At 39.0% G+C, this 133505-nt stretch overlaps 5 protein-coding genes and 2 long non-coding RNA genes across 8 annotated transcripts; 6 read left to right on the top strand and 1 right to left on the bottom strand.

Annotated features, from left to right (window-relative positions):
• The first annotated feature begins 3771 nt into the window (after positions 1-3771).
• On the top strand, positions 3772-4188 carry LOC124261965. The gene is made up of 2 exons (XR_006894479.1): positions 3772-3891; positions 4031-4188. It is a non-coding gene; the product is annotated as an uncharacterized LOC124261965 (long non-coding RNA).
• LOC124261964 (cytochrome b-c1 complex subunit 6, mitochondrial-like) lies at positions 4085-7923 on the bottom strand. Its single transcript, XM_046696326.1, has 4 exons — positions 7807-7923; positions 6443-6466; positions 5218-5373; positions 4085-4330 (listed from the first exon to the last, which is right to left on the bottom strand). The coding sequence occupies exons 1-4, from the start codon at positions 7849-7851 to the stop codon at positions 4298-4300; spliced, it is 258 nt and encodes an 85-aa protein (XP_046552282.1). The 5' UTR covers positions 7852-7923; the 3' UTR covers positions 4085-4297.
• Positions 7924-33188: 25265 nt separating this feature from the next.
• On the top strand, positions 33189-51422 carry LOC124261973. The gene is made up of 3 exons (XR_006894481.1): positions 33189-33222; positions 50246-50422; positions 51340-51422. It is a non-coding gene; the product is annotated as an uncharacterized LOC124261973 (long non-coding RNA).
• Positions 51423-62351: 10929 nt separating this feature from the next.
• LOC124261962 (snaclec B7-like) lies at positions 62352-70717 on the top strand. Its single transcript, XM_046696323.1, has 4 exons — positions 62352-62480; positions 65786-66066; positions 68507-68683; positions 70012-70717. Exons 2-4 carry the CDS (start codon positions 65823-65825, stop codon positions 70221-70223), a joined length of 633 nt encoding a protein of 210 aa, XP_046552279.1. The 5' UTR covers positions 62352-62480; positions 65786-65822; the 3' UTR covers positions 70224-70717.
• A 9867-nt stretch (positions 70718-80584) lies between these two features.
• On the top strand, positions 80585-90770 carry LOC124261963 (snaclec coagulation factor IX/factor X-binding protein subunit A-like). 2 transcript variants are annotated; one of them, XM_046696324.1, is made up of 5 exons: positions 80585-80677; positions 85682-85759; positions 86379-86622; positions 89506-89682; positions 90482-90770. In XM_046696324.1, exons 3-5 carry the CDS (start codon positions 86385-86387, stop codon positions 90694-90696), a joined length of 630 nt encoding a protein of 209 aa, XP_046552280.1. In that variant the 5' UTR covers positions 80585-80677; positions 85682-85759; positions 86379-86384; the 3' UTR covers positions 90697-90770. The 2 variants fall into 2 exon arrangements, with proteins under 2 accessions (XP_046552280.1, XP_046552281.1); XM_046696325.1 differs by lacking the exon at positions 85682-85759.
• Positions 90771-110029: 19259 nt separating this feature from the next.
• LOC124261959 (C-type lectin lectoxin-Lio3-like) lies at positions 110030-115189 on the top strand. Its single transcript, XM_046696319.1, has 3 exons — positions 110030-110267; positions 110698-110874; positions 114633-115189. Exons 1-3 carry the CDS (start codon positions 110030-110032, stop codon positions 114845-114847), a joined length of 630 nt encoding a protein of 209 aa, XP_046552275.1. The 3' UTR covers positions 114848-115189.
• Positions 115190-120771: 5582 nt separating this feature from the next.
• LOC124261960 lies at positions 120772-131327 on the top strand. The gene is made up of 4 exons (XM_046696320.1): positions 120772-120955; positions 123624-123891; positions 125342-125518; positions 130560-131327. Exons 2-4 carry the CDS (start codon positions 123654-123656, stop codon positions 130634-130636), a joined length of 492 nt encoding a protein of 163 aa, XP_046552276.1. The 5' UTR covers positions 120772-120955; positions 123624-123653; the 3' UTR covers positions 130637-131327.
• Positions 131328-133505: the final 2178 nt, after the last annotated feature.

Genomic DNA, 133505 nt, shown 5'->3' with positions numbered 1-133505 from the left:
ACTTCACGGGCACACTGAATGCTAATGGCTCGCCAACAACCTCAAGGAACAAACAACCCTATTTGCCCTTGAAATGTTTGGCAAGTGCGTTTATTTTCGTGATACCGGTAATTTCTTTTAGCGGGGAAATATTCACTTACATCTGATGGCGATGCCATAGTGAATGCCATATCTGCGTAACCCCTCTTGCTGACATTCTGTGTTACTGCTAATCTCGCGCACTGCTGCAACAAGACAGGAGCACGAGTTATCTGACGGACGAACACTGCCATGGCTCTAACAAATATGGCGACCGTGGGAGCAGGGGAGGTAACTCTATCTTATTTCAATACCATCGTTTTTGGTACTTGGATAAATAATATCATGCTAGTTCGAATCATGTCGTCGAACTTATTATTTTTTTAACGTTCTTTTAATATAACATATTTCAACAGTCATATTCCTCCCAAAATATGAACTCTAGTCCAGAGAACATAACACAGAAATATTTCAGAAGACCTTTTTTATCATCTTGTTTGTAAATGGTTGTGTGGGTTCTACTACTCGGGGAAAACCGCAATTTTCTCCGTGGAAGCCATTTCAGTGATACTTTCTGCAGATGCAATATATAGATCTAGTAAAATAGTGTATACAATCTCCAAATTCTCGCTAAAATCTTATATTTAGAGGCACCGAAACGTTTCTAAATAATCAAGAAACAAAAAGACATAGTCATTGCTAGTTTCTTATGTTGACACTGGAACAAACAAAAAAGAAAGAAAGAAAGAAGAACAACACCCAGATTCCCAAAGCAAGTTCACTTGTTTCAGATCGCTGTGTTTGCCATTTATAAAATAATATAATTTAAGCAATATATTCCAGAGACCACTTTACCTTTTGTTCACGTTATTGAATCGTGTGTTGAGTGGACATATTAATGGTTCCTGGCTAAATACGAACTGGCTGGCTATGGTCATATGGATGCTTCCTGCAACAGTTTTGGGACCTTTTTGTATAGACATATAACGATGAAAATATACACGCCTTACAGACTCAATGCTTATATGGATGAGCGGGCGGTGGGGTAGCCCAGTGGTTAAAACATCAGCTCGTCACGATAAAGACCCGGGTTCGATTCCCCACATGAGTACAATGTGTGAAGCTCATTTCCGGTGTCCCCCGCCGTGATATTGCTAGGATATTGCTTAAAGGTCACATGCAACGGACAACACAACTTTGCAGATTCTGATACCTTTCGGTATGGACTTACAGTAACAAATTATCAAAAATGCAAATTCAACTTATAAAGTTGATAATTAACGCGAGGAAACAACCCCCGCGAAATCGAAGTTCAAACGATTAACTAATTTCACCCCAGCGTTTGGGTGAAAAGTGGTTTCAACAGCTGTGCTGCGCTGTGCCCATAGCGCATGCGCAGTGATTAGGTTTACACGGCTTGAACCGGGAAGGCGACTCGTAAAAACACAGCAAGTGATGCGTGCAAGGATTATCGCTGTGGTTTGGGGAACAAAAGATGTTTCTTGTGATTACAAGCATCTTTGGTCTGCAGTAATAAAAATACACTGGTCCCATGCTTTTTCTTATATGTTTTCACGTCTTGCTTTTTGGGGGTTGGCAGATTTGCAAACCAAGTTTTCAAGAAAGTGTAGCATTAGAAATACTAATTTCTTTCTTAAAAATTGCTCAGGTTGAAAACTGAAATGTTTTAATACATGTCTATGGAAACAGAAAAATATGTTGATTGTGATAAGCAATCTCTGTCACAGACAAAACTCAATGTCTGTTTTATTGACACCTATGTGTCTGCTAATGACAATATGCAATACTCAACTTCAATCATTGACCACATGCAATTTGTACTTGAAACGTATCAGGCTATACACCATAAACAAAATACATTGATTTATGGCTCGTGCACCTGAGTTCTGTCTCTGTTACATTATGTAATTACACAGACAGGCAGGTGTGATACTTGAACACATGACATGTTATTATGTCTGTGGGTTGCAAACAAACTGCATCCATTTTTCTCGGATGACTGGATCGGACGGAAACCGGTGCAAACTCAGATTGTCAGTTTCAAGTCCTGCTTTGTACTTGGACGAACGACAGTTTCCAGCCACGCAGTAGTTCACCATCTCAGTGTTTGTTGATTGGATCGAACACAAATACAGAAACAATGAGCAAGTATTTACAAAACCCAACATCTATATATATACACACACACAATGAGCCCTCAGCGATTTGGCAAATGAACCAGCCAATGAAAGGCTTCGTTACACTTAAGTGCACACCCACCCGCTCTTACTGGGTTCAGTCTCCCGGGTGCTTCGTTTCGAGGGAAGTAAACCCAAGTACCAAATATTGCACTTTTGATTTGCGATTGTACGCTTATAATTTTGTTTATTTGTTTTTTCATAATCAGCAATGTATATTATATGTCATGAATAAGTGATAATTGTGTTTTAATGAAGTTTGATGTTTTGGTTGCATGTGACCTTTAAAGCAGCGTACAACATACTCACTCCCTCACACTATATGGATGAGCAGCAGATGTCAGCACCAGATCACGGGTTAACGAAGAGAATCGTACCAAGGGGAGAACTTGCACAGTTAATGATAATGTCTGAACACTCGGTAGATGACACTGATGATATTCGCACAACTCAGTTCATAAATGATCCATAGACATTTGGTCATGATAGTTGTTACAAGAGTTGATTGATTAGCTCTTAGTCCCACATAGAAGGACTCGCGGAATCACCAGTAACCAGCCATAGAGGCAGTCGGTAGTTTGTGTAGCATAGAAAAATTATCTATAAGCCGTGAACGTTTGTTTATTGCTCCACTTAGTAGCGCTGTAGTTGTATGACTGTAATTTGTTAGTCTGAACCAGGTTGATCCGGAATTGATATAACGGACAAGGATCCACAGGTGAGGTAAGGTGAAATTGGGTTTCAGGTTGTGCTTGAGAATATTTCGCTCATATAACGAGGTGATGCGTGTGTATGTGCGGCTGCTTGTACTAGCCCAGACTTAAGCTGTTTTTATAGTGCTAGCTCACTGAGATACCATGCTGCAGTGAAGCATGAATACCCCACTCAGCCACATTATATCGGGCCGGCCAGTCCTTCGTGTACCCATTAATGCCGAGCGCCAGGCAGGGACCAACAAGTACCATATTTTAACGTCCTTTGGTATGACGCAGTTGGGGAATCGAACCCGCTACCTTCCGCTCTCCGGGCAGACGCTCTAACCACTACACCACGGAGGCGATCGGATCCACAGGTACCATGACAGGGAAAAGGTGTCACTTGAAAAGGCAGCTATGGTGGCAAATGGATCAAGGATATTCATCATTACTACATAATCATAAATGGAGATAAAAACATTGGACAATTGAGGATGTTTTCTTTATTGCATTTCGGTGAGTGCTTGAAAACGTTATGACACACCTTCCTCTATATGTGAATTATAACGGAACTGTTAAGCTCAACCACAATTCATCTAAGCATCGTTTACTGTGGTCTTTTGACAGTGTTGAGCATCTGGCCACATAAGAATACAGTCTATTGGAAAATATATCAGAATGAAACAAACGTATTCATGTATATATCTGGACCTGTTTTCAGACTCAAGTTTTAAGCAAGTTTATTGCTTTGCAAAGAGACTTGACTTCAACTGGCAACAGGCCGCTGATAAACAAGCAGTGTCTGTAGTAGAGCATAGTTTTATACTGAATGAAATATGAAAACCCAACCCTCATTTAAAGTACATGTACTCATGCAATGAGTCTTCAGTGTCAATTTCATTTAAAGAAAATGGCTTATAGTACTTGAGCTCAATAGGGCAGTATACTTCATAATAAGCTTCAAAACCAGGACTGACTGAGTTTGGTTTTACGCCGCTTTTAGCAATATTCCAGCAACATCACGGTGGGGGACACCAGAAATGGGCTTCACACATTGTACCCATGTGGGGATTCGAGCCGGGTTCACAAATAGGCTTCCCAATGCCCCTTCAAAACCAGGAATGCAAACATCTCCATCTTGAAAATATGTAACAAATAGACAACGCAACAAAGTTCGGATTTTACTCTCATTTACTTGTCCACACTAAATATTTGTACAAAACAGTTTGGTGAGAGCCAATGAATGAACAACTGAACAGTGAATGGCCTTTGCTAAACAAAAACAACAAATGGTCAGTCTAATGCTCTAGATCACCTCAACTTGAACAGATACCATTCAAGTCCCTCACATATAGATGCTTGAAAATTATCTTAGGCTACACATCATCATTTCAGCTTGGCAAACAGGTCTTTTGCTACCTGGAATGGAAACATATATACTATGTCAGAACAATGACAACTTTAAAGTTTTTAATACCTGTATTCATTAAACACAGTAACAAGTAAGGTTAATTTTTGTATCATTTCATAGTACTAAAGACTACTGTACACCCATATGAGCATGTCAAGTTAAGTTTGATATTTAAGGGAAATAATATTCATGATAATACCTTGCCATGCCATATTCCATAAAAAAGTAAAGGGATCATATCACTATGTGGTAATAGGAGTGTCAGTACAAGCATTATACACATCCAAGTTGAAGATACATGTTGGTTCCCAACACTAAGGTCAAGGACTTCAACTAGGTAGTCCATCAGCAGGGGGCAACTATCAGTCTTCCACTTTCTAAAGCACTTTATTTCGTGACAGATATTTAAGAGTTACATCACTGCAGCTAATGAAGGGATCTTTTTTGAAGAGCTGTGAAGATACCTTTGCCAAATTCTCAAACAATTAAAGCCTCTTCCACAAATTGTGTGTAAAGTATGCAAGCCATATACATTCTCTCAAGCATACCCATCATTGATAGTAGGTATTTAACTAATAATTTACTAATTTACTTAACACCTGTAAGATTTACATGTGGTGCCAATCATATTAATTTTTTAATAATTTGTTCATAAATCATGCTGAAATGCCTGTGCTTTATCATGTTACAAATAAATTGAGGGGGAATTCTTCTTAGATACTAATTTTCATTTCCACCCATTGCAAAGAACAAAACCATACAATGCTATAAACCATTAACATGTTTCATGAATGAAAGCATAATCATATGTAAATGGATTCTATCATTTTAGCTTTTACCTATGTTCTTTCCCTCCAGATCAAGAGAGAGAAAATTACTCCAGCTTGCAACTTACACATGCATCTACACAGTGGACGAAGTCAAACAGCTCCTGCGTGCAAGTCTCTGCCGTTTCCGACCGACCAGTGACTCTCTCTGTACAAGCATCCCACTCAGCCTTGTACTTCTCACAGGAGGCACCACAACTCTCCTTCATTGTGTCCTGAGGATCCTAAAAAAAACAAAACCAACAGCATGAATAGTTGTAACATGACGTTAAGATAAAGGCACCTGAGAAAAGGTGAGTATGTTGTTGCTTGTACTAGGGTTCAATGCCAGATTCAGTGATACCCATCCTCGATAATATCCAGGGTATACGTTACGATCACTCTCCACTATACCCTGGATGCATCCACAGCTTGGCCCGATGATTTTATTACCTCCTTTGGCTGGCTTTTTATCCAATCAGGTGTCTACGCTGGGAAGTTGAGCGAACGAATCACAACTCGCTTTTGCTTCTTAAATTAGCTAGCCGTTTAAACTTGACAACACAAATGATGCAGATGTACTCTGAAAGAGGTAGAAGGAGTTCAGATCTGTCAATTTGACTGTATTATTTCCTCAAAAATCTGAGTGGCACTGCAAACAAACCTTCGTGACTGCAACCACTATCTTTGTTGACACTGGCAAGCTCGGATGTAATGGCTGCTTAGCTGACTGGCTACTGTGAGAATGCAGAGCCAGCAAAGGGAGGTAATATAATTATCGGGCCAAGCAGTGGATGCATCCAGGGTATAGTGGAGAGTATACCCTGGAGATTATCGAGGATGAGTGATACCATGAATCAGCACAATCTCGATACTTCACTTAGGCACATTATACTCTGAGCCAACCAGTCCTTGTTTTGTCCCTCTTACACTGATATCCACAGACATGATACAAAATGATTGACAAGACCATTAAGTTCACATGGTTTTATCACATGTTGATAAAAATCCCCAAGCTGGGTAAAGAGGTAAATAATCTAGTGCATGTTGAGAAAGAATTGTGAAATAATCATTGATTTCTGTTTTGTATTTACTGGAAGTATATGACACTAAGTTTTCAGACGGTTTTGGAACAGATCTTTTAAATAAAAACAAAATCTATGAACAAGTATGTCATGTTTAACACCTCGATTTTGTTGGGTCAAAACAACCTGTCCCTGTAGATTTTGACTTGTCAAAGAGACAGGTGGCCTTGTGTAACCCTGCTAATATATAAACCTGACATGGACAAGGACTCAAATGAATTCAGCTCACCACCAGGTCCTCCTCCTCTTCCTCCTGTAACAATGAAAAACAAAACCTCATGTGAATAATGTTAATATCACACTTGAAATCATAAAGTAACAACTACCTTAACCCTAGTTTTTGAAGACCCTTCAAACTTAATAAGGATGTGTCACATTCTGACATTGTTTACATGCTTGAATCATTCACAAAAAATACATCATGAAGTGTGGTTGGTGGTCATGAATGAAACAAGGATACGCTTTTGTTATTTCTTGGTTGTCAGCACTTTACATGCAAATTGTTGCTCTGTAGATGGGAAAAACAGGGGACATTACACAATTATTTCAGATTCAATTTAAGTTCTTAGATGCGGACTGCTTCTCCATAACAGGCATTTTTGTTTTAATTTAAGGTTTTGAGGTGAACATTTTCTCACATTATTGGTAGAAACAGAAGATGTTTTCTATTCATGACAATGACAGTATAATGAGTGAGTGAGTGAGCACGTCAGCTGGATGTGACAAGAAAGCATGGAATCATATCTCTACCTCTTTGGTGACCCTTTGGTATTGTGCTGACAAGCCTAGAAATATTAGGATGTAAACAGGAATGTCAAACAACTTTCTTAGTTCTGGTTGAAACATCACAAATTAATTGTTTTATACCGACTGGGTATATAATAGCTTATATCTTGTTGTGCAGTTATCCACAGCTAGTTCAGATGGTGATGGGATCCATGGCAACAGTAGAAACAAATATGTACCATATTTTCAGAGGTTGTTTTCAGTCAGTTGCTTTGCTTAAAATGAGTACATACAATCTCATTGAACAGAGAATTTCCAGAAGAATGGGGAAAGATTGAAGTTGATTGTGAGTGATATATTTTTAGTCTTATTCAATTTCAAAGCTCGAACTGATGAGGAGGTTCATGCCATGGCAAAATAATTATAGGATCATGAAAGAAACAGCTGTTTGTTTTAAAACGTCTTTATATTGTAGGAAAATATGTCCCAATTATATCCAAGGGCAGGGGAACACATTTTCCTCAATGAAGTAGTTAATGAAACAAAGATCATTATCTTCAATGCTAAGCAAATAAACGTTTACATGAAACTTCGCAATTTTTGTCTACGAAAATTGAAGATATAACAAAACATTTCAAGCAATGCAGCAGATATGGCTTTTAATGGTAGATTTGTGTGGGTTATTGAGCTGTGATTTCGATCAAGGTGACCGGTGTCACGAGCATATTCGTCTGACACGATCTCGGCTTCATCGGTTATACCGTACACATGTTGAATCAGATCATCATATATATAACAACACGGATTGAATGTGATGTAGTTAAGTGCAAATGTTTCATTAACTCCTGTGTAATATCAGAATATTACCTCTGGGGGGTCAGAAGAAAGTACCACTTCGTCTCCTAGCGCCATGTTGGAACGGTAAGGTCCCGGATACAGGGACCGTTCAGTGAGTTATGTAAATGCATGCTATAACAAGTAAAATGAATGCTCCCTTGCTTGTTGTGAACAACGCGACCTCCCAACGCTTATCTCAAAGCATTACGCCCTTATTGTTTGTTTCTCTCTGTAGCATCAGTCGCGTAGCAAGCCATTTTTCTCGTGTAAGCCCGATAGGTTGCCAAGCTTTATATTTAGATAGTATTGAGGGCTTGCCCAACCTTTCTAGCATCAATCATGTGTAAGCTTGGGCTTATTTTTTAAAATGGTAGCTACACCCCTGATTATATAAAGTAAGTCGGGACATTGGTCATACACATTGCCGATTTCCAAAAATAATAGATATATACACAGATCTTTGAAAGTAAATGCTTCGTTGAATGATTTGTATAAAAGGCGTTTGTATTATTGTCCACCAATTGCGATCTTCTCTGAACCGTAATTTACCATGGGAAGTCAAAAATAGAGTATCATATTGTAACCACCCAATACCCATTGGAGGCTCTGACGACACAAGGCCGCTTGTTACCTATTTTGATACGGAACTCTTACGGGAGAATTTTAAAAGCTGATTAACGCATCGATTGATGACAACAGTACTACTTTTAATGTAAATGTATCTGTTGGCGCTTAAAGTGGAAGATATCGACACGGGATGAATAATACATAACATAAAACGTTTGATATATTATTCTACAGGTAATAAACTAACCCTGGGGCATTTGTCCTGTGGATAGTGTTGTCTGCTAACACCTGTGAAAACAGATCTACTTGTCATCACATGAAGCTAAACACATTAAGGGGATCAAAACAATGTATACGCCGTTACATCTTAACAAGCATGATTGCTTCTTGTATTTTATATATTTTTCAAAATGTAAATTAAAAAACAATTAAAGGTAATTATCATGCAGTTGCGCTCTCCTTTCTATTATCACTCTTAACATTGTTTTCTAAAAGATAAGGGGCGGTGGGGTAGCCTAGTGGTTAAAGCGTTGGCTCGTCACGTCGAAGACCCGGGTTCGAATCCCCACATGGGTACAATGTGTGAAGCCGCTTTCTGGTGTCCCCTGCCGTGATGTTGCTGGAATATTGCTAAAAGCGGCGTAAAACCCAACTCACTTACTCACTCACTCTAAAAGATAAAGTGCCTGTTTCCACACACTTGCGGTTGCTCAAAGCGCTAACACAATGTCATTATTACCCTGGATAACCCAAGCATTGTAAATGTGTTTACATGTACCTTCATGTTTCTCCGTGACTTAACAGGAACCTTTTTTAAAGTCGCCTTTTAAAAAAGGTTACCTATATAAAACTATCATCATTTTTGCGTAATTATTATGATCAATTCATTCCGGGCGTGGGTTAAATTGATGGAATATCTGACAGGTGACGTAAGCATGTGTTTCACCACTCTCCAAACCGGGTGAGTTGTTGAGTCATGGCTAACATTGACCATGACGACACGGAATGGCAATACTCAGTCAATGTTGCAGGATCCCTTGGCACCCCAATTCCCAGTTACTCCGTGAGGGAGATGGGACCCTAAACTCAGTTACGACATGGCCCTATTCTGTCTTTGAGTGTGTTGTGCAGTCCCTTGGCACAGTTATAGCAATGGAGTCTAGCTGGAATAGAAACCAGCGTAGAGGTGTGTTCGTACCAAAGTATTATTTCAAACAGTTTATGATGTAGTTTTTTAAAGTTCATTACAATTAATTTGCAACATCAGTCCTACAATAGTTTACGTAACCTGGTGGGGAAATAATACAGATCCATTTGTCACTTGTTAAAATGATTACTTTGAATTTTGCCTTCGCGTCTGCAACGGGTAGCTCAGTTATCATTAGTGAGTGAGTTAATATTTAACGTCACATAGTGCCACCAATAGACAGCAACTGTTGTTGTTGGTGGTGTTGAAATGGATACATGTGCCGTGAAAGCCATTTTTGAATGGTAGGTAGTCAGGAGAACGCCGATCACAAATCCCGAAGGATTCTGCTGTTGTCATAACGCGAGCGCCACATGGATGGACTGACCCTAAACACTGTAATCACTGAACGTGTACCGTTTTGTTGTAAACACGAGGCGTACAAATATACATCAGTGCAAAGACGCTTTATGATATAAACGTGTCATTGAGAAACAGTATAAATGTTTACGAAAACAAAAACAAAAATCAATTTAAACAGATCACAGGTAATCAATCTAAAGAGATGAGTGTATTCGCCTTGTGTATATATTGCTTAAGATAAAACGCTGGTTTGAGTAAATGTTCCAAAGATTTCTGAAAAGTTTTCATTATCTGAATTATAATCACATGGTCATGACGCTGAGTTAGGAAGCCTGGTAAATAGTCCTTATACTGTATATATGATGTGAAAGACTGATTCCGGATCAGACAGGTCAGCGGTTTGTACGTGTGAGTGAGTGAGTTTAGTTTTACGCCGCCTTTAGCATTATTCAAGCAATATCATGACGAGGTCAACAGAAATGTCCTTAACACATTGTACCCATATTGAGAATCAAACCCGGGTCTTCAGTGACGACAGCCACTTTAACCACTGGGCTACCCGGGTTAGTACATGTGGTAAGGGTACCATGACATGTATCCAGACCATCCATATGCGAAAGGAATATCGATTCCTGACGACCAAAGAGAAAGGTGTCCCAGTGGAATACAGTACTCGCTGAACAAAGGTCCCATATACTAATTGAAATTAGATACCTGTAAATACATCTCAGTGGCTGCACATTCACTAACTAAGACGCGTAACCAGGTTTGGCAGATCGAACTAATCCTATTTACGAGAGTCGGGTTTCTTCTGCATTCATTTAACGTTTGGTCCACAGTTTTATTTCCTAATGAATAATTCCATAAATAATTTTCTCGTTAATATGCTATCTCTCTCACACGGCTTCTGTCGACTTCCATCTTGCAAATGCGCCGTAGGATCGAGTACGGAAGCGCATTCATTGATTGGATGAAACATCCCAGCGGTTAACAAGCCTGTCTTGCCTTTCTTCGTCTGAAGACAAACATTGAACGATAACCACAAGTCGCCCAGACCGTACTTGCCATGTGAGTATTAACTGTTACTCAATCCATCACCACCAATTAAATAGGCAAACCTTCTGACTCACAATACGAAGTCTTTGAATGACATTTAGAAGTTATTCACTTGGCAAGGAACTTTCACGGACGTCATCTTCTTTACAATATAGAACCCAACTTTTTGAGTATATTCTCACTCCTTCATCAGGTGATTGATAAAATAGTAAGAATATATTTAATTTATAGAAGTCGACATTCACGAAGCCCTGTTAAAACATGGAACTAAATGAAACCAAAGTGAGTTTACAATTAGACAGTCAGGGGCGGATCCAGAGGGGTGGGTGTAGGTGGTGGGTGGGTGCGGGAGTGCGCACCCGCACGCCCCGACATTTTTTCCATAAAGAGCATATCCCCTAATCTTTGGACTTCATGATATATGTGCACCCCCATCCCCAACCCCTTCTCCCAAATCCTGTATCCGCCCCTGTGACATATCAAATATACAGATACGTTTCGCCAAGATACAATTCAAGAGTTACAAAATGGCAATACTTTAAAAAACCTGAGAAAAAGTACGTAAAATCCGTTTATATGACAGCTCAATTAAATGTTCAGCAATGTTGTAAATGAATTATTGTACTTCATAAAACATGAAAAATTTCTACTGAAGAATTTAACAAGTGTGAATGAGGTTATTAACTCCGTACTTAATTGTAGTTCAATTAGAGGCACTGTGTGAGCGTAATATGGCATACCAGTCGATTTTTGTTTATATCACGTTATTCTACACCATCCTCGTTGTTCATATACATGTATGATGATTGACAAAGATGGTTACGTTTCCATTTGGTCCAGCTTGATCCCCAGTAACGATCAGAAGCTCACATCACGGCCTATTTGAACATTTAATTTTTTAATGTATAAATTTAATGATTAACTTATTGTTATAATTTGGAAGTGGACACGAAACAGACACTGGGGGCTCATCCAGGATACACTTAATACAAATGTATATCGCAGTTGGTTTTCGCAAAATTATTGTATTTACATTTTATTGTCTTATGAAGTGTGAAGCCAACAACCACTTTGCTGTTTAGTAGTGATGAATTTGTCTGCCAGCCAGCTGCAGAACAAAGCTCTAGTATCAACACCCTGACCTGGTTGAATAAAATCTGGTAATCATTTCTGCTAAATTACCTATTTAAGAAAACAACTTGGGATGATGATACTATGACGTTGATAAAAGAATCAGAATTTATAATAGAAATGGGTATGGCTATGGGTAAAGAAATTCCACTTGAAGAATTGAAAGCCGAATAAAGAATGCATCAAACCAAAGAGAACGTTTCAAATTAAGCCATTAGATATTTAGTTTGATAAAGAAATTCAGTTGAAACAAATTGATGTGCAGTACCTCATTTGATTATGTCCAAGCATAACAGTGTTGTTTTGCCCTTGCCTGAACGTGATGTTGAGAAAGTGTTCTTACATTGTGAAAAATGTGCAAACTCTAAGAATGTTTAGGGTTAAAGATCAGGAAGTGTGTTCTGTTTTATGTATAGGTAGGAGTTTCATTATCAGGACGTTAAAGCTGCTGTGTAGAAGGGTTATGGATTGGTCCCTGAAGCGTACAGACTACCTGTTACGAAACGCATGGTTGTAGTTTGTTGACTTTTGTATGGAGGAGGAGACTTTGGCAGGCGGTGCTCTTCAGAGATCCTTGGTGATGATGATATTTTCAGGCAATTGTATTTTCAGGATGATGTTCGAAGGGTTATAAATCAGAAAAGGATAGTGCATCTACTCCTGCTTCCCGTTCTAACATTTCTAAGTCTTCTGTATTTTGTCGTAGCCTACATGTAGATGTTGCCATACTTCTGTTCTTCCCATAATGTTGTTGTGAATGGTCAAGTGACAGCCTTTTTGTGGTTCAGCCAGTGAGGATTTAGTTTTTGTAGACCAGTGATCGAAGTATGTTGTTGTGAAAGATGAGTATTCAATTTTTGTTGTTAAAGGTTTTGTGTCATTAAAGGTGCCAGTTCCAAACTGTTAAGCCAATTACTGCTTTGAGTTGTACTGGTACTCTTGAAACTCTGCTTTTGGATGGTATTTTGTTACTTTTGAAGAGTCATCAGCTGACTCCTAGGTTTTGGTGGAAGGTTTATGTGATGTTAATAGTGCGCCTCTCTATTACGTAATTTGTAGACAAATTTGGTGTCTTTATTGGTTGTCTTTGTATAAAAATGATGGAAACATTGGAAAATAATTTGCAGCTTTTTGTCTTTCGTGGGGCCAAGCAAAATGATTCAAAGTATGAATTAGTTGGCACTTTTCTGGACCATTACTACTACTTTGGGAAGAGTACTAAAAATTCTGACAATTTGGCTGTTGTGGGTGGAGAGGTGTTGGGTAATATTGAGGTGGAAGACAGAGAACTCAATCGGGCACTCTCTTTAAAAGAAACTGACGGGGTTCCATTTTGCTGTCAACATCGTTTCGATGGGGAAATGGAGAGCCAGATGTACCTGCTGATAATGATTGGAATGTTTTTCATCAGATTGTTCTTCAAATTTCTATCAAAACATGTCAAGGTTGGCACATGAAACTCATATACCTGGTGATATGGGCCCTATTTGAGACAAATATCTATCCTATTTCTTCTATTCAAACAAAATACAAAAATACCAGCTGCATCTGTGACGCCCATTCCAAAATTTTGAAGAGCCATTCAGCATCGCCATCACTGATTGTGTTGGGCCTTTGCCGAAAACGAAGTTAGGCAACCAGTACATGCTTGCTATCTTGTTTACTTCAACAAGAGGTTTCCAGAGGCTATTCCATTAAGGGAAATTATAACTGAAATAATAGTACAAAATGAATGCACATCATGAAAAAAGAGTGTCAAGAAAATTTCAGACCTCGCTGATAACGTTTTAGTAGTGTTGTAACTTCCTGGTCAACTATAAGTAACATGGGTCATGATATTGATATAAAAGTCGGAGATACAGACCCATTTTTAAAAATACCATTCCGTGATTATAAGATTCAGTTTGTTATATTAATATAATAAGTAATTATCATGACACAAATGACGATGTACCTACTGTTTCCCCAGTAGATACTGTATCAACTATTGATACTGCTGAGAATTTGTAACTCTGTGAAGTTTGACGGCATTGCTGACTGTCCTAACCCCAAGCAAAACAATAAAAGTTTGAGCAAAAGGCTCAAGTGTCATGGTCTTTGCTAAGTTTTAACGGATGTATCTGGTCGTACATAATTAATGCGTCATTAAGTAGATGTAGGTGATGCTGTGCTTGTGAAACACCATTCCAACCGCATGAATCCCATCAAGCTTGAAGCCTTGTTAATTGAAATTCAACACATTTGTGACAGTGATCTAACTGAACCAAATCGGAATGACTGGAGTTCACCTTGTATTTTGATGCCGGCAGCTACAGGTGAAACGGATAAGACATGAAGCAGATGAACTCTGTTTCCTAACCTGATTCCTAACGGCAACTGTGGGACGGCGGACAATGGAACTGAAACTGGGGGATGATGGAGCTGAAACAGTGGGACGATGGAGCTGAAACTGTGGGATGATGGAGCTGAAACTGACTTGAGTAGATTGTGTGGTTCGAATATATTCGAAAATATAGTGCGTGTCACTTGAGATCACGGGAACCACTAGGCATGGATTCAGCTGTTAGAGAATGTTTACCGAAATGCGAGTCATGGACCAACATAGACCACCTTTCCATGGCTAAGGACAAGAGATACAAAACAAGGGATAAAGGACAAGAGATACAAAACAACTAATAAAGGACAAAATATACAAAACAACTGATACAGGGCAAGAGATGCAAACGACAGATAATGACAACAGATACAGAGCAAGTACATTGAGTGGCATGTTAGAAGCTGGGAAGTACAAAATTGACAAACTTTATGGATAACAACGTCTTTATTACGAGTGTGTGACGTTTCGATACAGATTCGTGTACCGTTGTCAAGCAGGAATGTAACATGCAGCGATGGCAAAGTATATATACTGGGTCAAAAAAGAAACTTCACATTCTTTCTTCAGGGCACTATAAAAGAACAAGAGATGGTAAGATGGTTAAATTGTTATTATTTCATTGCTGAGATCTGTGTGATGTACTCGATACACTGACAGTGCCATAATCAGTTCCATTAGGCTACACCGCCGTTCCAAAACATGGGTATACAGAATGTCAAGTCACAAGAATAAAAAATGCGAAATTTCTCAGTTCAATATCGTGTATGGCCGCCCCGCGCATTCACCACTGCCAAACACCGTCTCCTCATCGACTGCCTGATGCTTGTGAACACGTGGTTGGGGATTCTGCGCCATTGCTCTTGCAAGGCAGCGCCAAGTTCCTGCAAATTCTGAGGTTGGTTCCTAAGACCACGAAGCCTTCTCCCAAGTGCATCCCAAACGTGCTCTATCGGATTAAGGTCAGGGGACCTCGATTTCCAGTCCATGACGTTGATTCCAGCGTTTTGAAGGAAATTTCGTGTCAACATCGCGGTATGCGGCCGAGCATTATCATGCTGGAACTGTAGACCTGGGCCATGAGCCGCCATGAAAGGAACGAGTTCAGGGGTGAGCACCTGGTCGCGGTAAGCAGCAGCTGTGAGGTTTCCACGGATGACCAGAAGTCGGGAACGGTTGTTCCCACAGAAAGCACCCCACACCATGCAACTTCCGCCCCCGAATCTGTCGACTTCCTGTACACAACATCGGGCATACCGTTCACGACGTCGTCTCCAGACTCTATGCCTGCCGTCCGCGAATCTGAGGGTAAACCTGGATTCATCGCTAAAGACGACTCGATTCCTGTCTCTCTGGGACCATCGGAGGTGACGTTGGGCCCACAGCAGACGTTGACGTTGATGAAACGGCATCAATATTGGCCCACGATATGGACGTCGAGAATGGAGATTGGCAGCCTGCAACTGATTTCGAATGGTCTGTGAGGACAGTCGACCTCTAAACATCTCAGCCCTGGTTCATGTAGCCGGCAGAAATCTGTCACGTAGGTGACGTAGGACGATTTGACGGTCTTCTGCTCGTGACGTCACACGTGGACGACCCGACATTGGGCGATCAGAAGTGGTGCCAGTTTGTTGTAGACGACCTTGCAAGTCATACACAGTACGACGGCCGCATCGCATTGCTCTTGCGACGTCAATAACTGATCTTCCCGCTTGCAACATGCCAACGGCAGGTTCACGTTGCACATTTGACAATCGTTGCATTTCAAGTACCGTTAGAACTGTGGTTTAAAAGTGTGTTTTTTCAATTCTTGAGGCGAATGCAAACACGTGCATATGAAGAAAACTTCGATGCGAAGATCACGTGATCGACTGCACGTGCAAAACCTGATTTGGCACTAACGTCATTTGCACGACGAATGGATGGGTTTGAGTGGGTTTTGCTGACGTTTTTCTAGAGTCGAAAGATAGGGATCCCATTTCGGATACATAGATGTATCATCAGAGAAAAATTATTCATTATTTTCAAATTACATTTTGTGAAGTTTCTTTTTTGACTCAGTATATATTGAGTGTAACAAAGAAAACAAGAGAACAAGGTAATTAACACAGTAGGGTGGGCATTGAAGTGATGAAGCCAGTGGGTAGACAATGGGGGAAGGCATAGAAGCCATATATGTACAAATGAAAGGGGGGTGGGGTTGGGGGTGTTTAACAAGGAGGAGATGTTTTTATAGCTGATTGGGCTTGGTGGAGGAGTGCAACCCTATAGACCTTTCAGGCGCGTAGCAAGCCAATTTATTTGGTGTAAGCCCGATAGGTTGCAAAGCTTTATATTGAGATAGCATTGAGGTCTTGCCCAACTTCTTTAGTAACAATCATGTGTAAGCCAGGGCTTTTTTAATGGTAATTACGCCCCTGCCTTTCCATTACATTTTGACCGAGGAAGTTGGAGAATCTTTAGAGTCTGTTTCTTCAAGTTACACGAAGACTATCAATTGTGTGGAGATCACTCTCAGCCTTGGCCTATTTTAGCAGTGAGATCAACATTACCATCTCTGTCCTTATTGCTGTATCATTTTGTATCATGGGTGGACATTTGACCATTGTAGCAGTGAGATCAACATTACCATCTCTGTCTTTGTTTCTGTATCATTTTGTATCATGGATTGAAATTTAAACATTGTAGCAGTGAGATCAGCAGTACCATCTCTGTCGTTGTTGCTGTATCATTTTGTATCATGGATTGAAATTCAAACCATTGTAGCAGTGAGATCAACAGTACCATCTCTGTCGTTGTTGCTGTTCAGTATCGTTTTGTATCATACTGCCTTTGAAGTTGTACTGCCACTGTTACACCCTCGAAGTGATTTGTATTAATTTCAGAGAATTGATAATTTTCCCATGGCTTTGTTGTTGGTTGCTTTCACCCCGATGGTTTTAAACGACTGATTTCCGGTTTCAACCTCGACCAACACGTAACAAAACTTGTTTTTATTGTTTACAGTACTTCGATTATTGTTTTCATCCTAAAAGTGTTTTTAATACATTTGGACTAATCCACCCTTAACATTCACGTTGAAGATGTTCATAATCCGGATACAGAAAAACTCTTGGATGTTCTTGTTTCACATGGACTTGTTCAGTATGTCACAGATGCAACTCATGTTCGCGAAAGTACACTTGATCTCATCCTCACTAGAAACAGTGAACTTGACATGGAGATCACTGGGACTGATCACTCAGTCCAGTCCCATCATTTTACCATCATAGCAAAACTAAATTTCTCAACACATAGGAGACCACGCCAACTACCATATCGGAAATGGAGGCAAATAAGTCTTCCGGATTTCAAGACTGCTCTCAGCACAGTTCTGAGTGGTAACTCGGAGCTAAGTGTTGAAACCTGTGCTCACCAATATTATACTGGGATCAGAACTGTCGTTGATGAACAGGCTTCTTTAATGAAATGTGTTGTGACAGTCCATACAAACGAATAACAGTATAATGATGAAATAAGAGTTGTAAAACAGTATCGTCGTCAGTTAGAACGACAAATGCGTTCGTCTACCTAAACAGTGTTTAAGGAGATGCATTCTGCCCAACAAAATGTGGTCAATACTCTTGTCAATAAGGCAAAGAAGACATTCTTCAACGATGCAATTCAGAACTCTAAAGGTCACACAGATCTTTATCGATTGTGTGATAGGCTTCTATTCTAGAATAAGTCTAAATCACTCCCAAGCTCAAACTCAAAGAAGAAATGGTGAATGCGTTTTCCAAGTTCTTCACAGAGAAGATATAAATTCTTCGTTCCAGTCTTGAAAGTACTTGTGGGACATCTGAGACTTCAAGTACCAAATACAACTCGCCAGATCACCTTCCACCTTCTATCCAGCTTGTCTCAAACCAGTGAGATGCAGATCATGAATCTTATTTCACAGTGTCCAAACAAATCCTACAGTCTGGACCCGTTACCCACGTGGCTGCTTAAGGACTGTTTGGACGAGCTGGTACCTGTGATCACCTATTTAGTTAATCAATCCTTTCTCGAATCAACCGTTCCTGAAGCATTTACAATGGCCCTTGTCTCGCCTTTATTGAAAAAAAGCACTACTTTGATGCTGAGTATCTTAAAAACTATAGACCTGTGTCTAACATGTCGTTTGTTCCGAACGTCATCGAGCGTGTAGTTGCTTCATAACTCAACCAGTATTTGATCTGGTCAGGGAACGATGAAGTTCTCCAGTCAGCCTACAGAAAGGCCATAGTACTGAGACTGCCCTTGTTCGCGTTCAGAACGATATCCTACAGGCAGTCGACAAGGATGGTGCAGCAGTGTTGGTACTCCGGGCTTTAAGCGCTGCTTTTGACACCATTGATCAGGGAAGACTTCTTGATACCCTTGAGCAGAAATTTGGTGTTACTGGCAATGCACTATTCTGGCTGAAATCCTATCTGATGGGTCGATACCAATGTGTCGATGTAGACGGTATTAGATCTGAGATGACAGAGCTTAGGCACGGCGTACCCCAGGGTTCCGTGCCGGAACAGGTGAAAATGGCCACACAACAAAAATGGCCACACTTACCCTAGTCAAAATGGACACACACCAAAAATGGCCACACTGACCATAGTCAAAATGGCCACACAAAAAGTCAAAATGGTCACAACCCCAAGTCAAAATGGCCATAGAAAAAGTCAAAAATGGCCATACATTATGTTTTTGGTTTTTTCATATTGTTCTTGAAATGCTTTCTTAATTGATACCGTGAGATTGTTACTTATTTTATATTTTGAGATGTTTTTTTGTGTCCTGTACTTTGAGATGTTTTCTTATGTAATACTTTGAGCTGTTTAATTACCCTCACAGTTATACCTGTCCTTCACGCCCACCAAGAATGACTCAACCAATGGTGCATTTTTAAGAATGATTGATGGTATCGGAGAAATCAAATCTTGGATGACAAGAAACTTTCTAAAACTGAATGAGGAAAATCCGAATTGTTGGTAATAACATGAAAATTCAACAGACCTAAACTGTCACTTCATGCGGTCAAAGTGTCAACCAGTATCATCGACCCTAGGCAGGAATCCAGGAATCTCGGTGTCATATTCGACTCTACACTCAGCGCCGTCTCATGTCACCCCTTGTTACGGCGTAAATTGTAATAAAAACGCAAATTGTAATACTTGCAGCAAATTGTAATAAACTTGACGTAAATTGTAATAAAAACGTAAATTGTAATAAAAATTGACGTAAATTGTAATACGCAAATTGTAATAAAACTTGACGTAAATTGTAATAATTTTCGTTGCGGTAAAATGTAATAAATATTAACGTAAATTGTAATAACAGTTTTAATCACTCGTAAATACGCGGGTGTTTGTTTTTCGTTGCATTTCATACATCAAATAAGCTTGTTAGGGCGATAACTCAAGAAGGAAATGATGGATTTTGTTCAAATTTGGTACCAAGGTATATTGGCGAGATTCACCGACACAAGTGAAATGGAGTGACCTTGAGATAATTTTCAAGGTCACAGCAAAAATCTGAGGGTTTTGCCAATATAAAGATTGTTAGCGCGATAACCCAAGAAAGAATTGACAAATCTTAACCAAATGACGAAAATAATATTCGTCCTGATATATAATCGATATAAACTGTCCTCTGTATCATGTCTTTTCGCAAATATCTTTTGAGGTTTTGATATGTATAAATATAAAGTAGGGTGGGGTGGGGATGGGTTTCTAACGGGTACATCAAATCAAATCAAATCAAATTAGACATTTGTATAGCGCTACATATCCAGAGTCCTGCTCATGTGCGCTTTGTCGAATGCTCGTTTGAAGAGGATGGTTTTGAGCCACGATCGGAAACTGTTGATATTTTCCGATTTTCTGACATTTTCAGGTAATCAATTCCAGAGTACAGCACCCGGTCTGCTAAATGATCTGTCTCCGTATGTTGTGGTTCGGACAAATGGAATAGCCTAGCTGACTAGCAATGAAATGCATCACAAATTAAACTTCAGGAAACAAAATATGCAAGAAACATTTTTGTATGTTTGAGATTGGTAGAGGTCGGCTAGAATCAAACTTAGATATTAAACTGCACAAAAAAGCAATTTGAAACTACAATCGCTTTTTCAAATGACTCCCCATTCTGTTTACTGAAAGAACTCGAGAAAGAAATGATGGATTTTGTTCAAATTTGGTACCAAGGTTTATTGACGAGATTTACCGACACCACTTGAATTTAGTGACCTTGAGGTCATTTTAAAGGTCACAGCGAAGGTGTAACAGTTTTGCACATGCCAAGCTTGGAAGCCGCGAACTCAGGAAAGAATTAATAGATTTTGATCCAATTTTATATCAAGGTGTATTGGCGGGAATCCCCCTTCACCAATTGAAACAAAATATGCAAAAAACATGTTGTATGTTGGTAAAAGTCAAACTTAGATATTAAACTGCACAAAAAAGCAATTTTAAACTATAATCGCTTGTTCAAGTGACTCCCCCTTCATGTTTACTGAAAGGGCTTGTTTTGGAGACACTACCCACCCCCTTTCAGTTGACGTCATCATAAGGATATAACTCATCCTAAAGTTTTCACTTATTCATACATGGTGTCATGGGTTCAAACTAAATACTGAATGGTCACACAAGTGTCAGCTCTCAATATGTTGTATATCTGGACACAATGTTTTGAAAATTTATAATGAGGGTGTCCTCAGTCCCCGTCTAAATGTAAATCAAGCAATCCAAATCTTTGAATGTTGATGATGACGGGAAGTCATCCAATATTATGCTGAACATATTTTATATGATACTATCTGAGGGTATACCATTATCCAAGAGATAGCGCATATAGTGCAGTTGTAAGGCGTCTGCCTATCACGCTGAAGGGCCTGTTTCGAGGAGGCACCTAGGTTCGGGTCCCGAGATGGGGCACATTTGCGTAGTATCCTTGGACAAGATACTTAGATCTACACTAACTCAGTTCACCCAGCTGTAAAATGGGTACCCGTGAGTATGTGCTGGCAATGTGAGTGTTTAGTTCATTGCGCCTAACAGGCAGCATGGCTGTACAGTCCCCAGGGAGTTGAAAAAGTATCGGAAACTACGATAGTGTCCTATGATCAGGGATAGTAATGTATGTAGCGCTGTGAGCAGGCAATGTGCCTGGATGTGAGCGCCATATAAGCGGACTATTACTATTACTAGATACCAAATGGGAGATCGTTTTCCATTTTCTGCAAATTTGCCAGAAACATAATACCCCAATGTTGTGATGACTAATATCTCGTTAAAGGTCACATAAACCCTAGGGGTTACAAATACATAAATCACTAACTGGCATCGTTATAAATGAAACCCCGTCATTAAAACTACTCATCTCGACCTTTATTGACTTAAATCGACCTTTTTGACAACAGTGCACAATTCTCACCCGCGAACGAAATTTCAACCAATCAGAGCGGCGCGTCTCTGTGACGTCATATGAGGAATAGCTTTGAGGGCCGATGCAGCATTCATCTACATTTTAGGGGGTAAATTATCTTGTTTACGGGCTTGTATAAACCTGAAATCGTGACAATTGTTGTGGAAAATGAAAGCTATATGTTCTCACAATCTACTGTCATTTAATTATGTCTCCTGCTTTGCCTAGTTTCCGAGTTACAACTTGTTTTCATAGACGATTCTGTCAAAATCGATTGGTGTCGTTAGGCCCTATTTGTATAATGATTGATCTATCTAAATTGATCCCATTTCTGTGTTTTTTTTTAACCTCGATATTTAATCATGTCATGTAAAAATCTGTTTGTATTCTCAAAACAGTGTCGGCCCATAAGTTTTCACATGCAATACAGCAATTAATACTCCCTTGTTGTAACCCGTGTTAGGTGGTATAAACCTACACATGTTATTTGTCATCATTCACTTGATGGTCAGTTAATGAATTTATAACAGGTATAATTAGTGGTAACACACTTAGATTACCCGACAAAGGTTCCCATTTGGCATTTCTTGTGTCTGGAGTAAATATTCAACATTATAAACATCGATCAAAGGATTAACCGATAACACGCTGATTGATTAATTACTTTTATCTTACACAGCGGAATTGTCAAAAGGTAGTGTTTATGTATGTAGATTTACTAATCTATACTGAATACACTCTGTCGTGTCGGTGTCTGCGTAAAAACAACGTGCTTCGTTCAAAGGATTAACCGGCAATACATTGATTGATTGCCCATTATTGGCTAACTAAATTACTGTTTTTAAAGAAAGGCGGACATTATGCAGTTAGTTGCCAGGTGTGCTATCTTGGGTGACCAATGAGACTATACACCAATACCTGAAAAGATTGATCACTTTTTCGTATATTAAGCTGTTAAAAGACACATCATTTTGAACAGTTTTGTGGATATTGATGGATACATTCCTCGAACAAGGTAATGGCCTGATATTGTTCCTATAACTTTAATCTGTTTTAATTTTAATATTTGCATTTTGTTTTTATTCATTTGTCGTAGCATTCAACAGAATCATTGTAATGAGTGTAATGAGACAGACAACATACACTAGGGTGTGTGTGCGGATTATGATTCACATTGGCAAACTATAAAATGTCTAGCTATTACAGTTCTGTTATAAATTCACTATAAGTATCAGCAGATCGTCAGCTTTTTATTTAGTTTCAAAATGCATACAGGTATGATAACAAACTAATTAGGATTATAAGACCAAATATAAAGACGCACATTGACTAGTATCTACATACTGGTGAGTGGACATTAACCATGTGAATGTAGCAAGAAATGTATCGCGCAGTATTGTAACTTCGACCCCCACCTCGCTTCCGTGGAAGAAATCGTTATGTTATAAGTTGTGTCATGCAGAATCCGTTTGGTTATGATTCCAATACATATTTAACTACGAGTAGAAAGTAGTTTTGATTTTCTAACTTGATGGAAACAAACTATAATCTCATTAATTCTAACAGACTTTACGATTTTCAAAAATGGCGGCGCCCTGTCGGGAACATCCGCCAGTCTGAGGATAAATGCTATTTAGGTTTGTTTTCACCGAGTTACAAAATCAAAACTACTTTCTACTGGTAGTAAAATATGTATTTTATTGATGGCCAATAGGATTTTGCATGACATAGCGTATAACATAACAATTTCTCTCCTGGCAGCGAGGTGGGTGTCAATATAAAACTACTTACAACATTATTGTTACTTCGACCACAACCTCACTTCCGAGGAAGAAATCGTTATGTTACAAGTTGTGTCATGGAAAATCTTTATGGTCATCAATCATATACATATTTTACTACAACTAGTAAGTAGTTTTGATTCTTTAACTTCCGTGAAGCGATCTGAACACAAGTAAGATATCGTTTCAGGCTTCCACAACGCTCGCTTCGCACTCACAAACATAACCCATTTAGCACCTGAACTGCGGGGTCCTGTGGAAATCTGTGCATGGTGACACCATCACCCGACCCCTAGGAGCAATTGACGACAAAGCAACGATTCGGCATGTCGTCGTTGATGTCGAGAAATCATCAAAATGATGAGCATGCTACACACTTTCTATACAACTAACTGAAAATCGTTCCTCATATGACGTCACTGCAGTGCTCTGGCGACAGAGTTACGTAACCTGTCTGTGGTTTCGTTGGCGGGCGAGAGAGAAGCAGGCGACTTTTTGGCCACTTTTAATCGCTCGGTATTAATTAACCACAAGTTTTTAAAGAATAAATTTGGTGTTCCGCATAAGACTAACCACAAATCTTTCATATGTGATGGTTAAAAGAGTAACAAAAAACAAAGTTTAGTGGTTCTTTAACCACATTACCCACATGAAATTTTGGTTATGACTTTGCTAATGATTCCTTCAAAATAGAATGGAAGCTGTTTTTCAAAAATTGGACATCGAGAATATAGTTAGTTTGACTACTTTTTCAACGCCCCTCGTAACATACTTAAAAGAAATGAGAACGTCTAAGGAAAAAAGCATTTCGATCTCTAAATACTTCTGAGCTATTTAAATACAAAAAGCAAAGGAATAAAGTAAATAATCTGAAAAGAATAGCCAAGGGAAACGTTTAATCTATTTTTGATAACTATTTATCACTTCAGTCTACTCAATCAGGTTGTTACTACTTCATCAGGTCCCATTCCCCTTCTTGTCACTGATGATTCTGGGATACCTTCAGGTTTTACAGATTTTGATAAAGCTCAAACATTAAATGAATATTTTGTATATATAATGTATAACAAATGTCATTGTAACCGAAAAGGAGGTATCTGATAAGACCTTACCAGCAAACAAATCTAGTGGACCTGATGGCATTAACATGAGAGTGTTAAAACGAATTTGTACATCTATAGCTGAACCTCTTTGTTTGTTCTATAATATATCACTGAGTGACCGTATTTCCTACATTGTAGAAAACGGGTAATGTTACTCCTATTTTGAAAGAAGGAAATGCATCCCTCCCAACTAATTACAGACCTATTAGTTTAATATTACCTATCCTTTGGAAAATCCTTGAAAGAATAATGGTAAAGCATGTGCACGACCATTTCCATGAACATAACATTTTAAGTAAATTCCAGTCAGGTTTTACTGCTAGTCATTCTACTACATCTCAACATAGACATTAATCATAATATATGCTCAGTCCTAGATAATCACCACCTTTACTGTATGCTGTTTTGTGATATTTCAAAAGCTTTTTACAGGGCATGGCATAAAGGTTTATTGCACAAATTAGAAAATGATGGTGTTCGTGGAAACGTACTTAGTTGGTTAACTAACTATCTATCTGGTCCCGGTTGTTCAATACTCGGTTATCTTAACCGCCGGTTAACTCCTAACGGCCGGTTAAAACCTTAACCGGCCGTTAGGTAACCGAACGTTAAATATGCGTTGTTCAGAACATGGTTAGTCATGCCGTTAGCTAACTTCGCCGTCAAAGTTTAACAGTGTGGTTAACGTTACTGGTTAGCTTCCATATATCCCATAGTTCCGTTTTCTGTTTACTTCCGGTTTACCAAAAATGGAAACGCAAAATGTCGCCTGCACCCCGAGGAAAAAGAGAAGTCGAAATTTCTCTGCTGACGAAAAGAATGTAATCAATGGTTGAAGCCAACTCTATAGTTTATCATAGGCATGCGAATGTCGTAGCGTTACGAACGTTTTGTATTGGAACACAAGGTTCCAGCCGTTTGCATAATTTATATTTCAAAGACATATGATCCCAGCTCTGTGTGGGACTTACTTCAGTTCCAGCAACAGAAAAGACATTTTAATGAAAAACTATAGCACAGCTATAGATAAAATATGATGAATCCATGAAAATAATATTAATATTAGAAGCATGTTGTCCGTGGATAGAAAATGTATAAATATTACACACAGAGTTACGCTTAGACGGCTACAGTCTTAATGAATCTTTGAATTCCCACAAGACCTATCGCTAACTTTTCACGCACATTGCCAAACATAATTTCCTCGATACTCATTAATCAGATGAACCTTCATTTAGTTCAATTCACAAGTGACTGCAGAAAATGCATAATTCTTTTTAATGACTTCACGGTCGGAAAACATATATTATATTTCATAAGTGTATTATAGAACGCTGCAACGATTCGACAGAGAAATACTATTGTGCCATAGTATTCCTTATATGAACATATCAATGTATAACATTAGCATTCAGATATTGTTATAAAATAAGTTACAAATTCCAAATATTATCGTGTAATATGACAAGAGATAGTGTTGTGTTCGCTGTGACAAAAAGGTTTCGATATTCAAATATAACATTTAATCAAAGTGACTACGAAGTAGGCCTGCATATCACTCACAACATAAATAGATACATAATAATGTTATGTTATGCGAGAGCAATGTTTATGCTAACTAAGTTTTCATCAATTAATACAGCATTTTTGAAAGATGATTTGCTTTAATTAAAACATTCGAAGAATGAAAAAGAAATTAGGCCTATTGCTGAAATGATTAGTAAAAATATAATTAAAATCCATCTATGGGAAGGGATGCCAGACGGACATATTAAAACAAAATCGGATAATAACTTGGAGTATAGACTTTCAAAAATAGCATATTAATTAACAATGATATCAGTTTTTAATAAAATCACTTATAATTCTGAAACGTTGCCGATAAGCCTGGAATCGTGTTCAGATGTTTTCATAAATACACTCACACAAACGCCCAAGTGCACTTTGCGCCCTATTGGATAGTGTTTACAAAATCCCGTTTCGCGAAGGCCGGTATTGAAACGCCAATTACATCACTTGTATTTCATATTCACGAATCACTGCATTCTAAGGCTGGGACGGGTACTCGGGTACTCGAATCCGGGTCGGGTACAGCTGGAATCGAGTCCTATTTCTAGGAATCGATTATCCGGAAAGGGAGAGAGCTCTGTAATGACAAGGGCAGACAATAGCTTGTCTTTTTCATTTTTGCCGTAACACAAATTTACATCATTGAGTGAGTGAGCGAGTGAGTTTAGTTTTACGCCGCACTCAGCAATATTCCAGCTATATGGCGGCGGTCTGTAAATAATCGAGTCTGGACCAGACAATCCAGTGATCAACAACATGAGCATCGATGTGCGCAATTGGGAACCGATGACATATGTCAACCAAGTCAGCGAGTCTGACCACCCGATCCCTTTAGTCGCCTCTTAGGACAAGCATGGGTTACTGACGATCAATATTCTAACCCGGAAATTCACGGGTTTGTACATCATTGGTATTGTCCAAATAATGGAGGATAGTTTTAATGACTGTAATCTATCTGTGCATGAGCAGTGAGTAGTTAAGTTACAGTAGCAGCAGGAACAAATATAACGAGGAGTGTAAGTAATGGTGTTACTCTCTCTATTGGTTAAACAGACGTAAATTAAATAGCTTGAGGTCAGTTTTAATGTCTTATTACCAACTGTTCAAGTTTTCTACAATAATCTGTGTCAAATCGTGATTGAATATTCAGAAAGTTGACCCGAATGTATTTCTTACATTTCCGGGTACTCGATTCCGATTCGGGTACGTACATGCGGGTACTCGATTTCATTGTTTCCTACTCGTCCCAGCCCTACTGAATTCCTCATACATTTTAGAATCTAATTACAACTGGTCTTTTTGGCACCAATACCAAGTGTCTAGATAAAGTGAAACGAAAGATATTGGGGGTGGAAACAACTGCTGTGCTCGAAAGACAACACCTGTTTGAAATGTAAACAAAGAAAATTTCAGACTTTACACTGTGTAGCATTTTCTCAAATTTTCAGACACCCATTTGCGTGGAAAGAGCATAGTAGCAAGAAATAGGAAATTAAAAATAGATACAATACAGGAATGTGATGTGTTTACACGAAACTGTCAAGTTTCTGTGCTGCCTGACGCCATGACTGACGTCTGTAATCGTTCGGATATTTTTTCATGAAACTAATTTAATTATCTACATGTAGCCTTGTTCAATATCATATCATACGTGGGTATAGGGTGTACGTGTTATATTCTTTTAAAGTGTTTGTTTGAATAATATTTACAGAAGAAATTCACACATTTAGTGTAGTAAAGCATATATAAACCTTTCCACAAGTGTTAAAAGATGAAACGTAGGCATCATGTACTTGTACAACATGTATTTTAGTTCCTATGATGTGCATAGATACAGTTTCGTATGTAACTCTTCGTCAGAATAATTTCCAATATCGAAGTCCAGTCCACGATACACCCTATCCTTTCTTTGCTGAACTGGCATCATGAAAGCAGTGTTAGCCATGAACGCCATTTGCGAGTTAACCACACTGTTAAAAAGTTAGCGGCGGTCCTTAGGTGTGTTAACTTAACGGCACGTTAACAGCCTGTTAAAAGTTAACAGAGTTTTGAACAACAAGATAACCCTCTGTTATTAGGTAACAGTCGGTTAAATGTACTTAACGGCTGGTTAAAAGATAACCGAGTTTTGAACAACCGGGCCCTGATGGACGACAGTGTGTCTCTGTTAATGGAACATTATGAAAAACTAAATGTTACTGCAGGGGTTCCTCAAGGATCTGCCCTTGGTTAATTTGTGTTCCTTGTATATATCAATGATTTACCTGGAAATTTACAACATATCACAATAATGTTGGCCGATGACACATCAGTCGGTGTTGCGGGAAAATATGTAAAATCCATAGAAGCAACTCTCAACTATGATTTAGCCCAATTGAATAAATGGGCAGAAAAGTGGTGTGGTGTGTTCTAACGGTATATCTAGCATACTTTAGGACATAGAGGGGGAGGTGGTGGTTCTAACGGTTACCGGTATATCTCAAATACATGTAGAGGCGGGAGGCCTAACGGGTATGAACAACAATAAAACCTTTCATGCATTTATGACCCACATTTTCGAACCTTTTATCAGTCTCTAAAAGGGAGCTGGCAATAGATTTTAATGAGCTTCGTCCTTCAAGCCTGAAAACCTTTTAATATGGTTGATTAATCCTTTGTCATTTATCAAAAAAAGTAGTGAGGTTGTGCTTTATTGTTATAGATTTCTAAAATATATGGACACTATTGGGACGTTGGTAACTGTCATCAGACATTATTTGACGACATTTCTCATGGTTTGAATATAGCCGACTTTATAGAAGATAAATATCAGTTTACAACACAACTGCCTAAATCTTGGTATTTCGAAATCAGAGAAGGGATATGCCGATATTTAGCTCGTTAACCTAGCATATTATGGTCACGAATATAATTTTCTATTTATTACCGAAGTCTTTAATTGCGGAAATTGCGCGATAATCTACTTTCCAACAAAGGCAGGCTCCCCGTCATCGTTGTATTTAGAAGCAACGTGACGTCATAATATTGTTCATGATGTCATGTCACCATGACAAAGTGATATTTTACCCGGTGCATATCGCATGAAAACAAATTATCCCCGATAAATTTGCCCTCGTATGTTATAAGCATTGTTATTATCATTCTTTGAGGGTAATGCCACCCGTTGAATTCTTTGTTGTATTTTGAGCGGTGAAACTAAATAAATGATTTCTTTGGTCTACCCATAACAATTTAGGTGTCAACTTCCACTGTATACCTTACAGAAAGAAGTTTTGACTTTACTTTGATAACGAGCACATCTGATCGATTCCTTGAAGCAAATGATGCAATTCAATATAATTTCCACATTTTATTTTAAATGCATCAATCAAATACAACAAATGTGGAGACAGACTGACTGCTATGTGGCAAGGAATAACCAGGCGCCAGCGATTTATGATATCCTTAGCAAATGTAACTTAAAATTCCCTCTCATAAAAATACAATAATATGTAGTAATATGATGAAGAAAATAATACGAAGCAGGTTAAACTATGACAACGCAATATATAAATGTATGATCGAAACATAAATCATAATAAATCACATATGATTAAAACATTAAATTAACTTCAAATATGTCATTGCGTCAACATTGAAAATAATTCGAAAATGAAGAAAAAGAAACGTACATTTCAAAGCGTAAACAAATAATATCCTGTTATTTTGGGATATGCTATGAAGAACTTCAAAATAAAATTAAATTTTTGAAAGCTCTTGCTCGTATGTCCTTGCGTCAACATCGAAAATAACTCCATAATGGAAAACTATTAACTTTAATTTTCGAAACATACACAAATAATCTCTGGCTTTTTTAAGACGTGTCACGAATAATTTCACAGCTGGTAGAATTAACATGAAATTATAGAAACCATATGCTAACAAAAATTTGAAAATTAGTAATGACAAAGCGTTTGTCACAAACATATAGCTATTACCCCCGCCACATGTCGATATCTGAATGTAGCAATTATCCTCTGTCTGACCCTGAAAATTATGTAACCGTTACCGAAACTGTCATCTGATGCCTTGATACAAAATGCGAACAAATTCCATCCATTAGGTTTGGAGATATCCAAGAATACTCGCTGTGACCTTGAAAATAACCCGAAGGTCACTGAATTCGACTGGCGTTAGACGATACTCCCAACGCATGTTGGTACTACCTTTAAGCAAAACATATTAATTCTGTCTTGTATTTTCGCACTAAAAAGTTAGACATGTGCAAAACACTTTTCACTGTGAACTTTAAATGAGCGCAAGTTTCCCAATCAATTGGTGTTGGGGGAATCCCGCCAATACACCTTGATATAAAATTGGATCAAAATCTATTAATTCTTTCCTGAGTTCGTGGCTACCAAGCTTGGCATGTGCAAAACTGTTACACCTTCGCTGTGACCTTTAAAATGACCTCAAGGTCACTAACTTTAAGTGGTGTCGGTAAATCTCCAATCTCCAGTCAATAAACCTTGGTACCAAATTTGAACAAAATCCATCATTTCTTTCTCGAGTTCTTTCAGTAAACCGAAGGGGGAGTCATTTGAACAAGCGATTGTAGTTTCAAATTGCTTTTTTGTGCAGTTTGGTATCTAAGTTTGATTCTAGACGACTTCTACCAATCTCAAACATAGCATATTTTGTTTCCTGAAGTTTGTGATGCATTTTATTGCAGATTTTACGTTTTTTGGGAGTACCAAGCCAAGATACAAAGTCTCACAAAATGGGATCGTGAGGCTGCAACATAGCAAAACCAATTTGCTTGAGGCTGACAGATAATATGTAGAAAAATAAAACATAAAAACAGCTGCATTTGTATCATATTCTAGGTGAGGCTGACTACGATTTGAACGCCCCTCGTAGTTGTACCCGTTAGAACACCTACCCACCTCTCCGACTCTACATGCATGCAAGTGTGTTAGATATACCCGTTAGAAACCCACCCCCACTTTATATGTATACATATCAAAACCTCAAAAGATATTTGCGAAAAGACATGATACAGAGGACAGTTTATATCGATTATATATCAGGACGAATATCATTTTCGTCATTTAGCTAAGATTTGTCAATTCATTCTTGGGTTATCGCGCTAACAATCTTTATATTGGCAAAACCCTCAGATTTTTGCTGTGACCTTGAAAATTATCTCAAGGTCACTCCATTTCACTTGTGTCGGTGAATCTCGCCAATATACCTTGGTACCAAATTTGAACAAAATCCATCATTTCCTTCTTGAGTTATCGCGCTAACAAGCTTATTTGATGTATGAAATGCAACGAAAAACAAACACCCGCGTATTTACGAATGATTAAAACTGTTAATACAATTTACGTAAATATTTATTACATTTTACCGCAACGAAAATTATTACAATTTACGTCAAGTTTTATTACAATTTGCGTATTACAATTTACGTCAATTTTTATTACAATTTACGTTTTTATTACAATTTACGTCAAGTTTATTACAATTTGCTGCAAGTATTACAATTTGCGTTTTTATTACAATTTACGTGGTAACACCCCTGTACTGAAGAAGCTACATTGTACATTGGCTCAAGATTGTAGACAGAATCAAGTTCAAAACTTGACTCTAACTTTCCGTGGATACCACTCTGAGACCCATCCCTATCTCAACGAGCTTAAAAACAACCTGCAAGATCTTTGCGATCCGATAGCCAACTCCTACTGACAGTTTCCTCCGCCCGAACATCTTTTGGAAATAGGGCGGTGGGGTAGCCTAGTGGTTAAAGCGTTGGCTCGTCACGCCGAAGACCCGGGTTCGAATCCCCACATGGGTACATTGTGTAAAGCCCATTTCGGGTGTCCCCCGCCGTGATGTTTCTGGAATATTGCTAAAAGCGGCGTAAAACCAAACTCAGTCAGTCAGTCAGTCTTTTGGAAATAGAAACTTCCACGGCCCCTGGAATTCTCTCCCTTTTGAATTACGATCTTCTCAGAACATAGAAACATTCAAATGACACCTGAAAACCTACCTTCTCACCTCATGTTACGCCTGAACTGCAAACTCCCCGTATTTAAAGACTCACTGTTGTACATCTTCCCATGACAATTCATTGCCCAAAAGCGCTTTTGAGCAGTTTAACCTAACTGGAAATAAGCGCTATATAAATATATATTTATTATTATTAGTCAGTCTATACTTTCTTTCATGTACACTTCCCCTTTAATTCAAATTTTAATCTAAATTTACCAACTTTCGATTTTACTGTTTAGTTTTAACACTTTCAGGATACATTGATGTCTCAGTGCGTCAAGTGCCCCTCACATGGTCATGGAAGCTGCTTTGTATGTGACGATCCTTATGCACAACCTTCTGTCTCCTGACCTTCACCCCGAAACCTCGTTGTCAGCCGCTCACTGTGCTGAACACCTGAACACCTGCTTCTACAACCTGACATGCGCATCAGTGTTCCATGAGGTAAGTCACGATGTATGTATGTATGTATATATGTATGTATGTATGTATGTATGTATGTATGTATGTGTATGTATGTATGTATGTATGTATGTATGTATGTATGTACGTACGTATGTACGTGTGTGTATGTACGTATGTATGTATGTATGTATGTATGTATGTATGTATGTACGTACGTATGTACGTATGTAGGTATGTGTATGTGAATGTGTGTGTGTGTGTGTGTGTGTGTGTGTGTGTGTGTGTGTGTGTGTGTGTGTGTGTGTGCCGGAAGCTGTGCTACCAGAGTAACACCTGGTTTAATGACAAAGTAGAAACATCTTGGTGGGAGACAGAAATTGGTTTCCTAACAAATCAACCTGGAGTTACTTTACTACATATTCCACAGAGGTAAACCCTTATCTGGTGTTAGTCACGGCGTAAAAATAAACACATTCACTTACTTATAGTGTCAAGAATATATCTGGTCAAGCCACTTGTAAATATTGGACCCACAAAGATTTACATGTATTCCCCTTCCCAGTTCGACCGGATGCCGTGAAATGTTAAATACCATAAGCAAGGAAGTTCCAGCACAATATCGTGTGTGTGTGTGTGTGTGTGCGTGCATGCGTGCGTGCGTGCGCGTGTGTGTGCATAAAATCATTCACTCACTCATGTCCCCGTTGGATGGTATGGTGTTCAAAAGGGCCACCGGAAAGTGTTGTTACTGCATATAATATCGTGAAACGGGAAAACATATTGCTGTGGCGAGCTGTACCTTTAAAGGTAAGGAGTGAGTGAATGTAGGTTTAAGCCGTATCGGCATAATCACACCGTAGGAGCAGTGAACGGCAGGAAATATTTCATAGCAGGGAGTGAACGATTTATCACGCGAGAGGAATGCAGGTTTTATTTTTAGGTGTAGGAAAATTGTCAATATCTGTATATGTATAGGCCATACTGTCCCCCAAAATCATGCTGTAAAATAGAACATGTGCGTAATTCCACCAAATATCGTTCCATTCCGTCATGATACAAGCCCATGAGCCTGTACAACATTGTCTAGCTTCGGCTCCGTTTGCGTAAAGATGCATAAATATATCAAAATTTAAGGTATCATTGCTGTATAAATGAAAAAAAAATACACCAACATTTAGAGACTAAAGAGTAATTATCGAACTATCTTTGTGCCAAATGTGAATACTTAGTGCTGTGCCGTTTTCGAGCTTTCATCCTCGAAAGACCAACACCATCAAACTGTTAGTGAACGATTTAAGAACCCAGACAATTGGTCATGGTGAACGATTTCATTTTCTGTTGGTGAACGATTTACGGTCAACCTAAACTCGTCATCCAATTTGCTATACAGCATTACCACTAACTATCAAGTATTCTTTTCTTCAGATGTGATGTTTAAACTACTACTAGTTTTCTGAACATTTTCAAGATGTCAGTGGGGTGATATATCACTGTATTGGCATTTAAGGGGAGATGATAATTATTATTTTACAAATACGTTTATGTGATATAACAGGTAACCTCAAATACGTACAAAAAGATTTTAAATATGTCCCAAATGAAACTGATAAAGAAATTGTTGTCTCTAAGGAACCTGAAAAACTTAGTTCAGTAGCAAAGGATGACGAATCATCCAAAAAAAGAGAAAAGATACATTCTTCACAAAAAGAAACGCATAAGACATTTTTAGAAGAATTTATTGTGTTAGATGAAGAACAATTAACTTGTTTGAGTGGCATTTTAGAAGTTGAGACGTACAATATGGAACAAGTTTTTATGGATAACAACTTCTTTATTTCGTGAGTGCGACGTTTCGATACAGATTCTTGCTTGACAACGGTACAAGAATCTGTATCGAAACGTCGCACTCACGAAATAAAGAAGTTGTTATCCATAAAAACTTGTTCCATATTGAAGAACAATTATTTCATGTAATATCAATGGTAAAACGGTGAAAATTCACACATCTATAGATAAAGAGTTCACTAACACAACAGCAGCCTTTATTGTTTCTGTTTACTGGAGTCCACAAGATGGCGTCAAAGTCAGTACTTTATATGGTCATCACTGGCAGCACTGATTGCTCGGCACAGTCTCGGCACAGACTGCATAAGTCGACGAAGTCACTCTTCTGGAATTCATCCCCACTCTTCCTGCAATGCGATGGCCAGTTGTGGAAGTGTATGAGGCGTGTGTTGACGTGCACGTACACATCGATCGAATTATATCCCATAGGTGTTCTATCGGGTTTAGATCTGGTGATTGGGAATGCCGTGGCAAAACATTGACGTTAGAATTGGCAAAGTAGCGGACAGTGACGCGTGCTGTATGTGAAGTAGCGTTGTCATGCTGGAACAACTCCCTCTGTCGGTTCATAATTGGAAGTATGTAACGTGCAAGGACCTCGTTGAAATACCGATTTACTGAGCCACCACTAAATCAGATCTTTATGTGCTGGATATATCACACCACACTATGACACTGTCTCCACCGAATCTTTCGAATGCAATAAGGGGTGTTACGACGTAAATTGTAATAAAAACGCAAATTGTAATACTTGCAGCAAATTGTAATAAACTTGACGTAAATTGTAATAAAAACGTAAATTGTAATAAAAATTGACGTCAATTGTAATACGCAAATTGTAATAAAAATTGACGTAAATTGTGATAATTTTCGTTGCGGTAAAATGTAATAAATATTAACGTAAATTGTAATAACAGTTTTAATCACTCGTAAATACGCGGGTGTTAGTTTTTCGTTGCATTTCATACATCAAATAAGCTTGTTAGCGCGATAACTCAAGAAGGAAATGATGGATTTTGTTCAAATTTGGTACCAAGGTATATTGGCGAGATTCACCGACACAAGTGAAATGGAGTGACCTTGAGATAATTTTCAAGTTCACAGCAAAAATCTGAGGGTTTTGCCAATATAAAGATTGTTAGCGCGATAACCCAAGAAAGACTTGACAAATCTTAGCCAAATGACGAAAATGATATTCGTCCTGATATATACTCTCCCAAAAAAGAAACGCATCATGAAAATAGCAATTTCATGTAGCAATGAATTAAAACGTGATTCATTTTACAAAAGGTTTTGCTCTGTTTATGAGTCCTATGGTGTTTATGTTTTGAAACATCACAACAAAACGCACCATCCGTAAAATACTCGTATGTAACAGCATGATTTTCAATTTCTGCGTGTAGTGTCACAAAATACACAATTCACATGCAATGCACGTGAAAGTTGGGGATCAGATAGTCTCAATGATGGGTATAAAAGGTTGATCGCTGTCTGTCGATTATTCACTGTATTTGGAATATTGTTGACGAACGCAAAGTGCCACGTCTAAGTGAAGCCAACCGTCATATCGCCATTGGTTTGCTTGAAGCTGGCCAGTCTCAACGTGCAGTTGTCCGACGCATGAATGTTCACCAAAGCACCATTTCACGGCTCTGGGAGAAATATCGCCGGCAGAATGCGGTAGCAGATGCCCCTCGTAGTGGGCGACCTCGAGCGACCACTGCGGCGCAGGATCGCTACATCCGGTACATCACCTGCGTCATCGAACAGCTACGGCGACCAGTACCGCTCGACAAATACCCGGATTGAGGAGGCTTTCTACACAGACCGTCAGAAACAGGTTGAGAGAGGCTGGTTTACATGCCAGAAGACATTATTTTGGCCCTGTGCTTCGACAACAACATCGTCGACATCGAGTTCAATGGTGCACCAACGTTCAGGCCTGGAACCTACCGAATTGGCGTAGAATCTGGTTCAGTGATGAATCACGATTTCTATTGGAACGACGCGATGGAAGAATGCGGATGTACAGACGTCGACGTGAACGTTTCGCCGACGCTTGCATTCCCCAGGTGGACAGATTCGGCCGGGACAGTGTTATGATGTGGGGAGCGATCACCTGCCGTAGGAGAAGTGATTTGGTGATGATCCAGGGCAACCTGACAGCTCAACGGTACTGTGACGAAATCCTACGCCCACACCTCCTTCCAATCATTGATCGCCAGAGGGAGTTGTTTCAACAGGACAATGCCAGGCCCCACACAACACGTCACACTAGAGACTTCCTCCAGAACCACAACATCAATGTGCTCCCCTGGCCCTCAAGATCACCGGACTTAAACCCGATCGAACATCTGTGGTATGCCCTGGACAGACGGGTGCGACGCCGTAACCCTCAGCCCCAGACACTTCAGCAACTCGCACGGGCACTACAGGCAGAGTGGGCTGCGATTGGGCAACACGAGATTCTGAGACTTATTCGTTCGATGCCGAGGCGATGCCGTGCAGTTCTGGATGCCCACGGTGGTCACACGAGGTATTGACTTCAGCGCCACCACACGTCTCCATGTGACACTCAAACTGACTTTCCTCGAGTTGGTGCCAAAGACGGATAAGTCTGCATTCCCAGTGTGCAATTTCGCTCTATTTCATTGACTCATAAAGCCTACAAGATGTTTCAAAATAAACATAAAAATACAGTAAATTCTTATATACGTTTCTTTTTTGGGAGAGTATATAATCGATATAAAATCTCTTACTGTCCTCTGTATCATGTCTTTTCGCAAATATCTTTTGAGGTTTTGATATGTATAAATATAAAGTGGGTTGGGGGGTGGGGTGGGTTTCTAACGGGTATATCAAATCAAATCAAATCAAATTAGACATTTGTATAGCGCTACATATCCAGAGTCCTGCTCATGTGCGCTTAGTCGAATGCTCGTTTGAAGAGGATGGTTTTGCGTCAAGATCGGAAACTGTTCATATTTTCCGATTTTCTGACATTTTCAGGTAATCAATTCCAGAGTACAGCACCCAGTCTGCTAAATGATCTGTCTCCGTATGTTGTGGTTCGGACAAATGGAATATCCTAGCTGACTAGCAATAAAATGCATCACAAATTAAACTTCAGGAAACAAAATATGCAAGAAACATTTTTGTATGTTTGAGATTGGTAGAGGTCGGCTAGAATCAAACTTATATATTAAAGGCAATTTGAAACTACAATCGCTTGTTCAAATGACTCCCCCTTCGGTTTACTGAAAGAACTCGAGAAAGAAATGATGGATTTTGTTCAAATTTGGTACCAAGGTTTATTGACGAGATTTACCGACTCCACTTGAACTTAGTGACCTTGAGGTCATTTTAAAGGTCACAGCAAAGGTGTAACAGTTTTGCACATGCCAAGCTTGGTAGCCGCGAACTTAGGAAAGAATTAATAGATTTTGATCCAATTTTATATCAAGGTGTATTGGCGGGAATCCCCCTACACCAATTGAAACAAAATATGCAAAAAACATGTTGTATGTTGGTAAAAGTCAAACTTAGATATTAAACTGCACAAAAAAGCAATTTTAAACTATAATCGCTTGTTCAAGTGACTCCCCCTTCATGTTTACTGAAAGGGCTTGTTTTGGAGACACTACCCACCCCCTTTCAGTTGACGTCATCATAAGGATATAACTCATCCTAAAGTTTTCACTTATTCATACATGGTGTCAAGGGTTCAAACTAAATACTGAATGGTCACACAAGTGTCAGCTCTCAATATGTTGTATATCTGGACAATGAGGGTGTCCTAAAAAAACAGTCCCCGTCTAAATGTAAATCAAGCAATCCAAATCTTTGAATGTTGATGATGACGGGAAGTCATCCAATACTATGCTGAGCATATTTTATATGATATTATCTGAGGGTATACCATTATCCAAGAGATAGCGCAATAGTGCAGTTGTAAGGCGTCTGCCTATCACGCTGAAGGCCCGGTTTCGAGGAGGCACCGAGGTTCGGTTCCCGAGATGGGCACATTTGCGTAGTATCCTTGGACAAGATACTTAGATCTACACTGTCTCAGTTCACCCAGCTGTAAAATGGGTACCCGTGAGTATGTGCTGGCAATGTGAGTGTTTAGTTCATTGCGCCTAACAGGCAGCATGGCTCAGTCCCCAGGAGTTGAAAAGTATCGGAAACTACGATAGCGTCCTATGATCGGGGATAGTAATGTACGCAGCGCCGTGAGCAGGCAATGTGGATGTGAGCGCCATATAAGCGGACTATTACTATTACTAGATACCAAATGGGAGATCGTTTTCCATTTTCTGCAAATTTGCCAGAAACGTAATACCCCAATGTTGTGATGACTAATATTACCCACATGAAATTTTGGATATGTTTTTGCTAATGATTCCTTCAAAATAAAATGGAAGCTTTTTTTCAAAACATTTGACATCGAGAATATAGTTAGTTTGACTACTTTTTCAAGGCCCCTCGTAAAATACTTAAAAGAAAAGAGAACGTCTACAGAAAAAAGCATTTCGATCTCTGAATACTGAGTCAAAAAAGAAACTTCACTTTCTTTCTTCAGGGCACTATAAAAGAACAAGAGATGGTAAGATGGTTAAATTGTTATTATTTCATTGCTGAGATCTGTGTGATGTACTCGATACACTGACAGTGCCATAATCAGTTCCATTAGGCTACACCGCCGTTCCAAAACATGGGTGTACAGAATGTCAAGTCACAAGAATAAACATGCGAAATTTCTCAGTTCAATATCGTGTATGGCCGCCCCGCGCATTCACCACTGCCAAACACCGTCTCCTCATCGACTGCCTGATGCTTGGTTGGGGATTCTGCGCCATTGTTCTTGCAAGGCAGCGCCAAGTTCCTGCAAATTCTGAGGTTGGTTCCTAAGACCACGAAGCCTTCTCCCAAGTGCATCCCAAACGTGCTCTATTGGATTAAGGTCAGGGGACCTCGATGGCCAGTCCATGACGTTGATTCCAGCGTTTTGAAGGAAATTTCGTGTCAACATCGCGGTATGCGGCCGAGCATTATCATGCTGGAACTGTAGACCTGGGCCATGAGCCGCCATGAAAGGAACGAGTTCAGGGGTGAGCACCTGGTCGCGGTAAGCAGCAGCTGTGAGGTTTCCACGGATGACCAGAAGTCGGGAACGGTTGTTCCCACAGAAAGCACCCCACACCATGCAACTTCCGCCCCCGAATCTGTCGACTTCCTGTACACAACATTGGGCATACCGTTCACGACGTCGTCTCCAGACACTATGCCTGCCGTCCGCGAATCTGAGGGTAAACCTGGATTCATCGCTAAAGACGACTCGATTCCTGTCTCTCTGGGTCCATCGGAGGTGACGTTGGGCCCACAGCAGACGTTGACGTTGATGAAACGGCGTCAATATTGGCCCACGATATGGACGTCGAGAATGGAGATTGGCAGCCCGCAACTGATTTCGAATGGTCTGTGAGGACAGTCGACCTCTAAACATCTCAGCCCTGGTTCATGTAGCCGGCAGAAATCTGTCACGTAGGTGACGTAGGACGATTTGACGGTCTTCTGCTCGTGACGTCACACGTGGACGACCCGACCTTGGGCGATCAGAAGTGGTGCCAGTTTGTTGTAGACGACCTTGCAAGTCATACACAGTACGACGGCTGCATCCCATTGCTCTTTGCGACGTCAATAACTGATCTTCCCGCTTGCAACATGCCAACGGCACGTTCACGTTGCACATTTGACAATCGTGGCATTTCAAGTACCGTTAGAACTGTGGTTTAAAAGTGTTTTTTCAATTCTTGAGGCCAATGCAAACACGTGCATATGAAGAAAACTTCGATGCGAAGATCACGTGATCGACTGCACGTGCAAAACCTGATTTGGCACTAACGTCATTTGCACGACGAATGGATGGGTTTGAGTGGGTTTTGCTAACGTTTTTCTAGAGTCGAAAGATAGGGATCCCATTTCGGAAACATAGATGTATCATCAGAGAAAAATTATTCATTATTTTTCAAATTACATTTTGTGAAGTTTCTTTTTTGACTTAGTATATTTAAGTACAAAAAGCAAAGGAATAAAGTGAATAATCTAAAAAGAATAGCCAAGGGAAACGTTTAATCTATTTTTGATAACTATTTATCACCACAGTCTACTCAATCAGGTGGTTACTACTTCATCGTGACTCATTCCCCTTCTTGTCACTGATGATTCTGGGATACCTTCAGTTTTTACAGATTTTGATAAAGCTCAAACATTAAATGAATATTTTGTATCTGTTTCAAATGTTACTGATGGCGGCTGGACTTTGCCACCTGCTAGCCATCGCTGTTAACAGTATAACAAATGTCATTGTAACCGAAAAGGAGGTATCTGATAAGACCTTACCAGCAAACAAATCTAGTGGACCTGATGGCATTAACATGAGAGTGTTAAAACGAATTTGTACATCTATAGCTGAGCCTCTTTGTTTGTTGTATAATATATCACTGAGTGACTGTATTTCCTACAATGTGGAAAACGGGTAATGTTACTCCTATTTTGAAAGAAGGAGATGCATCCCTCCCAACTAATTACAGACCTAATAGTTTATTACCTGTCCTTTGGAAAATCCTTGAAAGAATAATGGTAAAGCATGTGCACGACCATTTCCATGAACATAACATTTTAAGTAAATTCCAGTCAGGTTTTACTGCTAGTCATTCTACTACATCTCAACATAGACATTTATCATAATATATGCTCAGTCCTAGATAATCACCACCTTTACTGTATGCTGTTTTGTGATATTTCAAAAGCTTTTACAGGGCATGGCATAAAGGTTTATTGCACAAATTAGAAAATGATGGTGTTCGTGGAAACGTACTTAGTTGGTTAACTAACTATCTATCTGGGCCCGGTTGTTCAATACTCGGTTATCTTAACCGCCGGTTAACTCCTAACGGCCGGTTAAATCTTTAACCGGCCGTTAGGTAACCGAACGTTAAATATGCGTTGTTCAAAACATGGTTAGTCATGCCGTTAGCTAACGTCGCCGTCAAAGTTTAAGTGTGGTTAACGTCACTGGTTAGCTTCCATATATCCCATAGTTCCGTTTTCTGTTTACTTCCGGTTTACCAAAAATGGAAACGCAAAATGTCGCCTGCACCCCAAGGAAAAGGAGAAGTCGAAATTTCTCTGCTGACGAAGAGAATGTAATCCAGTCAATGGTTGAGGCCAACTCTATAGTTTATCATAGGCATGCGAATGTCGTAGCGTTACGAACGTTTTGTATTGGAACACAAGGTTCCAGCCGTTTGCATAATTTATATTTCAAAGACATTATATGATCCCAGCTCTGAGTAGGATTTACTTCAATTCCAGCAACAGAAAAGACATTTTAATGAAAAACTATAGCACAGCTATAGATAAAATATGATGAATCCATGAAAATAATATTAATATTAGAAGCATGTTGTCCGTGGATAGAAAAATATAATGTATACATATTACACACAGAGTTACGTTTAGACGGCTACAGTCTTAATGAATCTTTGAATTCCCACAAGACCTATCGCTCACTTTTCACTCCTTAAATTGTCATGACTGTATGGCCAAGTCGTGAAGATGCTATCAATATCATTTATTAATTATTTTCCAAGTCTGTCAAAAATTGTAATGGATTAACACACATTGCCAAATCTTTTAACATCAAACAATATAGATGTTGTGAAATTAATACCATAGCTTTTATCTGAAATATGCATTCAATACCAATAGAAACTTAATATGTTACTAGCACCACGTGCAAGTAATCAAACTGTAATCGTACTATAGGCCCCAGGGCCAACATGCTGAATAAAATCGATCTATTATCCGACCTTACTTTTGACAGGAAACTCATCGATAATACTGTGCAATATCGTCATTATCTGAACGCCTGCACAGACGCATATTCCGGAAAGATGTCTTGAAAAACATGAAGCTGCGTCTAATTTATAGATGAACATAATTTCCTCGATACTCATTAATCAGATGAACCTTCATTTAGTTCAATTCACAAGTGACTGCAGAAAATGCATAATTCTTGTTAATGACTTCACGGTCGGAAAACATATATTATATTTCATAAGTGCATTCTAGAACGCTGCAACGATTCGACAGAGAAATACTATTGTGCCATACTATTCCTTATATGAACATATAAGTGTATAACATTAGCATTCAGATATTGTTATAAAATAAGTTACAAATTCCAAATATTATCGTGTAATATGACAAGTGATAGTGTTGTGTTCGATACGACAAAAAAGGTTTCGATATTCAAATATAACATTTAATCAAAGTGACTACGAAGTAGGCCTGCATATCACTCACAACAGAAATAGATACATAATAATGTTATGTTTATTTTCCTACACATCAGGTGCGAGAGCAATGTTTATGCTAACTAAGTTTTCATCAATTAATACAGCATTTTTAAAAGATGATTTGCTTCAATTAAAACATTCGAAGAATGAAAAGAAATTAGGCCTATTGCTGAAATGATTAGTAAAAATATAATTAAAATCCATCTATGGGAAGGGATGCCAGACGGACATATCAAAACAAAATCGGATAATTACTAGGAGTATAGACTTTCAAAATAGCATATTAATTAACAATGATATCAGTTTTTAATAAAATCACTAATAATTCTGAAACGTTGCCGATAAGCCTGGAATCGTGTTCAGATGTTTTCATAAATACACTCACACGAACGCCCAAGTGCACTTTGCGCCCTATTGGATAGTGTTTACAAAATCCCGTTTCGCGAAGGCCGGTATTGAAACGCCAATTACATCACTTGTATTTCATATTCAGCGGCGACAAATGAATCACTGCATTCTAAGGCTGGGACGGGTACTCGGGTACTCGAATCCGGGTCGGGTACAGCTGGAATCGAGTCCTATTTCTAGGAATCGATTATCCGGAAAGGGAGAGAGCTCTGTAATGACAAGGGCAGACAACAGCTTGTCTTTTTCATTTTTGCCGTAACACACATTTACAACATTGAGTGAGTGAGCGAGTGAGTGAGTTTAGTTTTACGCCGCACTCAGCAATATTACAGCTATATGGCGGCGGTCTGTAAATAAATCGAGTCTGGACCAGACAATCCAGTGATCAACAACATGAGCATCGATGTGCGCAATTGGGAACTGATGACATATGTCAACCAAGTCAGCGAGTCTGACCACCCGATCCCGTTAGTCGCCTCTTACGACAAGCATCGGTTACTGAAGATCAATATTCTAACCCGGACATTCACGGGTTTTTACATCATTGGTATTTTCCGATTAATGGAGCATAGTTTTAATGACTAATTTATCTGTGCATGAGCAGTGAGTAGTTAAGTTACAGTAGCAGCAGGAACAAAACGTTCGTTGTTATAACGAGGAATGTAAGTAATGGTGTTACTCTCTATAAATTAAATAGCTTGAGGTCAGTTTTAATGTCTTATTACCAACTGTTCAAGTTTTCTACAATAACCTCTGTCAAATCGTGATTGAATATTCAGAAAGTTGACCATTTCTTACATTTCCGTGTACTCGATTCCGATTCAGGTACGTACATGCGGGTACTCGATTCCATTGTTTCCTACTCGTCCCAGCCCTACTGAATTCCTCATACATTTTAGAATCTAATTACAACTGGTCTTTTGGCACCAATACCAAGTGTCTAGATAAAGTGAAACGAAAGATATTGGGGGTGGAAACAACTGCTCTGCTCGGAAGACAACACCTGTTTGAAATGTAAACAAAGAAAATTTCAGACTTTACACTGTGTAGCATTTTCTCAAATTTTCAGACACCCATTTGCGTGGAAAGAGCATAGTAGCAAGAAATAGGAAATTAAAAATAGATACAATACAGGAATGTGATGTGTTTACACGAAACTGTCAAGTTTCTGTGCTGCGTGACGCCATGACTGACGCAAAATCACGCAGAACGACAACGGTAATAATCGGCATTTCTGGCTTCTTCTCTTTCTTAAAATGGGAGTGTATTTGGCAATTTCTCTGAGGTGAAGGTCGGTAGAATAAGAGTATACACAATCACCATATCCCGCCGATTACACTTTCAGTATCATAATGTAATCGTTCTGATATTTTTTCATGAAACTAATTTAATTATCTACATGTAGCCTTGTTCAATATCATATCATACGTGGGTATAGGGTGTACGTGTTATATTCTTTGAAAGTGTTTGTTTGAATAATATTTACAGAAGAAATTCACACATTTAGTGTAGTAAAGCATATATAAACCTCTCCACAAGTGTTAAAAGATGAAACGTAGGCATCATGTACTTGTACAACATGTATTTTAGTTCCTATGATGTGCATAGATACAGTTTCGTATGTAACTCTTCGTCAGAATAATTTCCAATATCGAAGTCCAGTCCACGATACACCCTATCCTTTCTTTGCTGAACTGGCATCATGAAAGCAGTGTTAGCCATGAACGCCATTTGCGAGTTAACCACACTGTTAAAAAGTTAGAGGCGGTCCTTAGGTGTGTTAACTTAACGTCACGTTAACAGCCTGTTAAAAGTTAACAGAGTTTTGAACAACAAGATAACCCTCTGTTATTAGGTAACAGTCGGTTAAATGTACTTAACGGCTGGTTAAAAGATAACCGAGTTTTGAACAACCGGGCCCTGATAGACGACAGTGTGTCTCTGTTAATGGAACATTATAAAAAACTAAATGTTACTGCAGGGGTTCCTCAAGGATCTGCCGTTGGTTAATTTGTGTTCCTTGTATATATCAATGATTTACCTGGAAATTTACAAAATATCACAATAATGTTGGCCGATGACACATCAATCGGTGTTGCGGGAAAATATGTAAAATCCATAGAAGCAACTCTCAACTATGATTTAGCCCAATTGAATAAATGGGTAGAAAAGTGGTGTGGTGTGTTCTAACGGTTATATCTAGCATACTTTAAGACATAGAGGGGGCGGTGGTGGTTCTAACGGTTATATCTCAAATACATGTAGAGGCGGGAGGCCTAACGGGTATGAACAACAATAAAACCTTTCATGCATTTATGACCCACATTTTCGAACCTTTTATCAGTCTCTAAAAGGGAGCTGGCAATAGATTTTAATGGGCTTCGTCCTTCAAGCCTGAAAACCTTTTAATATGGTTGATTAATCCTTTGTCATTTATCAAAAAAAGTAGTGAGGTTGTGCTTTATTGTTATAGATTTCTAAAATATATGGACACTATTGGGACGTTGTCATCTCACATTATTTGACGACATTTCTCATGGTTTGAATATAGCCGACTTTATAGAAGATAACACAACTGCCTAAATCTTGGTATTTTCGGAACCAGAGAAGGGATATGTCGATATTTAGGTCGTTAACCTAGCATATTATGGTCACGAATATAATTTCTATTATTACCGAAGTCTTTAATTGAGGAAATTACGCGATAATCTACTTTCCAACAAAGGCAGGCTCCCCGTCATCGTTGTATTTAGAAGGCGGCTTCTTAGAAGCAACGTGACGTCATAACATTGTTCATGATGTCATGTCACCATGACAAAATGATATTTTACCCGGTGCATATCGCATGAAAACAAATTATCCCCGATATGTTTGCCCTCGTAGGTTATAAGCATTGCTATGATCATTCTTTGAGGGTAATGCCACCCGTTGAATTCTTTGTTGTATTTTGAGCGGTGAAACTAAATAAATGATTTCTTTAGTCTACCCATAACAATTAAGGTGTCAACTTCCACTGTATACCTTACAGAAAGAAGTTTTGACTTTACTTTGATAACGAGCACATCTGATGAGATTCCTTGAAGCAAATGATGCAATTCAATATCATTTCTACATTTTATTTTAAATGCATCAATCAAATACAACAAATGAGTCTAGACAGATTGACTGCTATGTGGCAAGGAATTACCAGGCGTCAGCAATTTTTGATATCCTTAGCAAATGTAACTTAAAATTCCCTCATCATAAAAATACAATAATATGTAGTAATACGTCAACACTGAAAATAATTCGAAAATTAAGTTAAACTATGTACAGTTCAAAGCGTAATATAAACAATATCCTGTTATTTTGGGATATGCTATGAAGAACTTCACAAATGTAATAGGAATAACATTAAATTATTGAATATATTGCTCGTAAAACATGTCCTAATTGCGTCAACATCGAAAAATAACTCAAATAATCTGTCTTTTTTAACGACGAATAATTTCACAGCTGGTAGAATTAACATGAAATTATAGAAACCATATGCTAACAAAAATTTGAAAATTAGTAATGACAAAGCGTTTGTCACAAACATAGCTATTACCCCCGCCACATGTCGATATCTGAATGTCGCAATTATCCTCTGTCTGACCCTGAAAATTATGTAAACGTTACCGAAACTGTCATCTGATGCCTTGATACAAAATGCGAACAAATTCCATCCATTAGGTTTGGAGATATCGCAAGAATACTAGCTGTGACCTTGAAAATAATCCGAAGGTCACTGATTTCGACTGGCGTTAGACGATACTCCCAACGCATCTTGGTACTACCTTTAAGCAAAACATATTAATTCTGTCTTGTATTTTCGCACTAAAAAGTTAGACATGTGCAAAACACTTTTCACTGTGAACTTAAAATGAGCACAAGTTTCCCAATCAATTGGTGTTGGGGGAATCCCGCCAATACACCTTGATATAAAATTGGATCAAAATCTATTAATACTTTCCTGAGTTCGCGGCTACCAAGCTTGGCATGTGCAAAACTGTTACACCTTCGCTGTGACCTTTAAAATGACCTCAAGGTCACTAAATTCAAGTGGTGTCGGTAAATCTCCAATCTCCAGTCAATAAGCCTTGGTACCAAATTTGAACAAAATCCATCATTTCTTTCTCAAGTTCTTTCAGTAAACAGAATGGGGAGTCATTTGAACAAGCGATTGTAGTTTTGAAATTGCTTTTTTGTGCAGTTTAATATCTTAAGTTTGATTCTAGCCGACTTCTACCAATCTCAAACATAGCATATTTTGTTTCCTGAAGTTTGTGATGCATTTTATTGCAGATTTTACGTTTTTGGGGAGTACCAAGCCAAGATACAAAGTCTCACAAAATGGGGATCGTGAGGCTGCAACATAGCAAAACCAATTTGCTTGAGGCTGACAGATAATATGTAGAAAAATAAAACATAAAAACAGCTGCATTTGTATCATATTCTAGGTGAGGCTGACTGAGGCTGGCTGATTTGAACGTCCCTCGTAGTTATACCCGTTAGAAACCCACCCCTACCCCACCCCCACTTTATATGTATACATATCAAAACCTCAAAAGATATTAGCGAAAAGACATGATACAGAGGACAGTTTATATCGATTATATATCAGGACGAATATCATTTTCGTCATTTAGCTAAGATTTGTCAATTCATTCTTGGGTTATCGCGCTAACAATCTTTATATTGGCAAAACCCTCAGATTTTTGCTGTGACCTTGAAAATTATCTCAAGGTCACTCCATTTCACTTGTGTCGGTGAATCTCGCCAATATACCTTGGTACCAAATTTGAACAAAATCCATCATTTCTTTCTTGAGTTATCGCCCTAACAAGTTTATTTGATGTATGAAATGCAACGAAAAACACCCGCGTATTTACGAATGATTAAAACTGTTATTACAATTTACGTAAATATTTATTACATTTTACCGCAACGAAAATTATTACAATTTACGTCAATTTTCATTACAATTTGCGTATTACAATTTATGTCAATTTTTATTACAATTTACGTTTTTATTACAATTTACGTCAAGTTTATTACAATTTGCTGCAAGTATTACAATTTGCGTTTTTATTACAATTTACGTCGTAACAAGGGGCAAAAAGTTCATTTCTCCGACGATAAACATGCTGTCTTCCATCTCGCCGGTGAAGAAGAAATCGCGATTCATCACTGAACCAGACTCGCCTCCAGTTTCTTAGGCTCCAGTTCCGGACTCTGCGACATCACCGAAAGCGATTGCGCCAATAGAACTCTCTCAAAACTAGGGCTGTGTATTGGCAAATAAATTGTATTGCAATATATTGTGATTCTGGTACCCGTATACCGATACGGATTGCGATGTATTGGGAGCCTAAGTGTTTGATAGTGAGTGACATCGATTGTACATGCAGAGCCTATTTTCTACATGCTAGGATTTAGATTTGATTTTGATGGATTGTATTTTCTTTTATATAAATGTATTGTATGTAAAGTATGCTGTTTTGTCAATCAATCACAATGAAAAAATTAGCGTGAATGAAAGTCTGTATGGATTTGAACTTAAATCATAAAGATAATCAGAAAAAACAACATTGCAATACGTATCGTTTGAAAGGCGTATTGCGATGTACCGTTAATACCGTGCCGTCCTGGCGACAACTGGCCTTCTTGGTCGAATCCCCACTTTACGCAATCGATTCCTGACAGTTTGGTCGGAAATTCTTCTCAAACCAGGGATGCGTTGTGCAGTTTCCACGGATGTGGCAAGATGACGCAAGTGACGCAAGTGTGTGTGTGTGTGTGTGTGTGTGTGTGTGTGTGTGTGTGTGTGTGTGTGTGTGATGAGCAGCCGGTTAATGAGCCGTCTAATACAATGACCACAATAATTAAGAATACAAACACTTTTACTCAGATATAGAAGTTGACGGAGAGAATCATTACATAGGAAATATAATTACAATGTAATAGAATCCGTTGATTTAGCATATACGGATGTATCTGTATGGTTTCTCTGTGAATAAACTATTTGGGGCATAGCATTTGTCACAGATACTTTATTGAATAAAAAGCGTTCACTGTGTGGTGCAAAATAGTTCAATTATCAAATCGTTCATAACAGTAGCTTTCGAGGATGAAAGCTCTTACGCGACTGAAATACGGATGTATCTAGACGCCAAAAGAAACGCTACCCACCTACTTTTATGAATTAAAAAACTACAAAGATATTGAGTTAAATTTACAAGTCCAACATATGCAAATCGTTCTCAAATGCATTCATATTTAAACGAACCAATAGAGTTAAATTGTCCTATATTCGTCCATTTAAATAACAGTGATTTTAATGTCCAAAAGAAAGAATACATTTCTGTTTTGGACAATGATAAACCATTGAAAGTCACCATTTTTCAACTATTGAGACAAGAAACAACTGTTGTAGAGTGTGTAAAATTGTAAAATAATCATATCGCAAACAGAATCGTTTCGCCATTGACTCCTTGGCCTTAACCTGCTAAAAGAGCAATATTTTTTATGCCGATCAAATCGCTGACTCCAGTACGGTGTCAGTTGCGAACGACACGATCGTTCACTGCAAAGATTTGATGGGCGGTGTGGTAGCCTTGTGGTTAAAGCGTTCGCTCGTCACGGGTTCGATTCCCCACATGGGTACAATGTGCAAAGCCCATTTTTGGCGTCCCCCGCCGTGATGTTGCTGGAATATTGTTAAGGAAAGGCGTGTAACTGCACTCACTCACTCACTGTAAACACTGTAATGACTAAGCGTGCAGGAATCAATGAATACACAATTCTCTTTTCAGCTGATTGTCCAGACGGATGGGTATACCACAAACCAACGAATAAATGTTTCTATCTTTTCGGTCAACTGAAGACGAACATTGCTGCTAAAAACGCTTGTTTGGGTCTGAGCGGCAGGTTGTTTAATATCTACTCGGCAGCACAGAATGGCCTAGTGTACACTATGGTCAAACGAAGAGGTACAGTATGAAGGAAAATATACTACTCAAAAGAACTTAAAGAACATCCCATTTTCACATGATTTAAGTGGTTCTGTCATTATTCAAAGAAACCAAAGACCACCGATTGCTCCTGACGTTTAAACGCCGAAGTTCGCCGTACAGAGTTGTGTCCCTTGGGCACGCCAGAAATCAATTATTGTTAGTTGCTTGCCCCCGAGTATTTTTCGTCGGTTTCATTAAATGGTAAACGTCAGAGACCTCCATTACGTCGGGTTTTCCTCCCATATTAAACAAACCCTCCATGATATGACTGTAATACTGTTCAAACATCAAAGGTCAAACTCAGTCGGATATAGAAGGATAGCTAACCTGTCAACCTGTAGTTATACGTAACGACCGTGTGTGCTTTAACGTCTTCAGAGTTCTACGTAATGGCGTGACGTCTGTAAGCTCAGAATATACAATGATACCACACAACTCAAAACTGTTAAAACGCATGTACTAGATACCATAGATACCATATTCCATAATATTTCATGAACAACAAAAAACCTCTCTCTATCCAAACGTAATAGTTAATGTAATTAAATAAACGTTGGCCAGATTGAGTGAGTTTGGTTTTACGCCGCTTTTAGCAATATTCCAGCAATTTTACGGACACCAGAAATAGGGTTCATACATTGTACTCATGTGAGGAATCGAACTCGGGTGTTCGGCGTTACGAGCGAACGCTTTTACCACTAGGCTACCCCACCGCCCCGTTGGCCAGATTGATTAAAGAATTTGTTTAATGAAAGTAAACAAATCCTAAAATGGTGTATATATAAGCTGCATATAAATTTTCAAGATTGATAAGATACATTGTGCGGCGTTTAGCAGTAATCACTCACTCTAAACTGAATATATTGTGAACTAATTGTCCTCCTTTCTCAAAGGGAAAGACATTTGGATCGGAATCACCGCTGGTGGCGATGTCTTGAAATGGCACGAAGGGCAGGCGCCAGTCTTCTTCTACTGGTCTGATCCTCAAGGAACCTACAACTGTGTGGTGTTTAACTCTGGTACCAAGAAATGGTTAAGAGTGAAAATGTGGAGACCTTTACTCTTATATGTGTGAGATTGTTGTACCTGAAAACTGTAACCACGCGTAAAATCTTTATACTACTAACCGGACTATCCTTCAACAATGGAACTGCAAAGCTGTCGACGAAGGACAGTATAACCAACTAGAATATCACAGTATCAAGAATTAAAACTTGCATCTATTTCTAAAATTGGATTTCAAATTAGGACAATACAATATAAAACGGACTGAGTATCGCCAGCTACTGAAGGTAGATCACCATACTAGAGACCATGGGGACTTACAATACTTTTGCTACCTGCATGGACCCGAGCTGGATTGACGTGGCAAGATGGCGGATGTTGTCTGGGGTGGAAAAGACGAGGAGCTTGTTGTCATCTTCAGCATGTAGGACGAAATTCTGGCCACTGGAGGTCTGCTGGTAGATGTCAGGCAGGTCGATGTTCTGGCGTCGTTTGGGTAGAGGAGGAAGCGTCTTGGATCAGGCTCGGTATATGCTGGAGCTAACACTGTACAGAACTGGTGCTGTCTGTTGAACTTCCTCCGACTCAGATGTTGTTAGTTCTGAACACACACACACACACACACACACACACACACACATACACACACACACACACATATATATATATATACTAGGCTGTATATTTAACCATCATTGGTGGGAGCAAATATTAAACAATGGAAAGATGATTCATATTGACTATCAAACTGATATTTCATCTTTCACTTTGCTAAAATATACAGTTTTGCTATAATGTCACTTCCTCTTGATAGATATTTGGCACTGGTCTGTGATCATCTTTGACCATTTCTCTCAAGTTGGCAAAGATGGCATCTGATTTCAGCTTTGTAGGATCTGGGACATGGTTGTGGATGTTCCTGTAGGTGGTGATGAGGTTTTTAAAGGTGTTGATTGTTGCAGGACATCCGGCCTTACAACACTTCCAGTGCACAGTCTCTCGTCTTCTGGATATCATTGTGTCAATCAGATACTAAATTCTGGCCGCCTCGAGAATTCGGGACGATTTTACAATGATTTGAATATCTTCCTTCCCTTTTTAAGATCCACTTACGATCTCGGTTGCTAATTTAATCTACCGATTATAACATACTAATTATCTATGTACATTCATGTCATTCAAAATGTATGCAATAATTCAATCCTTTTAAAAACAACCAAGTATTAAAAATGAACTTACTTCAAAAAGATCCTTCATTGATGAAACTTTGAAATATTTATCCCTTATGATGGAAAAATCTATGCAGTCAAGCAGGACATGCTTGACTGATTCTTTCATCACAAGGGATACAAAATGGAGGATCCTCACCTTTCAATAGATATTCGTGTGTATATCGAGAATGGCCAATACGACATCGTCGCATGATGACCTCTTTACATCTTGACTGACAACCCAAGTAGGTGTAACCGATGGTTGGTTTAATTGCATATAATTTATTGATACCTACCTGGGTGTCCCACTTCTTCTGCATCAGATCACGGATGTACGATCTAATGATAGTTTTTATAATCGGAGTATGGGATGAGAAGTTGTGTCACAGGATTTTCGAGTGGTGCCTTAGCAGCAGTAAAATCGGCCATTGTGTTACCAGAAATTAACCAACATGGCTTGGCAACCAACAGAAGACGATGTCGAATCTGCCAGTAGCAAGATCATTGTGTAATTCAAAAATCTCAAAATCTCGATTAAAAGTGGAAGTTTATTTAACGTGTTTTTAATGGCATGAAGCCAAGAAAGAGAATCTGAAAATGATATGTGTTGCTTATATCTAGATTGTTTATTCATAAATTCAAGAGCCTCGGCTGTAAAGATGGAGCTGCCGTTTGGCAACCTGAAAGAAACTGTTCTGGATCCAATGACTAGTGGCACAAGCAACTGCGCCACCATCTTTGGATCCATCTGTGAAGATAGATTTAAAAGTTTATAAGTGTTTCTTAATTCATTATATTGTTGTTGGTAGATAAGTTGGTTAGTTTCAGATTTCTTAAGTTTTGTTAATGTGAGATCTACCTGTGGTCTTACCAATTGCCAAGGAGAAGAAACCAGGCGGGAAGGATATATATTTTGTAGCATCAGAAATGAAAGTTTTTTTCTTATTCCAATAGGTGGAATAAGAGAAGACTCTGTATCATACAGATCCTTATAAAGAGATGGTTAAACATACAGTAATAAGCAGGGTTTGACTTATTAGAATAAAGTTTTGTGACATACTACAAAGATGATGTTGGTATGGCGATGTTTTAAAGATGGCTCATCGACGTCGACATAAAGACTGTCAATAGAAGTTCGGAAAGATCCAAGATTTAGGCATATACAGTTTTCCCAGAAATTATTGAGAAAATCTTTGTTTTCTGTTGCTGATAATAGAATTTTAAAATAGGAGTTACCTTACTACATCAAGAGTTATCTCCCCTGGTGTTGGAGACGGCTTCCTTTGTTGACATGGCAGATTTGACACCAGAAGAGAAAAGAAAGCTGGTTTCTAGGTGAGTTTGAAAGGGGTCTGACTAATGTGAGGTACCTGGTAGGCATGACATTCCTCTGTCTACAGTATACAGAACTACGGAGTGCTACGGATCGGATTGTGAGTAGGGGAAAATTTAAAAGCGTTGAGCATATCAGAAATGAGATGATTGATAGAGGAAGTAATGAGGTTTGTAATGAAACCCTTAGGCAAGAATTACAAAGACCTAACTGGGTGAAAGTGAAAAAGCGCAGAATTCCCTCGCCATTGAAAGATGCACAAAAAGAAAGACGTTTAAACTGGTGTATGGCTCACGAAAATCAAGGTTGGGATATTGTTTTCTTTTCTCTGACGAAAGTTCTATCCGGCTTTTTCCGAACTGTGTGAAAGTTTGGACAAAAGATACTGTAAAGCCTATCTTCCAACGCCCAAAACATAGCCCGAAAGTTCACATGTGTGGTGGATATCATCACTTGGCGTGACGCCGTTATGTATTTTCACTAGCAGTTAGACAAAGGAACGATATGTTGACATCTTAAATGGTCACCTCCGCCCAATGGCCCGAACACAGTATGAAGATAATTGGATTTTCCAGCACGATAACGATCCAAAACGCTGCGGGCTACACAAAACAGTGGTTGTCGGACGAAAATGTTTAAGTTTTACACTGGTCCAGCTACAACCCGGAGCTTAACCCATTGGTCTCTACTCGCCTCTTTCCGTAACCTCCAAGAAGACTCGTCCCCCTCTCGATGCTTGTTATGTGCGAACATACGACAAACCAATCAGAACACGCGTAAATCACTGCAGTGCTTTGGTAAAAATAATCCCGAGTACTTAAATCGTTTATGGCATTATGTCATTGTTTAAAAAATCATGAAAAATATATATCGTCATATTGAAAGTACAAAGAACTTAGCTAACAGGATTTTGCTGCCTATTATGAAGCTTTTGATAAGAATCATGCGATTGACGGTGAGAGATTCAAATACACGCACGTGCGTTTGTTGACATAACGGCTCTCATGGGTCCAACTGAGGTATTTCTGACGATCTTGCGGGCTTGCTATGGAGATTGTACGTGCGCTTCCAACAATTTTAGAAAATGTAATTATAAATCGCTACGAGTTTCAATTAATAATATTAGACATATATCTGCAGTAACTAATCAACTTTAATCTTTATCATTGGGCATATTTTACATCTCTGGGAATATTTTAGTCTGACATTATTTTGGTCATTCATATATTTTTCAGCGAAATCATTTAAGATTCCAGTTAGGGTAAGACAGCAAGGTTACACGAATGTACAGTTTGAGAAATATGTTAAAGTCATGTTTGAGTTTCTACTTTGGGATTTAATGTAGCTTTTATAAATTCTATTTACACATTTAATCAAATAAATCCCATTTGTGATTATCAAACCCTATTTAGAAAAATAATTGGAAATATAAGGTGAACATCTGGTAATAATTACGTCAGAATAAGTCTGTAACAAATAAGTTTTTCTCCTTCTTTTAGTTGTATCTAAAAGTTTTAAAAACATAAACAGCAATACAATGTATGCTTACTTCGGTGAAATTAAGTACCATTGGAATCAAACAAGAATAGAGTTATCGTTCCTGTTTGAAGTAGTTCTGATGTTCAGGCGCCAATATGAAAGCCTTCCAGAGGGGCACGAGTCGCTATTCGGCTTGTCCCGGAATGACACGAGTTGGTCACGAATGATCTTAACCCTATTGAGAATGTGTGGGGACTTATGAAGGACAGAGTAAACCAAAAATGACTTAGAAATATTGAGGATGTGAAGAAAGAAGTGGTCGAACATTGGGAAGACATGATTTCCTACAAACTTTGATCGGTGGTATACCTAGGCGCATTCACTCGTGTATTGTAGGGCAAGGAGGTCTCACAAAGTATTGAAAACACACTTTAGACTGTAAGAGAATCATATCTCCACATATTCATATAAGTAAAACTTCTGTAGTTTACATACATGTATTAAATACGGATTTTTAAATAACAACTTTCTCAATAATTTCTCGGAACACTATATTTAAAAAAATGTAATATGGGGTCGATAGGTCAAAAGCTCATAAAAAATTCAACCAAAGAATTTCGCTTCTTTTACTACTTTAATAGATGTGTTATTTAAATATAAGGTTGGATCTTTGTGAGGTTTATATTTTCGGCAAAATGGATTCAATTCGTTTTTGCTTTTTAAAATCTGAATCTGTTGCATGAAGAGTATAGACGCGTATTTGCTCTGTACTAAAGTGAAAACTTTATATAGATATTTAACTATATTGATTTTTAAATTACAGCGATTGCAAAAGTGTATGCGGATAAACATTGTTTCAAAGTTCAGGTCTGCTGTCCTCACAGATAGTTGTCCAGTCCCATGTCACAATCAGTTATGTCCGCCGGCAAATCGTCGCTCGGCAGCTAATGAGACCTTAGTGGTAGTGACAGATTGAAGCCATAGATCAGTGCCCCTTTAAAATCTAAATGGGTGCTTATTAGAATATCGCAGGAAAGGGGAGCGCTAATTAGGAACAGGTATCATTACACGTCGCAAACGCCGATATAGTTCCGGGTTCTCGAGTGGATAGTGCGTACATTGTTTCGGTAGAGAAGACTGCGCATTATACATGCAATAAGGAATTGTAATACTTTTACACATTGCTCAGTCATTACCGTGTGTAGGAACACCGGAAATACCTACCAACAAAATCTGGCTATTTATCATGCAGTTGCACTGTCTGGTTATAAAGTGTTTTAAAGTGTTCATTGTATATCTGGACTTATTTTATTTATCGTTTGTATTAACAATTTCTTGCAATATTGCTTACATTCAGCGACATGGTGTGTGGCGATGTTATAGGCAGTGCACCAACTCACCACCATTGACATTAACCACGGTCACATTAATTACCGCTAATGATACCCGTGAAGATCCGGGTTAGAATTGGTCTTCAGCAACCCATGCTTGTCGTAAGAGGCGACTAACGGGATCGTGTGGTAGGGCTCGCTGACTTGGTTGACACATGTCATCGTATCCCAAATGCGTAGAACGATGCTCATGATGTTGATCACTGGGTTGTCTGGTCCAGACTACATTATTTACATAGTACGGCGTCAAACAGCAAACCAACCAAACCAACTTGAAACAAACATTAGGATGGACAAATGGATACATTTATCATAAATGCACATTTTTCAAAGTCGGTGCAGGACTATAACATGTCAACAAGGTCTTTGCAATCGCGAGCCCGGGAACCCCGACGGTGACTGGTGAAATAATTCCATACGTAAAAATATCCGATCACAGTGATTAGCTGTACCCCATCTATGCACATTATTGATATTTTAAGTATCTTTATTGAATTTTGCAACTGAAAGAAACACAGCAATACTGGAACATATCATTTCTGGCAAAACTCCAATTAAATTTGTTTTTTAACTTTCCTGATCAAATTTGTTTGGAGTCATTTTATTAGGTACACTTTAAGGCATACACCGGGACCCAGATTTTACTTCGAGATAACCATAAGATCGACACAACAATGTTTAATGTTATGATAGACTGAGTCGGTATCAATGTGCGGTACGAAGGTCTTGGGTGTTCTTTTCTTCACCAGCTAATGCACGTGTTCATGCACGTGTTTGTAAAGGGTTGAGTTCTTTATGAACGAATCAGTTTGTAAAATTCGCAGAGTATAAGGAAAGAATGTCTTGTCAAGAGGCTGTTATTCTTAAAAAGGATTATGAATAGCAACATACACATCAGGACAGGAAATGACACTCCGGTTTAAGGCGGTGTTCTGTAATTATGGTTTTCGTGATCAACATTTTGGTTGAATTACAACTGTTTTTTATCTATGTATATGGAAAGAAAATGTATTGCAATTGTTAAGAAGATGTGGCTTTAGAGCCCCTTTATGAGTCTGAACCACATCCCTTGTGTTTTAATATCATGTTTATTGTTTATTGATCTTGTGTGGTATTTACATATTGTACGATTTACTATTGTATATTTTAATTTCTGGGTTAAACATCAAATGTTCCTATTTGGGAATAGTGATTAAGTGATTTAGTGTTGGCGTCCATTCAGCGCTAATTAACTGTTAACCGCTGGCTTCCATTTGTTCCATTGTTTTCTTTGCATATTTGTTGTCTTATTACTTTTGTTGTTCTTACATGTACATATATAAGCTATCTGTCATATACCATTCATTCACATACGAGGGAGTAAGGATATACTCCGAAACGTTGTGTTCCTCATGATAAAGAAGTTGACATCCATAAAAACTCTCTTCCTCATCAGGAAACAATCAGAATTTATACGCTCAAGGGCTGTCATTTTCCCCTTTGTTCAATTATTTCTAAGGATAGTCAAGACTGGGCATTCTTTTGCACCGACGTTCTTTATTGGATTTGCATAGATACAATGGTGAAAACTACATATATTGCAATATATAGTGATATAAACCCAAAGCTATTTTGGTCAATTAGACCTATGGTCTTGTATAGTTTTGCCCATGCATTTTTTCAAATCCCCCTTGGAACTTCACAATTTCCATTTTGGTTGTCTGAACATTGTAACACACACAATAATTCGAGAACATAAAGATTTCCAGCAAAAAAATACCCCAGGTGTTATTATCATGTGATGTATTGGATTAACTTGTACATTCACGTATGCTCCTCTTGAAAACTTCATCCGCACATGACTATTTTGCCTTTGACGCCTAATGGCATCTGTGACGTTAGCATTTTGAATCTACCAATTCTCTTATACCAAATCAGCGTTTGGAAAATATAATTTCTCGTATGGGGACACATGCTTGCTTTTCAGTGCTTACATGTATACTTGTAACAACATATTGTATTGCTTAGAGTTATCAAATACCGAAGTGTTACGTCCTCATGTTTTGTAAATAGATCTGGCTTGTAACCTTTACATTTTAATGAATAAAGAATGATACTAATTCTCTAACAACATGATCTGATTTCGATGAATGGTATTTCTATGACGTTCACTGGAACCTCGCGTGGTCTAATGAAATCAAACATTCTTACTTGTTCGGTGTTTTTTATGAAAGTAATTGTGTGATCGGCACTCTGGAAGTTGGTGAGGGGCGGTGAGGTAGCTTAATGGTTAAAGCGTCCGCTCTTCACGCTGAACACCCGGATTCGATTTCCCACATCGGTACAACGCGTGAAGCTTTTGACACATTGTACTCATGTTGTTGTTTTTTTATCGACCCAGGGTCTTTGGCGTGACTAGCGAATGAGACCAACTGGTGACGATGCAACGTGACCACCCGTGAATACCTAAGGCCTTTTGTCGTATAAGCGAGTACATTGGGCCACCTATGTGTTGTGCCCCTTTGTTGGAGAAATACGAAAGTCTGGTGGTTGGGGTCACCGGAGCCAGGAACAATGTTGCTCAACACTCCACTACGTCCTTTACTCTACCCACAGTAATCAGCCTGATTCTAGCCGAGTGGTCACGCCGAACCCCCGGGTTCGATTCTCCACATGGGTACAGTACGTGAAGCCATTTCTGGTGTCCCCCGTCGGAATATTGCTGGAATATTGCTAAAAGCGGGGTAAAACTTAACTCACTCACTCTGAACTTGTTGTGGGCCGAACCAGCCTGGCAATGTTTAGTAAAGGCGCAGGCATAGTGTTGCAAGATGGCGTCCTCTACAGCATCGTTATTGTGGATGGCGGGTGGAGAGCAGGGATGTTGAATACTGTTGTCACAGCCACACCCTGGTTCATCGATGAACAAGACACGTCATCGTGACATTGTTGAATCTCCAGATTACCCACCGTCCAAATTTTACCCGTTGTTCCCTCGGGTGTTCAGAGAGCCTGATGAAATGTGAAGGACGGGTATCTTCGGTATACAGGATATACTCTGGTTGTACTGTATCTTCGGTATACTGGATATACTCTGGTTGTACTGGTATATCTGGTCGGTATACTTCGGATATACCTGGTTGTACTGTATCTTCGGTATACTGGATATACTCTGGTTGTACTGTATCTTCGGTATACAGGATATACTCTGGTTGTACTGTATCTTCGGTATACAGGATATACTCTGGTTGTACTGTATCTTCGGTATACAGGATGTACTCTGGTTGTACTGTATCTTCGGTATACAGGATGTACTCTGGTTGTACTTGTATCTTCGGTATACAGGATATACTCTGGTTGTACTTGCATCTTCGGTATACTTCGGTATACAGGATATACCTGGTTGTACTGTATCTTCGGTATACAGGATATACCTGGTTGTACTGTATCTGGTATACTTATACTCTGGTTGTAATTGCATCTCGTATACGGTATACAGGATATACTACTGGTTGTACTGTATCTCGGTATACTGGATATACCTGGTTGTACTTGCATCTTCGGTATACTGGATATACTCTGGTTGTACTGTATCTCTCGGCATACGGATATACTCTGGTTGATGTATCTCGGTATACTGGTTGTAATTGTATCTTCGGTATACAGGATATACTCTGGTTGTACTGTATCTTCGGTATACAGGATGTACTCTGGTTGTACTGGATATTCTGGTATACTGGATATACTCTGGTTGCACTGTATCTTCGGTATACAGGATATACTCTGGTTGTACTGTATCTTCGGTATACTGGATATACTCTGGTTGTACTGTATCTTCGGTATACTGGATATACTCTGGTTGTACTGTATCTTCGGTATACAGGATGTACTCTGGTTGTACTGTATCTTCGGTATACAGGATGTACTATGGTTGTACTGTATCTTGGGTATACAGGATGTACTATGGTTGTACTGTATCTTCGGTATACAGGATATACTCTGGTTGTACTGTATCTTCGGTATACTGGATATACTCTGGTTGTACTGTATCTTCGGTATACAGGATATACTCTGGTTGTACTGTATCTTCGGTATACTCGATATACTCTGGTTGTTGTCTATGAGCACATCTTCACAACACGAAAAAGTTCGCCAACCCAGATGACATAATGTAGCAAAATAATGCACGATGCAAATATGCGATGAAACTGTTAGTGGTTATATTATGTTTTATACATTCATTATTATATTCCAGCCATGCAATGAGACCTGGGTACACACACCACACACATACACACCGGTGTTGCTTTCATTTCAGAACTGATATTTATCTTAATGGTGTTATCAGCTAAAAGGCATCCACCGAAACAATAGGGTTAGAATGAACCTTCAGTAACCCATGCTTGTCGTAAGAGGCGACTAACGGGATTGGTGATAGATGTCATCGGTTCCCAATTGCGCAGATCGATGCTCCTGCTGTTGATCACTGGATTGTCTGGTCCAGACTCGATTATTTACAGACCGCCGCCATATAGCTGGAATACTGCTGAGTGCGGCGTAAAACTAAACTCATCCACTAACCCTCTCCTAGATGTGCATACTCATGCTGTCTTGTTGTTGTAATACGCATCTAATCTCCTACAGAGGAGGAAATAAAGATGATGATGATGATGATGATGGGCCGGAAGACATTATTATGAATAGCAGATAATCCGGAGAACGCCGATCACCGAGATTTCCAACGGAGTCTGCTGTTGGTATACCCCGAGCGCCACATGGATGGGCTGGCGATCAACACTGTAAACAGTGAACGTGTACATTTTTATCTATACAGAGTTATACAGAAACAGTACAAATGCATAAACTGAAACAAAAGTTACAACTGATTTGAACAGATCAATAAGTAATCAATTTACAGAATTTTACAGTTTACTCACTATGTGTAAAGATAAAACACTCTTTTGAAAAAATAAAATAAATAATACCCAAAAAGCTTTTATATGCTGAATTATAATAGCATGTATATGACACTGATTTAAGATGCCTGCTAAATAGCTCTTATACTGCATGTATGATGTAGAGAACTCATTCAGGGTCAGGCAGGTCAGCGGTTTGTACATGTTAAGGGTATCATGGCATGTACCCAGAATAACCATATTCGAGAAGAATATCGATTCCTGACGACCAACGAGAAACGTGTCCCAGTGGAATATGCTGAATAAAATTAATTACTCACAGCTTACCAGGAGTCCCGTTATCCAGTACATAACTCTTTGAAACTAGACGCCAGTACATACAGTCCAGTGGATGCACCACATTCGCTTAGACGCGGACACAGGTTTAGTGTATCGAACTACTCCTATTCATGAGGGTTGGTTTTCGTCTTCATCTAACAAACGTGTTTCCGAGTGAATGATTACACATACATTACATACGTTCAGTCTCATGGACATGTTCTCTCAAACGGCTTCTGTCGAATTGATTTTGCACATAAGCCGTAGCTGCAACGAAACAGTCACTGATAGGCACGTACAGATGCACTTACCGATAGGCTGAAAGATCCTAGCAGTCTTTCCTTTCTTCATCTGAAGACAAACATTCAGACAGCCACAAGTCACCCAGACGATACTTGAGATGTAAGTATTGACTGCTACTTAATCCATCACCACAAATTGAATAGGAACATTTTCGGACTCACAATATTAAGTCTTTGAATGAAATTTAGAAGTTATTCACTTGACAAGGTCATTTCATGGACGTCATCTTCTTTACAATATAGAACCCACCTTGTCGGCGTATATTCTCACTCCTTCATCGGGTGATTGATAAAGGATTAAGAATATACTTAATGTAAAGAAGTTGACATTGATGAAGTTTCCCTGTCAAAACATTGAGCTGAGTTAAACTAAAGGATACTACGATAGTGGTAAACGACAGAGAGTGAAAACTTAGACATATAATATATACAGATAACTGTCGCTAATGTACAATTCAACAGTTATAAAATGTTGCATAGTTTTATAACTGAACAAAAGAAATAAGTAAAAATGACATATTAATTGTATTTAATAGGACATGAAAAACTAAAGTAATGTAATGTAACAATTGTAATTGAGCTGTTTAACGCTACTTTGAACTGTAGTTCATTAATACGCTGTGTGTGATCATAATATGGTGTCACCCCATTAGTCATACGTCTAAATAAACACATGTCATGGTTGATTGCTCATGCATGTGAACCCTTAGTACCTCTGCAGGTAAATGGAATGACCCATATGAAACGAAACAAAAGGAATTTAGCAAGAGTTATTTATTCTTATAACAAGAATAAACATAAAAAGCATTTCGTCAGTACTTTTGTCACATGTATAAAACATGTCTTCAATACTTTGGTCATACTCTTTGACACATCATTTCATTAGCAGAGTGTATTAATGCGTATATTCTGCGACATTAGCAAGGCGTTTGACAAAGTGTGGCATAAGGGAATTATCCGAAAGCTTCTGGCAAATGGACTTAAAGGAAATTTACTAAAATGGTTTGAAAATTATTTACAAAATAGAGTACAAAAATGTTGTTATCAATGGTTTTCAGTTCCACATTGACCCGTAATGGCTGGTGTTCCACAGGGTTCAGTTTTAGAACCACTTCTTTTTTATTTTATACATAAATGACATAGACATAACATCAGACTTTTCGGTGTACAGATCAGCGGGCCCCTATCTTAGAAAAACTACATATAGATGCCCTTAAAACAATATGTGGTGCTGTCCGTGGAACACGCCATGAAAATATTAATTGCGAAACTTCTTTCACTTCGTTGAGTGAAAGGAGAAAATACTATAAATTGCTTACACATTATAAAATGTATCATCGTTTATTACTGGACTATCCGTACAATCTGTTACCCCAGTTAGTTACCCACAAATTGTACGCCTCTTATCTTATGTTATCTTATCTAAATCTTATAATAAGTATATATATGTAAAACATTTCATCACATACAAACATTTCTTCTGTACGTTGGTCACATACTAGTACTCTTGATATGTCACACCATGAGTAGACTGAAAGTTTACAAAATAGAGTATTACCTTAGATCTGCATAATAGTTTAATTCATTTTGGAAATGGAATTATATTCTTACCCCACTTTTCTAAGAACATATTCAAAACAATCGGTATGCAGAGAAGGCGTATTGACTTATGTTTGACTATCACCTTGTATCTCTCACAAGAGAACCGGGGCGGTAGGGCGGCCTAGTGGTTAAAGCGTTCGCTCGTCACTCCGAAGACCAGGGTTCGATTCCCCACATGGGTACAATGTGTGAAGCCCATTTCTGGTGTCCCCGCCGTGATGTTGCTGGAATATTACTAAAAGCGGCCCACACACACAAGAAAAGCGGACGAATCTATTGTATCGTAGGGAGCACGACCCTTGTTGTTTTAATAAATCCGTTCCGTTCCGTTCCGTATGACTAGTGGCCGTATGAGAAATAGGCGTATGGCTAATGGGATGCAACGCATAATATGGTAGGAAAGTAATTAGATATTTATAAGCAGACCGGCATGTTTCTGTAAAATGATGTTAAAAATCTTGAAGGCATACCAGTCGAATTTAGTTGACATCACATTTATCAACACCATCCTCGTTGCTCATATATGATGATTTACAAAGCTTGTTGTATCCACTGGACCACACTTTGTCCACAGTAACTGTAGCCGACCGACTGGTTTCAGTGTGTGACCTGGTTGTGCTATGGAACTCCGATGGTGTAAATGGTTGTTCGTGTAGTCAGCGCCCACTGATGTGGAAAAGTTTAACAAGTACTTTCTACAGAATTCATTGTAATTAAAAACACAATAAAATTACAGTATATGCTTCTTTTGAGAAAAATAACCTACGAAAACCACGCGAAAGTTTTATATATAGCAGTGCAATTCTTGTTAAACAAAGTTATAACTGTATTCGGTTGTTTCTGCGAAGATTCAGTAAATAAAAAATTATAACCCTGTCTTTTAACAATAATTAGTTGTCAGGAATTTATTATAATCTGATGTAAGCTGTGGTGTGGAATTTATCATATTTAGATACCTATATACTGAAGTGTAATCAGGAACCTTCAAGAAGCTATATACTGATGAAGCATTGTATACAACTTTCTGAGAGTCATTTAGACTATATAAGTGGGTACGTGTATGCCTGTCTTATCTCGTTTACATATAGAACAGCGATTGTGTGAAGATCACTGGATCACTGTGTTTTGCTCCTGGATATCCAGCCTAGGACCTGTTTGGACCTTTGGCCGCTGTTGTTGCTAGGCGAATATCATGACCACTGATTTTATTTCTATTTCATTGCTATTTTGCTCTGCCATTGATTTTTGTACTGCTACTCTGTCGTGTACTGTCATTGTAATTACTTTGCAACACGTTCCTAGTGATTTGTATTAATTTCTTAGAAAATTGATAATTTTCACGTGTCTTCGCTGTTGGTTTTTAAAGGACTGGTTTCCGGTTTCAGCCTGGACCAACACGTAACAATACATCTTTAAATTGTTCCTAAAATGAAATAAACATGAAAGAGACATTCAGTTTACAGTGCTTCGATTAATGTTTTCATCCTAAAAGTGTTTCTGTTGTACTCGTGGAAACGATTAAGGAAACACATGAAAGTACAAGTGTTCCTTTATTTATTTCCAGAATTTCACCCACAGTGCAACACATACTAGTACCTTGTGAAGAAACGAGGAAAAGAATAAAGAAACACTTGTACTTTCATTTGTTCCCTTATTCGTATCCATGAGTATACAGTTGGAATTTCTCGGACGAATCCGTGTTTCAAATCTATACTTTCTTTCGTGTACATTTCCCCTTTAACTTAAATTTTAATCTTTTTTTTTATCAACTTTCGATTTTAATGTTTATTTTAACACTTTCAGGATACATTGATGTCTCAGTGCCTCAAGTGCCCCTCACATGGTCATGGAAACTGCTTTGTATGTGACGATCCTTATGCACAACCTTCTGTCTCCTGACCTTCACCCCGAAACCTCGTTGTCAGCCGCACACTGTGTGAACACCTGCTTCTACAACCTGACATGCGCATCAGTGTTCCATGACCGCAACCGGAAGCTGTGCTACCAGAGTAACACCTGGTTTAATGACAAAGTAGCAGGCCTAACAAATCAACCTGGAGTTACTTACTACATATTTCACAGAGGTAAGTCACGATGTATGTATGTATGTATGTATGTATGTATGTATGTATGTATGTATGTATGTATGTATGTATGTATGTATGTATGTATGTATGTATGTATGTATGTATGTACGTATGTATGTATGTATGTATGTATGTATGTATGTATGTACGTACGTACGTACGAGTTCGTGCGTGCGTGTGTGTGTTTGTGTGACGGAGGTTGGAGGGGTTGGGGTGGGGGTGGTGGTGAAGAGGTACTTTAGTGATTAAGCCTTTCTCTCAACACACGGTGGGGTAGCCTAGTGGTTGGGGTAGAATAGAGGTTACAGCGTTCACCTGTCACGCTGAAGTCCCGGGTTCGATTCCCCACATGGGTGAAGGCCATTTCTGGTGTCACATTATTGCCAAAAGCGGCGTAAAACAAAACTCACTCATTCACTTAAGGGTGACGAGCGAACGCAAAAACCTTGAGGCAACCCCACCGCCCACAAACTCTTGAGGAAGTTCGGGTCCACATCTGAAACTTTGCTTTCCAGATTACATTTGGTCAAGCCACTTGTAAATATTGGGCCCACAAAGATTTACATGTATGTCCCTTCCCAGTTCGACGGGATGCTGTGAAATGTTTAATACCATATCGACCTGGCTACAGTACTGAAACGGCATTTCTGAGAGTTTCCAATGAGTTACTTACAACATGCGACTGTGGTAAGGTCGGCCTATTGGTGTTGTTGGACTTCTCCTCCGCCTTCGACATAGTCGATCACGAGAGACTCATTAGAACTTTGAAGAATTCTATTGGCATAGACGGAGTTGCTTTGGACTGGTTCACATCTTACCTCACTGACAGGTTTCAATCTGTTGTTATCCAGGGGGTTTCCTCCAGCAAGACTCTGTTGAAATGTGGTGTTCCTCAAGGATCTGTTCTGGGTCCAGTTTTATTTACCATCTACACCTCTGATCTGGGAAAACTCATCTCATCCATGAATATTGGTCATCATTTCTACGCTGATGACACTCAGTTACTTGATTCCTTCCTGCCTCAGAACGCCCAGACTGCTGTCTCTCATATGGGTATCTGCACCAGCAACATTCAGTGTTGGATGAACACAAACATGTTGAAAATAAACACAGACAAAACAGAAGCCATGTTGATTGGTACACGTGATAAGCGGAACAAGGCAAATGTTTCATCTCTTAGTGTTGGACAGTCTCAGGTTCTTCTCACTGACTGTGTTAGAAATCTTGGAGTTATCCTGGACAATGACCTGTCGATGGATCAGCACATCACTATGACCTGCAGAGCTTGTCACTATCATCTCAGGAACATCGGCAGCACCCGGCACCTGCTGTCTACTGATACTGCCCATATGCTTGTCAGGAGTTTAGTGCTATCCAAGTTGGACTACTGTAATAGTCTTTTATGTAACATCACCAAAGAACAGATGTCCAGGCTTCAGCGAATTCAGAATTCTGCCACAAGGATAGTTACACGATCAAAGAAATCTGTGCACATCACGCCCATACTAATGAAACTGCACTGGCTACCTGTTGATGCACGTGTTCAGTGTTATCACCAGTCAGCACCTTCCTACCTGTCAGAACTCACACAAGTCTACCACCCATCTAGAGTCCTCCGATCTGCCCAACAACATCTCTTCTCTGTTCCAACCCCACGTCTGAGACGATTTGGTCAGAGATCATTTACTTACAATGCCACCACTCTCTGGAATAAACTCCCAGATCATCTTAAAGGAATCCCTACTCTCCAAATGTTCAAAGACAGTCTCAAAACATTTCTCTTCACTCAGTTCTATAGACTCTAATCATTTCTAGTCGCGATCTCTTAACCTGGTGATGTCAGAATCTCTTATGTAGCGCTATGAGCATACATTTTGTGTCTCGATTTGGCGCATTATAAATGTACTTATTATTATTATTATAAGCGAGGAAGTTCCATATGCAATTGTGAGTTCGAACATCAGATTCGCCCTCAAGTCTATGTTTAGTAGTCAGCAGAATATCGTATAGATACAATCTTGGGGGCTTCATAAACTCACTTACTCATGTCCCTGTTGGATGATATGGTGTTTAAAAGGGCCACCGGAATGTGTTGATTCACAAGGTCTCCGCATGTAGTATCGTGAAACGGGGAAACATGTTGCTGTGGCGAGCTGTATCCGTAACTTTAAAGACAGGGAGTGAGTGTGTTTAATTTTACGCCGAACTCAGCAATATTCCAACTATGTGGCGGCGGTCTGTAAATAAACGAGTCTGGACCAGACAATCCGGTGATCAACAGCATGAGCATCGATCTACGCAGCGAGCCTGATCACCCGATCCCGTTAGTCGCCTCTTACGACAAGCATGGGTTACTGGACTACACCCACTCACTCACTGAGATTTTAGGTCGCCAGGCAGTAATGACTAATAAATGAATACACAATTCTCTTTTCAGATGACTGCCCAGACGGATGGGTATACCACAAACCAACGAATAAATGTTTCTATCTTTTCGAAGAACTGAAGAAGGCCAGTGATGCTAAAGTCGACTGTATGAGTGTGAACGCCAGGGGGTTTAATATCTACTCGGCAGAGCAGAATGGCCTAGTGTACACTATGGTCAAACGAAGAGGTACAGTATGAAAGAAAATATACTACTCAAAAGAACTTAAAGAACATCCCATTTTCACATGACTCAAGTGGTTCTGTCATTATTCAAAGAAGCCACAGAACACCGATTGCCCCTGGCGTTTTAAGCGCCGAAATTCGCCGTACAGACGTGTGTCCCTTGGAAAAGCCAGAAAATGATTTTTGTTGATCGGTGCCCCTGATTATTTTTCATCGGTAAACATCCGAGACCGTCATTACGTGAGTTTTCCTCCCATATTAAACAAACCCTCCATGATATGACTGTAATACTGTTCAAACATCAAAGGTCAAACTCAGTCGGATATAGAAGGATAGCTAACCTGTCCACCTGTAGTTATACGTAACGACCGTGTGTGCTTTAACGTCTTCAGAGTTGGACATAATGGCGTGACGTCTGTAAGCTCAGAATATACAATGATACCACACAACTCAAAACTGTTAAAACGCATGTACTAGAAACCATATTCCATGATATTTCATGAACGACAAAAAGCCTCTCTCTACATATATGAACGTAATGATAAAGAAATCGTTAATTGAATGGGGGATAAAACAATGATAAGTATAGTGTTTATAAAGACTTTATGTGAAGTGCACTAAACATGTCTTCATTCATATTTTGGTTTATCACATATTTCACATTTTGTACTTGACCTAATTCTTTTGTCAGATCTTTGTAATATAGTGTTAAGGAAACAGTGACTTGTTCACAAGGAGAGTGACACTGAATGGAACAGTGAGCTAAATGCGGTCCCGTAAATGAGTGAGTGAGTGAATTGTGTTTTACACTGCTTTGGCAGGATTTCAGTAATGTTCAGTTTTGTGCGTGTAGTGATCACATTGTGTATGCGATGATGGCAGAAATATCTCGATAGTTATGCAAAATATCGAACACTGTATTGAAGACAGTGTTGATTTTCTGGTGTACTTTCGCAGAGCTGGTGTGCTATCCTGAAAAAAACAGGGAAAATACAAAAACAAAAGAAACCAAACTGAACAATATGCCGAACTACACTGAAAGGAGCTTCATTTTGAAGCAGTAAGAAATAGGCTCCACCCATTTCACACGTGTGGGCAATCGAACTCGGGTCTTCGGCGTGACGAGAGAACGCTTTTACGACAAGGATACCCCACTGCCCCGTTGCCTTTAAAGAATGTGTTAAATGAAAGTAAACAAATTCTAAAATGGTTTATATATAAGCTGAATATAAATTTTCAAGATTAATAAGATAGGTTATGCGGCGTTTAGCAGTAATCACTCACTCATTCTAAACTGAATATATTGTGAACTAATTGTCCTCCTTTCTAAAGGGAAAGACATTTGGATCGGAATCTCCTTCAACGATGTCTGGAAATGGCACCAAGGGCAGGCGCCAGCCTTCTTCTATTGGTCTGATCCTCCAGGAACCTTCAGTTGTGTGGTGTTTAACTCTGGTACGAAGAAATGGTTTAGAGTGAAATGTGTGGAACTTCACTGGTATATGTGTGAGATTGTTGTACCTGAAAACTGTAACCAAGGGTAAAATCTTTATACTACTAGTGTTACGGACTATACTTCAAAAATAGAACTGCAAAGCTTATTTCAGTCGTAGCTTTTGGTAACCGATCATTTGAAAAATGTAGACTTGACTAATTGTCTTTCACGGGTTCACCTTGTAGCAATATAGGCAGGAGATTTCAATCATGTATTTTCGCCAATCTGAAGCATGCGTATTGTTTTCAAGCATTTCTATGACATGAACTGTTTGTTTCTACATCATACCTTATGCTAACTTTCGGTATATATTCATGCCAAGCAGAATATACCGTTTTCGACGTACTGAGCGCCCCGGGTCCTTAGCTATTTGAATAGGCACTGATCTAGAGCTAGCAATCTTGTATGCAATTTAGTTTCCTAAACAAATTGATGGGTCGTTGCTTTTGGGGTCGCGAACGGAGCTTGATTGCTGTATAAAGTGAGTGAGTCAGTATGGTTTTACGCCACTTTTAGCAATATTCCAGTAAGTGAGTGAGTTTAGTTTTACGCCGCACTCAGCAATATTCCAGCTATATGATGGTAGTCTGTAAATAATCGAGTCTGGACCAGACAATCCATGAATCAACAACATGAACATCGACCTATGCAATTGGGATACAATGACATGGGTCAACCCAGTCAGCGAGCCTGACCACCCGAATATTGCAGTAATATCACGACAGAGACACCAGAAAATGTCTTCACGCATTGTACCCACGGGGAAATTAACCCGGGCCTTCGGTGTGACGAGCGAACGCTTTGATCATTGGCCACCACGGTCGGTCATTACCGTGTGCAGGGAACACCGGAAATACCTACCAACAAATCTGCCGATTTATCATCCTGTTTCACAGTCTGGTTATAAAGTGTTTTAAAGTTTTTATTAATCTTATTAATAATTCCTTGCAATATTTATTATAGATATTACTGATATTTTAAGTATATTTATTGAATTTTGCAACTGAAAGAAAAACAGCAGTACTGGAACATATCATTACTGGCAAAACTCCAATTAGATTTGTTTTTTAACTTTCCTGATCAAATGTGTTTGGAGTCATTTTATTAGGTACACTTTAAGGAATACACCGGGACCCAGCTTTTACTTCGAGATAACCATAAGATCGACACAACAATGTTTAATGTTATGATTAGATTGAGTCGGTATCAATGTGCGGTACGAAGGTCTTGGGTGTTCTTTTCTTCACCAGCTAATACACGTGTTCATGCACGTGTTTGTAAAGGGTTAAGTTCTTTATGAACGAATCAGTTTGTAAAATTCGTAGCGTATAGGGAAAGAATGTCTTGTCAAGAGGATGTTATTTAAAAAAGGAAAAGCATACACTTGCACATAAAGACAAGAAATCACACTTTGGTTTTAAGGCGGTGTTCTGTAATTATGTTTTTCGCGATCAACATGCTGATTGAATTACAACTGTTTTATCTATGTATATAGACAAAAATGTAATGCAATTATTAAATAGGTGTGGTTTTCTAAAGCCCCTTTATGATTCTGAACGACATCCTTTGTTCATTGATCGTGTGTGTTATGTACATATTGTATGATTTACTATTGTATTGTTTCTGAGGATAGTCATTCAGGGCATTCTTTTGCACCGACGTTCTTTATTGGATTAGCGCAGACAAAATGGTGAAACTACATGTATTGCAAATATATATTATTATACACTATAAAGTATTATAAATAAGATATTTGGTCAATTTGACCCATGGTCTTGTATAGTTTTGCCCATGCTTTTTTTTCAAATCCCCTGGACACTGTATCACACACAATAATTCGAAATTATAAAGATTTCCAGCAAAACAAATACCTCAGGTGTTAATATCATGTGATGTATTTGATTAACTTGCACATAGACGTACCTGTATGCTCATCTTGCAAACCTCATCCTTACATGACTAAATGTTGTCTTTGACGCCCAATGAAGAAGAAGATGTTTATCATATTTTAGGCCTCCGGCTCGCAATAAACTTCTTCTTCTTCATTGACGCCCAGTGGAATCTGTGACGTTAGTAGTCTGAATCTGTCAATGCTCTTATACCAAAGCAGCATTTGGAAAATATAATTTCTCGCATGGGGACACATGCTTGCTTTTCAGTGCTTACATATATACTTGTAACAACATTGTATGTTAGAGTTATCAAATACCGAAGTGTTATGTCATGTTTTTTATATATAGATCTGGCCTGTAACCTTTTACGTTTAATCAATAAAGAATGCTACTAATTCCCTAACGACACGAGCTGCATTTCTATGAGGCACACTGGAACCTGCCGTGGTCTAATGAAATAAAACATTCTTACTTGTTCCGTGTTTTAACGACAAGCATTGTTTGATCTACATTCTAGAAGTTGGCGAGTAACAAATGAAGCATACAGCTTCATGGATGACAAGTTCTGGTGTATTAGCTTGGAGGATGGTTCCGAAGATTGGAGAGACAGTGGAAATGTTAGTCTGCTGTTTGTCATAACTTATATACATATGTATATGTACTTCTCTTCATTTATAGTCACCTTTAGCTTGAATACGGTGTACGAATCTACATCCCTCTAAGCAATAAGCAAGAAGTTGTCATTCATAATGTTTATGCTTCAAGAACGACAGTAGCCTCAATTAGAACCTCAGATCTGTAAAATTCCAAAAAGGTCAAACATATTCTCTTTTGAACTCTCAATTTGAAAATGATATAACGTCCCTACCCTTCAACAAAGTTATCCCCTTTTTCCATTTTCGTTCTTCTTGCTACCATTTACCAGTTTAAAAAGGAAGATGGAATAGAATACCAATAGATGAAAGAAAATGTAAATTATGTTATATGAATGATGTGGGTGATGATTTTCATTACCGGTATATTCTTAAATGCACATATTTTTAGAAAAGAAAGATGAATACATATACCAGCTTCCTTATAAAGACCAAATATATTAACATTTAAATCATTCTTTAAATGTAAAGAGATATCTGTTATGAAAGATCTCAGAACATTCTGTAAATATTGTTTCGGTTAATAATTTGCCGTGACAAAAGGTTTAAGAATCCCCTTTGAACCAGCAAAACAGAACTTAAGTCCAAAATATTCAATAATATATTGAATAAACAATGCGCAAAATACAATGTAAGACAATACAGATTTCTAGTACAATGCAATTAAGTAACAAATTTAAAATATTGGGTCACAAATATGAAATATCAACTCACCAGAGTCTTAACATTAACAGTGAGAGCATAAATACTGACTGAAGGTTGTTTACAATGACAGTAGACGAATAGGCAAGAACCATCGGTCTTGACGATGATGGCAGACAGATGTGTATAAATCCAGTCATATGAAAAGTCCGTCGCACGACGCAACAACCATATAGCTCTTACACAGTTCTCGAGCATTCTAGCAAAGCTAGGCTGTATCATTATCCTCTCATAACATTCTGGTGATCAGGAAGGCCATGGCAAGACATTGACGTCAGAATTGGCAAGGTAGCGGATCGTGACGCGTGCTGCATGTGAAGTAAAGTTGTTATGCTGGAATACCTCCCTCCATCGGTCCATAATCGGAAGCATGTGACGTGGAAGGACCTCGTTGATGTACTGATTTGCTGTCAAATTCCCCTGAACCACCACTAAATCAGATATTTGTGTGCTGGATATCGCACCCCACACCTTGACACTGGATCCATCGCTGGATATCGCATCTTGGAACAACATACTTCACACCTCCACACTCGGAATTCCTGATAAGAACTTTTCGCAAACTCAGCTCGCTGAACACAAGCCATAGCTGAGACAAAATAAACGTGATTTATATACTTTTTGATAAATGATCATTTCGGGTTTTTATAAATTTGATTATAATGTTTTTAAACGTTTTCATTCTAAATTCAAGGTAAGTTACCATGTTTTTAAACATTTTCATTCTAAATTCAAGGTAAGTTAACACCCCTTCATTTACATGGTGGTTTATCCCCTATTATTCAATTATTAATTATTAAACTAGCTCCCACCTATCCCGTCGGCGACATAGGCTACAGCCTGAAGCCGATGTTAAACACGAAATCATCATTATTTCAAAGAGTAGACAAACTCGGAGTAATCTGCTATACATGTACAGTACATTATTAAGTGTAGAGGTGTGTTATGTGTTTATGTTCAAACTGTGAGTAGTCATACATGGAATACTGATAATGGGAAGATACCCAGAAAACGACCCCAAAGGCGAGATATTGTGCTCTGATGAACTTTGAAATGCTGACTGCGACTCCCCTGCTTCTAGGCTGCCTTTGGTGATGTTTCGATTGGCGGCACTCAGTTGTTGCACGATTAATTCCCTTGTTCCCAGGCAGTAACGAATGACAAAATTAAACACAACGTTTGTCTTTTATAGTGATCGACATGCTTTTCCGCTTACTTGCACGTGCACTTTACATTATTTATCTTGGTGACTTTTGGCGAATATTTCTTCAAACGCTTCTAAAACAAGGGGGGAAGTTCAAATTGCCGCGTTCCTGGCGCTGAAGCTGTTAACAATCACACAAAGATGACGTTTTGGAAAGAAATAGTATATTTGTATTATTTTTGCCGCAGCTACGTGAGTCCAATATTCTCCAAATCACCGTTTCGTTTCACTGAAGAGTGTATTCACACATTTTTGGCATTTATGTTTTTGTCGATTTCCATGGAAACTATTTGGAGGGAAAGGGGGAGGATTTCGTTTCCAGAGCACAACACATAAACCACTCAATATATATCAGTAACACTTGACAGATATATCCAACAGATCTCAAAGTGGTGCCTTTGCAATTTGCGGATTTTTGGCATCTATATTTTACTTGATTTCCAAGGAAACAATTTGTGCGTAGTCTCAAAAGGAAGGGGTGGGCTTCGTTTCCGGATCACACCTCGAAAACTGTTAAATATCACCATCATATAGCAGGAATATTGCTGAGCGTGGCGTAAAAGTAAACTCACTCACTCAGTATATTTCAACAATAATTGGTAGATATATCAAACAGAACCTAAAGTGGTGCCTTTTGCTATTTACACATTTTTGACATTTTTATTTTTCTCCATTACCATAGAATCATTTTGGAGTGTCTACCCTGTATTACAGAAGGAGAATGTAGTCTAGACACAAGTGTACCTAATAGTGCCACGACATCCTGTTTTTAAATTCAGACTTTATTTATGAATATGTGTTTTTTGAAAAAAGTTAAATTAATGTTAATATGCTGATATTACTACCTGGATATTAGGGTTTAATTTAATTTCTCATCACACTCAAAGCCAGTCTTTCATTCTTCCATGCTCCATACCACACCACACAGTTCAATAATAAACTTACATGTATATACACAAACTCACAAAGTCATGTTTACAAAAATAAAATAGAAACTCAAATACAAACATATCTCTCTTTTCTGAATTCAAACAATCATTAAACGAGATGTAATTATTTACAGGTGACGTCATCATCTTCATTTAGGGTAATTACGAAAAGTCAGCGGTAGACTCTAAAACCTAAAAACAAAACAAAAAACCCATGAATCTCAAGTCTACAAAGCCTTATGTCAACAGATCACAAAGTCACAATTTCATTAGTCGACAGAGTTTCTCTAAACCCAACAGAGTATCCCACCACAGTATATTACCGCTGTAGAGACGGTGGGGATAAAAATCTATGTTGCCGATGATCAGCGTGTAAAGTCACAAGTAAATATTAAAAGTCAGTTAAATCCAATGCATTCTAAGGCTTGTGCCCACGAATCGCGTACATGTGGATCATGTTATATGATATAACGCAATAACGTGGTCATGGCATATCATGACACGAGGCTGAATTAATGCACAGAAATTATATAAAAATGTCAACGGGCAGTTTTAGACTTTGTCTTTGCATCTGGAAAATATGCGGTAATTTAGAAAGGTTTTCAAATGACTTGGTCCTTTGTCGACAGATATTTTAAAATGATTACCTTGTTTTCATCGCTGTATGGCTGTAATATTGCCGACGAGATGTACACTTTTAACTCACTCACTCACTCAAATGGCTTGGACAGATTTAGTGCTGATTATAAATCATTTAACGCTCTGTCATGTTGACCTACTGTTTTATTTATTGACTGAGTATTTCATGTTTCAGGAATGGAAGTGTAGACTACAGGTTTTAATCTATAATATGAAGCAGAGGTTCTTCTTGTTACGTCTTCTCTACTTCCACGTAATTAATCGTATATGTTTCTGTCTTTCCAAAGGAACACTACTAAACCTGACGTCTCTATTATGTTATCTAAACGATTCTATTTGGCGATATAATACTTTGTGATTCATTGGGTCAAGCAATGTGTCGGGCGCTAATAGGACTCTTATTGGCCCACGTTGCCCTAAAACTATAACACCAACACCAACACCATCACATTGAACAATAATTAGACACATTGATGACAAACAATTTCCCTTTCAATTGTTTCACACAATAATACTGTGTATATGGCATATACAATAGATATATTCTCCACACGAGAATTTTATTTCTATTTTAAACATTTCATATTCTATAAGACAAAGCGACTCCATTGTCTCTGCAAGACGGCAACAGAGGTTATGCCTTAATAGGAAAAGTGGCCATACATACGAACGTACGTACGTACCTAACCCACACCCACCTACCCCCACCACCACATACACACGCTCCCACCCCACCCCACACACACGTAAATGTATCGCTATGTTTGGTGTATCTAAAATAACATCATAAAATAATACCTAAATAAACATTTTATCCTAACACTATGGTTCATATATGTTACTGAGATTCTATAACCTAACAACATTATAAACCATGTTTTTACAAACAAATATAAATTAATTTGTTCACTACTCTGGTCAGGCTTCCCATGACTCTCAAATTGCAATGGAAACCACAAGACACCACGACGTGTAATCTTGTTTGAGCAGATTATTCAATCAGCCAAACAAAAATGCCCACTAACATGAACTGCACGTGATATGCATATTCATTAACCTAGCCTACACAAAGAACAGACAAAAAGAATACCTCGAATAATGTTGTTGCACACAAAACTGTATAAGACAAACAAGACATGTATTTGTATAACGATTACCCACGTTAGATACAAGGGACGCACTGTGCAGTGAACATCCAGGTAGCATTCCGCTGGGTGAAAGGTGGGTGCACGAGTGATAGACATTTGTTTAATTAATAGCGTTTTAACAAAGGATTCCAATTGTACTGAACTATCAATAGTATTTCGATTTTTCCGGAAAACACATTGAATATTTGTAATTAGGTTATTGGTTTTCAGATACCAAATAATCTATTATTTAGTATTTGTTCATTGGGTTTACAGGCAGCTAGTTAGATATATTGGTATGTAATTAGATGGATCCGCGCGATTCCGGTCAGGCTATGGCATTGGGACTACAATGAAGGTGGAAACGTCCCTGAAGTCCATACTTGATCCAAAATATATTACAGGGTTTCGAGGCATGAATCGGGCAATTGCTGGGGGAGTGAAAACTATCAGTGCCCGTTGCTGAAGGGCAGTATGTGGCTCATGTAATGAAAAGAAGTCATTAAAGTCTTTACCATTGTCTGAGTTGAAATTTAATTTTGTCTCCTCGACATAATTGATGATGAAGAATGCTTGGATAGAGTTTAGGTAATATTATTTGTGATGACATCTTTATCAATTAACATGACTCGGGCAATTGCTTCAGGAGGTGATAGTGAAAATTATCAGTGCCCTTTGCTGAAGGGCAGTATGTGACTCATGTAATGAAAATAAGTCATTAAAATCTTCACCATTGTCTGAGTTTATGTCTCCTCGACATAAGTTGATGATGAAGAATGTTGGAAAGAGTTTCGGTAATATTATTTGCAATGACAGTTAACAATAAAGTTAATTGTCACCATCCTTCACATGATGAACTGTAGATTATATTTTTGTATGATCAGAAGAATAAAAGGAGAAGGTCTGGAACAGTATTCAACGTCTCAAATATAAAAATGATACTTTAACATCTAGAGAAGACATTGCTAATAAATTGGCAGAAACTATTAGCATAAAGTCACCATCTGCTCACAATGATCCTAAATGTCAGAAGTTTTAAAGTTACCAAGAAAAGAAACCTCTGAATTTTATCTGTGATAATTCCTAAGATTATAACGAACCATTTTCTTTGACTGAATTACGTGAGACTTTAAATAAGCCTTATGATACAGCATCTGGGCCAGACGGCATCCATTACCAGTTATTGAAGCATCTCCCAGAATTGTCCTTTTTAGCTCTGTTATATGTATATTTAATACTATTTGGGAAACAGGTAAGTTTCCTCCTTCCGGGCATGAAGCTGCTACCATTTCTGTCGCCAAACCAGGATCGAACAAACCCTTCAAACTAGCGACCAGTAGCATAAACAAGCTGTGTCTGTAAAACTATGGAGAAATTAAAAGGGGCCTTGTTTGGTATCTAGAATCAAATAATCTGATAACAGATGTCCAATTCGTTTGTAGACATCAGAGAAACACTATCGATCATCTTGTGAGATTAGAATCATTTGTCCGAAATAGTTTTATTGATAATCAACATGTTGTATCTATATTCTCTGACTTGGAAAAAGCCTACGATACCATAATGTTATTGCACGGTTTTCAGAAGACAGGAACTTTAAAGTCAGAGTCGGTTCCACATTTTCTGGGAGGTGGAGTAGCCCATTTCTGGTGTCCCCCGCCGTGATATTGCTGGAATATTGCCAAAAGCGGCGTAAAACTAAACTCAGTCAGTCAGTCCACATTTTCTGATGTCTTCGATCAAGAAATGGATGTTCCTCAAGGTAGCAATGTATCGGTTAGTCCCTTTAGTGTTACGATGAAGAGTCCTGCCAAGGTTTTGACTGATAATATTGATGGGTGATTGTTTGTTGATTACTTTAATATTTCATGCCGTTCTCCAAAGGCAAGACATGTTGTCTTCACTTTTGTAACAAACGAAAAATACATAAATTATAACGTTCTCTGCAGTCTTTACACTTTCGAAATTTGAATATAAAATGATGATAAATTACACGTACCTGCAATGCATATCTATTATTGTTGCTTTGAAAATTATTTTATATATTGTAAATGTATTAAGCCAATCAGTGTTTTAGCAGCAAGACAAATTATTAGTGCTACTATTCTTTGTAATGACGGCACACGGTGGCCCTGTCATTCAAGGCGGGGCAATTTGTTGTGCATAGTTGTGTCTCTTAGTCACACCAGATAACTATGATCATAGGCTCGAATCCCAGCACCTTACACATTCATCATTTTGGACATTTCACCGATATCAAGCTGACACTATGTTCGACAGTTGAAAGCACCCACTGAAATATTGTTAAAAAACACACTTGATTGGCTAATTACATTTACAATATATAAAATAATTTTCAAAGCAACAATGATAGATTTGCATTAAGTTCAAGAAAAAGCAGCCCCCATTGCCATTACGAGCACTTCTTCATTTTAAAACCATTGGAGGTAACAAAGACCAGTGAAGTCTGAAATTGAGTATAACTTTTCCTGCCCATGCGTAGTGTAATTGACTTTCTACGCATGCGCACCGGTAATCGAAAGGGCGACAATGCAACAACGACAATTTACATATGTCAATATGTCGCGTTTTTTAGTCTATTTTTAGGCTTTTTTCTTAGATAGGGCGACAATGCGACGACGCGACATATTTTGACCTTGAAAATTGTCGCTATGTCCCTTTGGAGGAATAGAAAAATATTATTCAAAACGCGACATGCGACAATGCGACAAATGGGCGCTTTGGTTAATTTTGCCTCATTTTGCTTGTTTTTGAGAGGGCAACAATGCGACAACGCGACAATGTCCCTTCTCGGATTCCATACTAAATCCTCATATATAGTAAGCATATGTTCATACATGTTTTAGCACCGATGCGAATTTTCAGACAATAATTTTGTCATCGATTTTCAAACACGCACAATTAAACTCACACAACATTGACGACATTGTCCACGCAACCATTATGAACGAACAGTTGTGAGATACAAAACTCGTACGATACAAAAGTCTAAAGTAAATAATGAAATCTACAGTTTCAAGATCTTCCATGAGGTTCAAATGTCACGTTATTCATCCTCTCTTCGCCTAAGATATCCTCATTGATTTTTCTACGCAAGTTAGAGAACTCTATCCTCATGTGCATACATTGGACTTTTTGTAAAGGCAATTACCATGCATCGTCTTTCTTGAACCGGTTTCTGTTCGTGAATACAGCAAGTGAAACAATACATTAATAAGAAACACCTCCAATGCACTTGGATTTCAAAACCAGTTATGGGACAACGAGTATTATTTACCTCAGATACATGGGACACGCGGTGCTGTGAGCATCGGGTATCGTTCTGCGGGGTGAAAGGTAGGTGCACGGGTGATAGACATTTATGGTTTTCTGTATACCTTGTGTCATCTATTTCCAGAATATGTCAGTGTACCACAGATCGTATTTTTTGCGGCGAATTGAATACGAAGACTTTACCACTTTGTTTGAGATCCTAGATCTTCAATCGCTTTGGTATGCATCCAAACAAACAATTCGCGAAAATTCCGATTTCAAAGAAACACAACAACCGAAAGGTGCTTTGATCCTCTTATGAGAACCTAAATCAACTAGAAAAAAGTGAGGTGACCTGGGATTTGATGTTGCATTCACGATTCTGACACTTAGTTGTCCTTATTGATGGAAAAATATAAGCAGTCAAGCAGGACATGCTTGAGCGTGATTCTCTCATCACCAGAGATACCACATGGAGGATCCTCACCTTTCAACAGGTATTCATGAGTATATATAGAATGGGCAATACGACACCGTCTTGATAAGAACTCCTCTTATCAATACTGACCACCTGATTAGGCGTAACCGATAGTTGGTTTAATTTCATGTAATTTATTGATACCTACTTCGGTGTTCCCTTCATTTGTATTAGGTGATGTTTGAAGAGATTGTCATCTCAAACCCTTCGTAATCGTTTAGGTGAATCTGGGCTTCGAGCCAGAAGACCCTATTTTGACCTATTTGGCCCTGTGTTGCGACGACTACATCGACGTCGACGGGTCCAGTGGTGCAATAACGTTCGATTTTGGAATCTACAAAACCGACAACGTGTGTGGTTCAGTGACAAATCACGCTCTCTGACGGAAGAATACATCGACATCGAAATGAACGTTTTGCCCATAATTGTGTCGCCCAGGTTGACCATTATGGTGGTGATGGTGTCATGATGTGGGACACGCAGACATCTAAGCTCTTAGCAATTTAGATTAACTGTCGCAGGCATTGCAAGAGGAATGGGCCAGAATTCCACAAGGTCTAATTCAAAGACTTATTCAGTCCATGCCGAACAGTTTTGGAAGCTCATGGTGGCCATAACAGATACTGAAAACAACGCTCCACTGGGAATGGATGCTTTGACACATTAAACTTTGAATACACTATACATGTTAACAGACATTTGATCTTTGATACTGTGAAATGTGGCTGCAACTGATCCAGAAAATACACATATGCGTATCTTTTTGGGGAGAGTATAGATATCCACAAAGACGATTGTACGCAAGTTTGGATTCACTGGAATATAGTTTTGTAATATGTTACAAAAGGAGCTTATTTCGGCGTTGTTTAAGAGAAGGCTCATCTGCCTCATGCCTAAAGACTATTAAAAGGGGAAGTTCAGAAAGATCTACGGCAAAGTCTCAGACTTTGGTGGTGGACAGATTCAACTAGTTTAGGGTTGCCTTTACAGGCTCCACCCTACATGACGGAGCCGTAATCGACTTGAGCGGACTAGTGATCTATACTCTTCAAAAAAAAGAAACTTGACATGCTGTTTTGGAGGTTACTTACTGAGTGCATATAACTGATTCAAACATGACATCATTGCTCAGTAACAGTAAAATCATCACTTTACAAATTTCCAAAACATGATTATCCAGAAATTGTTTGGTAAAACCACAGAGGGCTATTAAAGCCACTTGGTCAGAGTATAATGTCAGTATCTGGTGTGACCACCATGAGCATCGATAACAGCTTGGCAGCGGTGACCCATAGAAGAAAGGAGATGCTGAATGCTGTCTTGAGGGATGTTTTGATACACTTGCTGAAATGCTGTGTGCAGTTCTTGTAGTGTCTGTGGTGACGGATTACGCTGGCGCAAGCGTCGATTAAGAGTATCCCATAGATATTCAATGAGGGACAAATCCGGTGATCGAGAAGGCCAAGGTAACAACTGAACATTGTTTTGCTGGAGGAAGACCTGTCGAACACGTGCAACTTGAGGTCGAGCATTGTCATGCTCCAGAGATCACGTTGATGTAGGGAACGACGTGACGTTGAACTGGTCTCCTGGCAAAAAGTCTGGCTTTCCATAGCCAATTGCGCACTGTCTGGTCGGAGATTCGGAGCAGTCCAGGTATTTGGATTGTTGTGGATGATTCGGCCGTGGTGTTTGAACGAAAATGACTCAATCTTATGTAGCGATCCTGGGCGGCGGTGGTAACTCCAGGTCGACCTGACCTGGGTCTGTCATTAACACTCCCAGTATTTTTGTATCGGTCCATAGGTTTGAGATGGTCTGTCTGGACACGCTGAAGTGCCTTGCCACATCATGCTGCGATGTCCGTCCTTGTAAACGGCCGATGGCGTTGTGTCGTTGAACTTCTGTCAGTCTTTTCATTCTCTTGTCGTCTATAGTGGCTTAAAGCAATGCATGTGGAGTACCACTGGTGTGACTTTTTAAAGCCTACAGTCATAGACTTCAGTTCAGTGTGATACACAATTTCATGATGCTCGTGCATGTCATGTAGGGTGCGTTTTAGCGAATCACTACTGACGTGAGTGTAACGTTACGTTTTTGTTAAACGTTTCTTTTTTCAAACGTTTTGTCATCGGCAACCATTCCCCCACATGCTGGGATTCAGCATGGATTGGTTTGTGTCAAATATTTTGCCTAAAATTCAAATTTGGCTTATGTCAAGTTTTTTCTCTTTTTTGAAGAGTATATATAAGTGTAGGAGAGCTTGATCATCTCCCAACTTCGAATTAAAAACGACTTTAAACACGTCTAGTCCCTTCATTCATTTCCCTATAAGGTATTAAGCATGTGAGGTAGGAATGTCAAACGAGAGTCAAGGATATGTCCCAAGAAATTGGCCTCCTTGATGTGGGTGCCATTTAAGAATACTTCAGTGACTTTATGCGGCTTATATTTTCTGTTGAAATGTATGCAATCAGTTTTTGATTTAGGAAATTTAAACTCGATTTCGAGTTACCATTTGTGAATGTTATTGAGACACATTTGTACCTGCGTTGTGAAACACATTGATCCTGATTGTAAATTGGACGTTATATTGCATGTCTGTTAAGAGACCTGTGGTATATTGGGTATACGATCCTTCTCACCAAAATCACGCGAATCCTTCAAAATACCATGCTTCAAGAAAGGGAGACAATGGTGTTATATTCAAGTGAGGAGCTTACTAATCTACCAATTCAATGCCAGACTGGATCGGCCCATTACAAGAAATATGAGACATACAATTGTCTGAGGTCAGCATAAGCGGATTGAGCCTCCGCCTTTTGACATAACACTGAACCCACAAATAAGATGAAATGTTACCTTTGAGTATGTGTGCAAACGTTATCTTGTGTACAGAGCTTGACTGTGAAAGAAAAGACAAACGTTACCCCAAGAAACTAATGCTTAGTTTTTCATAAGCTCCATATTTCGCAGTAGGACAAAATGTTCTTGCAGATTGAGTAAAGATGTGTGATTGGTAATATGTATTTTCCTGTAAAATGACATTAAATACACGCTTTCACGACCAGTCAGTCTATATGTGGATTTACCTGTAGAATGACATTAAATACACGCTTTCACGACCAGTCAGTATATATGTGGATTTACCTGTAAAATGACATTAAATACACGCTTTTACGACCAGTCAGACTATATATGTGGATTTACCTGTAGAATGACATTAAATACACGCTTTCACGACTAGTCAGTCTATATGTGGATTTACCTGTAGAATGACATTAAATACACGCTTTCACGGCCAGTCAGTATATATGTGGATTTACCTGTAGAATGACATTAAATACACGCTTTCACGGCCAGTCAGTATATACTCATGCCAATAATGGTTGTCACACCCTTCAATTTTTTTATTGAAGAGGGTGTGTGGGGTGTGTGGGGTTGGGGGGTGACAACCATTATTGGCATGAGTATATATGTGGATTTACCCGTAGAATGACATATACACGCTTTCACGACACGCCTTTTCTTTGTTGTTTAACGCCGCTTTCAGCAATATTCCAGGTATATGACAGTGGTCTGTAAATAATCGAGTCTGTACCAGATAATCCAGTGATCAACACCATGAGCATCGATTTGGGATATGATTACATGCCTGACCACCCGATCTCCTTAGTCGCTTCTCGCTACAAGCCTTTGTTGCAGAAGACCAATCCTAACCCGGATCTTCACGAGTAAAAACAATGTGGATCATTAAGATTGTCCCATGATTTTCGTGGAAAGGTTTTAGAGCTAAAATCAATGTTTCCCCACCTCCCTGCATGCGTCCAACACGGTTCTATCCCAATTACGCCATGAAAACATTAACAGTTCTTAATACTTTCAAGGATCCTTTCGGTGTTACTTTTCACAGGTGTCGTCACGTCTGGTTTGTTGTCGCAGGTGTGTTGAGGCGTGGCATTAGCACTGCTGTGCTGCGTCAGGTGACAAGGAAACGCTTCCATTATTGATACCAATTCTGGTGTTAGTGGTGTCAGTGATCAAACATGTCATTAGAATCTACACCAGAAATCCATTGCAAAAACCGGGCAACGAGGTAGGTCTAAATAAGCTATATCATGTAAAACAAATTTCTGGTTACACCTGCTTGGCCTGTCAGTTCTGATTTGATGAGGTCACAATGATGAAGATGTCGTATTAACCATTCAAAGACTCGTTGAAGGCTGAGGATCCACCATTCTGTGTCCCGTGTGATGAGAGAACCACAGTCGGGCATGATTTGCTTGACTATGTAGATGTCTACTATTATTCAACGTCTTTAAAGCTCTTCTTAGTAATGCCCACGATCATTTAGTTCTTGGCTTTTAAGAGAAATTGAACAGATGGATAAATTTTGAATAATCGATGTACCGTGTGTGTGTTTTATAATTACATGTAGTTTAATTTTATGATCAGCTGAAATCATAGATGGTTGTGACACAAGAGCATTTACAGTAGCGTAATCATTTGTCCTTCTGACAGTTGAACATAAGTCCATTTTTGATCAAAGTATGTAATATTGACTGTCGTTTTAGAACATTGATTGCTCTGTGTTTTTTATTATTGGCTAGCACCATAACCTACAGCCACTGATGACTAATGTGATGACGTAAATCCTGCTGCGGGATCAAGCAGGAAGTAAATGTACTGTAAGTGCCCTGATCCCCAAGTGAGTGAGTTAATATTTAACGTCACATCGGCAATATTTCAGTCATATCGTGACTAGAACATATATGACATTGAAATGGAATGTATGTATATTATAAAAACCTGTCGACGGAGGACAGTACAACAACTAGAATATCACAATTTGAATTAAAACTATTTGGACAATATAATATAAAAACTGGCTATAGATCGCCAACAACTGAAGGTAGATCATTATACTAGGGACCATAGGGACTTACAGTACCGTAGCTATCTGCATGGACCCTAGTTGGATTGACACCATCCCTTCAGCTGCTGGCGATTGTAAGAAATGTTAGCCAAAATTAAAATAACAAGAATACTACGTTTAAAAATCCTGGTAAGTTTAAATTGACTTTGAAAAGTTTGGGACTTACGTACTGGTCCCCAAGAAGGAGTTCAAACCTTGGTTATGATCTGTGGCCTGGTTATAATTAATAAGACTGAATCTTTTGCCTATATCTGTGTCTTAATTTTAAAAAGAATTGTTTGTTTTCATGGCTAAATGGCTGTAATATTGACGGAGCGATGTAAAATGTTAACTCACTCGCTCACGTAACGTCACATTCTTACATCTCACAGGTTGCCATGGAAATTACACTGTCAGTCACAATCTTGTTCCACAACCTTCTGTCCACTGACCTTGACCCTGAAGCTTCATTGTCACGTGCTCACTGTGTTGACGTCTGCTTCTACAATCGGACATGCGCATCCGTGTTCTATGATAGCATCCTTGAGCTGTGCTACCAAAGTGATCTTTGGTTCGACGAAACAGTGGAAAACCTCGTTGCGAAACAAGGGGTGTCTCATATTGCTTTCAGCAGGAGTACGTATGCTAGTAAACCTATCTGAAGTAAGGGGGTAACAATTCATGTAGTGAAAGCTGATGTTACGTTGCAAAACACCGACGGACAAATTTCAGCCCAATGTCAGAATGACATTTAGCAGCAACCGCCAAACTCAGGAAATTGAAAATATATAGTGTGGTAATGGCTGGACTTAATGCTGACTACCTTAACACACATAACTATTAGCACCTGTAATGACATTTGTTCAATCAATCAACACTTTATTTCCGTACAAAGGCCATCGGGCCCTTACATAACAGTTTCATACATTAAAATACAATTTGCCCATCTGCATACATGTATACAGGTAATCTGAACATATAATACAGGTTAATATGGATAAAGTAGATAAAGATATGATATGATAATACAAAAGTATAATATGGTATTTAATATTATCATTCTTGTAATAGCTTACATCTTTGTTCATAAGAATGCATTATATATAGGCTGAGCATTTTCAAACTATGTACGTTATTTGTCATAAGTAGTTTCTTAAAGTTATGCATATTCGTTTTGAAATCACTTGGTAAATATTTACGACGTAAGTCATCATATCTAGGACAATGAAAGTAAAATGGTTTGTGTCTTCTACACCTCCGTAACAGATAGGACACGTTCTCAAATTTGCGTTAATTTTACACCATCGTCCTTCATTAAATTTTAACCTTAGTAATCCTGCTCTAAATCTAACTAAATATTTACGTAATTTATAATCTGCAATTTCAAAAAGGTATTTTTCAGGGTTTAATAAACGTTTGGATTTTCATGACAAAACATAACATGTGCTATTGTCAAGATCGGATCTCCAGTTTTGTGTAAAAACATCCACTAAACGCGTTAAAACTTACACGATTTCCAACAGTTTGTGATAACCAAACAAATCCAAATCCATAAGAAAAGAGCCAATAGCGATTGTTTTAAGCCCATGTCTCATAGCCAAGGTTATCGAGATTAAGTAACATTTCATAAGCTTTCTTTGGTATGCGATCTTTGTGCATTGTTATTATTTTAATCCAGTAGTTAAGACAACGAACAGCTGCATTTACAAAAATATGGAAACGGCCACATTTACCATACACAATAACGTTAGGTGTCTGAGGTCCAACGTTTAGGTATAATTTGCAAGCCGAAAGATGTATTTTTCAATGCATTCATATTTTTTATATCCCCACATTTCTGAAGCACATAATAGGACAGATTGTATTTGACTATCAAATATTTTGAAAAAGATATCCGGTGATAACGAACCGATTTTTCTAAGGTTGCCATTTAATTCCATTAATGCTTTTTTACCACGCAAGGAGAGATCGGATAACGATTTGCCCAGGCTAATATTACACGTGAATAGAAAACCGAAATACTTATAGCTATTGACTATCTTTAAGTTATTGCCTTGAAAGTACCATACATCAGTACTTTTAAGTCTACCTCCCCTCCTGAATACAACAATATTAGATTTATCAAGGTTAACGTTTAAACCCCACTTATCTGAATACAATGCTAAAATATGTAATTGATTTTGAAGACCACATTTAGTATCTGAAGCTAAAATAACATCATCAGCGAAAAGTAGCATAAAAATTTCTATCATATCGGGAAATAACTGGATGCCGTGTTTTCCATTTTGTGAAATTTCAATAGAAAGCTCATTTATGAACAGAGAGAAGAGGATTGGACTCAGCATACAACCTTGTTTTAGACCAAAAGGACAGTTAAAGTAGTCTGTTAAATGTGAATTACATCGCACACATGATTTAACGGAAGAGTAAATACCTTTTAGCGCTAGCATCATTTTCCCACCCAAGCCGTAGCTTGATAACAAGCTCCATAATTTAAATCTGTCTATTAAATCAAAAGCCTTTTTAAAATCTATGAAAGCAACAAACATTTTTTTCTCTTTTTACATAAGCATTTTTCAATAAGTGCATTCAACGTGAAACTGATCTATGGTAGAATAACCTCCTCTAAAACCCGCTTGAGTTTCTGATATCTTATTCATGAAAATTGCCCATTGTGTTAAACGATTGTTTAATATGCTGGTATATAATTTGCTTAAAATAGTTAAGAATGAAATGCCCCTATAGTTATCTGGCTTGTGGATATCACCCTTCTTATGTAATGGAACAATTATTGCTTTACTCCAAGCATCTGGAAAGCTGCTGCTCTCAAATAGTGTATTAAATAATACGAGAAGAAATGGCATAACGACCTTTTCCGATGATTTAATCATTTCTGCTAGTAAATTGTCGACCCAAGACGATTTACCAATTTTTAACCTTTTAATAGCATCGAAAATTTCTTCTTCTTTAATTGGAGAATCCAAAATCTGTTTCTCAAAATCGCTTGATTCAGGACATATATGTGGAGCACATGTAACAAAAGTATCTTAATCTTGATCAGTAAGATCAGTTTTATCATACAGTGATTTGAAGTGATTAAACCATTATACATCAGAAATATCGGGTGGTGGTTTCCTGGGATTAGATATATTTCTCAGTTCCTTCCAAAATGATTTAGGATTGTGTCTAGAGTTATATAACTTTCTGGCTGTTAGCTGTTAGTTTATTCTTTTCCACTTCCTACATTTATTTTTATAAGTATTTCTGAGTATGCAATAGTTCTTTCTATTTAGAACGCGAGAAAGACACAAAATAGTTTGAACCTGATGTGATATTAAAACGCAAGAAAGACACAAATAGTTTGAACCCGATGTGATAATAACCGCCATAACACAAGTGCCTACAATGAATACATGTTATTGGTTGTTATAACGTAAAAACGCTTGAGAGACTGATCCTGTTATGTGAAATCAACATTGAAGTGTATGGGTTATATTACAATACTTCTTGTTGTTTCAGGCGACTGTCCGAGCCAATGGATATATCATAAACCATCGTCCAAGTGTTTCAGGTTGAACACAAAATCACGATCCTATACCGTCGCTACCAGTGAGTGCAAGGCCGAAGGAGGACGGCTCTTCAACATCTATAGCGCCATGGAGGATCAACTCGTCATAACGCTTGTCATCCGTGCTGGTAAAATACTATTTTACTCCTTTTGTCGCCTTACCCCAATCCGTGTAGGTTGTTATTAGAATATACGGCTTCATCTGAAATACAAACTCAGCCTTCTTCTCTACTGCCTCAAAAATGCCCAACCCTGTCTCCAAAGGGCCACAGCAAGCCCAATGCTACATACCACGCACGTACACAACTCCAGCATTCAAATAACACTTTCTTACAGTAACCAGAACATCCGCTTTTAATCCTGACCTGCATCCCTCGTCCACGATTGAGGCAAATTTTCTTTCGCTAAAACAACCCATTTCACACAACAAACCGCCAATACGGCACAAACTAAAGAAATAAGCGGAAAACTCGAGCTCATGTGTTTGTGACTTACCATCAATGAGTGACGATACAAGTATTCGTTAGAAAGGTGAGAGTATGCTGCACCTGTCACAAACACTTGCACAGGAAGTCAATGTTTCACCTTGCAAATAAAGAACACGGATGTTTACAAACTGCCATCATATAGCAAGAATAATGTTGACAAATCTTAAAATATCACTCAATTCGCGCTCCATCATCACATTTTGATACAATAACAGCTTCAGCTCCCACAACCCTTTTACTCACTCCAACGTGCCCACAATCCATCCTACTCACTCCCACAAGCCCACAAGCCGCCCTCACTCACTCCCACATGCCCATCACCCATCCCTACTCACTCCCACAAGCCCATAACCCGCCCTCACTCACTCCCACAAGTCCATAACCCGCCCTCACTCACTCCCCTTAACAAACAATGCATATCTTATTTATATTTCCACAGGAACTGGAATGTGGATTGGTCTGAAGAAGGTGGACGGGGTGTTTCAGTGGCACAAAGGCACATCTAAAAGTTATACAAACTGGTATTCTGGAAGTTCTGGGACATGTGTCTTGATGCATGGCGCATACCTGCAATGGTTTAAATATGGGTGCAATACTCAGCGTCCATCTGTGTGTGAGCGGGTCCTCAACAAGCAGAACTTGTGTACCATTTGATATACACTGGAGTTGATATTTCATTATCATATATTGCATGTACCTATTGTCTTTATGCTATTAAAAACACTTTTTCAAGTTGTAAAATTTCCCTTCCTTTCGAGCGATAAGGTGAGGTGAGGTGAAATTTGGTTTAAAGTCGTACTTGAGAATATTTCGCTCATATGACGACGTGCGTGCGTGTGGATGTGTGTGTGCGGCTGCTTGTACTAGCCCAGACTTAAGCTAGTTTTATAGTGCTAGCCCACTCAGACACCATGCCGCAGTGAAGTATGAATAGTGAATACCACACTCAGACACATTATACTGACTCCGAGCCGACCAGTCCTTGTTGTACCCATTAATGCCGAGCGCCAGGCAGGGACCAACAAGTACCATATTTTAACGTATTTCGGTATGGCGCGGTCGGGGATCGAACCCGCGACCTTCCGCTCTCCGTGCGGACGCTCTAACCACTACATCACGGAGGCGGTCCTTTCGAGCAATACACATCGGCTTATAACGTCAACATTTCTCAACTAATTTGGTACTCCAGAGCATACTCAAGTTCACTACAGAAATGACTTGCTTTCCTGAAACCTGGAAAGCATCCGTATAGTGGGTAATTGGGGAATCCAGTTGGTTTCCATTCACTGAAACTGAGTTTCCAACTAGATTCCATTTTGGATTCTTTGATTTTTGCATTTCTGTAAATGGAAACCAACAAGAAACTAAGATTATAGGTTTCTTGTTGGTTTCCATTCCTGGAATTTGCAATTGGAGGTTTCATTAAATGGAAACCAACATAAAATCAGAAAATGTAGTTTCATGTTGGTTTCCCGTGCACTGTTTTGAACTAAGTAACTTAAAATTTGCAATTGTTTGGCATGTAGTTGACCATCCTGGCATCCAGCTGGTATCCACTCATTGAAACTGGGTAACCTAGTTTCCTAACAGAATCAATAATGGATACTGTAAACATATAGTTCCGGAAATGGAAACCAACAAGAAACTATGGTCATGTGTATACTCTTGGTTTCCATTCCTGAAACTTAGTTTCGAAGATTAACTACTTTCATATGATATTACATTATCAGTAAGTGTGTAGAATAATTATGAGGTCTTAAAATTCAAAATGAATATGCTTGGGGAAGGAATAGCAGATTTACATTTGAAAGAGTATATAATTTGTAAGATTGCGTAGATGAACAAGACGAAATGTTACCCCAAATAGTTGTTGACGCATCATTCGGTGGATAATAGCATAATTTTATAATGTGTCTTCAAACTGATGATACAAAAACAAAGGACACATTTCATTTCTTCACATTCTTTTTTATTCACTATCAACTCATACATGTGATAGGCAGAGAAATGAAGCGGTATCATATTTCCGATATTCAATTCAAAGACAATAATTATTGATGGGCATACCTAAATGCAACGAAGTGCTAATAATACCATTGCATCATAGATTACAAAAAACACTGTCACATACCTCTCATATGTTTCCAAAATGAATCGTTTCCATTCCAAATCCATGATCAACTGTTGTTATTTTGGTTTGGGTTTCTTTCTTCTTTTTTTTCACAAAACCACATAAATCCAATTTATGGAGGTTCTCCTCCACAAACACTTGTCAATTCTTCTTGCCATCACTACAGCATGTCCTAATTTGTATTTTCCGTTATTATTTTGTACAATGTTTGTCTATTTACATCCTAAATGGACTTCTTCATACACATCACTTGCGTTGGGACTTTGTGAACGAGAAAGCATGCTGCACGTGCGACTGCATGTAGTGTGTGTTTCTAGCATCCTGGTTTCACGGGTGTCAATTGTATCATAAATCACAATAAAATCCAACTGTCACTTTGTGGCTTACCTCTCATATTTTTTCAAAATGAATCGTTTCCATTCCAAAACACAAACCACATAAATCCAATTTATGAAAGTTTCTCCTCCACAAGCACTTGTCAAATTCTTCTTGCCACCACTACAGAATGTCCTATTTTGTATTTTCCGTACGTTTCAAAGTTTCAAATTCAAGTTTCACGGATGAATACACACTGCCATTTAGAAAGTTGTCAAAGTAACATTTGGTATATTTGGGATAACACTCTCTTAGTAAAGTACACATTTTAGTGGGGTTTTTTTTGATTGATTCCGATCCGGGATTCCAACCCACACACCGAGAGTCAGACACCTAATCGCCACCACAGAAAGTCAGCCGCCTAACCCGCTCAGCCACCGCGGCTTCTCGATGTTCATCAAAGAAGTTCTTCAACAAGCCCGAGGATCATATCCCCTGCGTCTCCTTACAAGTTGGTGGCTCAAGGTCAATTCTAACCCATGTGTTCACTGGTGTCCATAACATCTATGGTCGACATCCACAAGAACATACTTGAAATGATAAGCTGATTGTCAATATGATGCACTAATGTTCTAACACAACATGGCCTTTTCAAAACTCTTTATGCATGAGCTGATGCTTTCTTAAGAACTGTTACAAGTGGAACTGCCTTTGGATGTCTTCATCAACTTAGCCCTATGAAATGTGTTCCAGCAGCTATCCGAGACGTGTTACTTCCTGGTGTTTCGATTTTACAATTTAGAAAAAAAGGACCCTACTCTGCTTTTAATTTCCTTTCCAAAACGTTTTCGTGCAGTATCCAGGGTGAAAATATGATCCTCACATAAACGCTGGCCTTGTTGTAATGTGAGATGCAAAGAGGCACACGCTTGCCCACTTGTATAGTCTACTAGAATTTAACAATTCTTGATTTGCCTACAGATGTCCTTGAAGATTCCAGATTTCACTCGACTCCAAAACATCATCAATGCATCAACCTGCACACCCCTGCTTATAATCGATTGTAATGCATTCCCAGTAATTATATATAACTTAACCTTAGCCTTATTTTGGCTTAGTATGAAATATAGAAACATTGAGCTGATCGTCATTAAACCTGACGCCAAAGTTCATTGATAACGTTCGCAGAGGACAAAATCGTTATGTCGCAAATACCAAATACCCTTCACTACAAAAAGGGTTGGTTGGTTTCCGGAACACTGAAACTGAGAAGAAACGCCATGGAAACCACCATTTCCAGTTGGTTTCCAGGTAGTTTCCTATAGTTTCATTGTGGTTTCCATGAAAACTGAAACTGAATTTTGCACCATTTCCGGTTGGTTTCCAGTGCGATTCATTACCCTTTCCTCCAGCAGGATCCAGCTGGTTTCCGTGTTTTCGTTTATTGTAGGTTTCAACCTGGTTTCCATGTTTTAGTTTATTGTAGGTTTCAACCTGGTTTCCGTGTTTTAGTTTGTTGTAGGTTTCAACCTGGTTTCCGTGTTTTAGTTTGTTGTAGGTTTCAACCTGGTTTCCAAGTTATAACCTAGTTTCCATTAAAACTGAAACTACATTTTGCACCAGTAACCAGATGGTATCCATGTCGGGACTTTACCCACTCGTCCATGGAGGCTCCTGCTGGTGCTTAGTTTATTGTTGTTTCCAACCTAGTTTCCAACTTATTACCTGGTTTCCATGAAACTGAATCTGTTGTTCCGGCCCCTTACCCGCTCCTCCAGAAAAGAGGTTGTGTTTCATGCAGCACACATACCAAATCAGGTATTTTATACAATCGCACAATGATAAAACCGTCAGGATGACAAATAACAGAATAGATCACAAATTCATGAAAGGTTTACTAGCATTAAACAATTTGCTGATAAACAAATAATTGGAATGTTCACATTAATAAAAAAATGATATTTTCAAAATGCATAAACAACATTTACAAACCATCAACTTGTGATGAGACAGCAATAGGAAGAGATCTAAACACACAGCCAACGTCATCAACGTTTGCTTGAAACAAGAAAGTAAACGCGTCATCAACCACGACATAAGATATAGTAGTAATGAACATGAATGAACACTTGAGAGTATACACGCTGCCAATACACTTTTTGAATTTTTTAGAAACTATTAGAGTACAATCGTTTGAGATGGATATTTTAATTCTTCTGAATATGAAAACATCTACAGCTTTGATGTTTTCATCTTGGTTCTGAAACAAATTCATGACAAAGGATGTGTTGAGGATGAGTTTTAGGTGTGTATAAATGATTCTGTCCTATTGCTCAAGGTTCGATGTAGACATGGGTGGTCTTGTTCTGTCTGACAATATTGCATTCAGTAAGGGACGCTTGATGTTCAGCTGGTATTCCAGTGGCAACTCGTAAACTCTTATTGTATCCTTCGGTATCACTATTGCAGGCGTTAGGCATTGTGTTTTATGCGATGAAGTACGTTTGCAGCTAATGAATAATCTTCTTCCAGCTCATTGTGCTACTATCAAATGCAAAGCGTCAGACAGTCACGCTGTATTGATGAGAGTGAGTGAGTGAGTTTGGTTTTACGCCGCTTTTAGCAATATTCCAGCAATATCACGGCGGGGGGGACACCAGAAATGGGCTTCACACATTGTACCCATGTGGGGATTCGAACCCGGGTCTTCGGCGTGACGAGCGAACGCTTTAACCACTAGGCTACCCCACCGCCCCCGTATTGATGAGAGCAGGTGTTTACTGATCAGCGTCCAACGTTCTATTGCTATATAGTAATCAACTATAATGTTCCCGAGGGAACATGTTGAAGGAGTCTCTGTCTTGCTGTCAGTGGGTGTTTCCATCAGTCTCTTTCTTAGACAATGAATGTAACCTCTGTACAAGTCAAACACACCTGAGAAGTCATTATTGATATTCACCCTGTGTTTGTAAGATTATACCCAGAACTCGTTGGGTTACAGCGCTTTACAAGTAGCTCCATTGTTGTTAGCAACAACCTGTCATCTTAAATTACTTGTGATCACAGGGAATTAATTATAAAACATCTCCAATTCACATGGTTTCAAAAGGTTATTGGATTACGATTATTTACCTCAGATACAAGGGACGCACTGAGCTGTGAGCATTCAGGTATCATTCCGATGGGTGGAAGGTAGGTGCACGAGTTATAGACATTTGCGGGTATTTTTTATATCTTCTCTCATCTATTTCAATAATGTGTCAATGTCGCACTGATCTCTTTACGCATCGCAAATTGTACACACTGGTATTACCACTTTGTTTGAGGTCCTAGGTCTTCTATCGATTTGGTATGATACCAAACAAACAATTCGTGGAAATTCCGATTGCAAGGAAACACAACAACCAAAAGGTGCTTTGATCCTCTTATGAAGAGGAAGCTAAATGTACTAGAAAAAATAAAGGAGACCTGAGATTTGATGTTGCATTCAAGATTATGGTACTTAGTAGGGACGTGTCTTAACTCAGGTACAGTATAGTGACTGAGATTTGATGTTGCATTCAAGATTATGGTACTTAGTAGGGACGTGTCTTAACTCAGGTACAGTATAGTGACTGAGATTTGATGTTGCATTCAAGATTATGGTACTTAGTAGGGACGTGTCTTAACTCAGGTACAGTATAGTGACTGAGATTTGATGTTGCATTCAAGATTATGGTACTTAGTAGGGACGTGTCTTAACTCAGATACAGTATAGTGACTGAGATTTGATGTTTCATTCAAGATAATGGTACTTAGAAGGGACGTGTCTTAACTCAGGTACAGTATAGTGACTGAGATTTGATGTTTCATTCAAGATAATGGTACTTAGTAGGGACGTGTCTTAACTCAGGTACAGTATAGTGACTGAGATTTGATGTTGCATTCAAGATTATGGTACTTAGTAGGGACGTGTCTTAACTCAGATACAGTATAGTGACTGAGATTTGATGTTTCATTCAAGATAATGGTACTCAGAAGGGACGTGTCTTAACTCAGATACAGTATAGTGACTGAGATTTGATGTTTCATTCAAGATAATGGTACTTAGTAGGGACGTGTCTTAACTCAGGTACAGTATAGTGACTGAGATTTGATGTTTCATTCAAGATAATGGTACTTAGTAGGGACGTGTCTTAACTCAGGTACAGTATAGTGACTGAGATTTGATGTTTCATTCAAGATAATGGTACTAAGTAGGGACGTGTCTTAACTCAGGTACAGTATAGTGACTGAGATTTGATGTTGCATTCAAGATTATGGTACTTAGTAGGGACGTGTCTTAACTCAGATACAGTATAGTGACTGAGATTTGATGTTTCATTCAAGATAATGGTACTTAGTAGGGACGTGTCTTAACTCAGGTACAGTATACTGACTGAGATTTGATGTTGCATTCAAGATTATGGTACTTAGTAGGGACGTGTCTTAACTCAGGTACCTGAGATTTGATGTTTCATTCAAGATTATGGTACTTAGTAGGGACGTGTCTTAACTCAGATACAGTATAGTGACTGAGATTTGATGTTTCATTCAAGATTATGGTACTTAGCAGGGACGTGTCTTAACTCAGGTACAGTATAGTGACTGAGATTTGATGTTGCATTCAAGATTATGGTACTTAGTAGGGACGTGTCTTAACTCAGGTACAGTATAGTGACTGAGATTTGATGTTGCATTCAAGATTATGGTACTTAGTAGGGACGTGTCTTAACTCAGGTACAGTATACTGACTGAGATTTGATGTTTCATTCAAGATAATGGTACTTAGCAGGGACGTGTCTTAACTCAGGTACAGTATAGTGACTGAGATTTGATGTTGCATTCAAGATTATGGTACTTATAGTTTGGCATGAAATGCATGTGGACCCGTTTTTTGTAAATATATCTTCATCCAATGATCCAATCGATCTTAAACTGTGCAAGTGGATGTTTTGTCAGACAACCTAATCACATTGTAAATCACCGATTTTATGCATTTGTATTAAAGAATCTGTCTATGTAACTGTCAACAAAATAAACAGCAGAACGCAGACTGCTTGCAGAGGGAGGGAGCCAATGACCTGTAACAGCGGCAGTGTTGGGTCATAAAGGTCAATGCACGTGCAGTTCATGATAGTTACCTGTGCACTGCACAGCGATAGACCGTTTGGATCATTCACATTGACTACTTCTAGCTGTCATCATGAAAGCTTATTCAGATGATGCTAAACGTTTAATGAGAAATGTGTTGAATTTTTTTTTAAAAGAGAGCAAACATAGCAAACCGATTTATAAGGTGTCGGATGACATGAAACGTACAACTTTTGCTCTTGGCATGAAAAAGAACATCGTGCTAAAAATTGTGAAAAATAAACCAACAACCAATAAACAAAACCTTGCACAAAAAGGTAGGCATCCAAAGTTAGATTCTTTTGACATCAGGGTCATCAGAGATGTCACTCGCCGGGTATTTGCTAGAAATGAACACCTGTCCACAAGAAAGTTAAAACACATCCTTGCAGAGGATCACGACATTAATGTTTCTAGGTTTATGCTAAGCAAACTACTTGCTCAAATTTGGATACAAGTACAAGAAGGTAGCAAACCAGAAACTTGTAATGTGTGAGAGATCTGATATCGTGAAAATAAGGTGTAACTATCTGAGAGAATTAAGCAGGCAAGAGAGGATGGGTTCGAACCTATATATCTGGATGAGACCTGGGTCAATGCAAACCATACTGCTGCCAGGCAGTGGCTACCCACTGATCCCAGTGATGGTAGGAAAATACCAACAGTCAAAGGTGAACGTTTAATCGTTCTTCATGCTGGTTCCCACCGTGGATTCCTACCTGGGTGTGATCTGGTATTTCGGTCAAAGAGCACAGATGGTAGGGACTATCATACAGAAATGAACTCAACGGTTTTCACACAGTATGTTGAGGAACAATTGTTGCCAGCTCTGCCTTACAAAAGTCTTGTTGTCATGGACAATGCTCCCTATCACAGTGTTCGAGATCCAAACAATAGGTGCCCAACTTCCAATACAACGAAGTCAGATATGCAGCAATGGCTAACAAATAACAATATACAATTTTCAATTAAGGCCACTATACCACAGTTGTACTCTTTGATTAAACCTAACAAACCTCCACCCACATAGAACATTGACAACATGCTACGCCAACACGGCCATAAGGTCTTGAGATTACCACCGTACCACTGTGATCTCAACCCAATCGAACTTATCTGGAGAGACCTTAAAAGTGCAGTTGCCCAGAAAAATCAATCATTCAAGTTTAATAATGTCAAGCACATTGTCAACACTGCTATATGTGACATTGACATTGCAGGCTGGCATGCATGTGTTGAACATGTCTAAAGGTGGAGAAAGAGTACTGGTTCAAAGATGGCTTGAAGGAGCAAACAGTTAATCCAGTTGTCATTCGTCTGGACACTGATGACTCCTCTGTGGAAGAATGGAGTGAACTTGATGTTATTCTGTTATTATATTTACAGATAATAATAGTATCCAGCCAGATATGCTCAAAGAAATCTTACTTCTTTTAACAATGACAGCACTGACTAATTCCAGCGACTTATAGTGTAACATGAAACACTCATTTCATATAAAAGTATCATGAAAATATAAATATTAACTATCTATATGCTTAAAGCTATTAGAAATGCATTGCTTGATTTGGAATGTGAACGACATCAAAACATAACACTTTTGTCTTCATTCTATCTTTTCTTCAATGAGTGTGCATGATTGTGTGTGCTTGTGTCCGAGGTTGTTGAGTTCTAACCATAGGTGGTCCGATTAATGATTTAACGTAAATATACTTTCTGTGTTCTTTAAATGCATTTCCACTTAGGTACTGCATAAACAAAATATGACATTTACATTACAAATTTAAAGATTTTGACCTACAGAATAATTCTCACTAATGGGTTTTGTGGTTAATGTTGAACAACTCAGAGAAACAAACTCCGTATGATGGTTAACAGTTGGCACCCACCTGACCCTATTCACGACCTGTGCCACCTCTTCATACCTGTCACGTGCATAGCTGACCTACATAGACGAACGTTGACCTTTATGACCCAAAATGCCGCTGTTACAGGTCATTGGCTCCCTCCCTCTGCAAGCAGTCTGCGTTCTGCTATTTTGTTGACAGTTACATAGACAGATTCTATAATTCAAAAGCATAAAATCGGTGATTTACAATGTGATTAGGTTGTCTGACAAAACATCCACTTGCACAGTTTAAGATCGATTGGATCATTGGATGAAGAGATATTTGCGAAAAAAACGGGTCCACATGCATTTCATGCCCATTCGCAGGGTGGAGTATTACCCATTACACTTCAGAGGCCGACCACTAGTTTGTGTACTGTACAAACCATTGTAAATTTCATTCTCAGGGTGGAGAAGCTAGGTAATTGACTGATCTCAATCATGTACTAGTAGTGATGTGACGTTTAGGTCTACTCGATAAAAAGATAAAAATATTCTTGTTTTATGCCCCAATATCCAGGTTACTGTATCTGAGATAAGAGACTGTAGCCAGACCACGCGGTATTATTCTCCGTTCAGCACATTACGTGGTTGTTTCCACAGGCTGATCAATTATTTACATTCAATTTGACTGGAAAATTTCCGTGATAATTGTTCCCATCCCTAAACCTGGACGTCATCATACTGATCCTTATGATTATAGACCGATTTAACTAACTAGCTAACTAAAAACTTTGGAACACATGCTAAAGAATCGACCCGTTTTGTACGTGGAAACAATCTTCTAACTGAAATACTATGTTGTTTCTGAAAAAAACAGAAGTACCATTGATCATTTTGTGCGTTTGGAATCGTTTGTGAAAAATCCCATAATCAATAAACACAATCGTTTTGAGATCTAGAAAAAGCATACTACACTACATGGAAACATGGTATTATAAAAAGATCTACATGATTTTGGATATATTGAACTTTTTAAATGACAGCCAATTGGAAGTCCACGCGTAATCTACCCTGTCTGATCATTACAATCAGATCAGGGCGTCCCACAAGACAGTATTTTGTCTGTCATATTGTTTAGTATCAAGATCAACAGGTTGTCAAAGGATCATTTTTTATGGATGATTATAATATTTCTTGTCGCGGTAAAAGTATGCATACTATTGAACTGCAACTGGAGTTGTGTTTAAACAAAATAAATAAATGGTGTCTTGAAAACGTGTTTACATTTTCTAAATCGAAAATTAATTGTTGCATAAATATAAGCCATTTAAGACCCTGAACTATTTCTAAATGGCACCCCTGTCAACGTTGTAAAGGTTGTCAAGTTCATGGGTATTATTTTCGACTCCCATTTAACGTTTTTGCTGCATATTAAATACCTTCAAGCCAAAGGTATGAAGGCTATATGAGTGAAGGGGGGTAGTTTGATCCCCTTCCCACTTTGCATTAGCAAGGACTTTCAACAAATCAAGTACCTTCAGGCATTTCAGGTATTTAATGTGAGGCAGGAAAGTCAACTGAGAGTCAAAGATAAATCCAAAGACCTTTGCCTCCTTAATGTGTGTGTTATTTAAGAATAGTTCAGGGACCTTATGCGGCTTGTGTTTCTGCAGAAATGCATTCAATTAGTTTTCGATTCAGAAGATTAAACCCCGTTTTCAAGTGACCATGTGTGGATTTTCGTGAGACACGTTTGTACCTGTGTTGTGGAACACATTGATCCTGTACATTATTACGAAGGTGGAGCATTCCCTGAAGTCCATACTTGATCACATATATTTAAAAGCGTTTTAAGACACAAATCAAGCAAATACTTCAAGAGATGATAGCGAACGTTATAAGCGTTCGTCCTGAAGGGCAGTACGCTGCTCATGTAATGAAAAAAGTCATTAGTCTTCACCACTGTGTGACTGCAGTTGTTTCTGATATTTTCATAAATCATCTTCAATGACAGCTTTATTAGTTGATAAAGTGAATTGTCACAACCCTTCAGACTATGAACAGTAAGTGTTATCCTTTGTATCATGTTTCACACCTTTGAAATTGGTGAGAATTTGTTTTGGAAACATAATTCCTCCAAGACTGGTGCATATTTTGTTTAAATGCGCGTCGAGCCTCGGCATTGGAAATGTTAACTTTATCTAAATCATGGAGTGTAGGATGTCGGCGAAAGTATTTTTCTGCTTTTTTCCCACACTTTCTAGTTTGTTTGTATTCAATACTAAACCATGGTTTGCGAATATATGGAACTACAGGGACTTGTAGTGTTTTGTCAGCAGTGTCATTAAGTCTATCCAAAAACAACTGCATTGGACCTTACCTGTTCCTGAAAAGGTCATGTTTTCTGTGTTCATAACAAAGTGTCGTATATAAAGACCAATCAGCCGTGGGGTGGATCATCACCTGGGTTGATAGTTTTGAGAATGATAGAGAAGTGATCACTCCCCGATTGGTCATCTTGAACGTTCCATTCAACCACAATATACAAGGTCAAGGTGGAATCGTTGGGTGCCAGTTTATGTTCTAGTGACCGCATCCAGTTATTTGTAAGTCCTCTGCAATTCCATTACGCCTTTATGGAGAGTTGAGTCCCTGTGTCGTGATCTGTCTCGTGACTGTGAGGAGGATAGGTACCTCCGCGTGTCCTGAATCGCGGATCCCCTGAAGGCGAAGGTTTGGTAGGGGGTTGTTTTCTGTATTATTTCTGTTCTGTTTTTGTTTTTGTTTTTGTTTTGTAGGATGCGAAGCATTCTATTCAGATTGTTGGGGTTTTTTCAGGCAGGATCTCTGTTAGGCATCAAAGACGTAGACTGAGTGACTGGGAACGTAGGTAGGGTGGCGGACGGAATGTTTGATTTCTAAACATTTTTTTCATCTAGGTATGAAATGTTATCTTCTATACAAATAGCAAAGCGATAATGTTAATAGGCACATTATCTTTACCCTCAATTACCAGCTGGAATCGATTCCAGGCATCAGCATTTGGAGAGATATTTATTGTAGTTTGGTCAATATGATCCAGACGTCACTTATTTACACTTCGAGATAAACCAGATTATAGAAGTGTCCTGATGAAAGGAAATAATTGGGCAGTCCAGCCATTGTGCACAGAGCTTGATTGTGAAATATGTTATGTTTTGAAAAAAGAGGTATTATTCTCAGCATGCAAAAAGTGTTCTTGTTGATGGAAGAAAGAGTAATTGGGTATATCAATCGAATTTACCGGATTTACCTGTAGAATGGCATTGAACACACGCTTTCATGACCAGTCAGTCTGTATGTATCAGTTATAGGCGTTGTCTTTTTTTCATCTGTTGATATTTTGTTCCTTTACTGTTTAACGCCACACTCAGCGGTTAGGTCTACTAATGCCTGCAGGGGAAAATAGCTACAGGGAATAATAGCTACAAAGTTTGTTGTGACAGCGATACGCTTACCTGCACACAAGTGGACTGTCCAGTGAGTGTGCACTAATGCCTACAATGGGATTTGGGGAGTAGAGGGCAAAGAGCAATTAGCAGAGGCTATGCTCCATCTCACACGATTAGATTGAAGGATAGAAAAACATATTGAGGGAAAGTAAAACAAAGTAAGAAGGAAATGTTTTGTTATTGAGAGAGATTATTCTTAGTGAGAAGGAAATATATTGCTTTAAAATGCTTGTAATCAAAGTCTTCTTTGCTAATCATGGCAAACCCAAAGATAGTCGAGTACTTCACAGAAAGGAGGACAGCAGATACTACTAGATGGCTACCGATACAGACTCAACACCAGATGACAGACCTGCGCACACTGAAAGTGTGTTCATGGAGGCTGCCTTGGCAAGTGCACCACAGTCGGACAGTTTGTTCGAAATCAGTCCCCACACAACCATCCACAGGAAGATCAAGCAGCTCTGAAGATTGCCAGCGCGGGTACGGGTACAGAATGAGACAACGCCAGTACAGACCATCTACGACGAGGAGATTTCCAGACTGAACCGAGATGAAGCAACGACAGTCATTTCTTTCCATTCAGTGAAGAATGGACTCTACAAGCAGAAGTTGGAGAAAGCTGAGAGGAACAGGTTGGTGCAGATGTCGCACGGCGCCCGTCCCCCATCCCGTAAGAGAATCTACACAGAGACTGAAGAACCAGCTGACAACTGGAATCAGGACCCCCATGGAGTTCCTCTCAACTGCTGTACATTTGATTAAGTTGGCTTAAATGACTCAAACAGCTCGAATGACTTCAGTTCAGTGAAAATTTGTGTTTCATTGTCATCAGAAATGTATATTTGTGTGTTTGTATATTTGTGCATATGTAAATAATTCATATTGATTAATGATGTAATATATGATTTATAATGTAATGTAAGGCCATCTCAATTAATAATTCAGTAATATGATTTTTAATGTATGTAATCTCGATTAATTATTCAATAATATGTAATGTAGTGTAATTTTGTGTGAAGAAATGAAAATGATATAACTAAATCTTATAAAATGCCATTTAAAAGTCTGTGTTTTGTATTCCCTGTTGGCATTAGTGCACAATGAAGTGGGACCAACCACTTTAGTGAAAGGGTAGAGGCGGTATAATTTGTGACGTGGTATTGGGTTTAACGTCGTGCTTTAGAATATTTCGCTCATAAGACGACGTGCATGCGTGTGTATGTGTACGTGCGGCTGCTTGTACTAGCCCAGACTTAATACCTTCCGGTATGGTCATACCGAAACAAATCGTCAATAATGCAAATTCAACTTATAAAGTTGAAAAATAACGCGATGAAAAAAAACGCGCGAAATCGGAGTTCAAACGTTTCACTAATTTTCCCCAGATGAAAACGGGTTTCATCGGCTGGGCGGCCCTCATAGCACGTGCGCAAGTAAATAGTTTCGCGCAGCTTGGGAGCGGGTTGTCGGGTGAATACTCGGTGAAGGCTTTGGTGTGAGCTATTCTTCTAATGTTTTGTTGATATCTCACAGGCGCGAGCTTTTTATATGTTATGACAGTAAATAAACTGTTTATATAATTTCATTTGTCTATTTCACCACACGTTCTTCTTACCGAGACACTTTCTCAGTTCGATACTTAAAAGCAATGTCATTATTTAGCGTTGATAGAATTTCTAACTGTGATATAGATATGTCGTTGTCACAGACAAAACTCAATGTCTTGTTTTATTGACACCTGTGTGTCTGCCTGCCTGTCTGCTAATGACAATATTCAATACACAGCTGCTATCATTGACCACATGCAATTAGAACTTAACACCAATCAGGCTATACACCATAAACAAAATGCATTGATTTATGGCCCGAGTTCGGTCTCTGTCACATTATGTAATTACACAGACAGGCAGGTGTGATACTTGAACACATGACATGTTATGATGTCTGTTGATTGCAAAATCTTATACACAAAAAAATGAGCATGTATTTACAAAACCCAATATCTCTATATATGCACAAACAAAGAGCCGTGAAGGCGGCATCTGCTAATGAAGCAGCCGTTACACTTGAGTGCACACCCACCCGCTCTGACTGGGTTCGATATCCCGGCTGCTTCGTTTCGAGGGAGGTAAACCCAAGTACAAAATATTGCACTTTTGATTTGCGATTATACGCTTATAATTTTGTTTATTTGTTTTTTCATAATCAGCAATGCATATTATATGTCATGAAGAAGTGATTATTGTGTTTTAATTATGTTTGATTTTTTGGTTGCATGTGACCTTTAAGCTGGTTTTATAGTGCTAGCCCACTGAGATACCATGTCGCAGCGAAGCATGAATACCCCACTCAGACACATTATACTGACTCCAAGCCGACCAGTCCTTGTTAAACCCATTAATGCCTAGCGCCAGACAGGGACCAACAAGACCATATTTTAACGTCTTTTGGTATGACGCGGTCGGGGATCGAACCTGAGACCTCCCGCTTTTCGGGCGGACGCTCTAACCACCAAACCACGGAGGCGGTAAGTACAATTTGTAACCACTGGTGCGTAAAATTGTTTATTTAAGACTATACCCGTTACTCCTTGTAGGCATTAGTAGACTCCACCCACTCAGCAGTATTCCAGCTAACCGACGGCGGTCTGTAATAATCGATTGATCAACACCATTAGCATTTGGGATACGATGACTTGTGTCAACAAAGTCAGAGAGCCTGACAATCTGATCCCTTTACAAACAACTGACGAACCAATTTGACTCAACTTTCTGCGACGATTCAAAGGATGGTGCCAATGTGTCTACTGTGATTGTCAATGGATCAAAACCTATCACTTCCCGACTACCAGACACTAGCTCCATATTCACAACTAAGTCCAAGGCAATACTCAGAGGCTTGGGGGTACATTCAACAACAGTCTCTTCATAAACAATGTAGATTTTCCGATGCACTGTCACGTTTTCGGGCAATTACAAACGTGGCTTCGGATCATCCCTTAATCTTGGATATATTGTAACTGAAATTGCTCTTGCCACTGGCTAATACAACATTGCTGTATTATTGGTTGCCCAGCCATGTTGACATTATGGGTAGCACGATGATGATACAGCGAAAACAGCAGTGAACAAATGTTTCAGGCCACTTCTACTCAAACAGTGATATCGGACCTGTCATTAGATGTTATAACAGTGATCTAATGTGATAGAAACAGGACACCAAGGTTGGCGTAAAGAAGTTGCATGCACTAAAACCAACAACTGGTTGTATCTACTTGGGCTGTCACTCCTGATTTGATGAAGTCATATGCGACGATGTCGTACTGGCCATTCTCATACTCTTTGAAGGCTGTGGATCCACCATAGTGTGTCCCGTGTGGTGAGAGAACCACAGTCCGGCATGATTTACTTGACTGTGTAGATGTCTACTATTATTCGACAGATAGACAGAAGTTTGTTTCGTAATATGGGCCTCATGGCCTATAATACAGTCACAGAATTTGGCAGTTTCGTGAAACAGTGGCCATAATTTGTATTAGGATCTTACGTTGAAAGCATAATGTAAAAATAGTGCTGTGCAGGATATGACTTTGGGGAAGGGGGTCGGATTGCAAAGTTGACATCATAGTTAGTGGGCCTCTGTAGACATTTTGTAGTTGCTTGTAGGAATTGTCTCTGTACCGCTGATATTTGCCACATCGGAAGAATACATGGTTTCTGCAGCATCACAGAATGAACAAAAGTAGCATTACTTGGGTCATCCTCATTAAAATTGAACATGTTCACTTAAAAGTTGCTTTTCGAAATACGAAATTTGTGCCCGGATCAGATGTTTATATTTTAGGTCTGTTATGTAGGGCTGTGAATAAAGGCTGAGAAAAGTGGAGCTGTTGATTTCGTTGTGTCACGTTGTTCGAAAGTATACATGAATAGCTGAACGTTAGCAGCGCCCTGGTTCAACCAGACGTGAGAAAAACTTTTTCTGAATACAAGTAGTAAGATTCTAACATTGGATGCCCAGCTTGTTCATCAAATGTTTTTAGCATTCTGTAGCACTGTAATGGATAACGTTGAACCAAAACTTGATTACTCGAATCTGTGTTAATACATACATGGGATGACGTCCAAGCCATTTAAGAGTGGCTTTATTTGAAGCACATTTTCCAATTTTCAGAAACCGTTTGAAATACATAGTATGGACCCTCTCGGTTACATCAGATATTTCCGAACCGTATAGTAGTATAGGTGCCACTTTCCGATCAAATATAGTTCTTGCACTTGAATAGGTTACTTCTTGATACTTGTTAACTAAACTCACTCACTCACTTGAGTAACAAAAAATCCATTGTTGCCTGATTGGAAGAGCTCCGTTGCAAATTCATTAATGTAGAAAAGGAAAAATACGGGGCTGAGAATACACCCTTGGTTCACTTCACAGGAAGTATCAAAAGTATGAGTTCTTAAGTCAGTATTCACGTTTACACTGGCTTTCACTGATGCATACATATTTCTAAAGCAACATAGTTATCTTTCCATGGCAGCCGCATTGAATCAGAATATATAGCAGTTAATCTCTGTCCACAAAGTCAAATGCCGTTTTAAAGTCAATGAACCGCAGAAGAAACCACCTTTGGGTTTGCACAAGTATTTCGAACACAAAGCCTGAAGAGTGAAGATATGATGAGTAGTTGAATATTGAGGGCGGAAACCAGCTTGACTTTCGGATAATATTTCATTTAACTCAACCCACATCCTTAATCTTTTTTCTATAATTGTAATACATAGATTTCCCATAAAGTTTAGAATTGATACTCCTCTATAATTCATTCTGTATGACGTCATGAAAAGTATACTGAACAACATTAGACACGCACCACCATATAATACGAACTATCCCCGTCATTCTGAAATGTACCCATGATATCTGAGCATCGTCGGTGCATTTTAGTTTGGTGCGTTTTAATATTGTTCAGTATACATGCTATAGGCAAATGATCCGATTCTGGTCTTGGAATCACACTCATGTCACTGATTTTAGGAAATATAGTACTTGATACTTAGATGTAGTCCACCACACTGGCTCCTGCCCTCGATATCAATGTAAAGTTACCAAGTACATCTCCTGATGGCCTCACAATTACTATGTGAGCACTTTACACAAGAATACTTCTACCATAGTTGTTGATTTGTGTATCCCACGAGTCTCTTGGTATATCAAATGACTCTTCTCTATAATCATTGTTAAGCGACAAATAGTGCGTGTCGTCATTTATTATGCAATCTGTTTCATCTGCAGTTCGGGCGTTGAAATTTCCCATGAGGATAAAACTAATATCATCTCCATAGTCTGATAAGATATGCAAGAGCTTCTTTTCAAGAGCTGAAATTCCATCCTCATCTGCATTTGCATACTCCTTCGAATATTCGTGATGAATGTATACAAATAAAACAAATATGGTGGTAGGACACACTTTTGCGTTCAGTTTGAAAACAATAACATTTGCCCATTGATCATAGAGTCTCTGAAAGTAGGAAACTATTTAGTGATTAATGAAAACACTGATTCCTCCTGAAAATCTACCTCGTTCACTTTCTCGGTTAGCATTTACAATGAAACATTTATAATGGTTAAATACATTCTGCAGTTTGTCATATGCGTCAGTTGCCGGTGGACACATTGCTTCCAAAAAGCAGAATACATCAAAGGTTTTACACAGTCTATGAATATCGTAATTTTCCAATTTTGAATGTAAACCGGGAATGTTCTAACAAAGAAAAGACAAGACAAACGAGTTAGTAGTCAGTTCTATAGTTCTCATTGTTACAATGTTGAGTGTGATTTGAGTCATTGAGGTCACGGCCGATATCCTAGCAGGGAGACAAGGGGGTTGTGTCGATGACGTGGGTCTCGATGGTTGTCGTCGCTCCCAGTTCTTCCTCTGTCCGACCTGTCTGACATCATCGCTAGCTTCGTCATACGCATAGTCACTGCCTTCAATGATAAGCTTATCATAAACCATAAACGAAAATTTTGCCTTCGCTTTGCGCTTTGTCCATCACAGGGAACAGTTGTGATCTTATCCATCGTGCCCTCTCTGTAAGGTCTTCCAATACCCGATGTTGTTTGTCGCCTTTAAGTTTAAGCCGGGCCGACTTAGTTACCCTCTGCTTATCTTTGTAGGATGCAAATTTAACAATTATTGGTTGGTTAGTGCCTTTTGAGTTCAGTCTATGAGCCCTCTCGATAGATCATCAATAATGTCTCTGTCCTTACAGATTCTCTCTTTGGTTTCTGTCTGTTCCCAGGTCCCACCTCTGCTCTCTGCCAATCCGAAGAAGATCACATTATTGCGTCGTGAATGTGCTTCAAATGTACCTACTTTCGACTCGTTCATTCAAACTCACGTTTTCACTTTTCAGACCATCCAATCTACCACTGAAGTCGCTCTTAAAATCATCGAATTTCTTGTTTAGCGTATTGATATTGTTTTGTATCGAGCTCATGTTGATCTGTATCGTCTTGAGCATTATTCAACGTCTTAGAGAGTCATCTTAGTAATGTCCATGATCGTTTAATTCTTGGCTTTTTAGACGGACAGAGTTTATTTGCAGTAAAAGGCCATAGGCCCAAAATACATTCAAGGGAAATTTCAGTGTAGAGAAACTGATAGAGACAGTTTGAAAAATCCATATGCGTCTTAAAATTGGCTTCATTTTATGATCAACTTAGGTCATAGATGGTGGTGACACTTGGGGACTTAAAGTTGTTATTTTCTGTACTTAGAATAAGCCTTCAGTAACCCTTGCTTGTCGTAAGAGGCGACTAACGGGATCGGGTGGTCAGGCTCGCTGGCTTCGTTGACACATGTCATCGGTTCCCAATTGCGCAGATCGATGCTCATGCTGTTGATCACTTGAATGTCTAATCTAGACCCGATTATTTACAGACCGCCGCCATATAGCTGGAATATTGCTGAGTGCGGTGTAAAATTCAGCTCACTCACATTGACGAAACTTTGTAAAACTCACTCACGTAACGTCACATTCTTACATCTCACAGGTTGCCATGGAAACTACACTGTCAGTCACAGTTTTGTTCCAGAACTTTTTGCCTACTGACCTTGACCCTGAAGCATCATTGTCACGTTCTCACTGTGTTGACGTCTGCTTCTACAATCGGACATGCGCATCCGTGTTCTATGATAGCATCTTTGAGCTGTGCTACCAAAGTGATCTTTGGTTCGACGAAACAGTGGAAAACCTTGTTGCGAGACAAGGGGTATCTCATATTGCTTTCAACAGGAGTACGTATGTTAGTAAACCTATCTGGAGTAAGGGGGTAACAATTCATCTACATCCATGAGTAACGTGAAAGTTGATGTTACGTTGCCAAACATCAACGGACAGATTTCAGCCCAATGTCAGAATGACATTTAGCAGCAACCGCCAAACTCAGGAGATTAAAAATAAATAGTGCGGTTATGGCTGAACTAAATGCTGACTACTCAAACACACATAAATATTAGCACCTGTAATGACATTTGTAAAAAGGCAAGAAAGACACAAAAGAGTTTGAACTCGATGTGATAGCAACAGCCATAACGTAAGTTCCTACCATGAATACATGTTATTGGGTGTTATAACGTGTGTAAACGCTCGAGAGACTGATGCTGTTAGGTGAAATCAATATTGAAGTGTATGGGTTATATCACTTATTACTTCTTCTTGTTTCAGGCGACTGTCCGAGCCAATGGATATATCATAAACCATCGTCCAAGTGTTTCAGGTTGAACACAAAACTACGATCCTATAATGTCGCTACCAGTGAATGCGAGGCCGAAGGAGGACGGCTCTTCAACATCTATAGCGCCATGGAGGATCAACTCGTCATAACGCTTGTCATCCGTGCTGGTAAAATACTATTATACTCTTTTGTCGCCTTACCCCAATCCGTGTAGCATGTTATTAGAATATACGGCTTTATCTGAAATACAAACGCAACCTTCATCTCTACTGCCTCACGAATGTCCAACCCTTTCTCCACACGGCCACAGCAAGCCCAGTGCTACATACCACGCACGTACACAGCTCCAGCATGCATTCAAAGAACACTTTCTTACAATAACAAGAACATTCGTTTTAATCCTGACCTTCAGCTCTCGTCCACGTCACCATGATCTGTTCAGTGATGATACAGGTATTTGTTAAAAAGGTGAACCTATCCTGCTCTTAACACACGAACTGGAAGTCAGAAATATAGATATCGTACAAGTTGAAATATTTAGTTGGTTGATTTGTTTGTTGTTTAACGCCGTAATCGCAATATTCCAGGTATATGGCGGTGGTCTGTAAATAATCGAGCCTAGACCAGACTATCAAATGATCAACAGCATGATCAGAGATCTACCCTAATCGAAATAGGACTTGTATCAGTCATCCCTTTTTGTCACTGATGTTTTAAATTTAAAGATGTCAGGTATACATGTATATGACTTGCCATCAATTAGTGATGATACATGTATTCCCCACAAGGCTGTATGACAAAAGGGATGATTTCAACTTTACAATAGTCAACTTCCCTTACATGTCGATCAATATTCCAACAGCTCCAGCCTTTGGAGTTTACATTTCACAACTCTTTTTTTTCCAAGAGCGTCATACCACTCGTGCTCAGAAGTTGTTTGATCAAGGTTACACATGACATGTGGCAAGGTTACACATGACATGTGGAGGATATTTCCAAATTTGATGCATCAGTGACAAAAATGATGTCCGATGCAATTCCCTATTTTGACTTGTACCATACGTTCCCGAATTATTTCAGATGAACAATTGACTAGACTTAGCATGTGTTTATGACGGGTGCCATCGGTGGGGCAGGATACGCTCACCTTTTCGCGAACACCTGGTATCATCACTATTTCATAGTGAATCATAAACACATGCTGTCATCGTATCGCATGGTGACAGTCACTGGATTGTTTGGTCCAGACTGGATTTGTTTACAAACACCATCGTACAGCTGTTATACTGCTGAACCAAATGTATAACATAATGCATGATAATAGTTTATTGCCTTTTCAGGAATTTGTGTTACAAAGATATGCTCATGATATAGTCACAATTGTACAAACGACTCTGCTTTTATCAGAGATTTCTTATGAATGTGGAAAGGGCTTTGTCTATTCTATTCGTAAGAGTATCCTGCAGTTATTACATACACGGGGAGTCTATTTTGCACCCTGTAATTAAAGATATCGTCAAAGTCGAGTGTATCCCATTCATCATTTTTGGTCAGTCATGTTCTTAAATGGGGGCGGTGGGGTAGCCTAGTGGTTAAAGCGTTGGCTCGTCACGCCGAAGACCCGGGTTCGATTCCCCACATGGGCACAAGGTGTGAAGCCCATTTCTGGTGTCCCCCGCCGTGATATTGCTGGAATATTGGTGAAAGCGGCGTAAAACTAACTCAGTCAGTCAGTGTTCTTAAATGTCCACAGTTCTACGATAACAACTTCTGAAAGCTTGGGTATCGCATAGAGTATCAGAACTTTATAAAACAACAGGAGCAAGAGTCGTGTGGCGCTCTAAGAAATCTCCATAGAAAGAGAATGCTCGGTTATGCCTATCCGATATGTTGTTCGACTCCAAGACTTATGGGAGTGGGTTATCTCAAGAAAATAAATGTAAATATGAAACAGATGAGGTGCTTTACTGGTCTTGTATGAACCCTATTGCCATATGGGGCGGTGGGATAGCCTAGTGGTTAAAGCGTTCGCTCGTCAAGGCAAAGACCGGGTTCGATTCCCCACATAGGTACTATATGTGAAGTCCATTTCCATGTCCCCCGCCGTGATATTGCATGAATATTGCTCTAGCGGCGTAAAGCTAAACACACTCACTCACTATGATCATCTATATCAAGGGAGGGTGATGACAGATCATTATTGATCATTCACATCATTAGTACACCTGAGACCAAAGTTAAACGTCTTGGCCAATGCCTCTTAAATGTTCTCTCTCTTGGTCATAAATACACACAAACAAAACAGATCAGCAAGGGTATCCATGGCAAGCTTCTTGGCCACATTGTCTCTTAACGATCACCATTTGCTTTCAAGTCCTCAGTCAGAAGATTCTCTCTTACATGGCCTCTTTCATTAATACTACCACAATTGTGCATCCTTTAATCTATGCATGTCTCAGAAGGCAAACAAACATATTGAACTGTCAGGCTCTCTGACTTGAGGGCTGTCATCGCTCTCCCATGACGTTAGATGTTGTCTATAACGTACTGAATTACCCGGTCCAAGCTGCCGCCATAAAGTGAGAATTATGCTGACTATTGCAACAAATCTTAATTGAGCTCCATCACAACAAGGACACAATCCACCCATACTCACTCTCACAATCAACACCTACTCATAAAAGAACGCTCCTTGCCCCAACTCACTCCACAAATCCATAATCCTACTTTACTTACTCCTACAAGTCAGATATCCACCTTTACTCACTCCTACAAGTCCAATATCCACCTTTACTCACTCCTACAAATCCATAATCCACCTTTACTCACTCCTACAAGTCCAATACCCACCTTTACTCACTCCTACAAACCCATTACCCACCTTTACTCACTCCTACAAGTCCAATATCCACCTTTACTCACTCCTACAAGTCCAATATCCACCTTTACTCACTCCTACAAGTCCAATACCCACCTTTACTCACTCCTACAAGTCCAATACCCACCTTTACTCACTCCTACAAATCCATAACCCACCTTTACTCACTCCTACAAGTCCATATCCACCTTTACTCACTCCTACAAGTCCAATATCCACCTTTACTCACTCCTACAAGTCCAATATCCACCTTTACTCATTCCTACAAGTCCATAACCCACCTTTACTCACTCCTACAAATCCATAACCCACCTTTACTCACTCCTACAAGTCCAATATCCACCTTTACTCACTCCTACAAATCCATAACCCACCTTTACTCACTCCTACAAGTCCATAACCCACCTTTACTCACTCCTACAAGTCCAATATCCACCTTTACTCACTCCTACAAATCCATAACCAACCTTTACTCACTCCTACAAATCCATAACCCACCTTTACTCACTCCTACAAATCCATAACCCACCTTTACTCACTCCTACAAGTCCATAACCCACCTTTACTCACTCCTACAAGTCCAATATCCACCTTTACCCCTCCTACAAATCCATAACCAACCTTTACTCACTCCTACAACTCCAACAACCAACCCTTTGTCACTCCAACAAGTCACGGGATCGGGTGATCAGGCTCTCTGACTGGGTTGACATATGCATCGTATTTAAATTGCGTAGATTGATGTTCATGCTGTTAATCACTGGATTGTCTGGAATATTGTGGCGTAAAACTAAACTCACTCACACACTCACTCCCACAAGTCCAAAACCCACCCCTACTCACTACCACAAGCCCACAACCCACCCTCACTCACTCCCACATGCCCAAAGCCTACCCCTGCTCACTCCCACAACCCACCCCTGCTCACTCCCACAACCCACCCCTACTCACTCCCACAACCCACCCCTACTCACTCCAACAAGCCTACAACCCTCTCCTACTCTCCCCCATCACGACACAATGTATTTCATATTTATATTTCCACAGGAACTGGAATGTGGATTGGTTTAAAGGAGGTGGAAGGGGTGTGGCAGTGGCAGAGCGGTGCAGCTGTAGGTTTCACAAACTGGTATCCTCTACATTCTGGATCGTGTGTCTTGATGCACGGCTCATTCCTGCAATGGCGTAAATTTGGGTGCAGTGTTGAGCGTCCATCTGTGTGTGAGCGGGTCCTCAACAAGCAGAACTTGTGTACCATTTGATATCCATGGGTGTTGATATTTCATTATCATCTATTGCATGTTGCATTTCTTTTTGCCTATCCTGTTTCACAACTCCTAAATGTGCCACTGATGTAACCTGGTATGATGAGTATAAAGGACGTCAAAACACAGGCTACGAATAATTTAAATATTACCTACCATTCTCTGTATATATTGTAATATTGTATATATACTATATTATGACAGGTGTGTGCCACTGAGCGATCAGTATCACAGTTTCCACACAGCGGCAATTGATTGTCGCATTGAGAATATTTACTTTCATATAAAACCATGATCCATGTTCATTGTGTACAATGTGTGTTGTAACTAGACACTGAGTTATCGAACTTTGTTGTGTCTCCGATAGCAATTAATCGATGGTAGAAACGAAAAACTACCGATAGTATGTGTGACTAGCGATAGTTTAGTAATTGTCTTCCGTTGATAAATGTGCAGCACAAAATACAGGAAGTGCCAGATTCGTTCACTTTGATTTAGAGTTAACCGCCCCTGTTACCTCTTAAACAAACTTGATCTGGGTTTCCAGTTTTTTGTCAGTTATTAAAAGAGACTGAAACTACTTCAAGTTGTTTCTATTTCATATAAACTACGCGTTCTTTTGGGAAATGCCTTCAAATGAGACAATTCAAGGAGAAAAAACCTATTGCAATAGTATTGTAATAGTTGGTCGCAATAGTATGTTGCAATAGACTATCACTATTGCAATAGTGGTTTCCCCTTCAACAGTCACCCCTAACAGTCACTAATAGAATAGTAATGTCTTGTCTGGTATCTTGTCACGTTTTTTAGCAACTTTGCATGCCCTATGAAATATACTAAGTCAAAAAAGAAACTTCACAAAATGTAATTTGAAAAATAATGAATAATTTTTCTCTGATGATACAGCTATTATCCGAAATGGGATCCCTATCTTTCGACTCTAGAAAAACGTTAGCAAAACCCACTCAAACCCATCCATTCGTCGTGCAAATGATGTTAGTGCCAAATCAGGTTTTGCACGTGCAGTCGATCACGTGATCTTGGCATCGAAGCTTTCTTCATATGCACGTGTTTGCATTGGCCTCAAGAATTGAAAGAAACACTTTTAAACCACAGTTCTAACGGTACTTGAAATGCCACGATTGTCAAATGTGCAGCGTGAACGTGCCGTTGGCATGTTGCAAGCGGGAAGATCAGTTATTGACGTCACAAGAGCAATGGGATGCAGCCGTTGTACTGTGTATGACTTGCGAGGTCGTCTACAACAAACTGGCACCACTTCAGATCGCCCAAGGTCGGGTCGTCCACGTGTGACGTCACGAGCAGAAGACCGTCAATCGTCCTACGTCACCTACGTGACAGATTTCTGCCGGCTACACGAACCAGGGCTGAGATGTTTAGAGGTCGACTGTCCTCACAGACCATTCGAAATCGGTTGCGGGATGCCAGTCTCCATTCTCGACGTCCATATCGTGGGCCAATATTGACGCCGTTTCATCAACGTCAACGTCTGCTGTGGGCCCAACGTCACCTCCGATTGACCCAGAGAGACTGGAATCGAGTCGTCTTTAGCGATGAATCCAGGTTTACCCTCAGATTCGCGGACGGCAGGCATAGAGTCTGGAGACGACGTCGTGAACGGTATGCCCAGTGTTGTGTACAGGAAGTCGACAGATTCGGGGGCGGAAGTTGAATGGTGTGGGGTGCTTTCTGTGGGAACAACCGTTCCCGACTTCTGGTCATCCTAGGAAACCTCACAGCTGCTGCTTACCGCGACCAGGTGCTCACCCCTGAACTCGTTCCTTTCATTGCGGCTCATGCCCAGGTCTACAGTTCCAGCATGGTAATGCTCGGCCGCATACCGCGATGTTAACACGAAATTTCCTTCAAAACGCTGGAATCAACGTCATGGACTGGCCATCGAGGTCCCCTGACCTTAATCCAATAGAGCACGTTTGGGATGCACTTGGGAGAAGGCTTCGTGGTCTTAGGAACCAACCTCAGAATTTGCAGGAGCTTGGCGCTGCCTTGCAAGAGCAATGGCGCAGAATCCCCAACCACGTGTTCACAAGCATCAGGCAGTCGATGAGGAGACGGTGTTTAGCAGTGGTGAATGCGCGGGGCGGCCATACACGATATTGAACTGAGAAATTTCGCATTTTTATTCTTGTGGCTTGACATTCTGTATACCCATGTTTTGGAACGGCGGTGTAGCCTACATCACACAGATCTCAGCAATGAAATAATAACAATTCAACCATCTTACCATCTCTTGTTCTTTTATAGTGCCCTGAAGAAAGAATGTGAAGTTTCTTTTTTGACTCAGTATATGTTCCAGCAGTATTGTTTCATTGTGTTTGCATTGTAATTAACACACCGGGCCTTCGTCTTTACATTTTAGGAACGTGCATCCCTATTCTTCTACGTTCATTCTGCTTTTAATTTCATTTCCATAAGGTCTTATGAAATGCTGTCTAGAGCTACACAAGTTTAAAATGGTTGAGTTTGTGTACTATACCAGTTTACGAACATTGTCCAGACAAAAACACCATTGCATTTGCATTGAATGTTTCATGAAATAAACAAAATCTACATTCTCATCAATTGATAGCCGTTACTTTTTTTGAAGAATATACACTTAAGGACAGGGGAAGTACAACATATATTACGTATGAGCAATAGGCTCGAGGTTCAACTACAGGCCTGGCTTGGACATGCAGGGTAAAACATACCATCTTCACACAGTCGCTGGCCCTGATGCAATGTGAGATGACAGCGGTGTGAGCTTGATTCAATGTAGCAGAGGGTGCTTCTTCCACTATTCCCAGTGTACATCATACACACCAAGAGAGTCTGTATGGCGATGGGGTTATCTAGTGAATAGTGAAGAAGCTGGTCCGGAGTTGGAAGATATTTGGTCACTGATGTATGACATTCGTTTGATTTTTCTTTCTTGTTCCCAACGCTACATGTACCATGAATTGAATCAAATCAATGCGATCTGGAGTTCTGGTTTTACAATCGAAAATGGCATAATGTAAACCAATCAGTTAATTCGTCACCATTTCTGGAAATGGGCATCACGACACGAAGCTTTGTTGAAGAATGTGTTCTAGGTATAGAGTCCTTCATTTTAAACCTATTAATACCTATACACGGAGCAGATAAGTTCAAAACATTGGCGCATTAGAAATAACCCGAGCTCTTTGATTTACACCTGCGAAGATCCGGCACAGAACTGGTCTTCAACAACCAATGCTTGTCGTGAGAGGCGACTAACGGGGTCGGATTGACAGACTAGCTGACTTGGTTGATACATGTCATCTTATCTGCGAAGATTGATGTTCATGCTGTTGATCACTGTATTGTCTGGTCCAGATTCGAGTATTACAGACCGCCGCCATATACTAGCAGGTGGAATATTGCTGAGTGTGGTGTTAAACAACAAACCAACCAACGTAACTGCTTTTACTCTAACATAGACTGTGAATGGTTTTTTTGCCATGACGTAACCAATCAATCAGTCAAATCAAACCATGTAACTGACCAGTCAGAAAGTACCGATTCAGAAGAAAAAAATCCGGCTTTTGTCCCACAATTATGCTGTCAAACACATGAATATAAATAGGAGATAAACATCATGTGTTGGACGATTTCCGGGTGTTATTGAGTATTTGAAGCACGGGAATTCATTCGGGTCCGATTTGAGGTTTCAAATGAAATATTCCCGTGCTTCAAATACTCAATAACACCCGGAAATTACTAATATTACTAAATATAACTGAGTGCGGCGTTAAACACTAAACGAGCAAACCAAACTTAACGGAATCGTTTCATCGTCATGATGCTGAAACAAATTCAATTTCGAAAGTAACAGATTAAATGACATATTTTACCATGTTATGTCTTATTTAAAAAAGAACAAGAAGACAAAGTCATCAATATCCCCAGCAATGGCAAAATAGTTTTCATGATAATGTCTACGAGTTATGATTATGTCAAATATTTAGGTGTGTATATAGAAAAGTGGAAGGAGAGTATTGAAAGGTTTTAAAGGTTCTGCTCCAGAACGCAGCACTATCACCAATTTCAGTCAAACTTGTTGCCATGGAAACGCCAAAAAACTACCAAAAGGCACCAGTATTTGTGCCAAGTTCAGAATTCCCAAACTACCAGTCTAAGGCAAACTTGTTGCCATGTAAAAATATTTTATTCACCACCAGATCTATCTATGTGCCAAGTTTGGTGAAGAAATATTGAACGGTTTTAGAGTTATGCTCCGGAAAAGAGCACTACCACCAATTTCAGTCTAAGTCGAACTTGTTGCCATGGAAACGCCAAAAATATTTTATTCAGAATTCCAAAACTACCAAAGGCACCAGTACACCACCAGATCTATCCATGTACCAAGTTTGGAGAAGAAATATTGAACGGTTTTAGAGTTCTGCTCCGGAAAAGAGCACTACCACTAATTTCAAAGTCGAACTTGTTGCCATGGAAACGTCAAAAATATTTAATTCAGAATTCCAAAACTACCAAAAGGCACCAGTACACCACCAGATCTATGTATGTGCCAAGTTTGGTGAAGAAATATTGAACGGTTTTAGAGTTATGCTCCGGAAAAGAGCACTACCACCAATTTCAGTCTAAGTCGAACTTGTTGCCATGGAAACGCCAAAAATATTTTATTCAGAATTCCCAAACTACCAAAAGGCACCAGTACACCACCAGATCTATCCATGTACCAAGTTTGGAGAAGAAATATTGAACGGTTTTAGAGTTCTGCTCCGGAAAAGACAAATGTGCACGGACGGTCGGACGGACGGAGTCGATTTTAATACCCCCCGCAAAACGCGTTGCGGGGGTTAAAAAACTGGTCTGGAACAATCCAGTGATCGATATTATGAACAACATTTCACGTTATTAAGGTACACCATTTATTAAACGATGTTTCTGAGCCTGACGCCCGTCGCCTCTTGCGACCACCTTTTAATTCATTAAACCTATTCTGACAGGGAATCAGAAAATACGCGTGAACTGGTTAACGATTTCATAAGCCAGTCACATATTTTGTGATCTATACAAGCTGTTAATGTCTGCGACTCACGTTACTGTCACGTTGAGTCTGCTATACTGTTCAACGTGACATAACCATAACTCATCTACCATTGGTGTAATTATTATTAGGTGTAAATAAAAAAATGACGAACACATTCCTCTTATAGTGAGTAACCTTTCTGGTGATAGTAGATGTGTAACTGACAAAAGATTAACTACTTTTCTGTTTACCACTGAGTAAATGCACTCGTTAAACTAACGCAGTAATACTATAATACAACACCGCAATACAAACAGTGCCCCATGACAAGGAATCTTGATAAACAATGTCTCCATGGGAGATTTGTTTGAAACTGCAGACCAGTTCTAACACATATAATTCAGAATAGAGTTTTCTTGATCCTTTTGTTTCTCAGTTGATGCACCTGGGCGACACTGACAATGCACTAGACAAAAGGACACTATTCACTGTGAGGCCTGCACTTATAACAGCATTAGAAACCATCAACTTGGCACGGGACAGCTCACAGGAGAGATATAAACACACAGCCAACGTCTTCAACGTTTGCTTGAAACAAGAATGTAAACACATCATCAACAACGACATAAGAATGAACAAGAATGAACCCTTGAGTATATTCACGCTGCCAATATTCTTTTCGATTTTTTAAGCGTACCATCGTTTGGGAAGGATCTATGAAAACATCTAACGCCTTGACGTCTTCATCTTGTTTTTGAAATAAATTCAGAACAAAGAATGTGTTGATATATTGAAATATTGCAGGCGTTGGGCATTGTGTTTTATGCGATGAATTACGTTTGCAGCTAAATCTTCTTCCAGCTCATTGTGCTACCATCAAATGCAAAGGCTAAGGTAAACACGTTGAAATGATGAGAGTAGGTGTAAGTAATCTCTCATTTGCAATCAACTTAAAGAGGTTCCCGAGGGAACGTTTGAAAGGAGTGTCCAGTTCAGCTGCCGGTACGGTGTTTCCTTCAGGCTAGTTCTGGGACAAACACAAAGAAAGAAACCACGGGATAGGAAGGGTAAGTGTGTTTGGTAGTGCACGATCAGTTCATCATATTTAATGTTGTATGTTTAAATGTATATGTTTCTCAGAAAACTAGATCTATTTTGTATTTTTGTATTTGCAAAAGGCATTTGTAAAAAATAATTGGGTTATATTTCTGTATTTTAACGTTTATGAATCACTGTTAATAATAATAATAATTTACTACAAATTTGTAATGGTTCATTTAGGTGGATGTTTTACTTCTTAAATGGGAATTTTTAAACATTAATCATTATTATATATTGTACATCACTTGTTGGTACCCAGTATCATTGTTTGTCTCGGAAACATTCTGAAAGCGGATTTTTGCTCATTTTATCAACCACTGGATTGCTTGGCCCAGACAGATTATGGTCATGACAGGGAATGTTGTTTAATATTGAGTAAAACAACATCCACTCCTTATACATACAACGTGTACCACATACAAAGCACCGTCTAGGTCAAACGTTGAAGTCTGTATACATAGTAACATATTAGGGGCGGTGGGATAGCCTAGTGGATAAAGCGTTCGCTCATCACATGAGTACAATGTGTGAAGCCCATTTCTGGTGTCCCCCGTATTATTGCTGAAATATTGCTAAAAGCGGCGTAAAATTCACTCATATCAAGGCCACTCACTCACTACTAAGAAACACACTACTAACTTGTCCTCCATTACCTGTACTTGTGATGTGACACTACTAACTACTAACTTGACCTCTAACTTGATTATTATCTGAACCTGTGATATAACACATAACTAACTTGACCTCCATTACCTGTACCTGTGATGATGACCTCCAATCTGAACCTGTGATATAACACATAACTACCTTGACTCCATTACTTGATGTAACACTCCTCCATTATCTGAAACTGTGATGTAACACATTACTAACTTGACCTTCAGTACCTGTACCTATGATGTAACACATTACTAACCTTACTTCTATTATCTGAACATGTGATATAAACATTACTAAACTTGGCCTCTATTATCTGAACCTGTGACGTAAGACATTACTAACTTGACCTCTATTATCTGAACATGTGATATAAAACATTAGTAACTTGACCTCTATTACCTGAACCTATGAAGAAACACATTACTAACTTGACCTCTATTATCTGAACCTGTGATGTAACACATTACTAACTTGACCTCCATTACCTGAACCTGCAATGTAACACACTACTAACTTGACCTCTATTATCTGAACCTGTGATATAACTCATTACTAACTTGACCTCCATTACTTGAATCTGTGATATAACACATTACTACCTTGACCTTCATTACCTGTACTTATGATGTAACACATTACTAACTTGACCTCTATTATCTCAACATGTGATATAAAACATTACTAACTTGACCTCCATTATCTGAACCTGGGATGTAACACATTACTAACTTGACCTCTGTTATCTGAACATGTGATATAAAACATTACTAACTTGACCTTCATTATCTGAACCTGTGATGTAACACATTACTAATTTGACCTCCATTACCTGTACCTATGATGTAACACATTACTAACTTGACCTCCACTCCCTGTACCTGTGATGTAACACATTACTAACTTGACCTCCACCACCTGTACCTGTGATGTAACACATTACTAATTTGACCTCCATTATCTGAATCTGTGATGTAACACATTACTAACTTGACCTCCATTATCTGAACCTGTGATGTAACACATTACTAACTTGACCTCCATTACCTGTACCTGTGATGTAACACATTACGAACTTGACCTCTATTATCTGAACATGTTCTATAAACATTACTAACTTGGCCTCCATTATCTGAACCTGTGATGTAACACATTACTAACTTGACCTCTATTATCTGAACATTACTAACTTGACCTCCATTATCTGAAACTGTGATGTAACACATTACTAACTTGACCTCCATTATCTGTACCTGCAATGTAACACATTACTAACTTGACCTCCATTATCTGAAACTGTGATGTAAAACATTACTAACTTGACCTCCATTATCTGAACCTGTGATGTAACACATTACTAACTTGAACTCCATTATCTGAAACTGTGATGTAACACATTACTAACTTGATCTCCATTACCTGTACCTGTGATGTAACACATTACGAACTTGACCTCTATTATCTGAACATGTTCTATAAACATTACTAACTTGGCCTCCATTATCTGAACCTGTGATGTAACACATTACTAACTTGACCTCCATTACCTGAACCTGTGATGTAACACATTACTAGCTTGACGTCCATTATCTGAACCTGTGATGTAACACATTACTAACTTGACCTCCATTATCTGAACCTGTGATGTAACACATTACTAACGTGACTTCAATCACCTGAACCTGTGATCATTTTTTGGGTTAAAACTATAACCGTACAATTTTAACCATTTCAGTATCATCATTATCTTACTAAAACAGATGCAAATATTCCTTCATGGGGGACGTGGTGTATACCTACCCAATAGCCTGTTAACGAGGAAGTCCACCCCGTTATCGTACAGTTAACTATGTCACAACTCCACAGAGATTACTCTGTTAGCCTGTAGACGAATGTCCACCACTTTAAGCCCACATATGGCCTTGTTAACGAGTGAAATATTGTCGTCAGATTGGACATTTCTCGTTTTCATTTCAGATTCGGTGTTAAGGGATTGCAAAGGTAGCCATGGCAACTACTCTGTCAGTCGCAGCCTTGTTCCACAACCTTCTGCCTACTGACCTTGACCCTGAAACCTCGTTTTCTGCTGCTCACTGTGTGAACACCTGCTTCTATAACCGGACATGCGCATCAGTGTTCTATGACCGTAACCGGAAGCTGTGTTACCAGAGTGATCTTTGGTTTGATGAAGCAGTGGCGGGGCTGATTCAGCAACCAAGTGTCTCCTACATTACATTTATACGATGTAAGTTGCGCTCTGTGGCTTCACACGTTGTTTTCGAAATTATACTATACTCATAACCTCTAATGTAGCAGAGAGTGCGACTTAAGCATTATTCCATCGAGGCTCCAAAATGGTATTACACTTTGTACCCATATCAAGGAATCGACCTCATGTATTCCGCGAAACGTACAGTCGCTCTAGCGTTGGGGAAGCCGACAGGTTAAAGTGTTCGCTGGTCACGCCGAAGATCGGAATTCGATTCCCCGGATGGGTACAATGTGTGAAGTCCAGTACTTCTGTCTACGGTTTTGATATTGCTGGAACAGCGCATTATTATTATCATAGGATATTTATATAGCGCACATATCCACGCAACTAGTACATGTTCAAGGCTGAAGTGTTTCCTTGATCAACTTATGTCTTTTTTCTGGCATTCTTTTAACCAACTCAACTCCCTGGGGAGTATTCAACTCATGCAGCCTGTTAAGCGCAGCGAGTTATCGCACAGCCTCATCCTCACAAGGTACCCATTTTCAGCTGGTTAACTGGGACACTCAGTCACAGTATGTTGTCCAGTGATGCTGCAATTTACTATACCCGCAACTAGGTGTCTGCACGTGTTCGTGTGTCCACCATCTGGTCACCTACCGTCGGATGAGTCAGTTCTTTAAAGAGCACAGGGTTGTGTACTGCATTCTATGGGTTGGGCCAGTGACAACACTGAAAGAACCTGCAAGTAATGTTAGCTCCAAGGTTTTTACACCCAGTCACAAGTGGGGATCGATCCAGGCATCTGTCGCTTACCAGCGCGGCGCCTTAGACAGCTTGCCTTACCACACTCATTCCTCACTCACTTACACAGTGGGTGAAAATATTTCGATGTTGAGAATAACAGAACAACTGATATTGAATAAAAAGTATAACGCTCTGACAGTAAGCATCTGTTAAACATCTGTTAAAACAAAATCATATTTAGTTAGTTAGAAGAAACGTTTAATGATTCACGCTAAGGGACCGTTCATAATTTATGGGTTGATGAAGATTTTATGGAGAAGCATGTACAATGTGACCTACCGCACACACACACACACACACACACACACTTAAAATGTATGTACAAAATAAGGGCCCCCCCACCATGTCATGTACAAAATCAATTACACACACACACCCCCTTCCCATAATTTCTAAGCATAATTTTAAACATAATTTTAAGTACAAAATTGCTGACCCCCCAGGCACCTGTGTACAAAATTGCTGACCCCCTAGCTCCCCAGAGCAAAATGGGTGAGCCCCCTTAAAATCTTCACTCACTACTAGGTATTTGGCCCAAACTAGATTAGTTACAGGTCAGCTTAATTGTTTAGAATACTGGTCGTTGTGACATGGAGACAAACAAAACAAAACGTACTTTGTTATGAAGTATTTAAGAGAGGTCTGATGTTGTCTAATGCTACAATGCCTTCACCAGCTGATTGTCCGGAGAACTGGATCTACCACAAGCCAACGGGCAAGTGTTTCTATGCTGGAAGTGAGGCAGTCACTAACGCTGCGGCCATTGCATTCTGTGCGTTATATGGAGGAAGACTCTTTAACATCTATAGCGCAGAAGAGGATAGGATCCCATATACATTGACCTTTCGATCCGGTATGTATATCAACTTTTCACCTTGCTAGTTCACAAAGACTTGGGATCCTCTGCGTGGTCATGTTGTACGTTGGGCACTGTGATAATGTCTTGCTTAGTGTTAAATCAGGCTTCATCTGTTAACATGCACTAACCTGTTTGTAGTGAGTGATTTGGGATTTTGAGACCCAGTTACGTGGTTTTGGACCGAACGAGCTCAAAAAGAAACTGCGCATCAAATCTTTCTAAATAACAATCCTGAAAAGATTCAACGTAAACGTTAACATGTGGATACTGAGATCATACGACGGCAGAACTGACCATACAAGTCCAAATACGGGGTAGAGGTCAACAATGTCACAAACCCCCAAGGATGCCCACTGTGAGGAGCCGACGCATATAGTCTAACAAATGGGCATGGAAGGCTTGTTGAATGGCTTGCCATATTCTCTGCCACTCTGATGCCAAATCACGAACGTTGTCTGTCGGATTTGGTACAAGGTGTAGATGTCGCTCCATTTCATTCGACAATCCACTTAAATGCTACTGCTGACGAAGCCATTCCTAAGTCTTCTGCAAACCCGCACATATGCAAACCATGGCTTCATACAAATTGTAAACATGATAGAGAACATAGGAAGAAGGCTGAAACATTTGAACGAAGTCGATGAAGAAATAAAGATATAAGAAAAGTCTACCGCTACACTCATTACACTGTGCGTAGCGGTAGAATTTTCTAGAATCTTTCTTCACCGACGTGTCCACCAAATCAGCGAGTCTGACCACTCGATCCCGTTAGTCGCCTCTTACGACGAGTATGGGTTGCTGAAGACCAATTCTACCCGAGATTTTCACAGGTGTAAATCAAAGGGCTCGGGCTAAATCTACCACACATATTGCTGGGCAGTATATCAAAGTGGAACTAAATGGTTTCTCTCATGTGCACTCAGAATCGTCACGTAACCATCCCCTAAGCCATTCCTCACCATCATGCATGCTCCCAACACGTCTGTAGACACTTTGACACTGCCACAACGGGAAATGTTAAATCTGGACTATTCGGCAAAACAACAGTCCTCCACGACATCCGAGACAGACAGACATGATTTCGGCACCACCTTTGCCGGTGTTCTCGTTGACGTTGTGTCAGGATAGACGGAAGGCGGGACGACGTGGTCGCATCTCGTAATGACGTAAGCGGTTCCTGACTGTGTTGGTGTGGATACGCTGACGTCGTGGAAGGATCTGAGCAGTGGTCATTGCACTAGCTGTGGCATAGGCAACTTCATCATTGTTCTGATAACGTCACAACGGTGTGAAATGGTGGTTCAGTGGCAACTACCTGAGATTGAGACATTCCCCTACAGACCATCCTATAGCCCCATGACGTTGTTCAGTCGTGAGTCATGCATGATGTGCGGTTCATTAGCCGTATATTGTTCGAAGGATCAAGAGTCAAATATACTCTATGGATAGGAAGTATAAGCGTTAGGAACACTTTTTAAGAAACTTTTCATAGACATCTTATGAACGCACCACCATTTCTCTTTATCATCACCCCTAAACACAACGCATGGAATGCACGTGCACAATGTACAAGGCTTGCCCGCCTCATATTGCCCTACACCTCGCCTTAGGCCAGTTCTACCACCCCTATCATAATAATGGATATTACCCAATTGGCTGTTAACATTAAACAAATAGATCTTGTACATTGTCTGTGTGACATGACGTACTCATCTACTTACATTGCTTATCTGCTTATTTTCCTTCTTTAATCAACCATACATGTTTTGATGGTATAAACATGACTTGATCATCTTCTTTAATCAACCATACATGTTTTGATGGTATAAACATGACTTGATCATCTTCTTTGATCAACCATACATGTTTTGATGGTATAAACATGACTTGATCATCTTCTTTGATCAACCATACATGTTTTGATGGTATAAACATGACTTGATCATCTTCTTTAATCAACCATACATGTTTTGATTGTATAAACATGACTTGATCATCTTCTTTGATCAACCATACATATTTTTATTGTATAAACATAAGACGGTCATCTTCTTCTTTGATCAACCATACATGTTTTGATTGTATAAACATAAGATGGTCATCTTCTTCTTTGATCAACCATACATGTTTTGATTGTATAAACATAAGATGGTCATCTTCTTCTTTGATCAACCATTCATGTTTTGATTGTATAAACATAAGATGGTCATCTTCTTCTTTGATCAACCATACATGTTTTGATTGTATAAACATAAGATGGTCATCTTCTTCTTTGATCAACCATACATGTTTTGATTGTATAAACATAAGATGGTCATCATCTTCTTTGATCAACCATACATGTTTTGATTGTATAAACATAAGATGGTCATCTTCTTCTTTGATCAACCATACATGTTTTGATTGTATAAACATAAGATGGTCATCATCTTCTTTGATCAACCATACATGTTTTGATTGTATAAACATAAGATGGTCATCTTCTTCTTTGATCAACCATACATGTTTGATTGTATAAACATAAGATGGTCATCATCTTCTTTGATCAACCATACATGTTTTGATTGTATAAACATAAGATGGTCATCTTCTTCTTTGATCAACCATACATGTTTTGATTGTATAAACATAAGATGGTCATCTTCTTCTTTGATCAACCATACATGTTTTGATGGTATAAACATGACTGGATCATCTTCTTTGATCAACCATACATGTTTTGATGGTATAAACATGACTTGATCATCTTCTTTGATCAACCATACATGTTTTGATTGTATAAACATAAGATGGTCATCTTCTTCTTTGATCAACCATACATGTTTTGATTGTATAAACATAACATGATCATCTTCTTTGATCAACCATACATATTTTTATTGTATAAACATAAGACGGTCATCTTCTTCTTTGATCAACCATTCTTGTTTTGATTGTATAAACATAAGATGCTCTTCTCATCATATTCTGCAATGTCGTATATATACCTCTGCAAGTTTCACACTCAGCGTCAAAATGGCAAATCTTGAGAGAGCTGAGTTTGTTACTTCACAGAGAGGCGGTCAACACATCCTCCTGTTGAGAATGAAGATCTCATCAGAATGATAGCCTCATACACAGTAGCCTCAACACAGTAATTACTTCACCATTTGACCATGGTTGGAGAATTTGTGATGGTCAGCTTATCGTTATTCTGATGTTGAGAGATCCTGCTCCCCATGGATTGGTTGAACTGACACCGTGTAAATGCAAAAGTCAGCATGCCAGCAGAGAGATCTCTGTCAATGCAGACAGAATGATCTGGTGCGCACAGAGGCCTGCATGTCTTTGTATGGCAGGTGATTGTTGCCCGAACACCTTTGACTTGTTCCCAGTAGATGACTCCGATTCTGACATGGAGAAACATATGATATGAAATGAAAGTTAAAAGGAGGGTTAACTGTAAGCTTCTGAATGTATTAGAAGTGATTAAGAGTTATCTGATAGAACAATACGAATAGCTACAACCAGAGCTTAGACGCAGTTATCGGTCATGAAGCATATTTTTCAAACACTTTTGGATTATGTTATTTCATCAAATATGTTAGTAATGTGAAGCTCTCATTGACCATATCATTAAAGTTTAGTTCTATTCCAATACTGTATTAAACATTTAACACCAAATGACTTGTTTGGTTTTTATATCTGTACAAATTTAGTCCTCCACTATGTATAAGTAGTAAAACTACAATGGCGGCCATTTGGAAATTTTGGTAACATATAAAAATTCCTAATAACATGTTGTCACTCTAGAAGTAAAGAGGAAACAAAAAGAACTTGGTTTAGTTACAAAATTAATGTTAACTTTCAATGAATAAATCACCACCACACATTTTCATGAAAAGTCGGAAAAACGCTAAAATACCACTGTCTCAAAGAATAAAGTGTAGGACATTACAGTACCACGATATGACCATACAAAACCATTCGTTTTGTGCCCAAGCCATCACTCTAGGAGAGACAAGTGTCAAAAAACATCAAAAGTATCATCTTTGGATGTAAATGAAAGCATTCGATGTTCGTTTTTATGTAAATTTAAGCGCTGAGAAGGCAAAACAGGACAAAACAAAATGGCGGCCATTTTTAACTTTTTTCAAAAACAAAAATATGTCAAATAATTTCTACATCCTTTAGCAATACACAGAAGTCAAAGTAAAGGTGATCAGATTGATAGTAATAAAACTATCCATGATTAACTTTGAGGTGTTGTCGGGCAGCAAACCAAATGTGACGAAAATGCTCGGAGACCCCCACCACATATAATGGCCTGTTAAAAAAACTGATACCACGATCTGAGAGTATTACAGGCCATTTCATGAGCCCAAGACGACATACTAACTGAAAATAGTGTCAAACAAAATCAGTACTGGGGAGGCTACGATTTCAAATTTTTCAGCTGCCTCCTCCTGGACTATTTGTTTGAAAATGAAAATCGTACACGTGCAAGTATCACGTCATACACCAATCATCTTTCAAGAGCGATTACAGTACACACAACTATGGTCATAAGGAAGTGCAAGTGGTGATGCACTCTCAAAACATTCATTATTATCATATCAACATTGATTGACTCTGATATATCTCCCATTGTTTTCAATCGTAAATTAAAATGAAGTTCCCTACTTTTGGGAAGAGTACAATTGAGCTACACAGATCGACAAACGTGTTGCACGTGTTCACTAACGTCACGAAACGTAGTGCATGCACATACAATGCATGTTCAGTTCAATTCACTAAACCGTGATTTACACCCAGACATATGCATAGTTCCGATAACGTTTCTATTTACTATGTACACAGTTTCATTTTGTGGCTGAGAGGCTACTTGAAGTTACTTGTTTAAATTGATTTCGTTTGTACTTGACTTACAGTTTTACTTCGTTCTCACTTTTCGTCATCGGGACATAAACGTAATATTTACTGAGCCCTTGAACAGCATATGAATGTTATCGATATTCCTCCCGGAAAGACATAACACATACATTTTTGCTTGTAGTTCTCGGTGGGTTCTGGATCGGAATGTTTGGGATGGCAGCAATTGGTACTGGCACGAGGAACATCGTTCCGAGGTAAACGGCTACACCAACTGGAAAGATGACATCGGAACACGCACCTGTTCTAGGTATAGCACTTCCGCTCTCAAATGGAGGACATCCAACTGTGATAGCATCTCCGGTGATGATAAACTCAACTTGTGTGAAGTGGTGCTGAGAGCAAATTATTGCAGCACCTAATACTGAAAAGAATTCATTTGGTGATGTGTGGATTTACATGGGATTAAAACGTTTACAACATGGTTGATATTATTTATTTAATTTATATATTAGTTTGTTTGTTTATTACAGCACCTCGTCAAAGACATTGCCAGTGGGAATGTCTAATGCATTGTATGAGATTTAGCCCCTGCTTAAGTAGGTTGTCTGAATGAACATGAAACATTTTGGTATATGACGTATATATGTTAAAATTATATTTCCACTTTGATATACTGCCCAGCGATATGTGTGGTAGATTTAACCCGAGCTCTTTAATTTACACCCGTGAAAATCCCGGTGAGAATTGATCTTCAATAACCCATGCTCGTCGTAAGAGGCGACTAACGGGATCAGGTGGTCAGGCTCGCTGATTTGGTGGACACATGTCATCGTATCCCAATTGCATAGATCGATGCTAGTGCTCTTGATCACTGGATTGTCTGGTACGGACTCAATTAATTTACACAGTGGCGTCATATAGCAGGAATATTGCTGAGTGCACCGTTAAACAACAGACGAAACAAAACCGATCTTTGATTTACTGTTCGTTTTAACAGTCCTCAGTAGTTTAAAGAGGAAATTTACTAGAAGTGACTTGGTCTGTGTTTACTCTTCCCACCAATGTGAGGCAGCTATGTGGAAACATATGTATAATAATTCTGTACGTAGTTACCTTCTCATCTCAAGTGAGTGTTGTTTTTTTAAATTCTGCAGTCCCTAATGCTATATGCAGCGTTTAAAATTCTCGCCTGCCCGACCGTCCGGAACGGTCTACTTTCATCTCGGACGGTCAAATTTCAAAAGTATCCTGTCCGGTGGTCTGGTAGATGTTTTCGCCCCTAAAAGTAAATATATCATAACATCAGACAGGTTCTCTTGTCGTCAGTTTGAGGTGCATTCGTAACTACTCGTGTCATTCCGGCAAGCCAGATGGCGTCTTCTTGTAGGTCACGGAAAGAGATGAGTAGTTCATTGCGATGCCTACACACAGTAAAGTATTCAGAAACCTGATTTGTTGTTTGTTTTTCATTGTTGAAAACCGGACAGGCAGGTTTGTATCCGGACTGGTAATTTTTTAAAGTTACCAGTCCGGCTGTCTGGCTTGGGATTTTGGGAGTTTTAAACACTACTATATGACAAACTAGAGGCTGATTTAATGAGAAATGTCCCACACGTTTTAAAATTGTGATGACAAAATCTACCAAGTCACCGAGCCCGAGCATAGTTCACGACATACGTGCACCACAGTAAAGTTCCAAATTTCACCGTTAAAAGGTGGTGCTTATTGTTACTTATCTCCCCTTATGACTGAGGGGCATATCCAGGTTACGCTACCTGAATACAAATATCTTGGCACAATCATAGATGACAAACTACAATGGACTCCTAATACTGACTTCATATTTAAGAAATGCCAACAGAGACTATATTTTATGCGTAAGTTAAGCTCTTTTAATGTTAGCAAGGATGTTTTGATTCTATTTTACCGTTGTTTTGTTGAAAGTGTTTTAACTTTTTCTATACAATGTTGGTACGGAACTCTTAACGTTAAATGTAAATCTTACCTTCATAGAATTGTTTCATTAGCAAAATCTCAGGTGTTGATTTACCCTCTCTTTTTACAAGCCGTGCAATACGCCTCTCAAGAAGGATTTTATCTGACGATACCCACGTTTTATTTCCTGAATATGCCCTCTTACCATCCGGCCGGCGATACACAGTGCCACGTTTTAAAACTAATAGATTTAAGAACTCTTTTGTGCCATCTAGTATTAGGCTCCTAAATGATTGTTAGATTTTGTTATACCTCTGCGAACTGTATATTCTATGTACATGTATGTGCCATGTATCTTATTTAATTCTATTGTGCACTTTCAAATGTAAAAAAGAATTCCTTCCTGTGGGTAATAAAGTATTGTCATTGTCATTAAACGCCATCCATTTGACCTCGCCTCAACGCAATCGACATTAACGGCACAACAGACAAAGTCTAGATATGTCTAAATTGTTTAAATTGTCTTCATTTGAAGTTAATTGTCGAAGTGGTCTGGTGCAAACACGCTCATTGTCGCGACGGTTTATACTGTCTGTAGTCTGTATGTGCATGGTAAGGGGAGATAACTCGACTGATAACTAATTTGGAATGTAACCCGAATTTGAAGGGTTTTACGTGCTATTTTATATAATAAAGCGTAAATCTCTTAGAAGTATCCTATTTTGTTTTTGTAAATGAAGGAAACATTTACGTATGATTTTTGTGTGACATTATCAAGATCACGGTTATCCGACCAAAAGGTGAAAAGAGTTGGAAACACGAGATATCATCAGCATCTGTCTCTCACCTGTCATCGGGGTGATGAGTCCACTGTAGTATCATGGTTGCTGATGCGGCGTTACACTATATTCACTCACTCACTTAACCCCGTGGAAAGGACATATCTCGGTGACAGTAACCTCGAAAGAGTACGACAGTGAGTGAGTGAGTGAGTGGGTGGGTGTTTTGATACTTAGCTATATTCCCGCATTTATCACAATCCACTGGACTTTCTAAATACATTTATATGCTAAATTGAGAGCCAGAGATAATAAACAATCACCAAATATTTCATGACACTGAAAATGTTTCGGCTTTACATCACTGTTTTTTCTTGCACAACGTTATTCATACATCTAATATACTGATTAAT

The sequence above is a fragment of the Haliotis rubra genome, unplaced genomic scaffold (assembly GCF_003918875.1).
Source record: "Haliotis rubra isolate DU_JTF1 unplaced genomic scaffold, ASM391887v1 Scf819, whole genome shotgun sequence".
NCBI classification, from domain to species: domain Eukaryota; kingdom Metazoa; phylum Mollusca; class Gastropoda; order Lepetellida; family Haliotidae; genus Haliotis; species Haliotis rubra.
Note: the sequence above shows the minus strand (reverse complement) of the source record. Positions and strands in the feature narration are given on the sequence as shown.

What these genes read in the sequence shown, in the direction of transcription:
- LOC124261959 (XM_046696319.1), top strand. Translation starts at nt 110,030, where the DNA reads ATGGAAACTACACTGTCAGTCACAGTTTTGTTCCAGAACTTTTTGCCT. An exon ending in TCATATTGCTTTCAACAGGA is followed by an intron (nt 110,268 to 110,697) that starts GTACGTATGTTA and finishes TTCTTGTTTCAG; the next exon opens with GCGACTGTCCGAGCCAATGG. An exon ending in AACGCTTGTCATCCGTGCTG is followed by an intron (nt 110,875 to 114,632) that starts GTAAAATACTAT and finishes ATATTTCCACAG; the next exon opens with GAACTGGAATGTGGATTGGT.
- LOC124261963 (XM_046696325.1), top strand. Translation starts at nt 86,385, where the DNA reads ATGGAAATTACACTGTCAGTCACAATCTTGTTCCACAACCTTCTGTCC. An exon ending in TCATATTGCTTTCAGCAGGA is followed by an intron (nt 86,623 to 89,505) that starts GTACGTATGCTA and finishes TTGTTGTTTCAG; the next exon opens with GCGACTGTCCGAGCCAATGG. An exon ending in AACGCTTGTCATCCGTGCTG is followed by an intron (nt 89,683 to 90,481) that starts GTAAAATACTAT and finishes ATATTTCCACAG; the next exon opens with GAACTGGAATGTGGATTGGT.
- LOC124261964 (XM_046696326.1), bottom strand. Translation starts at nt 7,851, where the DNA reads ATGGCGCTAGGAGACGAAGTGGTACTTTCTTCTGACCCCCCAGAG. An exon ending in TTTCTTCTGACCCCCCAGAG is followed by an intron (nt 6,467 to 7,806) that starts GTAATATTCTGA and finishes TCATTGTTACAG; the next exon opens with GAGGAAGAGGAGGAGGACCT. An exon ending in TCCACTGTGTAGATGCATGT is followed by an intron (nt 4,331 to 5,217) that starts GTAAGTTGCAAG and finishes TTTCCATTCCAG; the next exon opens with GTAGCAAAAGACCTGTTTGC.
- LOC124261960 (XM_046696320.1), top strand. Translation starts at nt 123,654, where the DNA reads ATGGCAACTACTCTGTCAGTCGCAGCCTTGTTCCACAACCTTCTGCCT. An exon ending in CTACATTACATTTATACGAT is followed by an intron (nt 123,892 to 125,341) that starts GTAAGTTGCGCT and finishes TGCCTTCACCAG; the next exon opens with CTGATTGTCCGGAGAACTGG. An exon ending in TACATTGACCTTTCGATCCG is followed by an intron (nt 125,519 to 130,559) that starts GTATGTATATCA and finishes TTTTGCTTGTAG; the next exon opens with TTCTCGGTGGGTTCTGGATC.
- LOC124261962 (XM_046696323.1), top strand. Translation starts at nt 65,823, where the DNA reads ATGGTCATGGAAACTGCTTTGTATGTGACGATCCTTATGCACAACCTT. An exon ending in TTACTACATATTTCACAGAG is followed by an intron (nt 66,067 to 68,506) that starts GTAAGTCACGAT and finishes TTCTCTTTTCAG; the next exon opens with ATGACTGCCCAGACGGATGG. An exon ending in CACTATGGTCAAACGAAGAG is followed by an intron (nt 68,684 to 70,011) that starts GTACAGTATGAA and finishes TCCTTTCTAAAG; the next exon opens with GGAAAGACATTTGGATCGGA.